Below are 144,179 nucleotides of genomic sequence, written 5' to 3'. Positions count from 1 at the left end.
CTAAAAAAAATACAAGAACAATTTGGGGGGAAAGTTTCTTGACACAAAAAAGAGGTAGCTTTGATAGCCACAAAACTTTCGCCCGACCACAAGAAGGTCTGGGATACATCAGCACTCGTTGCAATTCAGAAAATCCAACTTTTATAATTTACATGAGTTTATTTTATATACAACTTTGCTAAGCGGAATGCTGCTAAATTTCAGCTTGAGAGAACTCAAACTAAGGAGTCCAGCTCAAAGAGTCTGAATATTCACTTTTCACATAACAATATCTCTGGCTTCAATTAACCTAGAGTAAAGGGCACTCCATTCAAAGGAAAGAAACCTCTATGCTTTCATATAAGACAATCCTTTTCAAGTTTGTTAGAGCGGTTTAGAGCCTTGATTGATTTCAAACCACATCTCTTTTTGGATATACTCTATTGTTTTGGATAGTTGGTATTGACTAGACAACAGTTACCCCCTCTTAACATTAGAATAAGATAAAACTAGCAAGAACAAGAAAGAAATCTAGCTTTTGTCAAATAAAACCTTAGGCCCAATGTAAATTGCAGTGCTTGTTTGGGTATCAACTCTTGTGGATGCTCTTAGACTGGAACTGTGGAAGCTCTTGTCTTGTAGGAATAAGAATATATTTTTTTAACCCAAGCAAATGGACCTTAATCTGATAATCAATTAATTGTGATGTCTCACCTCTCAAAAAATTCAAAAATGAAATGACCTTGCACATTGGCACGCTTGTACGTTGTTCATCAGTAACTGAGTGAACTGATGAGAGTGATGTAAATGGAACAAAACATTAACTCTCTTGCTAGTGTGCTATAAGTTTATATTATCTTAGAGCCTAGAGAACAGTAACACTATGACTTGCCGAACTAACAAACGTAGTAGCTGTTATGAGAATCTGGAAAAAATTTATAAATCCAAATTAAGCTGTCATGCAAGTCCCGATTTTGCCTTTCAAAGCAAGTATCAAGAAGAAAAGTAGAGAGTTTTAAGCGCTAGGGTTGACGCGAAGAAACCAAAATGAGAGCAATATTACCCAGAATATCTAACACCATCGAAATCCGATTCTGTAATGAACGGACCCTATTTTTTCAGAATTTATAGAAGATAAAAAAAAAAGTTTTGTTTGCTATAAATCATGATTTTTTACTAGATTTAGAGAAATTTACTAGATCCTCTAAATTTACTAGATTCTTTTTTACTAGATATAGTAAAATCCTACTGACGGTGGCAACCCTGCTGTTGATCAGTAAAATATATAAGCCTGCTACTCCAAACCAAAGATCCACCAAAATAGAAAATCAAGAATACTGATCTAGCTTTCCAGCAAAGCGTCAAACTGACAAACCAGATTATAAACTCACGATCGCGATTGTTAGCTGAACAGCATTTTGATGATCTGAATTGTTAATGCAATCCAAAATTTTACAATCCATATCCCGAACTTTTAATCCGTTGTTTCAATAGAAAAGGCTTTTAACAAGTTATGCAAGGTTTGCAGGAGATTCAACGTTGATCTTAAATCCCCGCATAACTCCCCCAAAACAGAGAGTTGGAGAGAGTATCTCGTTTGTTAGATAATATGATACTAACACGATTCTAGTAAAGGGATTAATTAACTCAGGGGCTATAAGGGGCATTGCAACCCTCTCCCCCTCACAGAAAATACAAGAAGATATTAAAAATATTTACAAATAGGAATATCAATGATATTCCCGGTTAAATCTTGGTAGAAAGAATAGCCTGATAGTGCTTGTACACCCACTTTAAAAATTCAAGAGTAGCGCTGATGATCAGTTACCTTGGGTTCATATTTAATTAGCATTTCCTTTGATAATGCTTACATTTGTATGCTTTGAAGCCAATATATCTGAGAGAAAATCCGTTACATCGTTGGTTTTATTAATCGGTTGAGGTTAGCAACTTTCTTTTTCGTGCATAATTCTACAAACATTTATGGACTGTCTCTTGCTTATAGTCATATCCTTGATGGTCTCCTTCGACCGAAACTATTGTATAATGAAACCCCCCCCTTTCCTGCATCAACTGCTTCGTTATTAAAGAATCGGCGGGGTGTGTGCTGATTCGGGTTTACTATCGTTTAGTCCATAGTCCACTTACCCCTGCAAGCAACTTCTGTCATCAGATAAGAAGCCAGCTGTGGCATTATATTTCTCTGGAATATTTGCACTTTTCCTTCCCTATATTCAAAATTTGTACGTATATTTGGAAGAGGAGGGGGTCAATGTTCCTATTACCTGAACAATTGTTTAGGGTCAGGAAACTATTGTTAATAGATACATTTTGACTTTTGGAAAATCTTTTCTCTCTTGCAAAACTACCGCAAACTCACCGTTATGGAGTTATTCCGGCCCAAATATTCTTGTATTTACACATATAGAATTGCAATCATTTCCGTTTTCGTTGATCGGATATTTGAAATCGCGAATCTGTAATAGTTTAGAAACAAATTTGGGCTATATAATTGTACATTAGGGGGGCGGGGGTAAAGCATAGCATATATTAAATACGTAAACTAACCATTGCTGCATTTAATATATGCTATGCTTTACCCCACCCCCCTAATGTGCAAATATATAGTAACTCCATAACGGTGAGTTTACGGTAGTTTTGCAAGAGAGAAGAGATGTTCAAAAAGTCAAAATGCATCTATTAACAATAGTTTCATGACCCTAAACAATTGTTGAGGTAATAGGAACATTGACCGAAGAGGGGAGGTATTTGAGGTGATGGATAAACCCGTGAGAAGGGCAAATAATACCCAAAAAGCGTGGAAAGTACCCTATAATATTCATACAAAACTCACTCCGTGTTTCCACTGCAAAAATTTAAAGGCGTAAAGACGTATTTATTCCCTTATTCATGTAAAAATCCCCTGGTCCTCACCTCCAAGGCTAGGATTAGTATATACGGATGCAAGGACCATTTTAAAATTAGTAACAAATAGATCAAACACAAACACATGGATATAAACAGCAAGGAGTAAACACAGAAGAAAAGAATTACGTACATTGCTAGGAGAATCGGTAGTAGGTACGCTGGGTGTAATGACCTCAAGTAATTCAAGCTGCTCGGTCGGAATGTTTTTAAGAGTCGAACGTGAGTCTGACTCGAAGCGCTTTCGTGCCAACTTTTTTAGCTTCTGCATTTTTTCAGCACGACTCCTCTCATCTTCGTCTAATTTAGTGGGAGTGTTAGCATTCACTTTCTCGGACATTTTCAGTTTAGACTTTTTTTTCCCTTTTCGTGGTAGTTCCTTCTTTTCTGATCTTTGTCCATCAATTGCCACAGGAGAAGGCTCTGCATCAATGAAAAAACAAGGGGTAGACCTCCCTTGCGTTCCAGAGTTTCCCTGGAGGGTCGAGTTACAAGGAGAGTCGAAAGAAGTCCCAGGATCTACATGTCAAAAGAACAAAATCATTCCTTGGATTGTATTTGTCACAACAAGACTCACAACTAAGTAACAAAATGGGAAATCACCTTTATTAGATCTATTTTTCCAACTCGAACTTGAAAACATGCACAAAATAGAACCCAAGTTTAAATATAGCACAATCAAATTATATAAGTGCACGCAAACAAAACTTTTTCTTTTTTATAGGAATTTAAATGAAGGCAAGATATATCTTGAATAACTTTTATTCTGTGAGTATGGCACAATCTTTGCAAGGTATACTTTTGATCCTCTGCTCATTACTTATTCTTGTTCTTTATTGAATAAAATTTTCAATCCAGTCTACAGTTCGAATCGTGTACAAAAATACACTGAAAGAAAGAGGACTTCCTGACAATAGTGTTCAAGGAAAAGTACAAATTAGATAGAAGACTTGCACGGAATAGAATAAATATAGCTTTAAAGAATACATATCATAAGGATACTTATCATAAAAAATTCGTGTAAGTACTGCTGATACATCCCCTTGACGACCTGTATGCGCCTAGTGTTCGATTTAGTTCAACACTTTTTCAATATTCCCCAAATTTTTCGCCTTATTGGCATTAGTAGCAGTAGAAATGATAGTAGCAGCCCTAGCTTTAGTAATAGTAGCAATAGTAGCAGTAGTAATAATAGTAGCTGTAGTAGTAGTAATGAAACAGAATCCAAGTTCAAATTGGGACAGGTCCTTATAGTAGACAATGAAAATACATACAAGAATTCTGGATATTTCGACCACATACACCAGTGGTCGTCATCAGCAGAAAAATGCAGCATTACAATTAAAACAAACGTATCTATACAGAACAAAATAATTACTTTCGGGTCACAAATAGTTTCCGGTTAATACACTAGATTAGCCTGAGAGAGTTCATTAACAAGGTTCACTCAAAGTCATGAGTTGTATATTTTTCTAATACTGCCTAAATGTCAGTTGAATTTCAAATGAATTTCTAACACATGAGGATGATTTGACCAATCAAGTACATAACTATAAATTCAACAGTATTTATTTTATAATTGTAAGAAGAAAAAGAATATGCCTTCGTTAGAAATTCAGCTTATATTTACGCAATATTAAATTTATTTAACATTAAAATTAATTTAAGCAATATAAAAACTTGTAACTCAAGACTTCGAATGAATCCTGTTTAAGAACTCTCTCAGACAAATCCAGTGAATTGATCGGAAACCATTTGCGATCCGAAAGTAAATATTTTATTCTGTATAAATACGTTTGTTTTAATTTCAATATTTTAATTTATCTGCTGACGATGACCATTGGAGTATGTGGTCGAAATATCCAGATTTATTTTTGTATCTGTTTTCACTGTCTAATAAAAAGACTTATGCTCAAACAAACACAACAATGACTTATGCTCATTAGAAATCTTATTTTTTCGTCATAGAAAGGTAGTGTGGTCTCGAAAAGATGCCCTCTGTAGTAGAAGTAGTAGCAGTACGAATAGAAACAGCAGTAAAAAGATGTAAATATTGTCTTTTGGTTACTTCAACACCCCCCAAAACAAGACCTGTAAGGGTACTAGCAGCAGAAGTAGCGCTAACATGGTATCTTTTGGTCCTTTGATCCCCCCCCATCAAGTCCTTGAAGTATCAGCTTAATACAATTAGCCGTTGCTGTGACATTACCGAAATACCTTTCTGATACCCTGTATATTCATATATGTCCGAAAATTTTCATCTTTATACTCTTAGCCTTATAAGTCGTTGCAATAGAAGTAGTAGTTGGAGTAGCAGTAGTATAGCAGAGGTAGTAGCAGTAAAAGCAGCAGTGGTAGTTGTATTAGTAGTAGTATGCATATAGTGCCCTTTAGTCAATTAATCCCCTTTTAGCATTCTCTGAAAATTCCAACTTAATACCTAAATTCATTCTTGAGATACACTCTTTTGACCATCTGCAAGCTTATATTTAGTTCAAATTTCGCCTCAATATTCTCTCAAATGTTCACCTTCAAACGCTTAGCCTTAATAGTACTAGCATGGCAGTAGTAGTGATAACGGTACTTGTGTTGCATTATTAGTAAAAGTAACAGTAGTGGCAACAGTATTAATAAAAATAGTAGCAGGTACATTTGGCCTTTTGGTCAGTTGAATATCCCCAGTTGCCTTTTGGTCAGTTGAAGCATCATGATGCTTGGGAAGTTTCATATTGAAACGGTAATCCGTTCTAAAAATATTTGTGATACGCCCTTTTGACCCCCTTTTCATCTCAATACTCTTAGCCTTACAAGTGGTTGCAACAGAACTATTAGTTGGAGCAGAAGTAGTTGGAACAACTATTAGTTGTAACAGAACTATTAGTAGTGGTAGTAGTAGCGATTAAGATAGCAGTGGTAGTAGTATAAGTAGTGCAAAGCACATTTGTATTCTCAGAGAAGGTCAAACTTAATACACAACCAATTCTTAAGATACGCTCTTTTGACAATCTAAAAGCAGGGTGTTTTTGATTTAGTCCCAATTTTCCATCAATATTCTGCCAATTTTCACCTCCATACAGTTATCCTTAATAGTACTAGTACCAAAGTAGCAGTGGTAGTAGAAGGAGCAACAGTAGTAGTAGGCTAATAGTATTGAACTAGTAGTGGCAGTAACATCAGAAGCATTAGTATTAACAGCAGTAGTAGCATATACATGTTGCCTTTTGGTCATTTGAACACCCCCCCCCCTTCCAAAAAAATATTACAAGCCCCCGGGGCATAAATTACAACTAAAAATCACGCTCAAGCTCTGGAGATTGTGTCAACCCTAAGGAATTTTTATATGAACCCTGAACTATTTTGAAGAAAATTCCTATCTCAAAATTTCCATCGGATGCATTTGGCGAAAAATGACAGTTGGGAGGGAGATTTGTGCCCTCTGATCCCTTTCGACTCTTAAAAATGGAACTAAAACTTTCACTGTTCAATCAAATGAGCCTCTTCCAAAGTTTATATGACCACCCCTTCTATACAAACCTTATATGCTACGGGGTATAAATTACAGCCTCTGTCACAGTTCTCTGGGGGGTTATGTCAAACCTGGAAGTATTGTTATATGACCTATGGACTATACTGAACAAAATGACTATCTAAAGATTACCATCACAGGCATTTGAGGAAAATAGGGCGTGGGTGGGAGGCTAGTTGCCTTCTGATCACTTTTGATTCTAGAAAAGGCACTATAATTTCCGGTTTTCAATCGAATGAGCCCCTCAAAGGTTTAAGCAAGCACCATCTCCATAAAAACCTTATATGTTAAGAAAGGGCGACTAGCATAAATTACAGTCCTTGCCATGAGGGTTTTGGGGGGAGGGAGGAGGTTGACATCCCCAAAAACATTGGGCCTTCCATCTATGCAGAAAAAAATGGCTATCTCAAAATTAATGTGTTTGGGAAATGATAGGCATGGGGAGGGGGATAATTGCCCTCCAATTCCTTTTGACTCTTAAAAAGGAAACTAGAACTTTCAGTTTCCGATCATAAGAGTATCCTCCGAAGTTTATACGACCGCCTCTTCCGTAGAAACCATATGCCCGTGGGGCATAATTTACAGCCCTTGCCCCAAATCTTGGAGGGTTGTATCAACCCCGAGGGCATTGTTATATGATCGCTGGAAAAATAACTGATTAATAATAATAATAGGTAAATAAAGATATAAAAGAAAAATAATAATAACAAATCCAGTTTCTGTCAATCGTCAATACTCAGCAAAATGTTTCTATAACAATGATTTGGGACATGGTTAAAACCATTTTAGGGAAAATACCAAGTTAGTGGTTTTTAACTGTCAAATCAATCAGTGTCAATATTCGATAAGCATTCTGTTTAAGTATGTGAAAACAAACACATCAATCCAATGCAGTAGATCGGGTTAGTAACTTCTTTTTTCGCCACAATCCCACCCATGTAACTTTTCTATTCCCTTACATAGCACCCCTTTCTTACAATTATTTTTCAATTATTAATGCAGAGACCGATGGAGGCCCTTGGAACCTTTTGTTATATTTCCTTTTCTCAGTTACACGTCTGGTATCATTCTACATTGAATAAGTTGAGATGTAGTGGAGTATTTCTTTGAGTGATTTTGATGTCAATTGTTTCTAGTTTCTACTCTGATCATTCTCAAATACTCCTAGGTAGCACCCCAATATTATACGTAGTCCAACTTAAGTCCTTGAAAATTTCCTTACATTTTCCCTTAATTAAACGTTATCATTCTTATGTCAAAAAACTCAGAGTAAGAGGTTTACCACATCGAGATATTCCAGTGTCTTTACTGGATTCTAAATTTTTACCAAGTTAGTTTTCCAGAATTTGTCTTTCAACGTAAATTAATTACGGGTTTTGTTGATTCACTAATCTTATAAGCCACAATTTAACTATGAGTCAGTCGGTTGCATCTTGCTTTCTAAGACAGAACTGTAGCACTGCCTAAGAAAGTATTTATCTAAAACTACTTTATTGTTTCTTCCCCTGCTATTTCATATTGAAAGAGTGGTTGTATAAGCGTGGGACATAAATTTTTCGATTGAGAGTTGAAATTTCTAGTGTCTTCAAAGTTAAAAGTAATTGGAGGGTAACCAGCCTTTTTTTTCCATGGTTTCCAATAACCTCAGGGCATCTGACTAAATTTGAGAAATCAATTTTGTTCAGAACAATTGAAAGGTCCAATAAATGTATATTCAGGCATGGCGATCCCTAGAGCCCCTTGGACTAGGGTCATAAATGACATAAATTAATAACCGTCCAAAAATAGGCCTTACAAGGGAAAAGGCAAAAGGGGATCTCCGGTCATAGGTGTCCAGTGGCTCGAAAGTTTCAGGGATCGTTCTCTGTGTTGCATAAATATTTAGAAATCATTTCTAAGACCATGCTGACTATACATGACAAAACGAATAAAACTGTGAAGAAAAAAGAAGAAGAAGAAGAAGAAGAAGAAGAGGATATTTCCAGTCAGTGCAAAAAGGAAGGATAAATATGCAAATGTTTTGGCCGAGGCTTCTTCTCGACCATCCTCAATGCACAAAAGCAATGTACAAAGCGAATAAAATAACAATATAAAACCAAAACGAACCTAAAAAACAAAACACTAAATTAAAATATGCCCTCTCCAAATAATTTAGAGGGTACCCTCTCAAATCAGAGGTAATAAACCACTGAAATAAAATACGCCTTTTCCAAGCAACATTGAGAGGGTAACCTCTTTGATGGGAAGTAAGAAAACACCAAACTAAGAAAGGCCCTCTCGAAGCGACGGTTAGATGGTGCCCTCTTTGATGAGAGGTATAAAACACTAAAATAAACTAAGTCCTCTCCAAACAACGGAGACAGAGTATTCTTTCCGATGAGAGGTAAAAAACATTAAATTAAAAACGAACATCTCCAATGAACAGTGAGAGGGTGCCATCTCTAATGAGAGGTAATAGAATACTAAATGAAAAATTCCCCTTTAAGCAACAGCGAGAGGGTACCCTCTCTGATGAAAGATAACAAATTCATAGTAATTTCTGTTCATTTTGAAGTTTTCTTGATTATACATTTCATGTCAGCTCATTTATTCATCCACAGCAGTATCTATTATCTTCGTGTTCAATAGAATTGTTCATTTTTTAGTTTTATTCGTTTTGGGTTTCATTTATTTATTCATAAAAATTTGTGTAGCGAGAGCAACACTTTGGTTTTGTCCCGTTTTTTTTTGTTTTTTTTTATGCCACCTATCTCTGCTTATTCCTGGAAATTGGTAAGGGTCTAACCTGTGCGATGTTTACGGAAAGTGTGGACCTCAGGCCGGATTGATGAATATGACATTACATTTTGGAAAGCTGCGCAGAACTCTTGCCTGGGGCCAAAAAGGATGGTTTTTGATTGTCCACGAGCCAGAGCCTATAGTGTGCGAAGTGAAGTGGAGTTATATAGCCTATGTCAGAGAGGAGTATCTGAAGTTGTGCAGCCAAGCTTTCGTTTCATCAAACCATGTTTCTGCTTTCGAGTGGAAAGCTCCGTTCTAGCAGGCAAGCAGCCAGGCACCACTTTCAAATTGAAGATCAACTAAAATCTATAAGTGTTAAATATATGCAGCAGTTACCCGGCCCTACAGCCAATATACATTCTTTGAGTGATAAATAGAAAAATTTACAGAAGCAAAAATGTGGCATTTTCCCACGGGTCCGAAAGTGCTGCCATCTATTATTTCTACCCGTTTCGGTTCGTGATTTCAGCTGAGTTTATCATTCGGTTTTTCGGACTTGCGGTAGAGAAATGGTATCAGATGTGCCTCATAAAATTTAAAAGTTCTCTAATTGCTAAAGAAATTGGAGCTTATCCTTTGCTCCTTTCTAAGTGGTGACGTTAGAAAGTTGGCCTACGGCAAAAAAAAAAATCAACTTTTGAACTAAGACAGATAGAATTTTAGTTTCGGCGACAATCGATAGCTCTTGATGAGCTGATCAAAGCCTATGACATCCATTTTTTGGTACAAAAAACTCCTTCAGGAGGTATACCAGTTTGAAAGTTTCAAGGGGTTGACAACTTCAGTAGTAAGGTACACACTGAAACGAAATCTAGGCATATACAAATTGTGAGACATATAGAGGACAAGTAAGCAACAGTCGGCTGTTAGATAATAATCACCTTCGACAATGAGGGGTTAGCAACTTTTTCTAGCTGGTGTATCTATTATTTGTTTCCAGTGTATTTGATGGTAAAACCAATTTGGTTCCAGTGGTAAGGCATGTAGGGGACTTGTAAGTAATAATCTGCTGTTAGGCTACAGTCAACTTCAGCGATGAGGGGTTTGCAACTATGCTAGTTAGTGTACCCATTTATTTGTTTCCGGTGAACTTGATTCCTATCACGGGAGAGGGACTTATAAGTAAGAATCGGTTCACTTTGGGCGAGAAACGGCTGTTAGCTTATAATCATCTTCGGCAATGAGGGTTTGCCACTTTTGCTAGTTGGTGTACCTATTATTTGTTTCCGGTGTATTTGATGGTTAAACCAATTTGGTTCCAGTGGTAAAACATGTAGGGGACTTGTAAGTAATAATCGACTGTCGGGCTACAATCATCTTCAGCGATGAGGGGTTTGCAACTTCTGCTAGCTGGTGTACCCATTTATTTGTTTCCGGTGAACTTGATGTCTGTCACGGGAGAGGGACTTGTAAGTACGAATCTGTTCACTTTGGACTAGAAATTTTTGCAAATTGGTGCACATTGTATTCGATCTCTTTAAATCTGACAGAATTAAGTGTTTACGCAACGGGTACAAACGATAACGTAAAACAATGAGGTGGTTTCGTAATAATTAGTGTCATCTACGGTATTTTAATCCTGAAAAGTTACGGAGAGCTTTATAATACCAACTAGATTATATGAGATACTGTTCCAAATTTTCATCCGTCACGATGTCTACGATTGAAAAGGATAAAGTTCAACTGGCTGCAAAGTCAATTTAGTCCCTTCTTTCGATATTATTTTGTAGTTGTTGTTTTTTCAACGCTGAGGAATAGCCTTTGGTCATGTGATAACTGATAGCGTTCTTGTTTGAACATACCGTTTTAAAAACTTTGATAGACTGACAACTTCGTCATTTAACCGATAGTGAAGAAACAAGCACAAACGAGAATGTAAAACAATGAGATAGTTTCGTAATAATTAATAGAATGTCATATATGGTATTTTGATCCTGAAAAGTTAGGGATAGCTTTATAATACCAACTAGATTTTATAAGATAATGTTCCAAGTTTTCATCCGTCACGATCTCTACGATTGAAAAGGATAAAGTTCAACTGGCTACAAAGTCAATTTAGTCCCTTCTTTCGATACTATTTTGTTGTTGTTTTTTTTTCAACGGTGAGGAATAGCCTTTGATCATGTGATTACTGATCGATAGCGAAGAAACAAAACCAAAGTGTTGCTCTCGCAACACTATAGTCGGCGAAGCCGGAAAAAGGTTGCCGCAACACTTCACGTTGCCCGGGCAACGTAAGTCTAGTTCCTGTTCATTTTAAAGTTGTCTTGATTATTCATTTAATTTTCTGCTCATACATTCATCGACAGAAGTATCTGTTATCTTTATGTTCTATGGAAATTCTTTTTGGGTTTTATTTATTTAATCCTAGTAATTTCTGTTCATTTTAAAGTTGTCTTGATTATTCATTTTATTTTCTGCTCATTTATTCATCCACAGCAGTATCTGTTATTTTTTTCTTCAATGAATTGTTCATTTATTCATCCACAGCAGTATCTGTTATTTTTTTCTTCAATGAATTGTTCATTTTTTAGTTTTACTCATTTGGGTTTTATTTATTTATTCGTAGTAATTTCTGTTCATTTAAAATTTTTCTTGATTAATCATTTTATTTTCTGCTCATTTATTCATCCACATCAGTATATATTGTCATTGTAATCGAGGGAATTGTTCATTTCTAGTTTTCTTCGTTTTGGGTTTCATTTATTTTTTTATAGTAAATTTCGTTCATTTTAAAGTTTTCTTGATTATTCATTTTATTTTTTAGTTTTATTCGTTTTGGTTTTATTTACATATTCATAGTAATTTCTGTTCATTTTAAAGTTGTCTTGATTATTCATTTTATTTTCTGCTCATTTATTCATCCAAAGAAGTATCTGTTATTTTTTCCTCCAATGAATTGTTCAATTTTTAGTTTTACTCCATTGGGTTTTATTTATTTATTCGTAGTAATTTCTGTTCATTTAAAATTTTTCTTGATTAATCATTTTATTTTCTGCTCATTTATTCATCCACATCAGTATATATTGTCTTTGTATTCGAGGGAATTGTTCATTTTTAGTTTTTTTCGTTTTGGGTTTCATTTATTTTTTTATAGTAAATTTCGTTCATTTTAAAGTTTTCTTGATTATTCATTTTATTTTTTAGTTTTATTTGTTTTGGTTTTATTTACTTATTCATAGTAATTTCTGTTCCTTTTAAAGTTGTCTTGATTACTCATTTTATTTTCAGCTCATTCATTCATTCACAGCAGTGTCTATTGTCTTTATGTTCGAGACTTTATGTCTTTATTTTCTTGATCATTCATTTTATTTTTTTTTGTTTTATTCGTTTTGGTTTTATTTACTTATTCATAGTAACTTCTGTTCATTTTAAAGTTGCCTTGATTATTCATTTTACTTTCTGCTCATTCATTCATCCACAGCAGTATCTACTGTCTTCATGTTCGAGGGAATTGTTCATTTTTCGTTTTTTTCGTTTTGGGTTTCATTTATTTATTCATAGTAATTTTGTTCAGTTTAAAGTTTTCTTGATCATTCATTTTTTTTGTTTTTGTTTTATTCGTTTTGGTTTTATTTACTTATTCATAGTAAGTTCTGTTCATTTTAAAGTTGCCTTGATATTCATTTTATTTTCTGCTCATTCATTCATCCACAGCAGTATCTACTGTCTTCATGTTCGTGGGAATTGTTCATTTTTCTTTTTTTTCGTTTTGGGTTTCATTTATTTATTCATAGTAATTTTGTTCAGTTTAAAGTTTTCTTGATCATTCATTTTATTTTATTTTTGTTTTAATCGTTTTGGTTTTATTTACTTATTCATAGTAACTTCTGTTCATTTTAAAGTTGCCTTGATTATTCATTTTATTTTCTGCTCATTCACTCATCCACAGCAGTATCTACTGTCTTCATGATCGAGGGAATTGTTCATTTTTCTTTTTTTTCGTTTTGGGTTTCATTTATTTATTCATAGTAATTTTGTTCAGTTTAAAGTTTTCTTGATCATTCATTTTATTTTTTTTTTGTTTTATTCGTTTTGGTTTTATTTACTTATTCATAGTAACTTCTGTTCATTTTAAAGTTGCCTTGATTATTCATTTTATTTTCTGCTCATTCATTCATCCACAGCAGTATCTACTGTCTTCATGTTCGAGGGAATTGTTCATTTTTAGTTTTTTTCGTTTTGGGTTTCGTTTATTTATTCATAGTAATTTTGTTCAATTTAAAGTTTTCTTGATCATTTCTTTTATTTTTTTTATGTTTTATTCGTTTTGGTTTTATTTACTTATTCATAGTAACTTCTGTTCATTTTAAAGTTGCCTTGATTATTCATTTTATTTTCTGCTCATTCATTCATCCACAGCAGTATCTACTGTCTTCATATTCGAGGGAATTGTTCATTTTTATTTTTTTTCGTTTTGGGTTTCATTTATTTATTCATAGTAATTTTGTTCAGTTTAAAGTTTTCTTGATCATTCATTTTATTTTATTTTTGTTTTAATCGTTTTGGTTTTATTTACTTATTCATAGTAAGTTCTGTTCATTTTAAAGTTGCCTTGATTATTCATTTTACTTTCTGCTCATTCATTCATCCACAACAGTATCTACTGTCTTCATATTCGAGGGAATTGTTCATTTTTATTTTTTTTCGTTTTGGGTTTCATTTATTTATTCATAGTAATTTTGTTCAGTTTAAAGTTTTCTTGATCATTCATTTTTATTGTTTTTGTTTTATTCGTTTTGGTTTTATTTACTTATTCATAGTAACTTCTGTTCATTTTAAAGTTGCCTTGATTATTCATTTTATTTTCTGCTCATTCATTCATCCACAGCAGTATCTACTGTCTTCATGTTCGAGGGAATTGTTCATTTTTCTTTTTTTTCGTTTTGGGTTTCATTTATTTATTCATAGTAATTTTGTTCAGTTTAAAGTTTTCTTGATCATTCATTTTATTTTTTTTTTTTTTTTTATTCGTTTTCGTTTTATTTACTTATTCATAGTAAGTTCTGTTCATTTTAAAGTTGCCTTGATTATTCATTTTATTTTCTGCTCATTCATTCATCCACAGCAGTATCTACTGTCTTCATATTCGAAGGAATTGTTCATTTTTAGTTTTTTTCGTTTTAGGTTCCATTTATTTATTCATAGTAATTTTGTTCAGTTTAAAGTTTTCTTGATCATTCATTTTTATTGTTTTTGTTTTATTCGTTTTGGTTTTATTTACTTATTCATAGTATCTTCTGTTCATTTAAAGTTGCCTTGATTATTCATTTTATTTTCTGCTCATTCATTCATCCACAGCAGTATCTACTGTCTTCATGTTCGAGGGAATGGTTCATTTTTAGTTTTTTCGTTTTGGGTTTCATTTAATTATTCATAGTAATTTTGTTCAGTTTAAAGTTTTCTTGATCATTCATTTAATTTGTTTTGTTTTATTCATTTTGGTTTTATTTACTTATTCATAGTAACTTCTGTTCATTTTAAAGTTGCCTTGATTATTCATTTTATTTTCAGCTCATTCATTCATCCACAGCAGTATCTACTGTCTTCATGTTCGAGGGAATTGTTCATTTTTAGTTTTTTTCGTATTGGGTTTCATTTAATTATTCATAGTAATTTTGTTCAGTTTAAAGTTTTCTTGATCATTCATTCTATTTTTTAGTTTTATTCGTTTAGGTTTTATTTACTTATTCATAGTAATTTCTGTTCATTTTAGAGTTATCTTGATTATTCATTTTATTTTCTACTCATTGTAGATTGTTAATTTTTTAGTTTTATTCGTTTTGGGTTTCATTTATTTATTCATAGTAATTTTGTTCAGTTTAAAGTTTTCTTGATCATTCATTTTATTTTTTTTGTTTTATTTGTTTTGATTTTATTTACTTATTCATAGTAACTTCTGTTCATTTTAAAGTTGCCTTGATTATTCATTTTATTTTCTGCTCATTCATTCATCCACAACAGTATCTACTGTCTTCATGTTCGAGGGAATTGTTCATATCTCTTTTTTTTCGTTTTAGGTTTCATTTATTTATTCATAGTAATTTTGTTCAGTTTAAAGTTTTCTTGATCTTTCATTTTATTTTATTTTTGTTTTAATCGTTTTGGTTTTATTTACTTATTCATAGTAAGTTCTGTTCATTTTAAAGTTGCCTTGATATTCATTTTGTTTTCTGCTCATTCATTCATCCACAGCAGTATCTACTGTCTTCATGTTCGTGAGAATTGTTCATTTTTCTTTTTTTTTCGTTTTGGGTTTCATTTATTTATTCATAGTAATTTTGTTCAGTTTAAAGTTTTCTTGATCATTCATTTTATTTTATTTTTGTTTTAATCGTTTTGGTTTTATTTACTTATTCATAGTAACTTCTGTTCATTTTAAAGTTGCCTTGATTATTCATTTTATTTTCTGCTCATTCATTCATCCACAGCAGTATCTACTGTCTTCATATTCGAGGGAATTGTTCATTTTTAGTTTTTTTTCGTTTTAGGTTTCATTTATTTATTCATAGTAATTTTGTTCAGTTTAAAGTTTTCTTGATCATTCATTTTATTTTATTTTTGTTTTAATCGTTTTGGTTTTATTTACTTATTCATAGTAAGTTCTGTTCATTTTAAAGTTGCCTTGATATTCATTTTGTTTTCTGCTCATTCATTCATCCACAACAGTATCTACTGTCTTCATGTTCGAGGGAATTGTTCATTTTTCTTTTTTTTTCGTTTTGGGTTTCATTTATTTATTCATAGTATTCTTGATCATTCATTTTATTTTTTTTTTGTTTTATTCGTTTTGGTTTTATTTACTTATTCATAGTAACTTCTGTTCATTTTAGAGTTGCCTTGATTATTCATTTTATTTTCTGCTCATTCATTCATCCACAGCAGTATCTACTGTCTTCATGTTCGAGGGAATTGTTCATTTTTATTTTTTTTCGTTTTGGGTTTCATTTATTTATTCATAGTAATTTTGTTCAGTTTAAAGTTTTCTTGATCATTCATTTTATTTTTTTTTTGTTTTATTCGTTTTGGTTTTATTTACTTATTCATAGTAACTTCTGTTCATTTTAAAGTTGCCTTGATTATTCATTTTATTTTCTGCTCATTCATTCATCCACAGCAGTATCTACTGTCTTCATGTTCGAGGGAATTGTTCATTTTTATTTTTTTTCGTTTTGGGTTTCATTTATTTATTCATAGTAATTTTGTTCAGTTTAAAGTTTTCTTGATCATTCATTTTATTTTATTTTTGTTTTAATCGTTTTGGTTTTATTTACTTATTCATAGTAACTTCTGTTCATTTTAAAGTTGCCTTGATTATTCATTTTATTTTCTGCTCATTCATTCATCCACAACAGTATCTACTGTCTTCATGTTCGAGGGAATTGTTCATTTCTCTTTTTTTTTCGTTTTGGGTTTCATTTATTTATTCATAGTAATTTTGTTCAGTTTAAAGTTTTCTTGATCATTCATTTTATTTTTTTTTTTTGTTTTATTCGTTTTGGTTTTATTTACTTATTCATAGTAACTTCTGTTCATTTTAAAGTTGCCTTGATTATTCATTTTATTTTCTGCTCATTCATTCATCCACAGCAGTATCTACTGTCTTCATGTTCGAGGGAATTGTTCATTTTTCTTTTTTTTTCGTTTTAGGTTTCATTTATTTATTCATAGTAATTTTGTTCAGTTTAAAGTTTTCTTGATCATTCATTTATTTTTTTTTTTGTTTTATTCGTTTCGAGTTTTATTTACTAATTCATAGTAATTTCTATTCATTTTAAAGTTATCTTGATTATTTGTTTTATTTTCTGCTCATTTATTCATCCACAGCAGTATCTATTGTCTTCATGTTCGAGGGAATTGTTCATTTTTCTTTTTTTTCGTTTTGGGTTTCATTTATTTATTCATAGTAATTTTGTTCAGTTTAAAGTTTTCTTGATCATTCATTTTATTTTTTTTTGTTTTATTCGTTTTGGTTGTATTTACTTATTCATAGTAACTTCTGTTCATTTTAAAGTTGCCTTGATTATTCATTTTATTTTCTGCTCATTCATTCATCCACAGCAGTATCTACTGTCTTCATATTCGAAGGAATTGTTCATTTTTAGTTTTTTTCGTTTTAGGTTCCATTTATTTATTCATAGTAATTTTGTTCAGTTTAAAGTTTCCTTGATCATCCATTTTTTTTTTTTTTTTTATTCGTTTTGGTTTTATTTACTTATTCATAGTATCTTCTGTTCATTTAAAGTTGCCTTGATTATTCATTTTATTTTCTGCTCATTCATTCATCCACAGCAGTACCTACTGTCTTCATGTTCGAGGGAATGGTTCACTTTTAGTTTTTTTCGTTTTGGGTTTCATTTAATTATTCATAGTAATTTTGTTCAGTTTAAAGTTTTCTTGATCTTTCATTTAATTTTTTTTGTTTTATTCATTTTGGTTTTATTTACTTATTCATAGTAACTTCTGTTCATTTTAAAGTTGCCTTGATTATTCATTTTATTTTCAGCTCATTCATTCATCCAAAGCAGTATCTACTGTCTTCATGTTCGAGGGAATTGTTCATTTTTAGTTTTTTTCGTATTGGGTTTCATTTAATTATTCATAATAATTTTGTTCAGTTTAAAGTTTTCTTGATCATTCATTCTATTTTTTAGTTTTATTCGTTTAGGTTTTATTTACTTATTTATAGTAATTTCTGTCCATTTTAGAGTTATCCTGATTATTCATTTTATTTTCTACTCATTGTAGATTGTTAATTTTTTAGTTTTATTCGTTTTGGGTTTCATTTATTTATTCATAGTAATTTTGTTCAGTTTAAAGTTTTCTTGATCATTCATTTTATTTTTTTTGTTTTATTTGTTTTGGTTTTATTTACTTATTCATAGTAACTTCTTTTCATTTTTAAGTTGCCTTGATTATTCATTTTATTTTCTGCTTATTCATTCATCCACAGCAGTATCTACTGTCTTCACATTCGAAGGAATCGTTCATTTTTAGTTTTTTTCGTTTTAGGTTTCAATTATTTATTCATAGTAATTTTGTTGAGTTTAAAGTTTTCTTGATCATTCTTTTTTATTGTTTTTGTTTTATTTACTTATTCATAGTAACTTCTGTTCATTTTAAAGTTGCCTTGATTATTCATTTTATTTTCTGCTCATTCATTCATCCACAGCAGTATCTACTGTCTTCATGTTCGAGGGAATTGTTCATTTCTAGTTTTTTTCGTTTTGGGTTTCGTTTATTTATTCATAGTAATTTTGTTCAATTTAAAGTTTTCTTGATCATTTCTTTCATTTTTTTATGTTTTATTCGTTCAGTTTTATTCGTTTAGGTTTTATTTACTTATTCATAGTAATTTCTGTTCATTTTAGAGTTATCTTGATTATTCATTTTATTTTCTACTCATTGTAGATTGTTAATTTTTTAGTTTTTTTTCGTTTTGGGTTTCATTTATTTATTCACAGTAATTTTGTTCAGTTTAAAGTTTTCTTGATCATTCATTTTATTTTTTTTCTTTTATTCGTTTTGGTTTTATTTACTTATTCATCGTAACTTCTGTTCATTTTAAAGTTGCCTTGTTTATTCATTTTATTTTTTGCTCATTCATTCATCCACAGCAGTATCTACTGTCTTCATATTCGAGGGAATTGTTCATTTTTAGTTTTTTTCGTTTTGGGTTTCATTTATTTATTCATAGTAATTTTGTTCAGTTTAAAGTTTTCTTGATCATTCATTTTATTTTTTAGTTTTATTCGTTTTGGGTTTTGTTTACTTATTCTTAGTAATTTCTGTTCATTTTAAAGTTGTCTTTATTATTCATTTTATTTTCTGCTCATTTATTCATCCACAGGAGTATCTATTGTCTTTATGTTCGAGACAATTGTTCATTTTTAGTTTTTTTCGTTTTGGGTTTCATGAACTTATTCATAGTAATTTTTGTTCAATTTAAAGTTGTCTTGATTATTCATTTTATTTTCTGCTCATTCATTCATCCACAGCAGTATCTACTGTCTTCATGTTCGAGGGAATTGTTAATTTTTTGTTTCTTTTCGTTTTGGGTTTCATTTATTTATTCACAGTAATTTTGTTCAGTTTAAAGTTTTCTTGATCATCCATTTATTTTTTTTATTCGTTTTGGTTTTATTTACTTATTCATAGTAACTTCTGTTCATTTAAAGTTGCCTTGATTATTCATTTTATTTTCTGCTCATTCATTCATCCACAGCAGTATCTACTGTCTTCATGTTCGAGGGAATTGTTCATTTTTCTTTTTTTTTCGTTTTAGGTTTCATTTATTTATTCATAGTATTCTTGATCATTCATTTTATTTTTTTTTGTTTTATTCGTTTTGGTTTTATTTACTTATTCATAGTAATTTCTGTTCATTTTAGAGTTATCCTGATTATTCATTTTATTTTCTACTCATTGTAGATTGTTAATTTTTTAGTTTTATTCGTTTTGGGTTTTATTTATTTATTCACGGTAATTTCTATTCATTTTAAAGCTGTCTAGATTATACATATTTCTTTCTGTTCATTTATTTTTCTTAAATTGTTTTCTTCCTTGTGTTCAAACCGTTAACAAAATACTAAATGGTAGTACAAATATACTTATTTTAGATAAAGTGTATAACATTTTGCTCCAAATTTTACTCATTATAACAGGGCTTTTTGTTATGGCATAATTAGAATTGATATCTATGCGTATTGTAAACAACTCCGTTTTATCGAAAAAATAATGCTTTTCATTGAAAACTAATTGTATTTTAAATAGTGTGCTTTGTTTTCTAAATTTAGAATTTCAGAGGGACCTCAGCTCCTAGCCCCCCCCCCCAAGTACGTTCCTGGATCAAACTGTCCAAAAAAGGTCTCAATAATGGTCTCATTTTGGGTTTCATTTATTTATTCATATTAATTTCTATTCATTTTAGAGAAATGCTAAGACTAGAAGGTCTCGGCACTTCTGTTCGTTTTAAAGTTGTATTATCATGTGACTTGATTCCTACTTAATTTAGGTTTTTAATATGACTGTTGAAAAACGTCTTCTTTGAAAAACGTCTTTTCCTGGATTTTTTTTTTTGAAAGTAATCTTCATAAGATGTTATTAATTCAATGCACTCTAGAAGTAAAGCAATAAGACGTTAAGAAAACCACAACATTCACAAAACAGATTAAAGTCCCTTACCGTGAGAATTACTCTTTCTTGATTGTGCTGGCTGACTCTGAAGATTGGAACCTTTCTTACGTTTGTTTCGAGATGCGCGTCTTGCAGCATTCTGACGTAAAACTGATGGAGAGTTATTGGTGTTAGGCATACCACCCCTAATTGACAGCTCGCCTTGACCTTGACGCACGGGTAGAGACTTATTGGTGGTAGGCATATGGCCCGTTCTTGACAGCTTGCCTTGACCTTGATGCACGGGTGACAGTGCTGAGTATGGGGGTGCATTATGGTTAGTCCATGTAAACGTTGGTAGTGGATCATACGGGGGGTGGTAAGGCTCATTCCAGTAAGGCCTGTCAAAATTTATATAAGTCTGCATACTTTCAGGGTCATGATAATTTGAATATAGTGGTCCATAACTAAAAAATAAGTAAAAACAAAACGACAATCTCCAAAGATTTCTAACAAGAAACTTGATTAGTAACAGGCTTAGAGTTTAAAAGCCTCAACATTATGAAAATACAATGCAATTGACTAAAAAGCGCAAGACTAAAAAATATACTAAACATAAAAATACAAATCAATCAGCAGTCTTATCATATCCCTTGTATAAGAGAGCAGCCATAAAAACAAAAAATGTGCAAAAATCATTATAGTAATGTGTCAAATCGCTGTGAAAAATTCGCTGAATTGATGAATTCAATCCACATTCCCTTCAAAAGTTCACTCAGAAGCACTGCTGAGGAAGAGTCGGAGCAGCACTAATTTTTAATAGGAACAACTGAATATATCTTATCTCTAGGAATAATTGTGTATGTAAGTATTTACGTATTTTTCTCCAAAGGGCTGCATATTTTTTCGGAAAAATTGGCATCCAGGGATTTTCTGTCCTAAAAAAAACGATATATACGAGTATATCGGTCACGAGTTTGAGAAAATTCGTTAAGAGCTTTAATCTTGCAAAAATAAAATTACCGTGAGTGACGTTACATTTATGAATACATTTCAAGAGCATATATGTCATATTTGTCTCAGTAGAGGTTGTATTGTCTTTAGTATCTATGATTCAGGTAAAATTACACAGATTTGCGTAAGCCGAATACAAAAACATGACATGATTTAACTTTCAACTGTTGAAAAAGATAAATGATTTGAACAACAAGAAAAAATTCTTGTACAGCAGCCTGGATCATTAAACGTGACAAGACATATCCAAAAAGCTAAGGAAAAGGGCATGGAAACAATGTTTCATGGATTGCTTAGTAAAAATGAACCACAAATAAATGTTATTATAAAACAAGCAAAAGCAAGAATCACATTGAATTGCAAACGAAAATTTTGAATAGCGATCTGTGGTTAGAACCTGGAAAAGATGTTTTTTGGTATCCATAACGTATTAAGAAATTATGTAAGATGATGCATCTAAATAGCTAAAGCAAAAGCCATGGAAAAAAAAATCTGAGGTAATGGATGAATAAAAATGAATAAAAAAAATGTAAGGTTGAAAGACAAGTGACAACGATTATCCCATTGAATCGTAAACGAAGTCTCTACATACAAGAAGAGCAACAGTGAAAATCATAACGAATACCAGCAGAGTACAAATCATATACAATATCATATAAATATCAATATCATATAAATAATATCAATATCATATAAATAATCATATAATATCAAATCATATAAAATATATAGCTCTCTGAAGGATTAAGATGGTGAACAAATTTTGAATCTTGTAAAGTTAACTTTTAATTTCCAATCAAATGAGCCATTTTAAGTTTATACGAGCATCTCTTCCATAAGAGCCATATGTGCCCCCAGGCCATAACTTACAACACCTGCCCCTGGGCCCTGGAAGGTTTTGTCGACCCTGGAGTTTTTATTATCTGGTGTTTTAACCATTTTTAACAAAATTGTTATCTCAAAATATTTATCGGATGGGTTTGGGGAAAAAAAGCGTGGGGGGCTAGTTGCTCTTCTGATCTCTTAACTCTTAAAAAATTAACTAGAACTTACAATTTCCAATCAAAAAAGCTCTATCTGAAGTTTATACTAGCATCCCTTATAAGAACCATATATACCCCAGGGCATAACTTACAACCCCTGCCCCCGGCCCCTGTGGGATTGTGTCAACCCTGGGAGTTTATGTTATATGATTTTTAAAACTATGTTCAACAAAATGTATATCTCAAAATTGTATTGTATGTATTTGGAGAAGAAAAGGCGTGGGGGGCTAGTTGCCTTCTGATCTCTTTTGACTCTTAAAAAGTGAACTAGAACTATCAATTCTCAATCAAATGAACCCTCTCTGAAATTTATACGAGCATCCCTCCTATAAGACCCATATACGCTCCCGGGGCATAACTTACAACACCTGCCCGCCGGGCACTGGGGGGTTTTGTCGACCCCGGAGTTTTACTATCTGACGTTTGAATTGTTTTTAACAAAATTGTTATCTCAATTATCGGATAGGATTATCGGATTATCGGATAACAATGAATTTTTATCTCAATTGTCTGGATTATCGGATAGGTTTCGGAAAAAAGAGCGAGGAGGGAGGAGGAGGATTATTGCCCTCGAATCTCTTTTGAACCTTAAAAAGTGAACTGGAACTTTCAATTTCCAATCAAATGAGCCCTCTTCTGAAGTTTATACGAGCATCTCTTCTCTAAAAACCGTATATGGCCCCAAGCCATAACTTACAACACCTGCCCCTGGGACCTGGGAGTTATTATTTGGTATTATTATCTGGTATTTGAAATATTTTTAAAAAATGGGTTTTATTTGGGGGGGGAAACATCCGTGGGGGCTTGTTACCCTCTGATCTCTTTTGAGTCTTAAAAAGTGAACTAGAACTTTCAATTTACAATCAAATGAGACCTCTCTGAAGTTTCTACGAGCATCCTTTCTATAAGAACCTTCCATGCCCCCGGGACACAACTTACAACGCCTGCCCCCGGGCCCTGGGGAGTGGTCACGACCCCGGAGTTTTTGTTACATGATTTTTGAACTATTTTTAACAAAATGGTTATCTCAAAGTTTTTGTCGGTTGTATTTGGGGGAAAAGGGTGTGGAAGAAGGGGCTAGTTGCCCTCCGATCACTTTTGACTCTTAAAAAGGGCAGTTTAACTACTGATTTCCAATCGAATGAGCCGCCTCGTAAGTTTATACGACGACCTCTTCCCTATGAAGTTCCTCTGGGAAAAAAAATTATAAAACATTAGAGCCGTATGGCAGTTACTATAGGCAATGCTGTAGCGTTACCTCTGATATCCAAAACTCGCAAAGCATGGACACTCAAAAGAAGAAATCTAGTTAGGTTAGCGATTGATAAACATGAATAAGATTGGACGAAATTCAATTAAAGATTTAGTTTTTAGGGATCTGTTCGTCTCAATCAAGGGAATTACTATTTTTCTTTTTTTACAAATCTCTTAATTTCTTCCATTTCGTTTTTTTTTTATGTGATGGCGATACTGATATTTTGGACAATATTGCGACCTTTGAACATTACGAAGGAACTTGGGAATGTTGTTTCAAGTTTAATTACTCTTTTTAATTAATAAATTCGATTTTAATCCTAAAATTTTTGTTTTTTTACTTATTCTTCTCTCTCTTTAGCAAATAATTTTCCACCATTTTTAAGCAATTGCGCAATTTTTAGCCAGTATCAGCATATTCCTTAGAAATTTATAGACGCGAACAGGTATTAATGTACAACACAGACAGCAGCTCTTTTCCGATTCTCATTGTTTAGATATGTGATTCGTACATACTCTTAGCAACTTCAAGTGGCAAACCTACTGATTTAGAATCATCAGGAATCGTGTACAAAAAAAAACTAACTTGTGTAACCTTCGTTATGCTTGACTTCATTACTTACAATACTTCGAAAGATTTTAACCATCATTCCAGTCAGATATGTCTCTAGGATTTGTGGTGCCCGGGAAAAGTTAATTAAAGCACCCCCTCCCGGCTCAAATATAAGCAAAATAAGCCTAAGAAAGTAAAAATATGATCAGAGTAAGCAATCTCCCAGCTGAGGCGTCCCCAAAGCTGGGGCACTTAGGGCAGCTGACCCGGTTGCCCCTCCCCCCCCCCAAGGAACGGCTCTGACTCATGTCAATGAGAATCTTGGTGCACTAAAAAAGAGAAAAAAGTGACATAGCATAACACCTGACACTTTTTAGGGTGTATTTTAGGGTATAAATCGACATTTCTGAAATACAATGAAGATTGCTATAGTAAGACCAGCAGTATGGGGATGCACAGAAAAACAGTCAACAAATTATACTATTTTGAAATCGTAAGATTTTGGGAGTAGAGATCCGACTGAAAAACACCAACCGATTTGCACATGCCTCATCAGCAATATTTTACAATTATATCTTAAAAATATCTCTTCTTTGTCAAAATGATTAATAAAAATGAGATGGAAGAGACAAAGCTATACAATAGAAGAAAAACAAGACTAAAAACATGCAATTACCTGTATCTGTCTTCACGATCTCTGTCACGAGTCTGATCGTAGTCTCTCGATCCTTCTCTTTTCTTTCTCTCATAGCGGTCATAATCTCGATCTGGGGCCCTAGAACTACTTACAAAACGATGAACTGAAAATAACAACTTTTTACACAGCAATGTAGTGCGAATAACATGCTTATCTAAGTTGCATAATTTGTGTCACATAACAAGAGAAAACATTTTTTTTTCAATTCATTTTTAATCAGATTAAAAGTAGTTTTTTAGGTAAGATTTTTCTAAAAGATGAATAAACATGATGTGTTTCTCTCCCCTCTGAGACGCATATTCTTTTTACTCAAAAGTGGTTCTCATTTTCCACAAAAGATTTTTATACTTTTTAACTTAGAATTTTAAACTTTGATTGCTCTTTTCTAATGCAATAAAAGTGTAAAACAATGGCAAAAATACGCTTCTTGACGAGTTGAATACGTATAGGATCACTAGGATTAAAATGGTGACGCTTGGAAGCCTTCAGCTCAACCTTCAATTATTCAATGTAGTTAAAGTGCATCCAATGTCATAGAAAAGTTATCGCAACATCACACAGAACGTTTTGCTTTGAGCATTCGAAAGCCTTTACCATTGCTGTCACCAGCTACCGTTTAATATTGCCTGATCTTTTCATCCTTTCGTATACAGCGTTGTCAAAACACGCTCAAAATGACACTACAAATCAGTTTGGGCAGGTTTTCTTCCCCATAATGCGTAGTATTTCTTTTGTATAATCCAAGATTCGAGATCATGTCTTCTTCAGTGTAGTCAGCGTTTTAGAAAGTTCGGTTTCACACTAAATATCTTCCAAGAACAAAAATCAAAACTCTCTTGGATGCTATGATTTATATTGGAGTCCCTTGGATGCTATGATTGCTAATGCTTTGGTGAATACAAGGCAATTATATATATATATATATATATATATATATATATATATATATATATATATATATATATATATATATATATATATATATATATATATATATATATATATATAGGGCCTGCTAATCAAGTGGGGAGCCCCAGTTGCAACTTAGGATGACATATTGCACCAAGTGGTTGTTACATAATACTTTAAGAGATGTTTTTCCCCAAAGTGTTGTTTTTTCTTTGAAGTTTCTTTTTCTTCAAGATTTTTTTTTTTTGTTTCAATGTATTTTTTTTCTTCAAGACATTTACTTCGAGACTTTTTTCTTCAAGGTGTTTTTTTCCTCCTGATGTTTAATCAAGGCGTTCCCCAAACCGCTTACAAAAGATTGGTTTTGATTCCGGAAACCTTTATAATCAGCCATCAAAGATTTTTGTCCGCTGTAGGAATCGAACAAAAAACCGGAGATATCCCCAACAGAACGGTGCCGTAGACTACAGAGCCAATTAGCAGTTGATGTTATCAAGTTCCAGGAAATAAATTCTACGCAACGCATTGTTCCCAAGCGCAAGCCACCTGATGCTATATCATAGTTCATTGTTTACCCATACATTTTTCTTCAAGACATTTACTTCGAGATTTTCTTTTCTTCAAGGTTTTTTTTCTTCCAGATGTCTAATCAAGGCATTCTCCGAACCATTTGCAAAAGATTTGTTTTTATTCCAGGAACCTTTATAATCCACCATCAAAGATTTTCGTCCACTGTAGGAATGAAACGCAAAACCCGATATATCCCCAACAGAATGGTGCCTTAGACAACAAAGCCAACAAGCAGTTGAGGTTATCAAGTTCCAGGAAATAAATTATACGCAACGCATTGTTCCCGAGCGCAAGCCTCCTGATTCTAAATCATAGTACATTGTTTACCTATGCAAATCCCTAGCAATTAATCCCAGCTGGCACGCACTAGCAACCAACAACGTTATTGATTGGTACGTATACTGAACTTTTACATAGGCTGTGATCAAGAGAAATAAAAGCATTTTGCTTCCACTTCGCACGGAAGAAAATATGCTGTAGAAAGGGGTATTTTTCAGGTTTCAAATAATTCTGTTTTAAGTGATAGTTACTGAACTTTTATATAGGCTTTGATCGAAAGAAACAAAAGCGGTTTGCTTCCACTTTGCAAGCAATAAAAACACTCAAGAAAGGAGCTCAAATAATTGTGTTTTAAGTGATACGTATATTGAACTATTAAATAGGCTGTGATCGAAAGAAATAAAAGCGATTTGCCTCCACTTTGCAGGTAAGAAAATATAGTCTAGAAAGGGAAATTCTTCAGGTTTCAAATAATTCTCTTTTAAGGGGTACATATATTGAACTTTTATATAGACTGCGATCAAAAGAAATAAAAGCGGTGCTTCCACTTTGCACGTAAGAAAATATACTGTATGGGGAAATATTTCTCAGGTATTTTACATTTAGCAGTATTTGACAATTACCTCTTAAAAATAGCTCTTCTTTGTCAAAATGACTAATAAAAATGAGATCGAAGAGAGAAAGATATACAACAGAAGAAAAACAAGACTAAAAACAAGCAATTACCTGTATCTGTCTTCACGATCTCTGTCACGAGTTTGATCGTAGTCTCTCGATCCTTCTCTTTTCTTTCTCTCATAGCGGTCATGATCTCGATCTGGTGCCCTAGAACTACTTACAAAACGATGAACTGAAAATAACAACTTTTTACATACCAATGTAGTGCTAATAACATGCTTATTTAAGTTACATAATTTGTGTCAAATAACAACAGAAAACATTTTTTTTCAATTCACTTTTAATCAAAGTAAAAGTAGTTTTTTTTAAGTAATATTTTTCTAAAAGCTGAATAAACATGATGCATTTCTCTCCCCTCTGAGACGCATATTCTTTTTACTCAAAAGTGGTTCCCATTTTCCACAAAAAAAAGAAGATTTTTATACTTTTTAACTTGGAAAATTAAACTTTGATTGCTCTTTTCTAATGCAATAAAAGTGTAAAACAATGGCAAAAATACGCTTCTTGACGAGTTGAATATGTATAAGATCACTAGGATTAAAATTGTGACGCTTGGAAGCCTTCAGCTCTACTTTCAATTATTCAATGTAGTTGAGTGCACCCAATGGTCATAGAGAAGTTATCGCAACATCGCACAGAAAATTTTGCTTTGAGCATTCGAAAGCCTTTACCATTGTGCGATCGAAAGATACAAAATTGGTTTGCTTCAACTTTGTACGTAAGAAAACATACTGTAGAAAGGGAGATTTCTCAGGCTTCAAATAATTCTGTTTGAAGTGATAGTTATTGAACTTTTACATAGGCTTTGATCGACAGAAACAAAAGCGGTTTGCTTCCACTTTGCACGTAAGAAAATATACTCTAGAAAGGGACATTTCTCAGGTTTCAAATAATTCTCTTTTTGTGGTACATATGTTGACCTTTTATATAGGCTTTGATCGAAAGAAATAAAACTGGTTTGCTTCCACTTTGCAAGTAAAAAAAAACACTCTAGAAAAAAATATTTTTAAGGTTTTGAATAATTCTCTTTTAAGTGGTACGTATATTGAACTTTTATATAGGTTGTAATCGAAAGAAATAAAATCAGTGTGCTTCCATTCTCAACAAAACTACCTTACCCTCTGTGCGAAATTAAATAAAAAAAACAAGTTTTTTTAACTGAAAGTAAGGAGCGACATTAAAACTTAAAACGAACAGAAATTACTTCGTATATGAAAGAGGCTGCTTCCTCATCAACGCCCCGCTCTTTACGCTAAAGTTTGACTCTGTCTCTCAATTCTTCTTTTTAAAACAGTAAAAAACTTTAGCGTAAAGAGCGGGGCGTTGATGAGGAAGCAGCCTCTTTCATATACGAAATAATTTCTGTTCGTTTTAAGTTTTAATGTCGCTCCTTACTTTCAGTTAAAAAAACTTGTTTTTTTTTATTTAATTTCTGAACGTTTTTGAATCAATGCATGTTTTGATTTTGGCTCTCCAAAGAGGAATAATTAAAACGAAATTTGCATTTTTTTTGGCTAAATGGCTTTTTCATAATTTTGATCGAATGATTTTGAGAAAAAAAGAGCGGGGGAGGAAGCCTAGTTGCCCTCCGATTTTTTGGTCAATTAAAAAGGGAACTAGAACTTTTAATCTTTTACGAATATTTTTATTAGTAAAAGATTTACGCAACTTATAAATTAGCTTACGTAAAGAACTTTTGTATTCTCATATTTTTATTACATATATGAAGGGGTTCGCCCCCTTGTCAGATCCTCGCTCTTTACACTAAAGCTTAAATTTTGTCCCAATTCATTAAGAATGACCCCAGAATCACAAAAGCCGTAGAATAAATAGTTGAAATAACTAAAAATACTTTAACGTAAAGGGCGAGGTATTAGGAGGAGGTGAGCCCCTCAAATGGGTAATAATTTCTGTTTGTTTTAAGTTTTAATGCTGTTCCTTACTTCCAGCTGAAAGAACTTTTTCATATTTATTTTTTCATTGTGTTTTTAAATAATGCTAGTAAATCCTGCGCTCCCTTCATGAAGATTTTCTTCCACCATGACAAATTATCGATGGAAAGTTCCCCCAGCATATCCCCCTCTTCTCAACCCCTCCCCCAACCAAAAAAATCCTCCTGAAAACGCCTGTACACTTCCCAATAACCATTACTATATGTAAGCATTGGTCAAAGTTTGTAACTTGTTGCCCCTCCCATGGGGACTGTGGGGGAGTAAGTCCAAAGACATAGTTATAAGGTTTTTCGACTACGCTGAATAAAATGGCTATCTCAGAATTTTGATCCGTTGACTTTGGTAAAATAATTAGCGTGGGAGGGGGCCTAGGTGCCCTCCAATTTTTTTGGTCACTTAAAAAGGGCACTAGAACTTTTCATTTCCGTTAGAATGAGCCCTCTTGCAACATTCTAGGACAACTGGGTCGATACGATCACCCCTGGGAAAAAAAACAACAAAAAAACAAAAAACAAATTAAACACGCATCCGTGATCTGCCTTCTGGCAAAAAATACAAAATTCCACATTTTTGTAGATAGGAGCTTGAAACTTCTACAGTAGGGTTCTCTGATACGCTGAATCTGATGGTGTGATTTTCGTTAAGATTCTATGACTTCTAGGGGGCGTTTCCCCCTATTTTCTAAAATAACGCAAATTTTCTCAGACTCGTAACTTTTGATGGGTAAGACTAAACTTGATGAAACTTATATATTTTAAATCAGCATTAAAATGCGATTCTTTTGATGTAGGTATTGGTATCAAAATTCCATTTTTTAGAGTTTTGGTTACTATTGAGCCGGGTCGCTCCTTACTACGGTTCGTTACCACGAACTGTTTGATGCAACTGGCACAACTTTGCGAAATAGATATAGCAAAGAAACCGTACCTCTGAACCCAGAGAAAGAAATGAGGAAAGGGAGACTGTCGAGCCTTGCATTTTTGGGAGAAAATTGGAAGCTAGCCATCAGAGGATGGTTTGATACAAGAATTGTGACACTAAGCTCAAATTGTAAGGCAGTAATAGAAGTCTCAACAGTGGAACATCGAAACAAAAAGCAGAGGAAGGAGATCACAATCTCTTGCCCAAGGTTTCTAGCTGACGACAACGAGTACATGAGCGGAGTGGACATGGCTGACAGTATGATCAGTTATTAAATATTCAATTCCAGAATTAGATTAAACAAAAAAAACAAGTTTTTTTTAACTGATAGTAAGGAGCGACATTAAAACTTAAAACGAACAGAAATTACTCTGTATATGAAAGGGGCTGTTCCCTCCACAACACCCCACTCTTTACGCTAAAGTTTGACTCTTCCTCTCAACTCTACTTTTTAAAACAGTAAAAAACTTTATCGTGAAGAGCAGGGTGTTGTGGAGGGAAGAGCCCCTTTCATACACGGAGTAATTTCTGTTCGTTTTAAGTTTTAATGTCGCTCCTTACTTTCAGTTAAAAAACTTATTTTTTTTTGTTTAATTTCTGAATGTTTTTTAATTAATGCATGTTTTGATTTTTTCTATTGCATACTTGGAAATTTGCATATTAATTTTTTTTTTTTTTTTTGGCTAAATGGCTTTCTCATAGTTTTGATCGGACAATTTTGAGAAAAAAAGAGCGGGGGAGGAGGCCTAGTTACCCTCCAAATTTTTGGTTACTTAAAAAGGATACTAGAACTTTTCATTTTTTACGAACGTTTTTATTAGTAAAAATATATGTAACTTATGAATAAACTTACGCTACGAAATTCTATATTAGTATGTTTTTTACTACGTATATGAGGGGGTTCTCTCCTCGTCAATACCTCGCTCTTTACACTAAAGCTTAAACTTTGTCACAATTCCTTAACAATGACCCCTGAATCACAAAGGCCGTAGAATAAATAGTTGAAATTACTAAAAATACTTTAGCGTAAAGAGCGAGGTATTAGGAGGAGGTGAACCCCTTACATCCTTACTTTCAGTTGAAAAAACTGTTCATATTTATTTTTTCATTGTTTTTTTTTTAATAATGCTAGAAAATGTTGCGCCCCCTTCATGGAAATCTTCTTCCCCCATTGCAAATTCCTCCATGGAAAGTTTCCCCCACATAACCCCCTCTTCTTAACCCCTCCTCCCAGCCAAAAAATTCCCCTGAAAACGTATGTACACTTCCCAATAACCATTACTATATGCGAACACTGGTCAAAGTTTGTAACTTGCAGCCCCTCCCACGGGGACTTTGGGGGAGTAAGTCGTCCCCAAAGATATAGTTATAAGCTTTTTCAACTATGCTGAATACAATGGCTATCTCAGAATTTTGATCTGACGACTTAGGGAAAAAATGAGCGTGGGAGGGGGCCTAGATGCCCTCCAATTTTTAGTCACTTAAAAAGGGCACTAGAACTTTTCATTCCCGTTCGGATGAGCCCTTTCGCAAAATTCTAGGACCACTGGGTCAATACGATCACCCCTGGGAAAAAAAAATAAATAAAACATGCATCCGTGATTTGTCTTCTGGCAAATTTTCTCAGGCTCGTAATTTATGATCGGTAGGACTAAACTTGATGAAACTTATTTATTTAAAATCAGCATTAAAATGCGATTCTTTTGATGTAACTATTGGTATCAAAATTTCGTTTTTACAGTTTTGGTTACTATTGAGCCGGGTCGCTCCTTACTACAGTTCGTTAACACGAACTGTTTGAAAATAGACCGTAGGATTCCTTTATCATTTTATGGATTCGGCATACTCAAACGCTTTCGTCAATATGCAGGCTCAAGAAGTAAATGCCAGGCCAATCTTGAACAAACTAATCTATATAGTTGTCACGTTGCGAAGCACCTTCTTTGACGGCCAAAACTAGAGCCGTATGTTGAGGAAGATAACGATTGTAGAATACCTTCAGCCGGTAATTTCGATAAGTAGCGACTCTTACTGCCTGAGAGAGTATAGGAGCCATTCACTTACCCAAATACTAAGACTAAGGAGCGCGAAACAACCTTCCTGGTTTCTCAATGAAGACGATATTATGATGAGTTGAATGTAAAGTGTTTCTACGTTTTGCTGGGTGACAGAAACTGCTTTTCTTGTTTCCACCAATTAACTACTGGTAGAAACAAGAAAACCAGTTTCTGTGTCCGTGAAAAATAAATTTCCTGTTTCTTTCTTTTGATGAAAATAAAAGTATTATGTAGTCGACGTATACGTCTGATTTACTCCGTTGGGAACCGATGTCCATGGGAGTGGAAAATCAATTTTGGAGAGGAGGGGAGTGGAATTTTTTGAAGGTTATTTCTGACATCAGTGATTTTTTTAACATATGTGGTGTAAAAATCACACGTCTACAATACTAATATCCATGCCGGTAATTAGGAGATCACACAATTTTTACCACCAGTAGTACCTTCCCATTTTGAAATTCCTCTTATTTCGAAAAACAGAATTGAACTGGATTTTGGTGCAGTAAGACCATTAACTTCGACAACCATTTTTAGCAAAATTCATTAAAATTTTTTGGCAAATTTCTAATAATTAAATGAACATAAGAAGTTTGGCAGTTCGTCAAAGACGTCTAGATAATATTAGTTGATTTGACTACCTAATTTCATCTCCAAACATGTGGATGAACCGAATAGATGGCGTAGCCTCATAATAATTGATACAAAAACGGCTTTGATCTAATGCACCATGATTTATTTATACTAAAAACTTCTAAAAAAAAACAAAATTTTAAAAAGCTATTTGTGGGAGAATCTGCAAATTCTAATTTGATTTGTATCACTAGAAGTTTTTATAAAATCGACTGCAAGTAATAAAGTAAAAGATTTTTTCAAATCCTTTGTCCGTTTTGCAGAACTATTGAAGAGAGTACTTTAGGCTAAATCTTATTCTTAGCCATGATTGATAATATTGCCAATGACATTGAAAGTAGATAGAGGTATGTTGATGACTCAAGTTGCGAAAACTCGGCCTAGTGAAAATTTGTGAAAAGGTGACCCTAGCAGAGCTGCAGAAATCACTGAAAAAGTGAGTCAGGAGTCACCGTCTATAATAATAATTCCTAATAAAAATAACAGTAATATACCGTTTTATTTTTTTCTAATCTTAACACTACTTTTAATCCCCTAACCCTGAGAAACTAATAGTAATTAAAACTAAATTGCTAGGAATAGCCACCACCTCTGATCTTAAGTAGGAGGCGCTCACCACAGGTTTGGCGAAGTGAAAACTAGCTTAAAATTAATAACAAAATTTCGTGTTCCGTCATCTCATCTTTTAAGAATTTACTGTACAGTTACTTGTCAGCTTTTAAAAGTTAGAGTATGCTGCCCGTGTACAGTATTTTGTTTTAAGTTTGGAACAATCTAATCAATTTGAAAAAAAAAATCCGAAAAGTACTCTTGTTATTATATCTCGTGGCTCGAAAATCTCACATTCTAAATTGTTAGTTGAATTAGATTTAGTTCCACATGAGCAAAGAAGGCTGAATCTGAGTGTGAAATTTGAAAAAGATTACCTAGATACAACAGACACAATACTACCCCCACTCATATTTTTATCCCCAAGTTACCTCCAAAGGTTGTCACGGGGCCAGTCCCAAAGCTGAAAGAATTTTAACTAAGGTACGTTTGAACACAAGCGCATAACGAAAGATTATTTCAAAAAAGTAAATTTATTTTCAGAAAGAGCATACTTTGCTCTAATCTTCGACATAGTTATCAAGTGTTTTCAAACACTTATCATAATTATCACCTAATTTTAAAGTAAATTCTTTACAAGAACTTACCGCCGGCTCTAATAACCAAGAGTTCACTGCTGTGTTTACATCGTCGTAATATTTTTAAAGATTGCCACTATAGTGGCAACTGGTTGAACTGGAAACGAGACATAGGTTTCGTATATCAAACCCAAATCAAAACAACAGAACATAGAATAGAAACACAAACAATCCCCTGAAAATTAGGGAATAGGCATGGTGTTTTTTGGTCGACTTTATGCAACAGAGGAGCCATTATCAATGCAGAAGCATACTGCCTAACCCTAAGAAAGCTCAACAGAGCAATTAAAAAAAAAAAAAAAAAAAAAAAAAAAAAAAAAAAAAAAAAAAAAAAAAAAAACTTGGCATGCCGAAAAAGGAAATTGTCCTTCTTCATGACAATGCAAGACCTCACATTGCTGGAGAGACCCGTAATTTGCCGGGCAGTTTTAGATCACCCACAATACAGTCCTGATCATCCATTTCTCTATCTCAAACAACACTTCAGTGACATATATATATATATATATATATATATATATATATATATATATATATATATATATATATATATATATATATATATATATATATATATATATATATATATATATATATATATATATATATATATATATATATATATTCAGATGAAGGTGGCTTTCTCCATAAGCAGAAACAGAAAATTATGAAACCAACATATATTCTAGTTTGCTCACACACAAACTGATATAATACAGAAACTACATAAATGACGAGATTTATTTGGAGATACCTCTCTTTAATATCATAAAATACAATGATTTTGACAAATAAAGGGAAACTTGCAATGGAGACTGAGTTGCATAGCTCAAAGGGCAGGTGAACTCAATACTATTAATATCTATAATTCTTCCTATAGACTGAGAAACTTTTTCCAAGCTATCTTGAAACAATCATACTTTGAAAAAAAATATAAGGCTTATAATAGCAAAAGTGATGGTAGATATTTTTGACCTGCTAAGAAAAAAGAGAAAAAATAATTATTAAAGAAAAGAAAAGATTAAAAAATAGTTCAAAATTTGGATAAACTACAGTAAGAAAATTCTACAATTGAGGCAACTCACAAATGAGTCACATCGTGGAAAAGGCAGCTGAATCAAAATCATGAACTTTAAGCATCGATTAGGGTATGTGAGGATTACATTGATCGCATAAAAATCTCTATTTAATGAGAATGGTGGATAGGAATTCTCTTCAAGTGCAAAGTATACAGCAGTGGCCCCCAAGGAATTATATTTCAACCTAACTATTTCTTTGCAATGTAAATGATGTCACTTGTGCTATTGATAGTGGGTTGACCTCATACATAGCTAAATCTAAGCTGACATGCCTTGTCAACTCTTTTAAAACAATTATAAAACAGAGCAAAAAAAAACGAAAAAAAAAATCCTGCACATGAGAGAAGCTGCTCCCTTTTGAGCCCCCTGCTCTTTAGAGTAAATTTGTATCGTGGTTTAAAAATACATCCTATTCCAGTTCAATAGCCCTGTGTGTGAACAGTCTTTCTTAAAGATATGGGATAAAAGTCAAACTTAAGCATTTATAGCAGGGCATACATATAAGGAACAATAATTGTTCAAAATTATTATCAAAAACGATTTCATCATTTGCAAATGTTGCAATAGAAACTGTTTTAGAGTTCCGATATCTGTAAGCAAGGGTTATTCTTTACTTATAGTTTTTTGCTACAAGCTATGTAACTTAAGGCTCTCTTAAATGTGAAGAAGGGCAATTACGTTCTCCTTAAATTCCTCTCGTTCATTTTTCATACACACAGTTTTATCAGTATTATACCCCCTTTTATAATCTAATTGCCCACATTCTTTTCAGTTCAAATATGCTAGCTGTGCCTGTTCAATATCTAGGATTTATTAGTGCGTGTAAACTTGGAAGGCTACTTCTCTTGTTGCTGTTAGTTGATTGGTCAAGAATAGAATTAAGGCACATTGTAAACTCTTCCCTTTTCTTTCTGCAGTTTCTAGGATTAAAATTTGCTATTTACCAATTTAATTACCAGCAACCATAATTCTCAGCTACAAAACAATCATTTGATGTTATACACTAAGAACTTGATCAAAAACAAGTATTCCCTATTAAAAGCTCATTAGATGATGACAAGTTTTTACATAGTTTTGGTTATTGTAAATTTTTTGTTTTATGGCTGAGGCATTAAGTAAAACTTTCAGGAAGACATTTGTTGATGGGAATTAAAATAGAAAAAGAAGTTGCAGATACATTTTTGCTAGATCAAAAGGGGTTGAAAACTTAATTCTATGGCCCTCACAAAAAAGATTACAGGTAACAGTTTTTTTTCCTGTCATTCAGCAGCTTCTGATGTTTTTATGTATATTGATTTAGGTTTTTTTTGTTTCATAGAAATTCTATTTATAGAATTCTACAGAATTTATAGAATTATAGTCTTTTTTAATTTATTTTCTTTTTTTACACATTGCTTTCATAATTTAGGCAGAGCACACATAAAATGTTGCATCTTTATGGAATTACTCTTAACTGGTATTTCAGGTTATTTTTAAATACTTCCACTTTTTGAATTGCTTACTCAACAGTCTTACAATTTCAGCTAAAGATGAGTCTAAGCTCAAAATTTTATATACAATCTCTATTTAACCCTTTTAGAGGAACATATCATCAATCAAATTGATTAGTTTCCCCAGTACCTCATCTTGTGCCAAATCTTGTCTAGGATTAGACTTCGATTTTTTTTTTTCAAAATTTCTCTGACTGATTTAAGTATCTTAACAGTCTTAGAAACTTAAACTGGCATTCTTATGTTGGACAAAACAGTAATAAAATCCAAAATTTGTACTTGTCAATTTAATTCAGATTTATATCCTTCATTGATGTATTGTATTTGATTTATTGTTGTTAATTGACAATTCTATATACCATTAGTGGAAACTGTTGATTAACACGTTCTATAATTTTCTTTTATATTTATACATATTGCTGGCCAACCTTGGTTGCATGATTTCCCAGCAAGCTCATCCAACACATTCGTCTCAAATGTAGTTTTCTATGTTTTAAGGTAAATGGACACCTTACCTGTTGGGGATTGGGCCCTGATTATAGACTTGATATTCAGGTTGATAGTTTTCTCCCATTCTTGGTGGACAATATTCTTCAGAGGAAGCTCCAGCCCCAGGGATCTGCAATGACCCCCTTGCTTGTGGGGTCCTCCTCTTGGCTTCTAAAAAAATGTCCAATTTATAGCTAAAGACATATTCTACAAATTAAAATCATCATGTATTACAAGACTTTTTCCTCTTTGTTAATTGTATTATGCAATAGCAAAGTACTCTATGCAAAATCTAAATCAATCTTATACACTTTTTATATTCTGATCTATTAATCCTTCCATTTAAGCTTCTAGCTATTATAACTAAGAATATATAAGAATAGAAACAATTTCAGGAAAAAGACATCAGATCTTTTCTGACAAAAAGAAGATAGTGTATTGTCTAAAACACAAAAAAGTTCATTTGTATATCATACTTTCTTTTTTTCAAGGGGGGAGGGATTCTTCAAACCAATCTTACCCTTCACCTTTGTGCAGATATGAGTCATAAAATTAACTTACCAAATAATTACAATCTAGCAGAAGTTTTAAAGCCCATATTGAGAAAGAAAATGTTTAATAGACACAACAAGCCAGAAGGCTCTTTTTCCTCTCCCTCTCCCTCATTATCTAACATTCTTTATTCTTGAATTAAGATCTATTGCCTTAGGTTTTGAGAGAGAATCAATTTAGGTTGCTGAGTATGTTTCCCAAAAATGGAAACTTTAAGCTGAAAGTGATAAAAGTGAAATTTTAAGTAGAATCCATTTTTTTTATATAATTCATAAAACTTTGAAAGCATAATCTAGAGGCTAAATTGTTAAAGAAACTTAATACTGAGCATATACAGAATCTCAAGGAAATTATTCCTCTCAATATACTAGTATTTGGTGCAAAAATGTTCTTGGTTGACTGGTGATTATTGTGGACCCCAAAACAAAGTAGTGTTGTAACTGTTAAAATTGGGTATTTTTTGTAATTTACCTATTTTACTGGTAACTTTCTTTTCCTGAAATATTTTATGATACCTTGGAATTTTCAAAGCACAAAAGCCCAAAAAAGCTGGCAGAAACAGGTTTGGATACAATTTTGTTTAGTGTATAGTTGTATTACCCGGTTTAAAATGCCGTCTGTCTGACTTCAGTCTTTTGTTAACATAATGATAAAGTGTATTATAGTACAGGTCAGTGGCAGATCCAGGCGGAGGAGGGGGGACCTAGGTCCCCCAGGATTTTTTCTGGTGTCTCCATTCCTTGTTCTATTTATGTTTCTTGCTCTTTAAAAATATAAATTTGTCAATTATTGGTGCCCTTGTCATATCCCCCCCCCAATATTTTGCTTATTGTTGCCCTTGTCACATTGTCCCTCTCCAGGATTTGGCTCTAGATCTGCCCCTGGTACAGGTAATTGTAACTTTAAAATGGTGAAATATTAGCTGAAATAAAATTATATTAATTCCGTGAGATGTTAAAGATAGAAAGGGCTACAAGTAGGATTGGTATATGACAAATAAGAAAAAAAATTAAATCAAGTACAGTAAGCAAGAAAAACCAGGGTTTTGAAGTAGGTTAACAGAGCAGAAGAAAAACTGAATAAAAAAAACAAGCCAGAATAAATGAAGACTATTCATTAATTATATTGGGCAAGAATTCTTTCATTATTGCAGGTTACAACCATAATTAAACTGAGTCTTCAAATGCATGAAGAAGAAACACACTTATCTTTTGACAAGATAAAATAACACAAGTATTTTTTGAAAGGTTACTTCTCTGGGATACAGTACCATATTTGAGTGAGTTCACTGTCTGATTCTTTGTGGTTTATTCTTTACTATTTCAACTTCTTATAAATTGTCCATAGAAAACCTTTTCTACAATCAATCTGTAATGTATAGAAAGGTGAACAAGACAGTCAATCTAAATGTTTAGCAGCTTCATAAGCTCTCTTTGATTTAAAAGGAACATATTTAAAAAGGCTTAATATATCAGTCACAATTTACAGACATTTGTAAGGTTTATTATATTTCACCAAGTCTTCTTCCAGTACTAAAAGATCTGCTTGAGTTATTTCTGCTGGGAAATATGGGAGGGTCTTTTGAAAATTTTTAGGATGAATTCTATGATTTTGGTGTAACATGTTACTCTTTTCTTTTTCCAAAAACTCTTTGGTATTTGTTTAATGAAACACTAGTCTTTTTTACAAGAATACTAGGAATTCTTCCTAGTATTCCTAGTATGTGAGTCTGGGCAGGGTGACTTCACATCCCCTACCTGTCCAGAGGGGCATCCCACAGGGCTCTGTTCTTGGTCCAATGCTTTTTCTCCTTTATATCAATGATTTGGTTATGGACCTGGGTCCATCAGTGCACCCAGTACTTTTTGCTGATGATAGCAACTTTTTCATCACCAGTCCTAATTTACCATTGGTCGTCACCTCTACTCAAACCCTTCTTGATAGAGTACAGGAGTGGTGTCTCGTTAACTGCATGACCATTAACAGCAAGAGAAGTCAGGTTGTATTACTTCAAACCCCTTACAAAAAAATGAAGCTCAGCCAGCACTTGGCCTAAAATATTCTACCAATCTCCACCAACAGGTCGAAGTTGCCAAGTTTCTTGGTGTCCACATAGACTCCTGCCTATCATTTGCAACTAATGTGTCCTATATCAGAGCCATAATCTTGCGACAGGTAAGTATGATTATTTGTGTGAATTATTTTCTTCCTCCCAATGTCCTTGTCACCTTTTATTACTCTTTAATTTACCCATATATCTCATACTGCAGATCTGTTTGGGCAACACTTATCCTTCAGTTACCAATAAATTAAAATCTGCCCAAAACCGTGCTGTCAAAGCAGATTTTCGGCTGCCCCAAGTATATTCCACTCAGGACTTGTACTCTGATTTTGGTATTATCCCTTTTGAACAAATCATCAAAAAATTAAATCTATCCCTTGCATACTCCGCTTACCATAAAAATCTTCCTTCCCATTTATTATCTTATTTTAATAGCAATAATTCAGAAGGCCACTGTCTCTGTTCATCCAATCGTTCCTTCATTGTCCCCAAGTGTATCTCTAGTTCTGCCCACTAATCCCCTATTTATAAATCTATACTTCAATGAAATTTAATACCCTCCAGTGTCAAGCTATCCACAAATTTTCACACGCTATATACTAAAATGTTGATATTATAATTCTCTAAATGTTTATTCAATTTGTTTTAATTGCCCATGTTTTTTCTTTTCTTTTTTTTCTCTCTTCTTCATTTTCAATTTTTTGTTGCTATGGTCCTTGACAAGTTTGCTTCTAGGATCTTTATTATTATTGGTGTTATGTGTGTGTGTTTTTTTTTTTTTTTTTTAATAAATTGAATTGAAAAAAGCTAATTCCCCAAAACTACCAAGTTAGTGATAGATGGGTCTTAATTGCTCTTAAACTATGGTCTTATAAGGGAACATTCAGGTTTTTTTCAAACTTTGGGTGGTGTTTTGAGGGATGTTGCTAAATTGCATTCTTGACTGATACTATTCTATTTTTATCTATTCTTTCTATTTGACACTGGATCACTCAATAAGTAAATTATCTGTAAAATTATCCTTGAATATTTATTTGAATCACAAAGCACACCATTTAGACACACAATATTTAACAAGGGATTTTCTGCTGCTGAGCTCAAAAAGTGTTTGGTAGAGCCAAAAGATCTGGTGTCATTTGCTCCTTTATTTTGCATAATCTTTAGATTGTTGCTTGAAAAATAATTAATTTTCGATTATCTGAAACTGAAGAATCATGAAGAAATCAAGGTTTGAGGTTGGCCCAGATTTACAAACATAAGAGAAAGGCTTAGATACTTGGTTCTTATAATCTTGGCCCAAATTTTCATACTATTAGGTAATGCAGCCACTGCAGAATCTTCATCAATCATATGGACTACCAGTCCACTTTGGTGACTAACAATATGTTTCACCTTGTAGGCACAGCCAAGCTTCTTCACAAGATCATGCTGATTTTTAGAGTTTTGTATATTAATATTGTCAGGAATATTTGCCAACACCACATGAATAGAGGGGGACAGGCAAGCTGGCAATAATGGCCAGACAACAGGCTTGAACTCTGCAAACATGTTTCCTCTTTTTCAACTAAAAAATTAAGCATCCAGATGCATTTGCTCAGCTGTGATGCCACTATTTCAGGGAGGGGGTGTTGGAAAGGAAGGCATGTATGATGGATTAAGTATTGCAACATCAGCAACTCTTTCTTTTCTTTGTAGCCATATAGCAGTTCAAAAATGTCTGACAAAAATGATGATGCTGGATGTGATCTTCTTCTCCTTTCAAGTATGTCAACCTTTAGTGCAACTTTTCAGGTTTCAATTGCCTGCTTAATTGCATCTTTTGCAAAAAATTGAGCACAGATGTTTATGATAGTGTTTTTATACTTTATAAGTGACCATTCTAAAAAGTTCAGCACTGCACAGACATAAATAGACCTAGCCACATATACAATATAATATCTTCTCCAAAAAGTTAATGTAATATGTAGTCAATAATCACAGTCTATATAGCATGTCAATGTGTCAGTAAGCACATGGGTAAGCAGTGCATCAAGTCTATCCAGGAACCAGGGAAGCATAGGGAGCTACTTACCTATTCTGTGCAATATAAGGGTAACTGCAGGTACATATAGCCCTAGCAGTGGGCCCCTGCCCTCTTCTGCTTGGTGCCTGAGACACCTGCAGAGCACTGCCAATGCACCTTAATTGCTCTCTCACTGCCAACACACCCCAAGAATTTGGAATATGGATGGCATTGACAATTCAATAGATTAACTAAAGATAATACAGCACCTTATGTGAGTGAGCAAAAATATCCAATAGATATATAGTCCATAAATAACAATGTGTTATTTAACTTTTTATGAAACTTTAATAGGCAGATAAATTAGCTTAATAGCATCTTTCAAGGATAGGCTTTACTTTAGGCCCTGAACTGATCCCAGAAAGTTTAATTCCCCTTACCCAGCTATTTCTTCTGAGATAGCAAGAAGCCGGTAACTAGGGTAGATATTTTGCAGTTCATATAATTGACTTACCAATAAAGTGAACATAGCACTCAATGCCTTTTTATGTACTTTATGAATATAATAATTGTTCTTATCACAAATTTAAATTTAAGCACTTTTTGACCTAACCTAACATAACCTAACTAACCCAATATAACCTTATTATAAATAATTTGTCACTGAGAAAACTTAGTAGGCTATTATTTTGTCAAAAATGACTAAAAATGCATACTTTGAGCCTTTTTTATACCCCAAATTTTGATCATTTTTAAAAGCTCAAAAAGTGCTTAAATTTGAGTTTGCAATAGAAGCCATTACTACATTTCACAAAGAACATAAGAAAAGGCATCGAATGGCATGTTAAATTTATTGATAAGTCAATTATATGAAATGAAAAATATTTATTGTAGGCTAACTAGTGCCTCACTAAGAATTAAAATAGCCAATTAAAAAGTGTCACTTTGGCAAAAAGAGCTAGAATTTGACCAATGGTTAGGCTATAAAGTGTCAAAATGACATTATTAACAATCCATTACAAAGGATGGTTTCATGAAACTAGCCTATATACTTTTTTGAGTTAGCACAGAATTTTGTTTTCTGTGATTATGCTCTTTTCTGAAATGGCTGTTTTAACAGATGTTTTTAAGTCTTCTGCATTGATAATTCCTTAGATTGAAATGTCACAAACCCATTATTCAGACCTCTGACGCCAGCAATAGCTTTTAGCCTAGGCCTATCAGCTTCCAATAGGCAGCATGTGAAAATCACATTTGAATTTTTGATAGCCAGGTTGCCAATTACATTGTATATAGCTGCTGAACAGACAGCCTAGAATCGAAAAGAATAGATAGCGGTTCTATTTAGTTTCCCCTATATTTCATTCCTTCAGACATATTTTATTCCTTTCAAACATACAAGTTGTGTTCCAGAACCGGTAAAAGCATTAAAAAACAGCTTAACTTGATGTGTTGGAACAAATCCAGATAAAAAAAAGCACCAGCACCCACGCCTACCAGAACCCCTCACTAACAGGGTCAATTATGTTACGAATTACAATCATATGAGTGATTCTATGACTTGGCGAGGGCCTTAAAGGAGAAAGTCATGGACTGTATGGCTGGGGGTTTCAAAAGATTCCCTTTTATATAGAGCAGAGCCAGCGGCTTTAAAACTGTCAAAACTCCCTAAAACAGTCAAATCCTCCCTTTGTTAGAGCTTTTAGGCCCTTGTTACCAAATTAATATCCTTTTTCTTTTATTCTTTAGTTAATTTAATAGATCCCAGTCAAGAAATCCCTTCGGTATCTATCCCTGTTTTTTCTTCTGCTTCGGAGGCTACATTATTATCGCCCCACTAAATTGTATCCATAATGTCAGGAACCGAGCAATAGTGGCTACCCAAGGTTCCGTGTACCAGTAAAGATTTTTATGCATAAATAGAGCTAATATTGTATTCCTTTTGTGTAAATAATTAAAAAAATTTACAAAATAAGTTTTTCTTAGAAAAGTAAAGAACTGCATTAAACCTAAAATAAATTAAATCAAATAATCTACCAAGCGTAAAATTATCACAAACCAGTATCGATAAATAAACGAAACCCAAAATGAACGGAAATTACAAAAATAACTGAGTAAAACTAAAAACGAACAAAAATTAACACTAGTAGAACTCAAAACCATATGCCTTCCTAATGCCAGAACATACTTTGCACTTTACTGAAAAAATAAACATGAATGTTTATTGTCAGTTTAATATACATATCTTTATATTAATTCCTTAGTATGTTAATAGTATTTGATTTATTAAAGTTGTAAAAGTAAAAACACTTTAATTTTTTACAGTGAACTGCAAATTATGTTTTGGCCTCGGAAAAGCATTGGGATTTTAAGCCTAATTTCTGCTTATTTTGAATTTCACTCCGTTATTCATTGTAATTTCTGTTTGTTTTGGGTTTCATTTATTTATCGATGCGGATTTGTGTAGTTTTACACTTGGTAGAGTATTTGATTTGATTTTTTCTCATTTTTGGTTTAATGGAGTTCTCTAATTTTCTTTGAAAAACTTATTTGGAGGAAAAAGTTTTCAAAAATAATATCTATTCATTTTATATTGACATAGTCTTTTCAGGGAAAAAAAATAATAGTTTAAATCCTTTTAGTTTTTCTTTAAGAATTTTGCAGTTTGGCCTGCTATTTGCATGCTTGAGAACTTTAAAAAAAAAAAATTCTCAACATACACTCTTTTAAAAACTTGGGCACCAGATTCTAGCGTTTAAATTAGTTGTATACATCCTCTAGTTGACCTTAAAAATAAAACTTGATACCTTTCGTATAAAAATCCATCTATGCTCTTTGACAGCTTGAAAATACTTGCACTCTTTTGATTTAGTTAAATTTTAAGAGCAGAAGCAGTAACAGGAGTAGCCCCGAAAGTTTGAACATAATGCCCTCAGTCCTTCTTGAGATACTGCTGAGATGTCTTATTGACAATAAGCATACATACTGAGTTTTTTCCATTTAATTTTAAGGGAGCATTTAGTTTTTAAATATAAGAGCAAATTGTATAATCGTGGGTGGTTGACTTCCGCAATAGCCCTAAAGATACGGTTACAAGACCGTTCAGCTATACTGAACAATATGACTATCTTAAATTTTGATTGTAAGTGTTTCGATAACTTTGAGCTAAAGAGGAGGGCTGTTTGCCCTTCAATCAGTTTTGACTCCTAAAAAGGGTACTAGAACTTTTAGTTTTCAATCAAATTAGCTCCTTTAAAATATCAATTATATTACTTCCTATAATATAGCAGCATTGCATATGATGCTGTTTATATGCCCTTTTAATTTTTGCATGCGTATAGTATTTTCTTTTAATAAAAACTCCCCGTAAACTTTTCAACTTAATGCCCTTGGCGTCATTAGTTACAGTAACCGTATAAGTAGTATCCACAGTTACTAAAAATAGTGTCTTCTGGCTAGTTCAACTTTATTACTTTACTACTATACTACTACTACTGCTTACTATTGCTTTTTCAACCTATTTACAATCTATATGATCGTAATTTCTTTTTTTTAGTAGTTCAGTATCTGCCTAAATATTCCTTGAAAGCTTCCCCTTAATGCACTTAGCTTATGTGGTAGCAATCGTTGTAGAAGCAGTAATAGCATTAGTAGCAGCATGCACATAGTACCTTTTTTTTCGTAATTCCCTTAAACACAATATGAAATTTTTGTAATTTACTGCCTTCAACCGGTCCTGAAGCATTCCTGATAGGTCCTCATGAACACCTATATGGGCATAGTGTGTTTCCATTTATGTGAATACTGTTACAATATTTGCAAAAAAATTTCACTTTAATACCCTTAGGTAAGATAAGATATTTATTTTTAAAAATGTCTATTACAATCCCCGAAGGGCCGAATTCATATTTCTGAGTCACAAAACCAAAAAAAAAAAATAAATAAAGCCAACAACTACAAAAATGGCAAAACAATGCGAAAAATAACAATATCAGAATGAAAAAAAAATATTTATTAGTATAAAATATTAAGCGGCAAAATGCAGAAAGCTAAAAAGGCCAAACTAAAAAACTAAGTAAGTAAATATGACGGCACTAGACCTTTACGGTCCAAACCGGCAGTGCTGATCTTGTATTCCTTGCAATCTACAAGGAATCCTTCATACAGATCAGAGAACATAGTAGTGAGTGAAAAAGGATGGACACCTTTAAAACCAGGTTTTCCGTCTTTCTTTTTCCAGGGGGTAATGAAACACTGTTGTCAAATTTGCAGATATTGGCCAGACTTAGTAATCTCATTGAAAAGAACAGACAAGGGCCTTGAAAGGATGTCACTGAAAACACTAATAAGAGGAAAAGGGGTATCAAAAGTGCAATACGTGTTTTTCGTAGTTTCCCAATTCTTCTTTCGATCTCAGACTGAGATATGGAGGTGAATGCAGATGTAGGATCATTAATAGGTAATTCATAAAACAATGCCGGAAGGCTTTGGAAAATGGAAGCAAGGAGTTTGTTAAGATTATTAGCAGTTACTTCTGGGGATTCTGGTAGGTTGAAATTAAGCTGGTCTAGACTCCTGACACATAACTTTTATGCCTCGGAATACCAATTTTTTGGTTTGTTGGTAAGCAATTCTTCGACCTTATTCTTGTAGTAGGATCAGCAAGATTTACGTATTTCCTTTTCAATTGCTTTTCTTAATTTATTAGCTTCATTCAGTTTACTATTTCTGAAAAGATTAAATTTTTTTCTGACTGGCACCTTTATGCGTTGATTAATGAATGGTTTGTCACTAGAGCACTTTTTAAATCTTTTTTCTGGGAAACAAGTTAAATATTTATCATTTTGCTTTTTGTGAAAGGTAGTGAGTTTTTCATCAAGATTATTCAAACTATAAATATCAGACCAATCCCCAGAACACAGCCATGTTCCAGAAGAAAGAATGCTAGAATTTTCAGGGGGGCAGTAAGAGCCATAGGTTACTGAAAATGAATGCTTAAAATTAAAAGAGGGGGAACAGGGAGAGGGAAAGATGATAACTCCTACCCAATGGAGGCAAAGCTGAGGTGGACTGTAAAAATTATTCAGATTAGTCAGAATGACATCTAGTGAGGTGTTTTCAGTTATTTTTATTTCAACTATTTACTTAACTTTTAGAGAGGAGCAAATTGAAATATAAATAACTTCATTGGCGTAACAACCAAAAAAAAAAAGAAAAAAAAATCCGGCATTAGGGTACTTAGAAATGACAAAAACGGGGCTGGTCGGCAACTGCTGGAGAAATTTGCGTTTTATATCAATGTTTTGGTTTGACGAGTAATAGAAGATAGCTATTGCAATGATATTACAGGGACGAGGTAGTAATTAGGTGTAATACATAGCGAAAGATTTAGCCATACTCAGATAAATAAGGGACAGGAATAATTTCAGGGAAAATGTTGTATTGAACAAAAAACAGGACACCACCTCTTTTTTTCTAATTGGGTGATCCAAAAGACAGAGTTTAATAGATTCCGAATAATTTGACAAACGAAGAGACCTTTGGTCATGAGACTGTACTTCTGTAACAGCTATAACATTAATTTGGTCAAATTCTGATAGCAAATTGAGTTCCGTAAGTTTGTCAAAATTGAGGCTTTCAGAGATAGTGATTAAAAATTTTGGAAAATTAAAGCGACTGAGGAATCGTGACTTGATGAGTTTTAGTAATCCTTGGGGTGGGTTTTAATTCTGGGCTGTGGGATGGAGTGAATGATTTTAGGGGTGGACTATTTATTACAGGATAATTTTCGTATGTAGGAACTCTCCAATCCGGGTCACATTGGTAGGGTATCCACGGGGAATAAAGTGCAAGGGATGGGGGAAAGGTACTCTGGTGATACAGGAAGAAGTCAAATTTTGAATATTCTTTACAGGGTGGGGGGGGGGAGAGCAAGGCAAGTAGTTGCTGTGAAAGGGAAGTAGTGTTGAGAGTGTTTGAGAAGGGAGGGGTCAGGTTTATTTCGGCAAATGGCGGATGGAGGCCAGAACAAGTTATCAAACTCTTGGACGTAAGGAGAGGATCTAAGTCTACGGGATATGAATAAATGTGGATAGAAACCTAAGGGATAGGTTTATTAGTAGTAGTATAGCACCAGTAGTTATAGCAGTAGCAGTAGGAGGTGGAGTTAATAGTAATAGTCTTAACTTTAGTAGTAGTAGCAGTAGTAGCAATAAAAATAATAGTGTCAGTAATAGTGATGCAAAAATTGATGTAAATATTGAAGTATGATGCAGACATTGTCTTTTGGTTAGTCCAACATCCCCCACAACAAGCGTTGTAAGTTTTAATTTCACACACGAAACTGTTCCTAAGATATTGCTGATATACCCTTTCGATATCCTGCATACGGATGGAAGGTTGGCATCCATAAAACAGAAATTTTCAGAAATTTTCTCTGAAAATTTCACCTTCATACCCTTAGGTATAGTTGTAATAATAATTACTGCAGTAGTATAACTACTCAACTTAATAGAATTAGCCATTCCTATAATATCGTCGGTCTGCTCTTTTGATAACCTGTATATTCATATATTTATTGAAATTTTAATCTTAATGCTCTTAACCTTAAAGTAATTGCGATAGAAGTAATAATTGGAGCAATAGTAATAGTAATAGTAGAACTAGTAGATGTTGCAGTATCAGTAGCATTAGTAGTAGTGTGCACATATTTCCTTTTGGTCAATTGATTTTCTCCTTTAAGTATTCTCTGAGATTTTCAATCTAATATGCAAATCAATTCTTAAGATATGCTATTTTGACAATATAAATGCACGTAGTGTCTTTGTTAGTTTGAATTACCCATCAATATTCTCTTAAATTTTACTTTCATAGACTTAGTTTTAAAAGTACTATTATTAAAGTAGTAGCGGTGGTAGTAAATGTTGTTGCAGTGTTAGTGCTGTATTAGTAGTAGCAGTGGTAGCAGTGAGAGCAGCAGTATTCTATTATTTGTATTGGTATATTGATTAATTGATATTATATTGAAATTATATTGATAGCTGATTCTATCCCAGAACAATATGGGGGTGGGCTTGGGTCTACGGCAAATACGGGGAGGCTGTTAAGCACCGATGGGCCTGGGAGAATCGTTCATACATGTCCTGACTTTCTCTATCTACTTTGTTAGTGTAGTTGCGTTTTTCTTCACATAATGAGATTTTCTCAGAAATGATTCAAGGTTTTTGGTCTGCCTATTGGACTCCCAGGGCTGACTGGGCGACATCGATATAGCCTGCGAGATACTCTTCACAAGATTACCGATGTCACCCTTTGATAGAGTTAGCGGGCATGTAGAGAGGGGTTCAGAAAATCTTGTGGAAAGAGTCAAAAAGTGACTGTGTTTGTGATGGAAAGTTTCCAGCTTCTAGATATGAGGATATAATCTACTAGATTCTGCATCCTTACATCTGGGGAGGTAAAGGTTGTTTTGCGTCTGGATCTGTGTTTTAGTGATAACAATATCACTATCTTGGCAAAATTTGATTAGGCACTCGCTTCTTTTGCTCAGGTGGCCATGGCCAAATTTGCCCATCACGGCTCATTGTCAGATGAGTCGTCGCCAGCAATGGCATTGAAGTCCCCGATGACAAACGTTAAGTTTGTTTTTGGCACTGAGTCCACTAGACACTGTAGTTGGAGATAGAAGTTTTCAGGTTCATCATCATCTCTGCTAGAGTCAGGTGCATGTACTTGGATGATTGTGAGATTCAATCGTGAGCCTTTCAGGTGGGTCATGAACAGATGTTCCGATATAGGTTTTACTTATTGATCTCCTAGCCTTACTGAGGAGTAGGAAGCCACATCCCTGCCTATGTTTCCCCTCCGTCCATCCTGGCAGCATAAAAGTAGCGTCATCAAGTTTCTCTTTACCGGTGACTGAGAGGTGGGTTTGGGATAGTTTTGCAAGGGTTCAGATGTGGAGGGTGCCAATTGATAAAGTCAATTTAGGGGATGTAATGGCCTCCAAGGGTAGAGTTGTTTAAATTAAGGTATTCGCGAAGATTTGCAGTCGTCGTATCGTCGGCTGCCCCAGACGCAATACATCTAAATGCATGGCCATCTTCGGTTGCCCCAGATGCGGTAGCACTGGTTCTCATATTCATTTGTTTCATATTCATCATAAAAGTGAAAAAAGGGATTTTTTGGCTGACGTCAGGACAGCAGTAAGCCACACCTCTCTGTCCCTAGCAGAGGCCGACTATATCTCCTAAGGATAATATGCCCTTATGGTATCCTGCATCACCAACAATTTATCCATTGCTGGGGGAGTGGATTGTGACTGACGGGACGCGTCCACATGCTTGTGTGCTCTGCCCAGTGCACACCAAAGGGACCATCGTCCTCCTTCATCTATATTTATGTCCCCCAAGTGATAGCGTTCCGGTTATATTTAAAGACCCCCAGATACTGGGTTTCCCCTTGGCCCACGCCTGCCATCTCCATGGAGGTATACTACATATCTGTAGAAGGTTCCCCTATCCGCCACCTGGGGACGCGCTGAATGGCCCGGGGCAGGTCCCTACTGAGGAGGTAGCTCAGTAGGGACTCGGCAAGTAGTAGTAGTGCTTAGTAGTAGCTGTAGTAGTAGCGTGCAAATATTTCCTTTCTGGTCAACTGGTCATCTCCCTTATAATTTCCTAAAAATTCCAAATTAATATACTCCGCCATTCCTAAGTTATACCCTTTTGCTAGTTATACCCTTTGTAGTAGTAGCGTGCAAAAATAAGCACATAGCACGTTATGATTTAGTTCAACACTCCCCTCAATATTCCCCGAAAGATTCATCTTAATACACTTCGTATTTTGGGAAAGTAGAAGTCAAACATACATACTTTTTATCAATAACACACACTATATGTAAACAATGAGCATAACTTGCAGCCCTCGCCCCGAGGCCTCAGTGGTGAGACAACATCCCGAAACGCACAATTACTGAACCTTTCATCAATGCTGAAAAAAGTAGATGTCTCGAAATTTTGTTTGGGTGTTTATTATGGGAAATGATGGGCGGAAGGGGGGAAGGGGTCGGTTTCTCTCAAATCACTTTGACTCTTAAAAAGGATACTATAACTTCAAGTTTAAAATCCAATGAGACCCATATGAATTTAATACGACCACCCATTCCATAAAAACCTTATATCCCCCCAGTTCATAGCTTAAATCCCTTGCTCCAGGGCTCTGGTGGGTTGTGCACACTCTGGAGGCATTGTAATATGTTCTTGGGACTATTTAAAACAAAATTGCCATCGCACGATTTCAATCAGATACATTTGGTTAAAAGAGAAGTGGCTGGTGAGGGTGGGTGTGGTTGACCTCCATCACTATTGACTCTTAAAAGTAACCGAAAAATCTACTGCAAAAGCGAGAAAAAAGAGCACTACATCGAAAATTGAGATACCATACTGGGAATTGTGAAAATACATCCAAAATATATATAATATTTGTCGCTATTGAACAGTGCTTGAGCATAAAAGGGCTTGAAAACTGGATTATGAGAAAAAATTATCATTTGTAGCTGATTCAGGAATGGTAACTGTTTTCTCGATTGTCCGTAATAGTAAAACGGTATTTCGAAAATGATTTTTATGAAAATTGCAAAAATAGCCTGAAAGCCCCAAAAATGGAGTCGAATGGGAGAAAAAAGAATATCATTGGGATCATTATGGCCGAAAAATTTATGCAGGGAACTTATAGTTCCCTGTCTTGAAAATCAAGGAAAAGCAATTTTTTGTATGGTTAAGCACTTGCAGATTAAATCAAATAAGCTGGGCCACGGTAAATACTATTTCATAACAGAAGAAAGCGTACATTTTCCAGGAGGGTATGCCAGAGGCGAACTGAGATCGAAAAGTCCCTCCATATTCAGCTTTAAGCTCAAGTCCTACGTCAGATTCTGCAACAAGCCCATCCTGGCTATTTTTACGACCCATGCTAATAATTTTGTCCTAAACTGAAGCAAAGCTCTTCCGATCTGACCAAAGTTCGTCATGAGCAGCCTTCGCCATCTCTACAACGTTTTGAAAGACTGACTCTGGCATTTGACCTCGACACACAAGGCTGAACGTGGTGGAGTGCAGGAAATATACGTCGGAAATAAGCTGTTTGTTGTTTTAAAATATGTGTTATTTGGCTGGTTGTTATTTCGTCAAAGACTAACCTGAACTCTTAAAATCATAATCACTCTTCCGGATCTTCAGGTCGAGAATCTCTTACCGTTTCTCTCGACATGCACTTTTTATTGGCAACATGACAAGCTCTGAGCTGATTCCGAAGTCTAATGAAGTGGTCTCTTGAATGCCCTGGGTCTTTGACACGAATTTGGACACTTTTTCTTTTACACTATAGAAGCAAATCTTCTTTATATCCTTTCTTGCTTTATCAACCATATTCTAGGCCGTCACAAAGTTCAGTTCTTTCTTCTTAAGATTCCTTGAAATAGAACCAATGACTTTAAATGCAGCAAGAAGCAAGTGAGCGTTTATGATTGTTGTGTACTTAGTAAGCTTGCTCATCAGTGAGTCGACTTTAGATGAAGTTTTTCAATTGAAAGAAATGCTGTTTTCAACTGAGGACAAAACGTGCACTGCATCTACTTACAGGCAATTTCCACCAGAGAACATCCAAACAAATAAATTCTCTTTTGTCCACCAGCAAGTTTCAATAATTTTCAATAGCCTTTTAAACTGTGACTGCTCTTCTTTTGTGTTCATTACTTAGTGTCGCCAGAGGACCATTCCTTTATGCGACTAAGCAAGAAAAATTAAATTCTGTTCATGGTACCGAAGAGAATCCTCGCCTCTGTTGCAGTGCAACAATCAATGATGCAAAGGTTTAGAATGTAACTGTAGTACCAGATATAAACCGAATCTAGAACGCGGTTTTTAATGTGAGAACGAAGTCTGCTAAATTCACCCCTCGTGTTAGGAGCACCGTCAAACGATTCCTCAACTCTGCCATACTTAAGTCCATGCTCTTCAATCATGGCCTGTAGAAGTTCGTTCATACCCTTAACGCTGTAATCTTGGACAGGTATGACAGCAAAGAGCCGTTCGTAAATTTATCCGTTTTTCAAATATCTTAACACAATAGATGCCTGAACCACAGTCTCAGAGTTGTCCTGAGTTGTGCTCATTTCGATGCTCTACCTATTTTCACCGATTTCTTCACTATAGCTCTCTGCATATGTTTCAAAATACTTCTTAGCACTTTTTGGACCGTCGTCTTAGAAAGAAAAGTGATGAGTGAGCCATGACCTTTGGCTGCGTCTCCGGATTTTCTACTCGCATTAATGTTCAATTTCCTTTTTCTGCTATCCTCTATTGCTTTTTACAGATGTTCCTGAAGAGGGACGTCATATTTCGAGAGAACAAGTATAAACTCAAGGATCTTTATGTGGTTTATTGACAACAACTTTACAGCCTCGAAAACACGATTCAAGACTGAATGTTTCGCAAGATCTAATATTTCCAATTACTCGACAAAGAACTGTTTGTGTTCCATTCGTACTGTCTTTTTCGCAGCAATGCTTCTAGACAAAACTTACAGATACCCCCCCCTTCTCTACCGAAAATCCCTCCCACGGAGTATATAGAAAAATAGAAGATGATAGAGTCTAATAGAAAAAAACAAAAAGATGAAAAAAAATCAATGAAAAAAGCTATTATAGACAGGGCACTAGCGCTACCTATGTTAAGAACAAGGTGGCACAATGTGTTATTTTATTTTATTTTTACTAGGGCATTTCTTATAGAAGGAGTTGTCGTAGAAAATTCAAAAAGGGCTCATTCGATTGTAAACTGAAAGGGATAGCGCCTTTTTTAATAGTCAAAAGTGTTTGGAGGACAAATGGTCCCCCCCACGCCCTTCATTTTCCCAAGCACTTCCAATCAAAATGTTGAGATAGCCATTTTATTCAGCGTAGTTGAAAGGTCTGAAAATTATGTCTTTGAGGATGACAAACCCCCCTCACAGCCCTCAGAGAAAGGGTTGTTAGCTATGCCTTGGGGCCATATAAGGTTTTATCACAGAAAATGTGCTCACATAAACTTCGAAGGGGACTCATTGGACTGGTAATCAGAAGTTCTAGTGCCCTTTTTATGATTCAACGCCCCGCTCTTTATGCTAAAGTTTGACTCTTTCTCTTAACTCTACTTTTTAAAACAGTAAAAAACTTCAGCGTAAAGAGCGGGGCGTTGATGAGAAAGCAGCCCCTTTCATATACGAAGTAATTTCTGTTCGTTTTAAGGTTTAATGTCGCTCCTTACTTTCCGTTAAAAAAACTTGTTTTTTTTATTTAATTTCTGAGCGTTTTTGAATCAATGCATGTTTTGATTTTGGCTCTATGAAATTTGCATATTTATTTTTTTGGCTAAATGGATTTCTCATAGTTTTGATCGAATGATTTTGAGAAAAAAAGGAGCGTGGGAGGATGCCTAGTTGCCCTCCGATTTTTGGTTACTTAAAAAGGCAACTAGAACTTTTAATTTTTTACGAATGTTTTATTAGTAAAAGATATACGTAACTTACAAATTAGCTTACGTAACGAACTTCTGTATTCTCATGTTTTTATTACGTATATGAAGGGGTTCACCCCCTCACTCTTTACACTAAAGCTTAAATTTTTTCATTGTTTTTTTTTTTTAATAGTGCTAGAAAATCCTGCGCTCCCTTCATGAAAATTTTCTTCCCCTATGACAAATTCCTCCAAGGAAAGTTGAAGCCTTAAATTCCACACCAGAAAATGATTCGAATAAACCCACAAGCACGATTTACCTACCTTATATTCCGAAAATTACTTCAAAACTGAGAAAAGTTTGTTTAAAGAACAATTTACGTGTTGTATTCACAAGCAATTTAAGTATAATGAACCTTGTCAATTCTGGTAAGGATAAAACCCCAATTACTCGTCTACGAGGGGTGTATGAAATACCATGTAGTTGTGGAAATTATTACATTGGTCGAACCCACCAAAATTTAGGAACAAGATTACAGCAACACAAAGAAAGTATTGAAAAAGCATTAAAATCTAAAAATAACTCCATATCTTTCGATTCAGCTTTAAGTAATCATATTTTTGAAAATCCAAACCATTATGTTCTATTTGACGAAACAATTCTAATTAGCGATGACCTAGGAATCAAACAAACTGTCCGCGAGGCAATCGAAATCAAACGAAACTTAAATAATAATACATCCCTAAATAGAGACTTGGGTGAATACACACTCAACCCTATGTACACAAAATTAATTATAGAAAATAATCTAATTCAAAATAAAGCAAAAATAGGAACGAACAAAAACAAGCCCAATATCAAAAGAACTATCAGATTAGCTGCAGGTAAGGCAAATATCGCAATAAGAAATCATTCCAATTTTTAATAAATACAGTTAGTGAAATGAATGAACCTTTTTATCTTGTAAAATGTTAGCTTTTATCAGACAGTCTTGGCTGAACTTTTCGTTAAGAAGTAATGATGCCGAGGCTATTTTAAAAAAATGGATTTTTAACTGAAAACTTTTATTGTAAAGGTTTTATTGTTTTTATTTTTTCTTTGCTGAAGACAGCCCTTAGATATAGGGCCGAAATATTCAAATAGGTTTTGTTGGTTCACTGTCTTGGGACTGTGAGGGAGTAAGTCGTCCCCAAAGACATAGTTATAAGGTTTTTTGACTACGCTGAATAAAATGGCTATCTCAGAATTTTGATTTGGTGACTTTGGGAAAATAATTAGCGTGGGAGGGGGCCTAGGTGCCCTCCAATTTCTTTGGTCACTTAAAAAGGGCACTAGAACTTTTCATTTTCGTTAGAATAAGCCCTCTCGCAAGATTCTCGGACCACTGGGTTGATATGATCACCCCGGGGAAAAAAAATAACTAACAAATAAACACGCATCCGTGATCAGCCTTCTGGCAAAAAATACAACATTCCACAGTGGTCCAGTGTTATGGTTTTTTGTAGATAGGAGCTTGAAACTGCTACAATAGGGTTCTCTGATACGGTGAATCTCATGGTGTGATTTTCGTTAACATTCTGTGACTTTTAGGGGTTGTTTTCCCCTATTTTCTAAAATAAGGCAAATTTTCTCAGGCTCGTAACTTTTGATGGGTAAGACTAAACTTGATTAAACTTATATATTTAAAATCAGCATTACAATACAATTCTTTTGATGTAGCTATTGATATCAAAATTCCATTAGAGTTTTGGTTACTATTGAGCTGGGTCGCTCCTTACTACAGTTCGTTACCACGAACTGTTTGAAAATGCAAAATTCAACATTTTTGTAGAAAGATGCTTGAAACTCCTACTGTAGGGTTCTCTGATACGTTGAATTTGACGGTGTGGTTTTCGTTAAGATGCAATGACTTTTAAGGGGTGTTGCCCTCTATTTTCTAAAATAAGGCAAATTTTCTCAGGCTCTTAACTTTTATGGGTAAGTCTAAACTTAACAAAACTTATATATTTAAAATCAGCATCAGAATGCGATTATTTCGTTGTAACTATTGTTATAAAAATTTAGTTTTTAGAGTTTCGGTTACTATTGAGCCGGGTCACTCCTTACTACAGTCTGTTACCACGAACTGTTTGATGAATCGCCAAGATGCCAGTAATATGACAAACTTAAAGAACAGTCTCCTAGGTTTGACGGATTGTGACAACATGTCTTAGAATAAGTCTTTCTTAGGGGCAAAGATTGTCTTTAAAGGAATTTAAAGAAGTACAATTCAGACAAGGGGTTATTGCATACAGACTTGGGCTAGATAATTATGCTGCAGGTGCCCCCCCCCCCCCATCTTCTTATGCGATGTTGCAAGGCGTTTCCTATGTCTCTATGCGATGTTGTGAGAACCCTGCTATGTCGAAATACAACATTTTAATATTTTCAGCTAAAAAAGACACTAGGATGTCGTGAGGCATAACCTATGTCTCTATACGATGTTATGGGCTGTCTCCATTATCCCTATGCAATGTCACTAGATGCCCCCTGTCGTTGAGATAAAAACGTTGAAAGAGACAAGTATTTGTGATAGTTTTAAAACAGTTTTTAAAATTCCCGTTAACTATTTTCTAATAAGGAACAAGGTAACCTTGTAAAACATTCTTTAAGGCCTTAGAATAAAGTTTGCAAGGGAAGCTACTTATGCATTTTTTTTAAAAAGAGCACAAAAAGAGGTTCGGTTGTATGTTCACCGTCTGTCTAAATAAGCAATGAAATAAAATTAAAAACTTGTTCGTTTGTTTTAGGGTTGAATTATTAAATTTATTTACTTGTCATCGCTTCAGTTTTTAGTAAGGTTATTTACTTATTCTGAAAAGCTTCTTATTTGAAAACTATTTTTTAATCAAACCATTAAAGGCACTTAATTTTTATACTGACTGGAATATCCTATTTTTTTCTTTTTGTGTTTCAACGTCAGTGGTAGTTTCCTTTCGTGTTCAGTTTTAAAGAAGTTCCTTACTTTATTTAAAGTGAATAACTGGATTTTTAGAGGCAGTTTTACATTTACCTATAAAGTTTTTTTTAAGCTACTTTTAGTCACAATCGGCTATGCAGTTGGCTAAGGAGTTGGCGCGCTGGGTTCAGAGTCCTTTGTACCAGGGGCAGAGGTTCGATTCTTGGCGTGGCCGGTTATTTTGTTTGAGACGGGGGTCAGTGGCGTGACTCTATGAGCTCAGGTAGAGTGAACCCAGCTTCAAATGGAAACCTGGAGAAATCTGGGGAAGGTAAGCAGTAAGAGTGTGCGAAAGTACAGGATAGCTAGCCCCCAGCCCCCCCCCCCCACTGCTCTTCCTGGCTGAAGGGCCATGAAACGGAGATCAGCACCACCGGTTACACAGCACAAACTTTGTGCTGCAAATCATACTTACTCATTTACTTTTTAGTCGTAATTATGCCAAAAACGTTAAATAAAACGAAACTTAAACTGATTGTTACTTTTATGGTTAAAAAATGCGTAGTCTACACTAAAAATTAGGGTTCCAGCCAAATATAAAATTGGCCTAACCAAAATATTCTTAATTTTACCCTACTCTCTCATACTTTTAATGTAGTCTGCATGACGTCTTTCATGTCTTTTGGAGAATTCTTGCTCTAGCAAGAATTGTTTTTCGAAGATAAATAAAATTTACAGTAAATTTCACGATTAACTCACTAATGAGATAGATAAGGAATATATTTAAAATCAGAACTTTGTCCTGAATCCAAATATAACATTCATTTGCATTAGATATTAACTTCGCTTCCCCTAATCATAGTGTACAAATATATATCCTGATTTTTATATATGCACTGAGTTCTCAGTAAGTCACTTTTTCCTTCAAATTGATTTAGCATTGTGTAAAAACAATTAAAAACTCACTACATAAATAGAATTCATGGTATATATTTGCATATTAGCGGGTTTAGGGGCTAAAAAATGTATATTTGTATTCGATATGAAATTCTGATTCTAAAAGGTATGCGCAAATTTAAGCTCTCTTATTAGTGAGTTAACAAGAGAATTTACCATATATACCTTTTCTTTTCTTATTATTTAAAAATGTCTCGTCTCCTGTTCTCGCAAGGACGATAACTATTCGTATTTTTTGTCTCGTAGCTTATTGTAAAGAAGTTAAAATTAATTGAGACTGATCATCTATTGTGCATAACGTCGCAGTCACAACGAAAGGGCATATCTTACAAATTTAACGCACAGCAGAAAACAGATTTTGGGACTTTTTACGAAGACTATTCTTCATTCAAGTATATAAACTTATGTAAAACTTTAGAATACATCTGAATAACTTAGCTCAAATATTTTTACGTAGAGCGTTACAATACAGTAAAAATACGCATATAGCTTTCATCTATTTCTATTCTCCCTTTGACACTGTAGACAGATGATCCATCTTAGAAAACTTTCTTAAAATGGTTAGAGGAGATCACGCCACCCTCTCATTTATTTGCAGATATAAGACGATTAGATGACACCATCCGAAACTGTCTTTCCAAACCGACAGTCCTTACTCAACAGCAAAGGATCAAAATAGTCTTATACTGGTTGTAAATGCACAAAATTTAAGTCTTTCCGGGGGATCCCAAGGGAAGTCCTGATCCTTGAAATATCTCAACATTTACAAAAACATTTTAATCTTAAAAAAAGTGTACAACACTGCTTAAAGAAGCTCTTGATAATGGATGAGAAAGACATTTATATTGCAACAAAAATTAACTTAAAAAACTTCAAAAGCAAAATGATCCATTAGCTTTGTCGTTTTCGAGCATATTCATTTTTACATCACTCAACTAGCCATCGAAAAAAAATTATAGATGAGCAGAAAGCCAACTTTCATAGTTCATTTTAACCTTCATGGCCAAAAGTTTATCCCAAAAAACTTTTCAGAGTGGCCATACATCATCTTCGAAAATTATATCCTTCTTTGATAAACATTTTAAGCCACACGTATGAAAAAGACAAATAAAACCGGAGACATTGAAAGAAAGACCGAGAGCCATAGGGGTAGGAGCATAGGGTCCAAAAGAGATCTTTTTGGATTATTAGATAAATCATTAAAGGCAAGAGAAATTAAACAAGCCAAATCCAATCCTTTTTTTAGAAGATATTTTATTTGTTTGGGGGGGGGGGGGGTCGGTTTATTAGCTAGAATGGACTGAAAAGTGGTAACTGAAAATATAAGGTTACTCCAATAACCTCAAGACCTGGTCCACCCCCTGAAATCCTCATCGTTCTTGAATTCCTGTTGACTTTTTATTCAAATTATAAACAAAATATGCTCTTTTTTTTAGAATTACCCAGCAACCACCACCCAGAAAATAGGTATGTGTCTGATCAAAAAGTTATTTCTTATCACAGAACTAAGTGAACCAGACGAAGAGCATCATCTTAATAGGCTAATTTTGACCTGGAACACTTAACTAATGAGAAATATCCTTCCACTAAAAATTCTGCATTATCAAAATCACAGTTTTATATCATCATCAAACCCTTTATCTTATAAAATACGTGCTTTATTTAGTAATTTGGATAACAATATTAACTTTAAGTTTTCTCATATTGAACTGAACTTTTCCACCTACTTCAATATATATTCCAAGGGAGCCCTGAGTAAAATTTGAAATAGAAAAAACTAACCCCCCCCCCCTCCTATGCATCCTGATATCAAATAAGACCCATATGTGTGAAATATTGTTGTAAAGTAAAGGTCAAATGGACACTGAAACGCTTGGTTCACTACTATATTACTGTAGACTATATTGCACTTTATATAACGTGTTGCAATCACCAACACATCATCAATTAAAAAAAACTTTAAAAACAAAATGTATGGCTTTTATAGATGGCATGATTAAGAAAAGTAGAAAATAACCCAAGATATAGGGGGAAAACAATCCTGTTATTAATTACCTCATCAAAATATTCAGGGTAAATAACTTGGTTCGTTTAAATCAGCTTGAAATATCACTTTCATTAATGATTTGGATGCTTTATTTCTTCATATGAGCCAAATTCACTGATTTCATATGTATTGTGTCTCATCATCTTAAAATGAATAATCTGCGGATTGAACATTGAAGACTTCATGTGAAGAAACATCCACTTTACATTGTTGACGATACAAAAAGGCACATTTGGGAACATCCAGCTATTTTCACACACTTATAAAGGCAACCTAATACAGGTCAGCTGTTATTTTGTGATACTAAGGTTATAATATCACCGTTCTTAGTTTGAAAATCTCTTATTTTAAGCTAAATTGAATATGATTTTTCAATTAACTTCTAACGTTAATTCTTTAATTAACTTTTTAATTAGCTTTAATTAACCTTTTAAATTAACTTGCTTTTATCATTAACAGCTAAAGATCAAAGAGAAATAAATAGAGCACAAAGCTATTAATTATACGGGTAGTATAGTCTTACTCTTGTCATAAATGCACACAAATTGGATCTTCCTAGCGAGGGGGGGAGGGGGAGCAAAGGAAACCTTTCCTTCTGTAACAACTAATCCTTGAGAAACCTCAATTACAGGCCTATAAGTTTCCGATTGTAAGCATGTTATACACTGTGTAGGGAGGTGGAGATAATACGAGGTGGCGGCCTTGACCCCCATCATTTCTCGTGTACAAATATGACAAGAGTCGTAACATAAACTTGATATACAACAATATCCTACTAGACAGTGCAAACATGTGAGACCTTACAAACACTAAACTTGACGTACAACAACGTTCTACCAGACAATATTAACACGTTAATCAGTGCAAACACTAAACTTGATGTACAGCTTGTTCTACGAGAAACCCATGAATCGGTACAAACACTAAACTTGATAGACAACAATGTCCTACTAGACAGTGCAAACACAAGAAACGGTGCAAAAACTGAACTTGATCTACAATAATGTCCAACTAGACAGTGCAAACAAATGAAAGACCCATATTTTCCAAGAAGCACCACAACAACATATACAAAAAATCACTAGAGGAAATCCAATTGTAAAACTGATTGTTATGGTTCAATTGTACTATGTACTGAAAGAGGCCCGTATTCACTTTCCTAAATTCGAAAGTAACCTTAAGCTTTAAAAACATAATTTTAAAGACAAAAGCAATCAAATTACTACAAATCATCTCCAGACACGTACGCAGCAACCAGAGGCCACAAAATATTTAGAGGGGAGGGAGATAGAGAGAACACCTAAATCACATTATGACAAATATAGAAGTTATAGGAAAACTCTAAGATACTAAGAATTATGATATTGTCTTTATTTGTTTCTGTGTTTCTTGTGACTTGTGTCTTTATTTCTAAGATTTATAAACGTAATTCAGCAATTTATAAACCTAATTTAAAATATAATGAATTATCTCCAGGCGCGCGTTCGGTAAACTCCTTGGGGAGACTAACATCTTCGAGAGAAAGGGGAGTAAGAGAAAGAAAAAAGGAGGGAAGGGAAAAGGGGAAAGGGGTGAAATATACTAGAAACACAAGTTACAGGAAAACCACAATATCTCTGAGAGTATGAGACTGTAGTTCTCCCATGGAATGATCAGACATCATGAGAATGATCAGAATGAACAGACTATTTTGGATTGTATCAACTTTAATTATTTTACTTCCATTTTTCTCCCTCTATCTCTCAGCTAGATAGTTTGAATTATACTTATTGAGTTTAATTAAATTGTATTATACTATTATTTATATAATTACACTAAAATAAGTTGTTAAATTATACTATTAATATTAGATTAAATTACATTTTAATGTCATAAAATGAATCAAATTAGCTTTGCGACAACTTAAACGGGCAATAGAGAATAAAAAACTGATTTTTGAAAAAGCTGAGCCTAAAGGGTTACTTTTTCCGTGGTTTAAAAATGATGCCATTACAACAAAACGCCATCTATATTGATGATATTGAGTGTTCAGTTTATAACTGGTATATTTATGAAGTTTGTCTCCGATCCTGAACATATTGATTGATCGTCAAAGAATTTTTATCAAGACGACACATTGCAATAAAAAATAAAACAGCCCTTAAAAACACTTAAATCATGACATAATGAACTTCTGAACAAAGCGACCACTAAACCAAATGCATGAGACACTAAAGGCACAATTCCCTTGACAGTATTAGTTAATTGTCTTTCTTTATTTTCTTTTCAACCTTTTTCTATCTAAACGTGTTACTTTATTTTCTATTTTACTTGTAGGTTGTCTTCTGTATAGGAAAAGAAAACTCCAAAAGAAGAAAATGGATAATAAAAAAGGAAAGAAGGAAACAAAAGAAGGAACGGGGTGACAAAAAACATAGAAATCATTTCAATTTTCTCTTTATAGGAAGAGGAGGGGGCAATAGTTTATGGACGAGGTAAAGACTTGATATATACCCACTTCGAGGAGTATTCCCTTTTGTTCGTACACATAATAGAAAACATACTACAGCGATCTTATACTTCTGTATCCGTGTTTCTTCTTAACTTCATTATTTTGATTTTTAATCCCTGTTTTATTTGCCAGTGCCATTTCTCTTAGAAATATATTTTACCTTTATTCCTTAGGAAAAAAGGGCATTTCAAGAAAGGAGTACAGCTAAAACAAAAGTGGTCATTCTTTCCAAATTCATTTTTTAGCGGATGAAAGCCATCCATTTGTCAAGGATGGGATAATTGAAGAAGTCCCTATTTTACCAGCTATCCCTTGCAATCGCATCGTTTGTATTTTAGAACTTTTTGGAGGGATAAGGGCATTTTATCCCCCTTCCCAAATGATTTCTCTGTACGAAAATGGTAAATTATTAATGCGATTATAAATAATGGAAGGAACTTTTGAATATATTTCAATGGTCTATGAAACACAATGAAGAAAGGTATGCCATCTATGGCCCTTCCTAGAAGACACCCTTCCACCAGAAACAGCAAATTATCTATTTCAACATAAATAACGAGAAATAAGTGAGAATGTAATTTCAGCTTGGTCATCTGCGGAAGTAAGGGTTTTGTACATTTGAGTCCAACATTACAGCCCAACATTTGACACATCTGTCATTAATAAAAAGGTCAAGTTTTATGAATGACATGGAACATTTGAGGACTGTTCACCGGCGCCTGTTTTCCCCTTTACTAAAAAGAGAGATTATCAAATCATTTCTATAACCTTATACTAATTTTTCCCGTCTTAGAAGAAAAATACACTAGCTAATAGAAAGATTTGATTAACAAACATATCTTCAATCTTTACCGAGGAAGGAGCAGAGCGGAAATAGAAGCCTGGATATCAAATCCTTGGAAATATTTAGCCGAATTATTTTCTTTCCATAAACAGAACGAAACTGCACTGATCCATGTTTTTCTGTATGCAAAAACATCCAGAAGTCTAGATATAGATATAGAATATCTATATTCTATATCTATTTATGGATACAGAATATATCCAGAAGTCTACAAAAAATTCTAGAAAAATAAACAGGAAAGTTGCTAAACACCAGAAGTTGCTAAGCACATTTCCTGTTTGTAAAATATTTAAAAGTTGGTGTCGGAAACAAACTTTTTTTAATTTCAACTTCATTAGTTAAGCATGAAATTGTACAGCCCTTCAGCACCCAAATTTTGACGTTTACTTAATACACCTTATTCCTATGGAAGGGAGGTTTGGGAGGGAGCAGAGCGGAAGCAGAGCTGAGAGTACATGTAGGGAGATAAAAAAGAGTAGAAGGTATACAGTAGAGTAGGTCTTATCTATGAAAATAAGAATTAAAGTAAAGGAATGACAAAATACACTTTCAGTAGCAGAGGCGAACAAAAAAGTGTCTTTTAGCCTTTTCTGATTCCATATGCTTCAGGTGAAGCAATACACAAATTTTTTAAGGGACATTATTTGGCAGAAGTGGGAGGGGAGGGTCTCCTGCGTACACCGTGATCTAGACTAACATTTTGAGCAAAAGAAAGACAAATAGATCACCCATGAATAAAGTTCTTGAATGAAATAAACCAAGAGCAAAGGGTCATAGCCCCGCAAGATTCACCGTCAACCGCAAAGCACCGCAAACTTCTGTGCTTTACTTATCCAAATATTTTACTTCTAGAACTATAATAAATCATAATCACAAACACACACGTAACAAAAACCGTAAAGATAACCTTCACTTAGCCCTTATACTTCGCTATCGGATATCTCAAAATTAACATGAACTTCAATACCATTAAACATGGCTTTCATTTCATATAAAAAATAAATGAGAGGAAACGGAATGACATAAACAGAATAAAGAAAGCACCACTATAAAAAGATCCTAGTAACTTCATACTCGTCATAGCAATAACGATTAACTTCTACAAATGATCAAGATTTTGCAGTTGAATTCCTTTTTCGTTTCCAACAATCTGGATACAAACGCTTATGTTCAGTGGCAAGCAGTTTAGCTTCCTCTGAGTACGCACTGCGCTCTGTTTGGCTGAGGTTTTTCCAAGTTTCACCGAGAATAACGCTGATGGATCTGTTTTAAAAAGAAAAGAATTTAAAGTCCATCATTGGAAAGGGAAACATTCAAAAAACTATTCTGTTCATCTGGGACGAAGATTACTTATACCATATCTTAGGCTATACCTAAATGGCAATGATAAAACATTTCCTATCAGAATCTAATTTGTACTAAATTAAAAAATTAGCCACAACCATTGGAATTGAAATTAGAGCAGTTTCAATATTAATCCAATCAAAATTCCAGAGCAGAGAATTACCGATCTTGTGGTAATGTGTCTTAGGATTAAAATATTCTTAAAAGTTGGATGTGGGGCGGAAAGCAGGCGGGGGTGGGGGTATTACCTTAAACCACTCGCTTCACTTACTTTACTCGATTGATGATCCAATATAATGAATTACCTTACCTTAGACCTTAGATCCTCCTGAGGCATCGGTGGCGCATAGGGCGTCGACAAAGTCTCTCCATTCATCACGAAGCTGTGCGGCTGCAGTGATATCTTCCCATTGCAGAGTGACGGAAATTTTTGCCTTTTTTAGGTCCCGATCATACTACCTCCGCAGTGTGTGTTTTGGTCGGCCTCGTCTTCGTCTTCCTTCAGGCTGCCATTGATACACTCTTGAGGGAAGTCTGTCTTCGGGAATGCGTAGAACATGACCCAAATATTCCATCTTCGTTTCTTCAAAACTTCGGTCACTATGGGCTGGTTTGTTTTCAGCCGGATTTCCCTATCGGTAATTTTCTGATGCCAACTGATTTTGAGGATCCTTCGAAGGCAAACGTTTTCGAATCCAAGGATACGTTTCTCAAGTTGTTGGTTGAGTTTCCAACATTCACTGGCGTACATCAATATAGACAACACATTGCTGTTGAACAGGCGCAATTTTAAACGAAGTGAGTATTTGTTGCTTCTCCAAATTGGTGTTAGTCTGTTCAAGGCGCCTGATGCTTGTCCAATCCTTCTCTTGATTTCAAATGTTACATCGCCAGTATTTAATACCAGGCGATGTAACATTTGAATAACGATGTAATACCATTACACCGCCATATAATGAAATACCAGGTTGAATTTCAACATATTGTTTCGGCAGTGAGTTTTTTTAAGATTTGTACAGTCTATTTTCGTAGTTCCATAATTATTCTATAGAACCTCCATGTTTCTAACTTTATTAGTTTAGCTAAGATAATTTTTTATACTCCACTGATCCAACAATAGAGAAAGAAAATGATCAAAAATGGGATTTTTTTCAAAAATCCCGAAAAATGGGCCATCAAAAATGGGCCAAACGAAAATACTGAAAAAGACACCAAGCGAAAAAGACACTAAGGGACTAGTGACGTCCCTGAGAAGGGCAGAAATAAAATTTTCAGTTTTTTCTCACTTTTTAAGAGCGTTATTTAATTGAGGTATAGTGCTGACTTGATCTATCCGTAAGCCGTTCATCAGCCCATCCGATGTACCAAAGACCACAAGAGCATGGAATTCTGACACCAGAGTTTTGACCTTTTGGGATAGGGTCTTTATCTTGATAGATTTGGAACTGATCTTAAGAAGTGTGGTCTGAAACCCCTTTTACGTACGGGAGACCAAGATAAACCGAATTTTCCCTTTGGTTATTCCTTACTGTGCCGCTATCTGATAACTTTTTAATACGTTTTTCAATTACAGAATTTATTAAACTAATTGGATAACCATTTCCCAAATGAAACATCCCAAAGATGATCGAGCTCTGAATCCAGGAAACGTTGCGAACAAACCTGCAATGCTTTATCAACTAAAGAAGTAACCACGCCTCTTCTAAACGCAGGAGAATGATTAGAGGAATAATTTAAGTAACAGTCACTATGTGTAGGTTTCCTATAGACCCCAAACTCGAAACATTTGTCATTTCGATGCACCAGGACATCGAAGAAAGAAAAAATCCTATCTAGCCCTGATTCCTGAGTAAATTTGAGTTTTGGATCCAAGGATTTAAGCAAGTGAAGGAAAGACCCCAGAGAATATTCACCATTCTCCATCGAATAAAAAATATTCTATTTAAAACGTACCGGAAATTCAGGTTTACAAAGATTTAGCAAAATAGCCCTTTCTTCTAGGTTTTCCATGAACATATCAGCCTCTTTTGGTGATAGGGAGGAGGTGGTACTGATTAGAAGCCTAAATTTCTCTTTATAAAAATATCAATATAATGGAAATAAAAAGAAGTTCTGTTGCAAAGGGCTGTAAGTGAAATAAGTCTCTGATTTGGAAATGTAGATTTTTCTGATATAGAACTGAGTTTATACTTCAAAAAGAGTTCGGCCTTTTTTGGGATCAAAATTGATATATCTTTACTGCGTATAAAAATTGTCAATTCTTGTATTTGGTTTAACCGACACTTGCTTTACCTTGGAAACGAAATCAGCAGAATTTTTAATATAAGATTTTGTTTTAGCCTGAATTAGCGGGCCAAGGTAAAGAAAGTTTCGGTTAAACCAAATATAAAAATTGGCAGTTTTGATGCAGATTCGGTCTTCTCAAAAAAGAAGCCGATACTTTAGTAATCCCTGAAATAAACCTTGAACCACCTTCCCAATCACATAATCAAACACGTCAACAACCCCTTCGATCTCAGAGGGTATCTACAAGGAATAGAATTATTAAAATCAGATAACACAGTTCTCCAACTAATTTAATTGCTGGTTCATTTGTTTGAGAGAATGAATTTTTTCCTTTATTTCTCAGTTGTTCGCTAGTATCCCTCGATAGCAGTTCTAATTTTTTTTTGGCGCAAATCGTGGATATTTGTGAATGACTCGCTTTACGGCTGTAGGTATTTGGTTTTAATTTGACAATATTGGGCTTTTATTGAATTTTATTTATCTTATAGTTTTGTTTTTTTTTGCATTGGTTTTTTCTTGGTTTTTATTTTTTCACATTGATTTTCAGCGTTTGTTTTTTGTTTTTTTTCTTTGGCATTTTCCTTGAATATATTGTTTTGTTCGCACTGACGAAGAGAGGCGGTTGTCCTCTCGAACCTTTTTTAAGGCAGCGAAAAAAACATTTAAGGTTTTTTTTTAGCTTACCATAGCAGGATTTTCAATAATTTTATACATCTATTCCTTACTAGGTTGAAGCTACTGCGGCAGCCACGATACATATAAAACCAAATGTATGTGTGTCTGTATGTCCTTTATGCATTACTACACTGTTCATCCGATCGCCAAGAAACTTCATAAAGATGCTGAATACACTCTCGCAAAGGCTTTAGGTATACAATCCCCCTTCCAACGCCCTTTCAATACTAGTTAGTCCACTACAGGTTAATTATAACGTTAGTTAACTATGAATTCTGTCATCTAACACGATTCCAGAATTGTTAAAACTGATTTTTCAGTACACTCCCTGAATTCGGTATTCAAAATAATTTTCGAGCTTGAAACCACTATCGTAATTTTAAACGTGGGAAAAATCTTCACGGAGAGGGAACTTTCTATATTAAAATAAGTTTAATTTGTATATTGTTTATCGACTCTTTGCATATGTAGCCTAAACAAAATAAATTAATTAGGTAATATACATAAATGAATGATAAAAGACAGCTTTATTCAATCTGGTATTAGCTTGATTGTGACAAGCATGAAGTAAAAAAAATGATTCACGATAGTTTTACCGCGGAGGGGATCATCCTTAGAGGGCGATTTTTTTAACAGAGAATTTTCTACGGGACAATTTTCCAGGGGGGAATTATCCTTGAATTCTATTCGTTTAAGATCGCAACACACTATTTCAACATAAATATTTACCATGTAACATATCAATAACATGCCCTCAATGAGTTAAAAAAATACCAGGAGCAACCATTAGTAAAATAACTTCGTAGATACAATAAAAACAGAAAACAGAATAATTTTCTAGACATATCACAAAGAAAAGCGATAAGAGGATGGAAAAAAATTATAATGAATTACAAAATGATATGGGAAGTCAACCTAATCTCAGATTTGACTCTTTTCTGATGGCCCTACAACCAAAGATCCTTTTTCCTAATAAAACGTCGAAAACCTTAGTTTCACGCTTTTTCACTCAGGGTTAACATAACGAGCTAGCGAACAACTTACAAAGGAGTTTAGGTTTGCCCATTTCTCCGCCAATAGGAGAGGGGACGGAATTGCCTTTGGTAATAATCTTTCCGGATTCTTTACTCTTTTAAACGTGAGAAGAAATGAGTCTGATGAAAGCAAATAACAATTCAAAAGTTAACACCCAAATATTCATATTCATGCTTAAGATTTATTTTTGACATTCTAGAAACAAATTTATGTAAGAAACAAAAAATATGGAAACTGCCGAAAGAAGTGATTATTGTCTTCAAAAAAATATCTAGCCCCACCCAAAACAAAATATACTAGTGTTATTCAGTACAAATGGAAATAATAAAAAAATCATTAAGAGATTGCATATTTACGAATATGTTTTTACCATTTTTTCCACATTTCGATACAGTAACTAAGACCAAAATTGGTGGTTATATAGCACCATCTCCCCCACGAATCAATTAGTTGCTGAATCTAAAATTAATTTAATTTAACAATATATTAAACATACAGTCAAATTTTAAACCTTCAAAAGGTTTCAAGCTCTTTCACTAGCAAACAAAGCGCAAACACTCTCAACGTAATCCCCCTATCAGCAATACTTATAAGGGACATTACCTGTTATCTTTTCCAGGGTTCCTCTGAATTAGATCCAAACGATTTCTTTGAGCAAAAATCATGAAACCATTCATAGGCCTTCTCGTTTTTTCATCTTGATCCTTTGGTCTCTTCTTCTTCTTTTGAGTGTCAGGAGGCAAAACAGTAGAAGAGTCTTCGGGAAGAGAGCATACAGGTGGGGAGGCTGAGCAACGAAGAGAAGCAGCGTTGTCTAATGCACTCTATAATAGAAACGAGGTATGACTTGAACACTATTTCATATTTCCTCCAAATCCTTGGAAAGATTGACAGTTCCTTCTGTTATGTGCCCTAGTGACAAGTATTTAAGGACCTCCCCAATCCTCCCCTCGTCAATTTTAGGTTGTTTCTGGTTCTGAAGAATACAAACAGGAAGTTCCAACTAACTCCACTGGTAAACGTGCAGATGAAAAGAAACTGGAAAACAACCCCTCCCCTCGACCAACCATGGATCATCTCGCCACCACGAAGCAAAGTAAGTGCATTTTTCATAAATGGTATTCAATCTCTATCAAAGTTGATATCTAAGACTTTTCCTTAAGTCTTAAATGGAAATTTGCTCTTGAATAATCAGGACCCAATCAACTTCAATGCAAAAAGGAAATGAAAAGGGGGGCTCAATTAGATCTTTACATCTGAAAATCTATCTAAATAGGCTACCGGATCTCAACCCAACCTGGTAAGAAGTATGAGCAAGTCTTTAGTTGGGTCTTTTCGGTGGTCCCTATCCAATCCAACCTCTACGTAGAACTAAATAAAAAAAACAAGTTTTTTCAACTGAAAGTAAGGAGCGACATCAAAACTTAAGACGAACAGAAATTATTCCGTATATGAAAGGGGTTGTCGCCTCCTCAACGTCCCGCTCTTTACGCTAAAGTTTGACTCTTTCTCACAACTCTACATTTTAAAACAATAAAAACTTGAAAAAATACAAATCTTAAGGCACCCCCATCCCATAAAAAGATTCACTGACTTCTTTCCTGAAGATTTGCGCTCATTTATTCAATTGTGAGCAGAAATGAGGACAAACCCTCGCAGACAAAGCAAACAAATTATTGCCATGAATGACTGTTTAGGCTCTACTGAGGCCAAATATGCGATTAGATGCTTATAGATAGCCGCGTGGCAATATGCTCTCTGAGATTGAAAGGCTAAATGTATTCTTTTGATACTTTTAAACCCATCAAGCATCTCAGAATCATCATACGGTAACATGTTGACCCTATTTGAGTAAATATTGGTGTTTGGCGGCATGAAAGGACACAAATTAGCAATGTTGTGACACAGTCTACTTCGAGACTTAAAAAGGACGTGAAATCTCAACTCAATGATTTTTTTTTCCTATATGCAGCAACAGCTTTCACTAAAATCGGATCTTCAGTAACAAGGCTGGAGCACTTGGGATCTAAAATCAGAGTAGCAATTAGCTAATTTTGAGACCCAGAGATAGGTAAGGTGAGAAAAGCAGCTTATTAATTCCAAAGCAGCAGGAATTTCAACAAAAAAAATATATTACATGACAATATATTACATGATGGAACTCCCTTTGGTATTAGGAGTTCCATGTGCTCCTTGGAAACTGCATCAGTTACACAATTTTTTAGACATGCCAATTATCTTGATCTGGTTCCGTATCTTAATCCATAGGTTCCAGATCTTAATCTGGGACGTACTTTTTTGTTTTTTTTTCTAGGCTAGAGAAAATATCGATGATTGGTAGCAAACATAATCTTAGTTCTTATTTTTATATGACTTATATTAATACAGCCCCCTCGCCAACCTTAAGCTTCTTTAAGGGTTTTCTATAATTTTTCATCCTGTGCGTGCCCTAGGCAATACTCTTCACCCTGAGCTTAAGTTTTCTGAAATATCTAACTCAATCCCTCCAAAGGGACTGAGCAATACTCCTCACCCTGACGTGGAATCTCCACTCCAATGAGTTTTCTTTGTATATGCTGCAACAGCGTTCACTAAAATCGGATCTTCAGTAGCCAGGCTGGAGCACTTAGGATCTAAACTCGGGGTAGCAATTAGCTAAATTCAGGACCCAGAGATATGTAAGGTGAGAAAAGCAGCTAACCAATTCCATAGCAGCAGGAAATTCCATAAATAAAAATATACTACATGAATATATCTCACTTTGGTGTTAGGAGTTCCATGTTCAATACTCCTCAGCCTGAGCTTAAGTTTTCTGAATATGTAACTCAGTCCCTCCAAAGGGCAGTAAGCTTAGGCAAACTTGAAAGAAATTTAGTGATTTCCATAAATTTTTGCGTTTCATGAATTCTATTCATTCTAGCATTAACATATGTAAACAAGCGACTCTTGAGGCTAGGGGGGGGGGGAGAATGTATGACGGTATAGGTCCATAAAGAGATAGCCAAGAAATAAACATTTGTTTGATTTGCCATTCAGTGTTCTATAAAAATATAAAAAGTACTTTTATTGCAAATTTCAATTGATGAGTTTGAAAAGAATTCTCCGATAAATTAACAAAAACGAAACTTTTTACAAAATAATTACCACTGTAAATGACCTACGTAAGCAAATAGCTCACTGTACATTCTTTTTAATAGTTTGAGTAAAACTTTCAGAGACTTTCGGGGATTAGTGTTTGAACTAATTCCAGAATGTTTTGTTTGCCCTACACTGCCCCAATCTTTAAAATACAGAAAATATAATTTATATAGGAAATATAATATTTATATAAAACTATATAGAGGATATAATATTTATACAAATGTATATAGAAGATACGAATCTATACAGAAGAAAATATAGAAGATACTAGCTGTTGGGGTGGCACTTCGCGCCACCCCAACACCTAGTTGGTGGGGGCGCTTCGCCCCCCCCCACGCGCGTAAGTCGTGACGCGCCATATTAGTTACGCGCCATTGTAGTTGTGTCCCTGTGTCCCATCTGTGAATATATATATATATATATATATATTTAACTACGTAAAACTTGCGAATATACAACATTTTTTACTGTCCCATTGTCTGTCCATATAAATAGATTGTCAGGTTTACCAACTCTTGAACATGCAACATAATAATTGTCCATGGGAAAACAATCCGTATTCAGATCTATACCGCATTTTTCTAACGATTACCCTTGAGCTTTGTTGATGGTGATTGCTAATCGAACATTCCCTGTGTCCCCGTCGTCATTTATATATCCCCCTGTGCCCCCGGCGTCCCCGTTGTAGTTGTGTCCCTGTGTCCTGGTCGTCATTTATATTCCCTTTGTCCCGATGTCCCGGTCGTCACTTGTGTCCCGGTGTCCCGGTCTGTAATTTCTCTTTGAGTGTCCCGGTCGTCATTTATATTCCCTCTGTCCCGGTCGTCATTTGTGTCCCGGTGTCCCGGTCTGTAGTGTCATCTTATAATGACGTCATATACAAAGCCTTATTTACTTATAATGACGTCAAATGCAAACCCACAAACAAACAAACATGCATATATTCAACTTATTTTTATATATATAGATACAGTTTCTTTTTTAGTTTTTTTTTCTTTTTTAGTTTTTTTTCTTTTTTAGTTTTTCTTTTTTTTTAGTTTCTTCTTTTTATTGATTTGTTTTCTTCAATTTGTCAATGTTCATTCTAACATTGACACTTGGAAAAATCTTTACGTGCCAAGCATGCTAAAGCTCCAACAATTTATAATAAACCTCAACAATTTGGGTATCTGTTTTAAGGTTTTCGAATTACTTTAATCTATTGTCAAAATATATTGAAATATTTGTGCAATTCCCAGTTTTTGTTTAGTTTTTTCTTTTTTTTTTTAGTTTTTTAGCTTTATTTAGTTTTTTTTTTCATTTTAGTTTTTTACCTTTTTTCTTTTTTTATTTTTTTTTACATTTTTTCTTTTTAGGTTTTTTCTTTTTTTAATTTTTTTATTTTTTAGTTTATTTTTTAGTTTTTTCTTTTTAGTTTCTTTTAGTTTTTTACCATTTTTCTTTTTTCAGTTTTCTTTTTCTTCTTTATTTTTCAGCGTCACTATGAAATACATATCGCCGAACCTTTGTTTTTTTAACTAAAATCTGGTAGGCATTGATGACCTTATCCAAGTCAAAATCCCAAACCCAATCATCATGGCTATCATTTTCAGTTTTGATACGTTTTGACTCTCGCTGTCCAGGTGGATTGTCATCTAACTGCGCGGTTTTGCGTTCTTTAGCCGCAAGCCTTTTGGCATTAATCATTTGAGCAGATTCCTCGGCTGTTTCTTCTGCCATTGTAGGATTTATACTAAAATTTCTCTTTGAATTAACTATTTGAGCAGCTTCCTCGGCTGTTTCTTCTGTCATTTTAAGATCTATACTAAAAATTCCTCTTCACGTGCCAACCTTACTAAAGCTCAACAATTTATAATAAACCTCAAATTTTAAGTATCTGTTTTAAGGTTTTCGAATTACTTTAATCTATTGTCAAAATATTTCGAAAAATTTATGCAATTCCCAGTTTTTACATTTTAGTTTGTTTTCTTTTTCTTCTTTATTTTTCAGACGTCATATGCAAACCCCCAACACAAAAATACATACAACTTATCTATCTATATAAAAATAAGTTGTTTGTGTGTTATGTCTGTTACACTATGTCTGTCACGCCAGATTATATCTTCTATATATATAAAAATATAAAAAAGTTCAAAAAAAATATATAAAAAATTTCAATATCTTCATGGGTTTAATCCACCTTTGGAAAAGAAGGATATTTCATATGTACAGTTTCAATCATTTTGTTTCCATAAATCTTTGCTTTTTTCGCAAATTTCGTTCTTAATACAAAAAACTACTGTACTCTTAAATATTTGCTCTTTTTTCGTAAATTGCTGTCTTCGAAAATTTTTGCTTTGTCACATAAAAATAATGCAAAATTGGGAGTGGGCACATTTTTACACAGGTTGCTGAAACGAGCGAAAAACTAATAGACACTATTTATTGTCGACTACCAACATTTCATAGCTTGGGTGTGCGCTTTTTCATTGTACTGTGCAGTATTTTTTGCTGATTACCTTGTAATATTCTTCCATGCTCATTTCATATTTTTTTTTCCATTATATTTTGTTGAAGTTCTTGTATTTATTTTTCCTTTTTAACTGGTTCAGCATGAGAGCATCGAGACAAACATTATAACTTTTAACTGTTATTTAATGTATTTTTAACATGATACAATTGAATTTAATTAAGAATTTTTCATGTCAAAAGTTTTGAAAGGTAATTTGTAAATTAAACAATTTTATGATTGACTTTTGTTTTAATTAATTTGGCTTTATGACAAGGTGAAACCATCAGCTCTTGGTCGATGCTCGGGATTCAGCGGCCCATTGCCTCAACCACCCCCAGTTTCTCCCAAAAAACTGGTTATACCAGCTCGACGCATTGAATTACAAACATCTAAAAGTATTTTAGAAATAAGTATGATGTTTTAACAATCTCAGGTTTATACCAAATTGCAAGATGAGATGTGGAATAAAACGGGATAAGCTTTAAAACTTTCTAGTTCCACTGGGTAACACTGTAAAACTGGGTAACACTGTCAGTAGCACTAGTAGTTTCTTCACTCCTATTTAAACAATTCTGAAGTGTGGACCCCTTTGATTATGACATAAAAAAAAATAAATCGCAAAAATAAATAAATAAAAATTTAATAAAAGAGCATTAGTGAGACCAAAGGTTAGATATTCGGGGTAACATTTCGTTACAATTCCACTCTTAATTAGATCTTCTGATATTCTCTCTTCTCCTATTCATCGTCCATTCTCCTTTTTCTCTCTTTTTCTTTAAATTTCCTTAAAGCGATCATGATATTTGGATAGAGCATGAAATAAGGAACCTAATGGTACTGCTTTTATTTGTTTATTCTAACTCTTTATTATTCTCTATTTTGCGATACATGATGCACATGACTGTGCATCATGAACTTGTGCATATTATATGACAGACCTACTTACTTTAACGTTTTCAGAGGGTGCATCACAGACAAACGGCGTTGCAACGTCAACACCAACGTTATCAGAATTCATTTGACTAAGAGATGGAAATACAAACTCCGTTTCTTCTTTAAATGTGGCAGGTAAAGCACTTGAATTACTAGATACACTGAAAAAAATTTAATAAAGTGTTAAAATCTGGGTGCATAATTAATGTGATCGTACAAAATTGGTTAAAGCTACGATTATTGAAGATAGCTGTTGAATAACGCATGATTTTTAGTAATTATATTGACAGTCACCAATTTATTTTTTAAAATTTTTTTTCAAGTTTTCAATTTTTTCAAGTTTTTTTTTTTCAACTAGGTCCTGACAACAAAGAGACAAACGCTGATATATACTTTCCATTTAGAACATTGGGTCTTTTAGCAGTTTGTGATGATGTTCCATTGCTTCCCCAGCAGTCAAAATGGAAAAAAGAAAAAAAGGATATATCAGTGCTACCCATGCTAATAAGCGGCTTTCCTTGTTGTTCAAGTCATTTTATTCATAAAAGTTATTTTCACATTAATAAAACGCACAAAATTTACACTTTTCTATCAGAAGAAAGCTAGAAAAAACTGCTTAACTTCTATTTAAAGAGGATATATGCTGTAATGAATTAATTAGGTCACATGTTCCATAGAAAGCAGGATAAAAAGGGAGTTAAAAAGGATGATAAAAAACATAAATTGGGTATAAATCAGAGTAGTTATTAAAATCAAGATAAACACAGGACCAAGGGATGACAATTTAAATAATGTTAAAAATGTATCATTTATATTGTATGTAATTATATATACTACTAATATAATCACGTATTTCCGTAATCAGGAAAGTAGCGATATACAAGATGACCTAAATATGTTCTATCCAGTTATCAAACCAATATTCAGATATGGTAGCTAAAATATTTCCCGATTAAATGATGTGCCAAGCATAGTACAATCTTTAAAATCTTGTTCAGCATTAAATATCTCGTTATTATTTGCTATTTAATATAAAAGTTTAAATTAAAAGATGGTGCTGAGGTGATTTCCGAACAGGGGTGATTCCAGCGATGAGTTCGGGAAACAAGATCTGCTTCCAGAAATTTGATTTGGCAAGTCCACAAGGCAATTACTCACTGCTCCTTACAATGCTGCCAATGCTTTTTCGAAAAATCCAAAGAAAATAGCGAAAAAGTTCATCCCCTAATTTTTTCATAGAAAAACTACATCTTACTTTAGTGCTATAAAGACAAATTTATAAAAGCATGTAAAAATAATCATTAGCTTTCAAATGAACCCCTCAACAGCTTTCAATGCTGTTCAAGAGAAATTGCCAACGAATTGTTCTGGCTACTCATCTGACTGACCGTATTTCAAACAGTAGGCTCTGGGAAAAGTCTGGCTTTCAACGGCTATAATGAGAGGAAGGTTGAGATGACCAGGACACGTTCTGCGGATGAAGCATGACAGATTGCCAAAAATTGTCCTTTTCAGCCAACCGACTTTGGCTAAACGGAAAGCAGATCGTCTGCAGTTGGGGTGGGAGGATGTCATAAAGAAAAATTTAAGGGAAATGAGAGCTTCCTGGGAAGGTTTCAAGAAGGAGGCTTTGAAAAGATCGGGATGGAAGAGGAGTGTGGGTAGCTGTGTTGGAATTAGGCGACTTGGTGGTGCGGTGAGTTGTTAGTAGTAGTACTAGCAAGTGCTTCGCTAGCGCCAGAAAAAAGAAGGTACATCAGTAATGTACAGGCTTTTTTGGGTTTTCAAGGGGGGAGTCTGAATACCTCAGGCTAGAGCTATTCACCCCAACGACTATTGGTGTGATTTTATTTTGATCAGCCACCATTTCTAGGGACTTCAAGCCCTCCTTTTATTATTCCATAAAGTTTTCCTCGTCATCCTTGAAATGTGCTCCATTATGCCCCTTGGCTAATTCAATTTTTTTTTAAACTTGTTTAGCAAATTTTACACTTTGTGTAACCAAGGTTGAAGTTCATCTGGATCTTAATGAACACTTAAGCGTCCTCTTGGTCGACAAAATTCAAACTGCAAGCAGCATTCATTGGAGGTGGATCACTCTTGGACAGCTGGCTATGATTGGACAGCCAATATAATATGACTGTCTTGAAAAATTTTGAAGACTAAAACTGTCCAATCAAAACCGGCTCTGCAGCAGACAGGGTGAATGATGTAGATCCAGACGATCAGACAGGGTGAATGATGTAGATCAACACGAATAGACAGGGTGAATGATGTAGATCAAGACGATCAGACAGGGTGAATGATGTAGATCAAGACGATCAGACAGGGTGAACGATGTAGATCAAGACGATCAGACAGGGTGAATGATGTAGATCAAGACGATCAGACAGGGTGAATGATGTAGATCAAGACGAACAGACAGGGTGAATGATGTAGGTCAAGACGCTCATACAGGATGAATGATGTAAATCAAGACGATCAGACAGGGTGAATGATGTAGATCAAGACAATCAGACAGGGTGAATGATGTAGATCAAGACGAACCTTTATGTTCAAGTATAAAAACCAAGGTCGCTTTACGTATTCGCTGTAATGTGATTAAACAATGGCCACAATATTCCATAGACTATGCTTTTAGAGAATTTAAGATTCAATAATTTTTATTGGAAAATCCTAACCTTAAAGTAGAGACTTGTTGCCAATACGAAGTACGTCACAACCTAGCCATATATTACGCAATAGTGAAGTACCGTGCTTCACTACTGAAAGTATAAACCTAGGTAGATACTACGCAACAGAAGAGTACCGTACACTGATATAAATATCTTTTGTAAAGCTCATCAATAGAGACAAAATACAAAGTATGTCGCAACCTAGCCAGATACTACGCAATAGTGAAGTACCGTACACTGATATACGTATCTTTTGTAAAGCTCATCAATAGAGACCAAATACGAAGTACGTCGCAACCTAGGTAGATACTATGCAATAGAAGAGTACCGTACACTGATATACATATCTTTTGTTAAGCTCATCAACAGAGACAAAATACAAAGTACGTCGCAACCTAGCCAGATACTTCGCAATAGTGAAGTGCCGTACACTGATATACATATCTTTTGTAAAGCTAATCAATAGAGACAAAATACGAAGTATGTCGCAGCCTAGCCAGATACTACGCAATAATGAAGTACCGTACACTTATATACATATCTTTTGTAAAGCTCATCAACAGAGACCAAATACGAAGTATGTCGCAACCTAGCCAGATACTACGCAATAATGAAGTACCGTACACTTATATACATATCTTTTGTAAAGCTCATCAACAGAGACCAAATACAAAGTATGTCGCAACATAGCCAGATACTACGCAATAGTGAAGTACCGTACACTGATATACATATCTTTTGTAAAGCTCATCAACAGAGACAAAATACGAAGTATGTCGCAACCTAGCCAGATACTACGCAATAATGAAGTACCGTACACTTATATACATATCTTTTGTAAAGCTCATCAACAGAGACCAAATGCGAAGTATGTCGCAACCTAGCCAGATACTACGCAATAGTGAAGTACCGTACACTGATATATATATATATATATATATATATATATATATATATATATATATATATATATATATATATATATATATATATCTTTTGTAAAGCTCATCAATAGAGACAAAATACGAAGTATGTCGCAACCTAGCCAGATACTACGCAATAGTGAAGTACCGTACACTGATATACGTATCTTTTGTAAAGCTCATCAATAGAGACCAAATACGAAGTATGTCGCAACCTAGCCAGATACTACGCAATAGTGAAGTACCGTATACTGATATACATATCTTTTGTAAAGCTCGCCCCAAAAACCTAAAGACATACCTCTAAATCCACTAATTTATGATTTGAGCCTTTAATAAAACAATCCTGAGCCACTTGCGCTTCAGCGTAAGTGTGTATATTAAAGTATATCAAAATATTTCAGATTATATTCAGCATACAAAAACTGGATATTACAATATTTTAAACGGAAATAAATCGACATCGTTAGTTCTGCAATATCTGACAGTCGATATGCTTGAAAACAGAAGGGAGGAGTTGAACACTCCTTGAATTAGCATGAGAAACTCATTCCCGATAAATATTTCAGGAAAGAAGTTAAATGAAAAAATTCTGATATTCAGAGGTCTATTTCCAGGGAAAGCCTATTTTCCCTCCCTTTTGACCAAGAAACTGTGACAGTATGCGTCTTGGAAATAAAATATGTAAAATGATAGTATCTAATCAAAAGATAACATAAATAACAGAAGTATTAAAATAAAATATGAAATTAAAATTTTATCTCATTACCTATAATTAATGACACTTTTTAATTAATTACACTACTAATTACTGTATTTAATTAATCTACGAGTTAACTTCATTATTTTTTAATTTAGCTGCATTAATTACTGCAAGTTAATTTTATCTAATTTTAATTTAATTAGTTAAATTAACAAAATTCACTAACTAAATTGATCAAACAAATTAAACTAGTTTAATTAAATTAAGTTCAGCATTAACCGTAATTAACATATTAACCGTGATAAATTGACATATCGTAATTATGTAAAGTGATAGTCAAAGGACAACGTACTTTATTCTTCGATCCCAGATTCCTGATGGAGATACAGCTTCTAATAGCGAGGATGGGCAAATGCAAACATCCCCCACTTCCAGGAGGCTACAAGCAATGCCATATCGCTCATATGTAAAATCTGGACAAACTGAAGACCACCCTAAAAGAAATTACCTTGATTAGAAAATCAAAAATTTATGGTGTTATAGTACATGTTGGTGCAATTGTTGTATTTTTTTGAATTTTTATTCCCTATGAGAAAGTCGAATGAAATTACATCCTTAACAACTATAATTTAGAACTGTTGCAAAAAAAAAATACAGCTATTTCTCGGTTTAATTCCACCCTCTTAAGAATTGAATTTGCCTCCATGTCAGTGTACACCTTTCATATATCAATATATTTATATGTAGCTAGAATCTATTAAGCTATTTACGGAGAATTTGTTTATTAGCACAAAAACTCAAAACGCTGCAAATAAAATAAAGTCAGTTTTAGTTTCGATTTTTTTTCTTTGACGGAACAAACCAATTTATATATATATATAAATATAAACAAATGTGTGTCTGTGTTTCAGTGCGTCCTGTATTAAATACTACAATGTTCATCCGATCACAAAGAAACTTTACAGAATTATCGAGTACACTCTTGCAGAGGGCTTACATATAAAATACCCCTCCCCCCAAGACCTTTTTAATCTCTCGAATGTTTTTGTGCTGACTGAATAAGAGACACATAAAAAATATCTGATTGTTTCTTCGGTTCATATTATTTATACTTTCTGGATATCAATTATCCAATAACGCTGACAGGTAGGTTAATAATCCTAACATAATTTTTCAAATATTTTAAAATTCACGATAGTTATTTTACACGTGGGGAGAATTTTCCACTGACGAATTTTCGGAGGGTGGGGGGTGTACTTTCTGGAAGATTTTCTGCAGAGGGGCATTTTCTCCGGAGGAGTTGTCCTCTCAGTGGGAATTTTCTGGGGAGAGAAATGTCAACAGGGGGAAATTTATCGGGGACAATTCTCTAAAATGCTTTTAAATTAAAAATATGGTCGTTATTAAAACGCAGGTAAACTTTCTTGTAGAGAATTTTCCAAGAGGGAGTTAATTTTCGTTCTTTTGAGAACGCAGTCTCGTGCGATTGGTAAGCTAGTTATTTATAATATTCAACTAATAGAATGGGTTTTTGTGATCTCCATGCGCTTTTTATTCCATTCCACCAGCTAAGGTTTTTCTGAAGTCTTTCAAATGTACATTTGAAGCCCGATCGTAGCAAACGACATATTAAGAGTGGCAACATTAAACTTAAGGGTGCGTCTATTAAATTAAAAAAAAAGAAGCAAAAGAAAGAGAATATGACCACAAAGAAACAAATAGTGAAATAATTTTCATTTCTATGGAAGACGGAATTTTCTTTCCATATTTTCTATTGTCGAAACATGTACAATAATCCTTTTAGATAGAGATGACAATGAGACGCATATAAGGCGTTGCTGACAAACGTAAATCCAGTATTGCCAGGACTAAGATACATTTTAGAAAGACACAATTATTATATCATTGAAATATTAAATCTTACCAAACAAAATCTGAAAAAAATATTAATGCATTGACTAAATACTGAATAAAGAAAACAACATTCATTATATCCCCTTCTTGTGTTTCTTACTCTGTATACCTAGCTACTCTGTAGCTTGGACTTATAAAGGTACTGAAATAGATCAGAAACTGTAAAGAAATTGTAGCATACTTAGTTTAGAACACAGAAAAGAAACAGGACACAGTTTTTTAGAGCCTGTACCAGTTATAAGCGGGGTACCCCGGGGAAGCATCCTTGGCCCCACCCTCTTCTCTACATGTATTAATGATTGTGAGGATGTTCTACAAAACCCCATCACTCTCTACGCTGATGACAGCCAATTAATTGGAATTGCTGATGGAACCCTGCAAAGTGACTTGAATGGTCTCTCCTTATGGGCTTCTACTTGGACGATGGAGTTCAACCCATCAAAATGCAAAATCCTGCACATGGGTCCCCACAACAATCAGATTTCATACCCTATGCTGGATAATCTGGCACACGTATCCCAGTTGAGGCTGTTGAGAGTGAACGAGACTTAGGAGTGATCGATGGCATGAAGTTTAAGTTCCATGAGCGCACTATGCAACAAGTTGCTAAGGCCAACAGAGCCTTAGGACTAATTAAATAACGCTCTTGTCTGGCAACATTTGGAGTTTGGCTGCCCCGTTACAAATCCTCAGTACAAGGGAGATGTGGCAGCCCTAGAGAGCATACAAAGAAGAGCAACTAAGCTTTGTGCCCCACACCAACAGCTTCCCTACCCTGACGGTCTGCGTCGCCTGAAGATACCCACACTAGTTTTCTGGCGGCACAGAGGAGATGCCATTTTTGTCAAGAAAATGCACCAAAATAACATGGCTAATTCCATTTTTACTCCCTCCCTTGCCACCATGACAAGAGGTTACTCAATGAAGCTGCAAAGGAGCCCTCCAGACGTAGAGAGAGGACGAACTTTTCTCAGTACGTACTGTCCCAACTTGGTATAGTCTTTCCAATGAGACTATCACTGGTGAATCGATTAATTATTTCAAAAATTCAGTCGATTTGGAGTGGAGTAACGTGGAATGGAAGGACCGGTGGGACGCCACAACCCATCACACCTACTAATTGTGTCACCTCATCAATTCAATAGTGAGATGTTCTACAGGAGGATGCAGTCCTGGTAATTTCCATTCTCCATTCAAGGTAATTTTAAGTACAGAAAATTTCCATTCTTGCGTTTAAAATATAAGGAGATTGGCCAAATATTACTTTATTTTGCGGTACATTTCAAAAATTAGGGATCATAGACCAAAAAGTTTAGCAATTATGTTGATTAAAAGTGAAGACACAAGGAAAAAACATTCCAAAACAATGTTAGAAGCATTTGCAGAACAAAATTTAGAAATACATATATACAAGTGCCCCTATTCGCTGATGTAAATTTCAAAAGACGTAGTCATAATATCAAGGGGGTCCAAACGTAAATTAAGGTAAGCAAAAATGAGCACAATAAAGAAGAAACGAAGACAAGACCGTAAGCTCAAAATGAAAAAAACTGGACCATCAAATGAGACAAGATCCATAGAACAACCTGAGAAATGTAAATGTACGACATATGATAACAAACAACCTAGACCATCAAAAGTGACAAGACCAATCCAAGCAGCTAAGGCAAAAGGCACTGAAAAATGTCCAAAGCAACGATAAATGAAAAAAAAGATAAAAAGATATGTAGCTAGAATATTAGCAAAACCGACAATTACAAAAAGTCAAAAACAAACTGAAGAGCATAGACATATGCAGTTAAATGATAAGTGGCAGCGAGAATCACAACGACACAAAAACAAAAGTGAAGAACAAACAAAATATGCGGTTACAAAAACATATGACAATGAGGGTCAGAGTGGATCAAAATGAAAATGAAGAATAGAGAAATATGTGATTAGAAGATATACGACCACAAAAACAAAGAAATTGCAGTTAGAAGATAATCAGCAGCAAGAATTACAAGCAACAGAACGTATCAAAGATGAAAGGGAAGAAAAAAAGAATTGAATGGATAGCTGACACGCTAAAGTGAGTATAAGAATGTGTCAAAAATGACAGTGAAGAACATAAAACTGTGCGGTTAAAGGATAACGAGAATCCGAAGGAGTCAAAATGAAAGTGCAAAATAAAAAATATTATGTTAGAAGAACAGCACCATCACTATCTTTGATGCTTACTAACTGTGACGTAAATCCAAGCAAAAACCTATAAAGATGCCGTAAAATACGCAAGCGTTACTTACAAGTGATTGGGACCCTTCCACTCTATATGTATTCACCGTGGAGTCCCCCATTATCCCGCAGTAAAAGTAGCCCACAAGGATGAGTTACTTAGCGGCTGCTGCCTGTTTAGTCGAATTGCATTCCCGCATCAACAGTTTCCAAATGAATGTGTTGGGTCTGTTATAGGACATGTTTTGCTCTCTAAAGACTTCCAAAAACAAATACGAAACTAGAACTCACGTTTTGCTTTAACTGTATTCAACGTAAGCGATGATCGAACCAATTATAGGCGTAATGATTTATGCTTCAAAACAGCTGGATAAACTTATCACAAAATTAATTTAGTGCCATATCCATCACAGACCCATGAAGGTAATTTTGAACCATATCCATATGGCCAAACCCCGACAGAGATGTTAAAGAAAACCTTTCACATCTTTTAAGTTATTAGATCAGTCGTGAACCAACATATCTCTTGGAAGAAATATTGTGAGACATGAAATATTGACACAATAATATTTTTGAGACATAAATAATATTGTGAGACAAATATTGACATCCTGACATTAGACTTATGTCTGAAATAGTAGATTCAGGCAAAACATAATAGATTTAAGATTTAGATAATAGGAATAGGATTGACAAACTAGATTTAGGCTTAACATAATAGATGTAGGCTTGGAATATTAGAAATTGGTTTTCACAGAGGTTTATCTTTTTCCTTTATTCTACAGTCTAAATTAAAACAAAAGTGGCAATTTACTGTAACTATTAATTAATTGCATTAGTTAGTTAATTATTAGTTGACATGCAAGGTTTTGACAGAGGACAAGAGCTTGTATGTGTTATCTTTTTCATTTACTTTACAGTCTAAATTAAAAGTAAAGTTGCAATTTGCTGCAACTATTAATTATTTGCACTAGTTAGGTTAACTATTACATAATAATGCTAGGTTTTGGTAGAAGACAACAGATAGGGGAACGCCCTACAGATATGTAGAGTACCTCTATAGGAGGCACGGGCCAAGGGGGACCTTGTCCCTGGGATTCTATAATAGAAACTGGGGTACCCTCGTCCGGGGGCCACAAATACAGGTGGAGGAGGAAGAAGGTCCCTCAAATGTAATCTCAACAGGGCCCACTGTCGTGTCCACACGTCCCATGAGTAACAAACCTTCTCACAGTAATGTGTTAAATTGCATGGTGATGCAGAACACCATCTAAGGACATCGACCTCTGTAAAGGGCCGCCTCGATCCTTTCGGGGTACCTGCAAGACTGGGGATCTTGCGGTCAACTTTTCCCACTTGAGGAGTGGCGCCTTTCGAGGAAATTAAAGCCTAGCAAACAACACAGCATTCGCACTGGATTCTCATTATATATATATATATATATATATATATATATATATATATATATATATATATATATATATATATATATATATATGTATAAATTTAATATATAGTGGGGGTCTCACAAAAAAAAATCCAATCGGGTCCCGCACGTAGTCGATCCGGCCCTGTTGAAGATGACACATATGGAAAAGATAACAATAAAACTTAGTTCTCACCTGCAATTTTCAAACAATCTTCTTTTTTCCAGTCCTTTAAGGAGAGCAATAAAAAGAAAATATTTATCAAAGTCTCATTGAACGACACAATTTATGGCCGTCTTAATTATTAATAATAGAACAGCAAGTTTTCTTTTACATATTAGTCATTACATTTTTTGATAGATTACAAAACCAAATTTACATTTTTTATTTTTCACACCCGTACAATCCATTTTTCTTTTTTTTTTACCTTGTTTACCTCTTTTTTCTTGTTTGGATGATGGTTTTCCTAGATAAGTAAACAGCCAGCCTTAATTTTTTTTGTATTTTACATACGATAAAAATGCACTAGCGAATACCGTTGTGGCACACTAATGTGCACCTGAATTGAGACAGAGATAAAAATCAGTGACATTTTCCAAAAGCAGACTGTTCAAAAATTTCAAAAAGACATCTTATTTTCTTGAAAAACTAAAAGGAAAAATAGGAGATCTAACGTTATTTTCTGCCTCGAAGTGCTATAAACTTATCTTCCATATGTAAGAATTCCTGGAAATCTTTCAGGAAATTCCACATAAAAATCATATATCATACATAAATAATTCCGCAATTAGAATTTTTTTTACCATTCAATCCAGTAGCTTCAATTCACAAAAACTTAGAGGAGAGGGAACATTGTTTTTTTTTTTCTTTAATTTTTTCAATGGAAATAAAACAGTTAATAATGACGAAGACCACACTGCCTTTCCATAATACAACAACAAAAGAGAGAATAATGAGGACTTTTTTTTCCCAGGACAGTGAACCAACAAAACCTATTTGAATATTTCGGCCCTATATCAATATAAGGGCCGTCTTCAGCAAAGAAAATAAAAAACAATAAAACACTTACAATAAAAGTTCTCAGTTAAAAATCCATTTTTTAAATAGCCTTGGCATCATTACTTCTTAACGAAAAGTTCAGCCAAGACTGTGTGATAAAAGCTAACATTTTACAAGCTAAAAAGGTTCCTTCATTTCACTAATTGTATTTATTAAAAATTGGAATGATTTCTAATTGCGATATTTACCTTCTCTGCAGCTAATCTGATAGTTCTTTTGGGATTGGGCTTCTTTTTATTCGTTCCAATTTTTGTTTTATTTTGAATTAGATTATTTTCTATAATTAATTTTGTGTACATAGGGTTGAGTGTGTATTCACCCAAGTCTCTATTTAGGGTGTATTATTATTTAAGTTTCGTTTGATTTCGATTGCCTCGCGGACAGTTTGTTTGATTCCTAGGTCATTGCTAATTAGAATTGTTTCGTCAAATAGAACATAATGGTTTGGATTTTCAAAAATATGATAATTTAAAGCTGAATCGAAAGATATGGAGTTATTTTTAGATTTTTAGCTTTAAGTTCGACCAATGTAATAATTTCCACAACTACATGGTATTTGATACACCCCTCGTAGACGAGTAACTGGGGTTTTATCCTTACCAGAATTGAGAAGATTCATTATACTTACATTGCTTGTGAATACAACTCGTAAATTGTTCTTTAAACAAACTTTTTTCAGTTATGAAGTAATTTTCGGAATATAAGGTAGGTAAATCGTGTTTGTGGTTTTATTCGAATCATTTACCGGTCTGGGATTTAAGGCTTCAGAAGAATGCATCTTTAATCTTTGAGCAATAACAGTATTTATGAGAGAAATTGGGTACCCGTTGCCAAAAAGTATGTCTGTAATAAAATTTAATTCTTTTTTAACATACGCCTCTGAACAGATATTAAGTACTCTATCCACAAGAGATATTACCACACCTCTTTTAACCTGTGGAGGATGGTTGGATTTGAAGTGAAGGTATCTATTATTATGCGTAGATTTTCTGTAAACCGTAAAATCAAGTTTATTCACACTGCGTATAATCAATACATCTAAAATAGGTATTTTTCCATCTCTTGGCGGTCTCTACAGTGAATTGCAGGTTTCTATCGTAAGTATTTAAATGTTCTAGAAAACCTTTAAGTTCACTTTCGCCATAATTCCAAACTGAAATTACGTCGTCCATGAAACGTCCCCAAAACACATGACTAATAAAATACGAATCTAGGGCCCAATTTTCAAGATTCTCGACGAAAATATTTGCGAGTAGGCCTGATAGAGGTGCTCCCATAGAAAGGCCCCTTACCTGTTTGTAATATGAATCTCGAAACTGGAAAAACATGGAATATTTGTTACATAATTTAAACCAATTGCACGAGAACGTCAATGTCTAGACCTATTGCTGACTCTTCGATTAGATGATAATTGTTTTCCAGTTTATTTTGTAAAAATTGCTCAGATTTTTAAACATCAATACTAGTATACATAGAAACTATGTCAAAGCTGCTTGATATGGAATTTTCAGAAATGTCTATCTGTTTCAATTTTTCTACAAGATCAACTGAATTTTTTATATAAGATTTTTGGGAATGAGGCAATGGTTTAAATGTAGTGCATAACCATTTTCCAATGTTTGAGGCAGGTGATTTTGTACTAGCTACAATAGGTCTTAGAGGGTTGCCTTGTTTGTGCAATTTTGGTAATCAATAAAACTTTTATTGTAAGTGATTTATTGTTTTTTATTTTCTTTGCTGAAGACGGCCCTTAGATATAGGGCCGAAATATACAAATAGGTATTGTTGGTTCACTGTCTTGGGAAAAAAAAGTCATCATTATTCTCTCTTTTGTTGTTGTAATAAAACGGTTCTAGTCATAACCTAGGAGGGGGAGGGGGAGACAAAATATATAAGGGGCAAAAGAATATGTACTCAAATATCATTGAAATACTGAATTCAAAACTGAATTACTGACATATTTGTCTATAAAAATATATCTAAATTAAGATTTTTACCTTTAAAGTAATTATATTACCTTCTATATGCTTTTATAATATTGTTTTATAAGTCGCAGAAGTGTTATTAGTTTTTTATGAGATAGTTATTTTTTATCTTAGATTTTTAAGAGCAATTTATGAATCCAAAAGTTTTTTTTCGGGGGAGGGGGGTCAGACCGGGTACCTCTTCCCTCCCCCTCCTCCCCCTACTCTATAGGGTCCAATTTCTATATTGGTCTTTTTTGGGGAAACGACGTGAATGAAAACTTGGAAACCCTCAAGGCGTGGGCCAATGCACACCTATGTACACCATAAAGACGTGTTTTTGTTTTCACAGTTGTTGCTAACAATTTTTTGTATTATATACAATTTTATATTTACCAGTACAATTGTATAATATTATATAATATAATATAATTAATAATTATAACTATATAATAATGATATTAATAAAATATATTAATATATATTATACTAATAATATTACATTAATATAATATAATGTATAATAATTATATTAATAATTATATAATTGTAATATAATTATATAATATAATATTTATCAATTTATATTATACACAATTTTATATACAATTTTTATATTTTATATAATTTTATATACAATGTATATATGATATACAATTTTTATATATATACAATTTTAGCTCCCAGGAACTTAAATTTTGAAAAACAAACGAAAATTCATCGAAAATTCATTGAAGATCACATCGAAAAAATTCATCGAAAATTCACAGAGTTTTACCTAAAAAAAAAAAACAAAACATACAATTTGCTGTAAGATACAAAAAGGGACTTTCAAACAAAAACAAAGATTTAAAATAGCATTTGAAATTTCAAATGTTTATAAAACTTCAAAATCCATAGAAACTTAAATATGCCACATCAGTTAAAAATGTGAATTTAAAACGTAAAGAGAGATCTTGAAAAAAGCATTTAAAACTTCATAATAAGCATAAAGGTATAAAACAAAAATTACACAGCTGATATTCCATTTAGAGTTATTTCTCATATTTGGCAATTTAGAAGTAATTTTTTCTTCAAATTTTTGAACTTCAAGCTCAAAATCCATCAACAGTATTCCAAAAGCGTCTCAATCTGTAGCAGAAATGGGTTTACAATTTTTAATTTTTAAATTCTCAAGAAAATACACATGTCACAGAAAGGATGGTTACAGTTACCAGGCTAAAAGTTTGCTTCTAAATCATTACAAATACTTTCACTAATGGTCCATTCAGACAAATGGGAAAACTGATAAGAAAAACCGATTGATACGAGGGGAAAAGTTTCGAAACGATGGACACAAAAATTTTCCTAGGACACACATGTAACATAGAATAGAATAGTTTTATTTATAAAAGCAATCATAATTTAGAATAAAAATTCAAACTAAATGGCGCTAGTACTTACAAAGAAAACAAGAAAAAACAAAAAGCACGAGAATATGAATTATTAAACACTGACATGTAAAAAAGAACGAACAAATTGGCGAAACAGTTTATTCTTGGAGTAGGCAATTCTAGTCTCACTTTGTTATCTGACCTTGTGCTTATTTTATTCCTCATAACTGGTGGTAGAATCTCATTATGTTTTTCACTGCTAGGAAGAAATTGGTCAAATTTGCAGATCAAACCCAAACGACTTTCATTAAGGGACGGTAGTTGTAGGACAGATAATGTTGATTCATAACTTACATATGCGTCTGAAAGAATAGCTAAAAACTTTTTTTTTGTAGGGACTCAAGTTGATCGCTTAGGTAACTTTTGTTGTTGACTTGAGGGCCCCATACAGGGCAAGCATACTCAAGAATTAGTCCGATGTGTGCAAGAGAGAGAGAGAGAGAGAGAGAGAGAGAGAGAGAGAGAGAGAGAGAGAGAGAGAGAGAGAGAGAGAGAGAGAGAGAGAGAGAGAGAGAGAGAGAGAGAGAGAGAGAGAGAGAGAGAGAGAGAGAGAGAGAGAGAGAGAGAGAGAGAGAGAGAGAGAGAGATCGGTATATTTAAAAACTGTCGTCTCATAGCTAAATTCAGTTTTTTTTTCACAAAAATCATACATTTAAACAAAAATCACACACTACGATTCAACATTAAAAAATGATGTGAATAAAGGCACAAATGAGTTGGCGTAACGATTAGTTCGTACTTTAGGGCGTACGAGTTTATTTTGTAACCGAGTTCGGCTATTGGGAGGGGCTGGTTCGGGTAGTATTGATCGGTGGCTCTTATTGGCTAGGACGAATTTTCCAAATTCCTAAATAAGGGATAAGCTGTCTTAAGTTGGGACACAGAAAAACTGAAACAACGCAGTAAGATAAGGGTTCGTATCGCACCATTTGCCTCTTTAGTGATTGTATCAACATTAGTACTAAACGAGCAGTCAACGCTAAATGTGACACCGAGAATTACAACCGAAAATGCACAAGGACACGGTGGAGGAGGACTGACAAAGTTCTTCTTAACAGGATTAAAGCGAAGGATTTTGGTTTTCTTTCATTGATTTGAAGGATGTTGATAGTGCATTGGTCTTTAAAGTAGCTCATTATTGCACCACTGAATAGGGAAACTGCCTCAGAGTTTTCAATGAGACATTTCCAAAGAACTGACGAGTCGTCTAAGTACTTAAACCTGCCCTCCAACTCAGAAAGGACGACATTTATTACTGCTTAAAACAACGGAGCCGCAAGTTTCGTGCCTTGTGGAGCACCACACGTGAGCTTAGCCCATTCGGAGTGGGTGTCTCCAGGGAAAAGGCTGTAGACGCACTGGAAACGGCCTTGCAAAAAAAAACGATCACTAAAAGGAGAATGTGCTAACGTGCACCCATTGCGCGTAAATTTTTCACAGCTATGAAATGGGGGAAAAGGGCAAAGGCTTTTCCGTAATCCTTTAGGAGAAGATCGACAATCGCACTTCCTCGGTCAAGCCACTCAACAATAAGGTTATACATTCTCACCAAGCAAACAGTTGTGCTGCTTCCTTTCAAGCATCTGTACTGATATGGGTCAAGAGAAGGAGAAACCTGTGACATCAGCTCGCGGTATATAAATGTTTCTGCCATCTTAGACAGGTTCGGGGCTATTGAGATAGGCCGGAGTTGGTCGCAAGATTTGGGATCTGTTCATTTTGGGTAGGACGCGAACGTATGCTCTCTTCCAAGCACTAGGGAACACTTGCTCTGAGAAACACTGGCTAATAATGGACGAGTGCCTTGGCAAGGAAAACAGTAAATTCAGGTAACAACTTTAGCAAGGTAAATAATGGTAAAAACGTTTCGGCAAGATAAATAGCGAGTTCATACATTCTCACTAAGTAAACGGTTTTGCTGCTTCTTTTCAAGCATCTGCATTGATATGGGTCAAGAGAAGGAGAAACCTGTGACATCAGCTCGCGGTATATAAACGCTTCTGCCACCTTAAACATGTTCGGGGTTACTGAGATAGGTCGGAGTTGTTCGTAAGATTTGGGACCTTTCACTTTGAGTATGACGTGAACGTACGCTCTCTTCCTAGCACTAGGGAATACTTGCTCTTGGAAACACTTGTTTAATAATGGACGAGTGCCTTGGCAAGGAAAACAGCAAATTCAGGTAACAACTTTAAAAGAAGCTCGCCAAGGTAGGACGCACAGTTCCTATTCCGCTTCTGAAGTTCCTTGTAAACAGCAAACTAGAAAATTTTACCGAAATTATCAATCTCTGCATCAGTAACGAGAGACCGATTTCTGAACTGACGATTGACAGAAAAGTGCTACAGATGCCAGTAAAGGAGTTCACATCCGTAGCCGATAACAAGGCACAATCCTTTTTCAATACACTTGGTGCCATTTTACCAGCAAGTGTTTTTACTAATGAATGCCATTTGTGTGGATCTGTCGTAAGCCTAATTTTGTCCTTCACATATTGTCTCTTCGCTCGTCTGTTCAGTTTGAAAATATGGTTCCGTAACTTGGTTGAAGCAACTGAATCACCATTGCTGTGAAGGCGGTAACGAGTTTTAATTAGGTCCTTGAGGTCGCTTGTGATCCATGGTTTATTAGTATCTGTAACGGTAATGAGTTTAGTCAGGAAACAAGCATGGAACTCCTCCTTAATTAGGCTATTTAACTTACTGACTTTGACGTTGATATCCGGCTCGGAACAAATGCCATCAAATTCGTAGTTGCCGATCCAGTGACCGAACGTAAAAATCGAATCTTATAGTAGTTTGACTCTTTGGGTTTTGGGGATTGCTGAATTTGCTTTCCAGAAATGATCGGAGTCCAGGTGGGGTCCAAGGGACCAGGTGTATCATAGAAGTCTGTGAGATTCGTTAAGATCAAGTCAAGTATGCTGCCATTCTGATGGGGCGGTATTGCAACATCTTGCCACAAATTTAAGACACTGGAAACCCATTGTTTGTTTGTTTGCTTGAAGTCACCAGCAATGACAAAGGCAGGAAAGGCATAGTTTTGGCACATTTTGTCTACGAAAAACTGCATGTGCTCAATAAGTTCTTTCTTGTTTATAGCACTCTCAGGGTAATAGACCGAATCGACTATCAAACACGAGAATCTTCTTGATAGTTGTGTTGGTTTACATTCTGTCTACAATATTTCATGGTCGGAGTCAATTGCATCGCTTAACAGCTTTGACGGTTGATCGTCCCGAAAGTGAAGTCCTACGCCACCTCCATGACGATTCAGTCCACGGTCGCAACGAGTATTAAAGTAGCTGTATAGCCTTTAATGCGCGCCGACTCAGAAGTAATGTCCCAGACTTCACATGCTATTGCGATTGAGGTACTGTTCAGCTTCATTATAACTTCGAGTTCGAAAATTTTATTTTTCAAGGAACGCGCGTTACACACGAGTATATTAGGCAGCTTTTGTTTAGCTGAAAAACACTGAGGGCGTAGAGCAGGCGGTATTTTGTCAAAATCGCTAATTACAACCGGTTCGCTCTACTAAGGAATTAGCACAGGCGGCGTTTCATGAGCAGGATAGCAATTTACTGGTACTAGGTAACTTGGTCTACGCTGCATTCCTTTAGTCTTGGTCATACTGAAAATTAGCGCTAAGATCTTCATCCCCTTTCTGAGTCTACCTCCACGTTTACCGTAATGAGAGCGTTTGATAGATGTTGTAGCCATCGTAAAGCTATCCGGTTGACGCTTTTAGAAGTCCAAATTGCAGTAATCTACAAAACTTAAATGGCACTACTACCAAGCAAGGTGAATTAAGTTCAAACAGGGTGATCTTCTCGCATTTAACTTGCATGATACGTCTTTGGTTACTTACACCATCACTGCAGGAAACTTGGAAAAACCAACACAAAACAAGCTTAACTGAAATCACGAGTGTCAGCTATTTCATAGCGCTCACAGGGCCATCACATGCACATTTTCGCGCCAAGTCTCTGAGCCAAGTGCGTGTCTTGCCAAGTATTTTTTTCTTTCGTGTTAGTTTCGTATAAAACATTACTTGCGTTGAACACAAACTGATGGTTCTGACAATAGTTACCAAATCTCGAACTTTTGCTTGCTTAACAGTTTAAATGTTTGCATTTTCAAAAATTCTTGCCATTTTGGCTCGACGACACACGAAAAACAAATTATTGCCATTAAGAAAATACAAAAAATCCTTGCCCCAAAATTGATCCATGCTGTGGAAAAAATTATTTGATCTTGGAGGGTTTCTCCATGCGTCTGAATTGGCTATAAGCATCAGCGGTAGCTCTTGGTCTGGGTAGGGTGGGCACCTTCCCCCTAGTTTCAATGTCATCTGACATTAATTTCCTTTTATTTTGTATTTTAAACTCATATGGTATATTTTACCCCCAACCTAGCCGCTACTGATAAGCATGCTAATCCCTTTTAAGATTTAATCACAAAAACTCTATTTATCACCTGTCTTTTTAACCCATAAATTTTTCTAATAAGATATGAAAAATACACTACTTTGACAGTTCTAGTTATTAGGCCCTACTTAATTATCAGCCAATCTACCAGATAGCTCAATTTTGCACTGATATGAGAGCAAAACTGCAACCAAAAAAAAAAAAAAAAATATTGCGTACGTGCCTGCTTGGAAGGTTCAGACCTGCACACCTGCACATCATGTAGGTCTTTATATGCCATCGATGAGAGATCTAACTGGCTACAAGTTTTTATACGCAATTTTACCGATAAATCCAATCAATTTTTCTATGCCAAATACCGTAGCTGTTTCCATCTATTCTTTTTCTTGGATCATATCTGAGCAAAAAGACAAAAAAGCTTTTCATTATCGCTTGTATTTTGTCATTTTGGCTGAGAAATTTGAGTTCTATTTGAATTTTATGAATGAGTCACTCAGAAAATTCTTTTAAAAGATCAGACTAAATCCTTGTGTTAAGCTCAGATTTAACTAGTATTTTCTGTTTATTATGGCGTTAGCATTTGATTTATATTTCAAATTTCTCAGAAGTGTATAATCTATTTTAACCAAAGTATCAGGAGACCCTCATTAATAATATTACTGTTATTTAACTATCTACTACTTCCTGCTATTCTTTATCTATTCTACTATCTTCTAAAAAATGGTGTAATTTTTCTTTAATGTCATTCAAAAAGCAAACTGAATTTTCGCCGGAATTTATGGAGGAAAACAATAATTTTTACATGAAATATTTCATCAATGCGTCATTGATCATAAATTCTATTGGATAAAAATTTGTAGTTTCTGGCAAGGCTGACCCAACTGGATGGAGACTCAAGCATCAAAGTGTCAATCCCTTCACGCCAAAGGTGGCTGAGCTTGCAAGTAACGCCTATGATCTGCACCTTAAGCCAGGACTTGAGATTAGCGTCACAAGAACTCGAACCCATGCCCCAAAGGACATAGGATTATAAGTCCAGTGTACCATCTGATAGGCCTATTTATTAATAGAAGAAGTACTAGAGAAACCTTCCTGGCAAAGTGGTTGGCACGCTGGTTTGAGAATTCTCTGTCCGGGGGTCATGGGTTCGATCCCTGGCATAGCCAGTTCTTTTGTTTGGGACGGGGGTCAGTGGTGTGACTCTATAAGCTCAGCAGGAGTCGACCCAGCTTAAAATGGATACCTGGAGAAATATGGGGAAGTTAAGCACCAAGGATGCACAAAAGCTCAGGATGGCTGCCCTCCCCCTTTGCACTTCCTGACTGAAGGACCACGAAACAGAGATCAGCACCACCAGTTTGGAACTTAAGGGTATAGTGCCGTCACACTTACTCTACTCACTTACTAGAGAAGAGGAACTATTTTTAGTAGGTTGTTGTTTTAGGTGAATGAAACTTTTATGAATGAACATGACAATGTAAAATAAAAATAAGTAAACAACCTATTCCTGCTTAAAATAAAAATAATTAATGCCATATAAAATAAGTTAAAAATAAGTAATGCTGCGCGTAAAATAAAAATAAGTAATGCCCTATTCCTGCTTCACTGATTACCCCTTCTACAACCAGTGGAGACTTTTTATGCAACAAACACAAATTAGTGGAGAATTCAAGAGTATTTACACATAAAGCCCCAAAATCGAGCCTTTATTCCCGACATGGAAAAGACGATCGACTCTACACTTTACAACAATCTTCAAAGGGTTAATAAAAACAAGTGAGATAGGTGAGAAATGATACACCCAGACTTTGTCTAGTAATTTTTCTGTTTAATCACAAGCACGAATCTCAGCAATTGCTCCATCCGCAATTAACTAATTGCAGTTTTTTTGAGCAGAGGTGATGTTTTAAAAGATCATGAAAGCGATAAAGATACAAAAGTGTATTCCAGACATGGAGTGGATGCCCAACTCTACACCCAGCAAAAATATTCAAAGTGGTAATATGAATGAGATAAATAAATAATACCCCTAGAGTGCATTCGAGCATCCTTTATCCGGCTAAGCTTAACTTCCTCGGATGTAATCTGCTAAAGATAACAACAACTACTTATCCAGCCATGCGTTAGATGACATACTTAAAGACCAATAGGCGAATAACAATGATAATCATGCGTTTTTCAACGCAAAAATAGCTAAAGATAACAACAACTACTTATCCGGCCATGTGTTAGATGACATACTTAAAGACCACTAGGCGAATAACAATGATAATCATGCGTTTTTCAACGCAAAATAGCTAAAGATAACAACAACTACTTATCCGGCCATGTGTTAGATGACATACTTAAAGACCACTAGGCGAATAACAATGATAATCATGCGTTTTTCAACGCAAAAATAGCTAAAGATAACAACAACTACTTATCTGGCCATGTGTTAGATGACATACTTAAAGACCACTAGGCGAATAACAATGATAATCATGCGTTTTTCAACGCAAAAATAGCTAAAGATAACAACAACTACTTATCCGGCCATGTGTTAGATGACATACTTAAAGACCACTAGGCGAATAACAATGATAATCATGCGTTTTTCAACGCAAAAATAGCTAAAGATAACAACAACTACTTATCTGGCCATGTGTTAGATGACATACTTAAAGACCACTAGGCGAATAACAATGATAATCATGCGTTTTTCAACGCAAAATAGCTCAAGATAACAACAACTACTTATCTGGCCATGTGTTAGATGACATACTTAAAGACCACTAGGCGAATAACAATGATAATCATGCGTTTTTCAACGCAAAAATAGCTAAAGATAACAACAACTACTTATCTGGCCATGTGTTAGATGACATACTTAAGGACCACTAGGCGAATAACAATGATAATCATGCGTTTTCAACGCAAAAATAGCTAAAGATAACAACAACTACTTATCTGGCCATGTGTTAGATGACATACTTAAAGACCACTAGGCGAATAACAATGATAATCATGCGTTTTTCAACGCAAAAATAGCTAAAGATAACAACAACTACTTATCTGGTTATGTGTTAGATGACATACTTAAGGACCACTAGGCGAATAACAATGATAATCATGCGTTTTTCAACGCAAAATAGCTAAAGATAACAACAACTACTTATCCGGCCATGTGTTAGATGACATACTTAAAGACCACTAGGCGAATAACAATGATAATCATGCGTTTTTCAACGCAAAAATAGCTAAAGATAACAACAACTACTTATCTGGTTATGTGTTAGATGACATACTTAAGGACCACTAGGCGAATAACAATGATAATCATGCGTTTTCAACGCCAAAATAGCTTATTCAAAGATCCATGAAGGTGTGTCACTTTTCCCTATTACTGTCACTTTCTGTTCTCTGCCTCTACTTTGACTATTTTTTGTCGTTTTTACATTATGAAATTGTTTGCTTGCACATGGCGTCACTTATCCCGCATGTTCGGGGGGTTAAAAAATTTAATTTATCCGACAATTAATTTAGAATCTTTCAAGTAGCAACCCTCATAAACTCTGATACCAGTTACGTCTTTTGAAACGCTAAGGATAAATAATCTAAAGCTCAAGCTCAAGGGTATGCTCAAGCTCACTGCTAAACTCTGTCCGGAAATGCCATCTGTTTTATCACTGAATTACCTTATCTAAGCTTAACTAATTACCACTTTTATGAACAGCTGTAGTTTTTACGACAAAGAGAGGTTTGTGAAAAAAACATAAAGGAGAAGAAAGAGATAGAAATGTCCTATGATTACGCAGTGGGATTAACCTCTTCTTGGTAATACGGGACCAGCAATACAAACTCAACTGCAGCAACCCACTTCAGGGCCCGAAATTCAATTTCAGTGACGAGATTTTAAGACACCGTTTCAATACTAAACAAAATAAGAAGAAGAAAGAGAAAACGATAAAAATCAAACCTTTATTCCCGACATAGAAAGGATGATCAATCCTACACTCTGCAACAATGTTCAAAGTAGGCAGTAGAAATGGGGTGAGATAAAGAAATGATACACCCAGACTTTGTCCAGTAATACCATCCATATTAAGAACTTTTAAACCGTGAGGAGCAATAGTGGCACCATTATTTTGCACTTTCTCTTTTTGCGCGAGCTCGTCTGAAAATGTAAACCCTTGAAGATGGGGCTGATCTAAGCCAGTTACTTCATTTGGTAAGAAACGGATCTTCGTCCCTGAAAAAAGGAAACTTTAAGTTAAGGGTATGCACCATTGAAACTATACAAAGAAACCTATAAATAAGAATAACATACCAAAATTTAGTACAGCATTAAACTTTCACAGTACTTACGGCGGTGCTGATCTTCATTTCATGGCCCTTCAGCCAGACTGTACAATGAGGGTTGGGAACCAGCCAACCTGTGCTTTCACATACTTTTCCTGCTTATTTTCCCCAAAATTTTCGGTACCTATTTAGAGCTGGATTGACTCTTGCTGAGCTTATAGTCCCGCCACTGACCTCTGACCAAACCAAATAAACGGTGACACCAACAATCGAATCCGTCCCCTTTGGACAGAAGATTTCAATTCTAGCGTGGTAACATTTCGGCCAAGAGACTCATTTTCATGCCAAAAATGGGAATCCAACCAAAAAAATTTGGTGGATAAGAAAAGGGCCAAAATATTATTATCTTATATAATACCCATAACAACCATACACACTCAATGTCACTGAAGCCATATTCTCAATAAGATTGAGCTAATTGAAATTTAGCTGGTGCTAATTTGGGCCAGTCAGATTTTTCAAGGAACGAAAAATTCTGATTGGCCTAGTAATTCTGCTAAAAATTCTGTTTGGCTGACTATCACTAGTTAAATATCGGTATCACTAAAGTTTCATTGTCAATAGGGCGGAAGCTATTGATAGAAATTATTAAAACTAGAATCATGAGGTAATTAATAAGTTTTCTTTCAACGGTACCACCGAAAAAAAAAATTTCAAGTGAAATAGTAATTAACAGTTTGGCCATTGACAGACTAACAAAAAACAAAAAACGTACTGAAATGTCTTGAAAAATGTCTTGAAGAACATCTTGAAAAAACTGACACCTTGCCCTGAAAAAACAAGACTTGAAGAAATCTTGAAGGTTTTTTTTTAAAATACTTGCATAAGTAAACAATTAATTATCACATAAAAACCTTGAAAAAAAATCTCGAAAAAAACACCCACTATTGTATTATGTAACAACCTCCTACGTCTCGAAGAAACTCTGCCAAATATTCAGTAGCTTAAAAAAAAGTCCCAGAACCGGGACTCGAAGGGGGTATTGGCCACTTGCATTTGTTGGGCCTGAACTACTATTATCCCAATCCTATTTAACAATTGACTTGTTAAGATTGACAGATTAAGGAACAAAACTAAGATTTGAACTGATTTGAACTTCAAACAATAGAGATAAATGATCATAATCACGTTCATTTATTTTTACACGAACTTCAGAAGTTTGAAGGGATGGCCAGCAGATTACATGATCTAAATCTGCAACGGCCCAATGTTATGCATATTGTAGTAGTTAGTGTCTTGTGTCTTTTTATAATATACTGTAACTCAAGGGAAGAGAATTTATAAAGGCATCTGTTCGACTATATAATACGGATATATTGCAATTCATACCACCTGCTAGCAGCCACATATAACTAAAGAGATTCAATTCCATACATCAGAGACTGAAGTTTGTCGCATGGCTTGGTACAGTAAAAAAAAAAACCTCAGCCCCCCTTTTTTCATAAGGCAAGTATATATTGATCAAAACTGAATCACCAAGACGAACGGCTAAGAAACAATCGAATGTATAGTAACAAATGGGTGATAAAACAAAGATTCGGTCTAAATAAACAAGCGAGACCACCAGAGGGCCTGCCACACGTGCTTTTGGCATTGGTACAAACCAGAGCACTATCGGCACTTCGTCAGAGGAAATTAACACTATAGCCAGGCAGCAAATATTCTTGCTCAAATTTATTTCAAAAGTTTATTTGAAATAAATTTTCAAATAAATAAAAGTTTGTAATAAAATAAATAAAAATAAATAAATAAATTTATTTAATAAATAAATAAATTTACTTAATAAATAAATAAAAATAAATAAATAAATAAATATTTTTGTAATACAAAATAAATAAAAATAAATAAATAAACGAAAGTTTATAATTTATTTCAAATTTATTTCAAAAATTTATTTTTAGATATTGGAATTTTTCAATAAGTCCTCCATACTAAGAACATTATCCTTAGTTGATATTGAACGAAAAAAACAGAGATTTTACAAAAGTTCATTTAGTCAACAGACCTGCAACTGGAATAATATGGACTTGCAATCTTGGACAGCGCAAACTAAAGGCAAGGTGGTCACCACCACAAATGCACATTTTACGAGATTATTGCAGGTCCGTAGGGGAAGTATCAATGAGGCTTGATCACTAAAACAAGCATTATGCTGCGTCAATTCTTGATACGTCAACAAAGGCTGAGCACAATTTAAATTGTGATAAATCCAAAGATTCTACAAATCCTTTCGCAATCCCAATAGCTTTCGCTCAACAATCTCAGCGATCCGAGAAAAACAGACTGAGTTGAATTGCAAAGATTTCTGGTAGCAATGTTGTCAATCTTAACAATTATTTTATTGCAAGAGGCATGTGGAGACACTCATGGCCAGAAATTTAACGATCGCAGTTTTCCGTTTTGGAGAATTGAATTGTCTAGGTTATGCGGCGCTTTCGTTATCATAGCACTCACCTGGTTAGCATCAGGATCTACTGGCAAGGCGTTTGTACGTTACCGTACAATCGGAAAATGGAGATCATAAGTAATTACTTTTTCATTTATCATAAGTAAGGTCCGTTCCAAACTGTTGATCTTAGCGGATAACCGGGAATAGGCAGTGGATCGTAAGCAAGAAACCGCAATAGGGGAGCAAATGACAAAACAGGCATGAATTTCTCAAGTTTGGTGGCTTTGAGGTTAGAAATAGGTTACTGAAGATTTTGAATGTGATTTTCAAAAAGGGAAGTACCCCCTTTTTCCAATTACTAAAAGTCGCTAAAAAGTGAATTTAGAAAAACCCTAATTAAATCACTGTATAAGAAAGGTGATAAAAGTGAGTGTGTTAAGTATCGCGGCATTAACCTGTCTCTGTAAATAGCAAATTACTTAGTAATATGATACTTTTACACTGAGAGATGCTGTAGACAAAGTTAGAAGAGAAGAAAAGTGCAGTTTTCTTAGGTTCATAATTGAGAAGTGCCTGAGCTATCAAACACAATTGGATCCTCAGCTTTATAGATTATGAGCAAGCATTTGATTCTGTTGATAGAAGAGCTTTAGCTAAGGTCTTATCCTTGAATGGTATAACAGACAAATACATTAGAATAATTAGTGCTATGTACGAGATTAACATTGCTGCGGTTAAGGTAGGAAATGAGGTTAGCCACTGGTTTTGTACTAAAACAGGAGTGAAACAGGGTTGTGTTCTATCCCCCTCTATATGGATTATTTTGATGGAATTTGTCCTAAGGAGCATAGGAAAGGCAGTGGGAGGACACGGAATCAAATGGGAAGGAAAGACTCCACTGGACTTAGATTATGCTGATGATTTAAGCATCCTATATGAAAGTGTAAGCAATATGAATGAACTTTTAGAGGTTTTGCAAGTTCAAGGTGCTAGAATAGGTTTGAAGATTGTTGTTAAGAAGACTAAGCTGCTAAGGCTAGGAATAAGTGAAGATGAAAAGGTGATGTTTAGTAACGAAAAAATTGATCAGGTGGACAGCTTCACCTGCCTTGGCATTATTAATAGTGAAGATGGTTGGAGCAATGAAGATGTTAAAAGTAGAGTAGCCAAGGCTCAGGGCGTCTTTTCATAGTTGAAAAAACGTTTGGAAGAATAGGAAAATAAGTCTACAAACCCAGAATAGAATATTAGAAGCCACAGTGATGACGCTGGTCAAATATGGTTCTGAAACATGGGCCCTCCGAAAAGCGGATGAAGATATGCTAGATGTTTTCTGGAGAAATTGCCTAAGGATTGTTCTGGGAACCTGGCTGACTGACCGTATTTCAAACAGTAGGCTCTACGAACAGTGCAGCTCAATCTCGCTTTCCAAGGCTATAATGATAGAAAGGTTGAAAAGGCTCGGGCACGTTCTGCTAATGAAAGATTGTCCTTTTCGGCCAACAGTATAGGGCTAAATGAAAAGCAGGTCGTCCGCGGTTGGGGTGGGATTTAAGGGAAATGTTAACTTCCTGGGAGGATATAAAGAGCGAGGCTTTCAATAGGTTGGGTGGAGGAGGAGCGTGCGTAGCTATGCGGACCTCAGGCGACTTAGTGTTGTGGTGAGTTGTTAGCAGTAGTGATAGTACTATAAATGGTGTTAACACCAGCACGGTCAATGCGTTGGTTATATATAGCTAGTTTTTCCCAAAGCACTGTTTTAAGCGTCTGCAATAGCCATGGAGTTAAGGAATTCAGCTCCAGGCTGAAGTATAACAGCATCTTCAACACCTTTTTCCAAATATAATTGTAGAAAATTTTATGACGGTCAATACTCAAAACAGTCAGAAGTTCCAAATCTTAGTCCATTTAACCAAGCAATGTTAAAATCAAACTATACAAATTATCAGTAATATTTTTAAATAAAAAAAAACACTTACAGCATGAACATTGAATGAATAACTTTATTGGGGGGTTGGGGCAACCAATTTGCAAATAAAAATTGTTACAAACTATTCACAGAGGTTTACCTTTGAGGAAATGTATGATTTCCCAAAAAATATAAAACAGGAATTTCAAGCAAATTTCAAATAGTTTAGAAAGTTTGAATTCGAAACGTATAAACATTTAAGTTACCCGAAGCCTAAAAAATTGGAATCTCAAATATAAACGTAGACAAAGAATAAGAATAAGCAAGAAGCACTCGCAAATTCAAATAAGGTACAAAAATGCAAATCTAAAATTTGTTAAATTATTTCTTAACCTTAGCGATTGGGAAGTTCTAATTTAGAAAATTGTGAATTTCAGGTTCAAATCCATCAACAGATTTCAAGAAATATTATTTGAAATTGTTCAAAAACTTGGCCGAAAATCGTAGATAGCAAATTTCCTCTTAGCTTGCAGAAATATATTTATGAAATTGTTATATTCAATCTTTTTTTAATAACAAAAAAACACATATCTTTGAAAGGAAGGTTAACCTTACCTGACTCAAAACACAGCCAAACACAACCATTCCACTGATCATGCTGTATTTCTTCTTTAAACTGCACTGGCAGTTCATCTGAGGATAGTTCTGGCTTGAAAGAACTTGGAAACTCCTCAAACTCCGTCTTTGTAGTGCATGAGGGGGGAGGACTCAGGTCAGATGAGACATGTACAGGTGTGCTTTGAAAAGGTATATACACTCCAGAAAATTGTGGGGACGTTCCTGATGAAGTAGCAGGAGGAGTCATTAATTCATGACGAACATTTGCAGATGGTGAAAAAGGACCAGGAAACGGCGATTTTGGGACTTTTTGCACGTAGTTTGTGAGTGATGACGGAGATGGCAATATATTTGGGGAGCTTAGGCTGTAGGAAGACCTCCTAAAAACAAAATTCTCAGCTACTTGATGGTATTTTTATTCCGTATTTTCGACATAATACCTTCAATTAAGTATTTTTTTTTTTGCCAATACCACACTGCCCTTCTATGACAAAAAAAAAATAAACATTTAACTGGGGATGGTTCCATTTATCAGACAGTGAAAAGAGGTACAAAAGTCTAGATCTTTCAACCACATATACAACTGTCATCATCAGCAGAAACACCAAAATATTAAAACGAAACTAACATATTTATACAAAACAAAATAATTTATCCCCCATTGAATATTTGACTCATCCCCATTGAACATGGACTTATCCCCATTTGAACGTTTATTTGTACTTTTATTTCCGAAGTTAACGAAAACATTCACATAACTTACATTAACATTTTGTATTATAAGGATTTACATTGGTTACATGAATGTGCATTGGTTAAAGCTTTGCTTTTGCCAGGATTGAAATTGGAATATTTCTAATATGTATATTGTTATTCATCATCAGCTATTGATGTGTAGTGGGGTTGTAAGCCCAAACAAGCTTTGCTTCGGGCCATTTGCTTGTTTTGTTTTGTTATTTATATTAATAAACCCATCTTTCTCTCTCTCTCTCTCATTGTTTAATGCCTCCTTGTTTCTCATGCGGGAGGGACATTTCCCCCTTACGGCTCCCATGAACACTAGTAACTTCTAAGTTGTAAACTAGATAATCAGGTTCCGATCAGAAATCAAAAACCAGAAAACCAAACATTATTTATTCTCATAAAGGCATATACACAAGATAAATATGTGGGGAATGATGACTTCAAGTCGTTTTTTTCTTGTTTAACTGAATTCAAAAACCTCAATAAATTACAGTACAGCATGACCATAGGCTACTTTATGCATTATCATAGACATTGCAAAGAGCAATGTGTCAGATATGTGAAATTCTTTTTTGCCTTGAAACCCAAGGTTAATGAAGCTTAAAATAGGGACCCATTTATAGCAAGTTACAAATCATATTTCCCCTAATGAGAGCCAAAGCGGACAAGGGGGCAGCCTACCATTTCTTTAAAATAAGCATATTGATAAATGATTTTAAATAGAAAAAAAGTGAATAAGGGTACAATTTTTTTAGACCAATTAAGCAAGGATAACAGTAGGATAGAACGGTTCAAAAGAGCCAAAATTACACCAAATAAAGAAAAAAAAATGAAAAAGAAACCAAATGAACAATGACCCCAATTTTAAAACAAGCATATATTACAGAATCCCCAATCAAACTTCACATGAGAATAGGGTACCTTTTACCCTGCACTGGAAATAAAATTTGTTTACTCCAAATTTGTTTATCATAATATTGGAAAATTAAATATCAGTCGAACCTCAAGGAATTCTTTTTAATATCAATAGCTTTTTTACAACCAGTTTTCTGTTATCACTCTAACATGTAGCATACTCTCCCATATGGGTTCCATCCTTTAAAATCCATTCCCTTCAAATGTATAGAAAAAAGGTTGGCTAAACAAACTTACAATTCAGCAAAATATTTGGGCTCAGCAAGATATACTAAAGAAGAAACAACTAACGAATACTAAAGCAGAAAATTTTCATCTCAAAACTTTGAATGAAATATGCTATTGAACTCTATAGTGAATGAACCCTCAAGTGAAAGAAAAATCAAAAAATAAACTGGAAGTTAATTATTTTGTTTTGTATAAATATGTCAGTTTTAATTTCAATGCTTTAGTATTTCTACTGCTAATGGTTGCTGTATATGGGATCCCAATATCTAGACTTTTGTACTTGTTTTCACTGTCTAAATAAATGGACTTATCCCCATTAGAACGTTTATGTCTTCATCATAGAAAGGTGGTATGGTAATAGAAATAAACCTATACATCGAGAATGTGCCGTATGTATGGGAGATGTGACCTATCTACTCTAAAACTATAATATCAGCATTTCTTTTGCAATTAGAAGACAGAGAAGATTTTTTGTCGACTTCATTAGAAATGTATTTTACATTTAGGCAATATTAAAGAGAAAAAAAGTTATATCTTAAGACTTTCAATGAAATATGCTATTGAACTCTCTAGTGAATGAACTGTCATGTGAATGAAAAGTCAAGTAAATAAACTGGAAGTTAATTATTTTGTTTTGTATAATACGTCAGTTTTACATTTGATTCTTTAGCATTCCTAATGATGATGATTGCTGTTTATGGAATTGAAATATCTAAACTTTTGTATCTGTTTTCACTGTCTAAACAAATGGACTTTTCCCCATTTACACGTTAATGTGTTTGTAATAAAGGATAGAAAGGGAAAAGACAGTTCATGGGGGGGGGGAGATTAATAAAGACTGAAGCTTTAACAGGATTGGTATTTAGGAGGAATGTGCAGTTATTTTACCTCGAATGGCTTTGTGCTGAGACAGGTTATTAGTAATAATGTTATTTGTAATGAGACAGATAATTAATTATAATAGTATTTAAGATTCAGCAAATTACAGATGACAATACAGCCCTTTGGTAGATGTGAAGGCTTATGCAACCATCCTTATTTTTTGTAGTTATATATATATATATATATATATATATATATATATATATATATATCAATAGTGATTCCAAGATTTTGATCAGTATTTACTGAGGAAAGTGGATTATCTGAGAAAAATAAGAGTGATAAGGGTTCATTCTACCAAAGGAATGACATGGCACTTGACAACATCAAATTTAAGAAGCCAAGCCTGAGTCCATGTATTCAGCAGTCCAAGATTATTTTGTAAGAGGGCAAAATCTTCACAGGACAAGGCTAGTCCAATGAGCTTCAGGTCGCAGCGTAGAGAGCTAGTTTCCTGCTGACAGTGGAAGAAACATAATTGATGAAGATATTAAACTGTAGGACCCAAAACACTTCTCTGAGGAACTCCACTCAAAACATGCTTAGACAAAGAAAGAATATGGCTACCAGGGTCATCAAATAACCGAACACATTAAAATCGCACTAGAAAGAAATTCAAGGATCCAGATCAGGGACTTCTCTTTAAGCTTGACAGCACATAATTTGAGTACAAGTTACTTATGACAAACTTTGTCAAAAGCTTTAGAAAAGTCAAGCAGAATCATGTGATCAGGCACCCTTGTATCAAGTAACTTAATGATATGGTCATATGATTCAAGGAGATTTGTATAAACAGATCAACCAGAACAAAAACCACTGTGTGAGCTGTGCAAAAGATTTTTTGCTTCAAGATGTCTAATAACTGCAGAATTGATTATTCTTTCATGAGCCTTAAGTTAACAGCTGCTGATGTCATGCTAATAAGTCAGTAATTTTCAGGAAGTTCCTTTCTACTTTTCTTAAATATTGAAATGATATGGGCTGTTTTCCAATCCAGAGGTAGTCTAGAAAGATTTCATGAAGACTTGAAGAGTAAGAAAAGAGGTTGACAAAAGACTTTTTCACCTTCATGGAGGAAATGAGGATGAATGCAGTTTGGACCAGCAGATTTATTCATTTTGAGGCATATAAAATCCTTTAGAAGTCTTGTGTCACTAATCAGAATACGTTCCATATTATGTGATATATCATGAATAGGAAGTAGGGGAAAAATAATGCTGGAATTGGAGGAAAAAACAGATGCAAATTGTTGGTTGAAAATTTCAACTTTCAGCTCGGGATAAGCAACTGGTTGACTATTGTGCAGGATATCAGAGATTGTGCTTGAGATTGTGCTGTGACATTTTTGAGAGGCATAATGCCGGAAAGATTTAGAATTATCCCTAACAATCTCAGCCAATAGTTCTTCAAACCTTATCTTTAACTGCTTGATATGGTTGGGTGTCCGGTTACAAAATTTTTTAAGAGTAGATAATTTCCTGAGGTTTTCTTTTCCTGTAAAGATTCAATATTCAATTTTTTCTATTAATTAGTTTACTTGTTTCAATAGTTAAAAAAGGTAGACTTTTGGCCTGCTTAGCCCACAAAATTCTTGTGCATGACTTGTCTGCATGGAAAATTTCAGTTTTCACATTAGACCTACTCTCAAAATATCATCAGTGATAAGCTGCTCCCAATGGACATTGGCAAGTCTTTTGGAGACTAGTTTGTAATTGACATATTTTTGTTGCTTGGAAGAGGGTTGTTCAGTAGGCAACACACAACTCTGAAATAATTACAACATGGGTACTATTACCAACAGGTGCGGTTATTGCAATCTTAATAAGAAGGTCAGGATTACTGAGAATAACCAGATCAAGAGTGTTGGAAACCTGACCTTCCCTGACAGGAGTTGGTTCTGAAACTGTTTGACAGAGGGAGTTATCAGAGAGGACAAACAAGAAAGGAGAATCTCTACTGCAAAAAAACAGATCCGTCAATCCATTGGATTTCAGGAAGGCTAAGGTCCCCCAGAAGGACAAGAACATAAATACAAAATTGGACATCACATGTGATAATGTAGCTGCTAAATCAGATTTAGAGTCCAAAACATAGGGAGCACAGGGGCTTCTATAAACAACATCCACTAAAATTTACGTTGTTTGGTTATATATTTTTTATCCAAACAGACTCAATTCCATTGGTAATAAGAGAATCAAAATGAATGAAGCTAACCTTTAATCTATCTCTTACATATAAGCACACTCCTCTGTGACAAAGAGAGGAACTCATGTTAGAAAAGAGATGGTAACCATTAATTTGGATCTCATCAGGTCATAAGGCTAACAAGGTTTTTTTTTTTTTGCTAAAATTTCTGTAATTGCTGCAACATCCACCTCTGCCATTAATATACAAAAGAAAAGTTCTGAAAGTTTATAAGGGAGGCAATAAACATTGAAACTTCATTCCTTGAGAGGTAGGAATCTGAGAGGATATGGGACTGGTATAAGCAAGAATAAAAGAATTAGGAATATTCTTAGATACTGTACTGTGAAATAACAAGGAAAAATAGTAGATGAGAAGCTATTGCAGAAGAGACAGTAGAAACAGAATCAAAAGAAAGGTCAGTATCAGACAAAAAAACATTATTATGAACACTAATACGTAGTTGAGCAACAAGATTAGATGGTGTAAGTCTGTATTCACTTAAACAATTTACAGGAGTAGAAGGAGGCAGAGTCATTGGTGGAATATTGGAGTGGCCTGGGGATTGGTCCAACTGATAAGATTTTCTTGTGCAATGGCACCCATACAAATTATTAAGTCATCCTCTCCATTAGCTCTTTGGCATTTAAACTCCTCAACTAGAACTTTGTGCTTTGTTTGATCTTCGTTAGTGCTGTCATCATAAAAACAGATAATCAAATTATTTTTTTTTAATCTACTTTATGGCTAATGAAAATTTCCCCTTACTGACATGGCAGTTTACTACCTCTCTTCACTCACAGAAGTTTATTTCTTGGGCCTTACAGCCTTGTAAATAATCCTTGCTTCACATGGGTAGAATATTAGCCTTCAGCCTCAGCACATAAACTTTCCACATAAGCCATGCTTAAATTGGTTGATACTATAACTTTTACCTTGAGCAAATGACACATAGCTTTGCCTATGCCTCTGTTAAATATAGTATATTCCAAATCAAAATTACACATGCAATTAAAAGAGTTGATATGCGAAATATTTCAAACCATTATTTTATGGGTCTGTTTGAAAGAAAAAATGCACTTTTAGCCATTTTCTGCCTCCCTTTGCTTGCTTTCTACACTATGGCTAGCAGCTAGAGCTTTGGCCTTCATTCTGCTAAGCTGGGACTTAAGCCTTCAGCTTTGAACATATGTACTTGTTTGCTTTAAGTCCTTGCTTTAACTGAGTAGTGCTTTGGGCTTAAGCACTATTTTTAGTTTTCAGTATAGTGCAAACAATATTCTGTACTTTAGAAGGGGGAGTGGGGCTTAAAGCAGAGACAGCTACCTTCTTGTATAAGGTAACTTATATTTTGATTCTAGCTTTAGTGTTTGTTGTGATTTCTAGTATCTCTTTCATGGCTTTAAATCTCAATTTATAGTCCTTTTTGCATATTTTAGGTTCTAAATTTTCTAGACGCCAACAATATATTTACATAAAAATACTGTTTTTTATAGCTTATTCATAATGTTCATTATTGGTTTGACAATCAACATTCAACAATAAAACATAACTGATCTTTTTGTTTTTAGTAAGTCCATGATAGTCATATTTTCATCACATAGTCCATCAATGGAATGCCAATTTTAATACCTATATGGCCTATATGCTCAATAGGCCATTGTTTTACAAAAAAAAAACAAAAAACAACAGATGTGTCAAATCTCAAAGCACTACCCAAGCTATATAACTGGTTTCTCAAAATAATTTTAGATTTTGAATAGGCTTTAGACTATGACAAAGAAAAACAACATAAACAAATAGTAGAAAACAATTTTTTGATATGACTGTATTTTTTACACTTGTTCAGGCTGTAGCAAGAATTGGTTTTATGGTGGCAGTGGTAAAATAACATAATCACAATTCAGATAGTTGGATGAGTGGGTTAGAGGTAGAGGAAAATACAATATCAACTGAAAAGGAATATTTAAAAAAATACAGATTTTATTACAAAACATGAAAGAGCTAAAATGGAAACTTAAACCTATTTCCTCATTCTTGTTTTGAAACTTCTGGCACATACTATATCAGTAAAGTCTTCACAGACGTCATTTTTACAGGTAAGGTTCTTCAGTCTAGTGCAAGCACTGAATTATTTATAAAGTTTGTAAATTAATAGAAGTTTAATTAATTAAAATTATATTGTTTTAGTGAATACTAGAGATTAAACTACTTGATGGGTACGCAATTCTTTTTCTATACTTTGTCTTTGGCTTGCTACAAAGTTTTATTTAATATTGAACTCACTAGCATTAAATACAATGAATTACTACAAATTGCCAAAGAATAGCTTCTATATTTAATAAGATGTTTGAAAAGTATTTGTTTTTAAATTAAGCAATTGGCCAGATATAGAGACTATTTTTATAATACACTACTATGTATACTAGTAGTATACTCTATTGTATACTAATTAATTGCTGGACAATGTGATCTGAGGTAATTTAATACATTCAAAAGCAAATTTTTTTGTTAAAATATTATTTTTAATTTTGGTGCTTTTATAAAACTGAAAACACTATTATTGGCTACTTTCTACAAAAACATTTAGCAGATATTTAACACTAGAGGATTCCTAAAATCTAGCCTATGTATTAATAAAACAAACAATAACATGCTATAAAGACTGCTGTGTATTATCTAAATATTTTAAATTATCTTGCTGAATTTTCCTTAATTGAAAACTTGTTATTAGCAAGCTACTGTAGGCCTTTTCTGGTGAACTATATTGTTGATCAATAATTATGACAACAGATTTGTTTATCAACAATAATTTTCATGACACAAATTGTTATTATTGTTGGAGATAAATGAAATTATCACAATCAATTGAATACTGTTTTGCCATTTTAAATTAAACTCATATTTACTCTTGTAATTTTTGTTGTTTGTAAACTTTGTCATATTCTGATCAAATTATGGATTTCTCCACAAAACACAACAAGATTTCTACACTATCCTTTGGAAGGAAAGTAATTGATGATTCAAATAAAAGAACTTTCTCATGTGTTATTTTAGGCATTCTCATTTATGATAAGCAATTTGTTTTAACTGCCACAAGAAAATGCCTTATTTCATGAGTATGACCTTATTCTTTTTTTTTAAATCAAATATTGATAAATAACTGTCATTAATTTGGGTTTTTACTAGTTGTTATTTGGTAATTTACTCAGGATATCTAATATGCAGCAATTAGAAATTAAATGTCAATATTAGTTACATAGATATGATGATTTTGAAATTTCTATTGTGTGCTTTATCATAGTACATTGTTCCTTGAATTTCGTTAGATTTTAAATCAAACTATGCCTGTTTTTATGTAAAGTTAAAGCCTTGTTCTACCAGAATTGTTTTGTACTAAAGCAGTTACAACCCTTCTAAGGAGAAATACTAGAAAGACTTGAAAACTACTTATAAATTTTCAAAATAACCCAAGTTATCTACTTATGTCATTCCTAAAAGCACTTTGGTAAATCTATAGTTTCATTCCAAGTGCTCTAAACTGGAAACTATGCTGTAAAGTGGCATAGTTTCTAGTTTAGAGCACTTAGAAATGCTAATTCTAGAAATGCATCCATTTCTGGTTGACCCTCCTCCTCCATGGGGTAAACTAAAAATGCATAAAAAGGGCTTGCTAACAGGTAACATTACCTATAGAGCAAAGCACTTTAGTCCATGAGCCCTGTGGGCAGTGGGGCAAGGTCTGTATTCTATATTTATTGAATAAACCTTGTTTGATGGTTTTTTGTTTTTTTTTTGGACTCTTATCACTCTTGGTTGAATAAATATAAAATACAGACCTCACCCCACTGCCCACAGGGCTCATGGACTAATATGCTTTGCTTTATATGTAATGTTACATGTAAGCAAGCCCACTTTATGCACTTTTAGTTTGACCCATGGAGAAGGAGGGTCAACCAGAAATGGATGTGCTTCTCTAATAATGACAAGAAAACAATATATGATCATCAGAATCTTTCTATATGCAGTAATATGCCCTTTATAGCACTTGGAACAAAAGTAAACATTTACCAGCACTTCAATTTACCCTATCCCTCCTAATATGCAAAAATAGCCTGAAGCCCAAAGTGTGTATCCTTTATGTATGTCTTCCTTGCATGATGCCAATGATGTTGTTCATATAAATGTAAATGAAATAAGTATTGTCAACAACATTAAGTGATTAGAAAAAAACCTTGGAGAATATCCTACACAGTTTAGGTTATCTACTTTTGCATTAGGGGAGTGGGGGAGGGTAAGATAAAGTGAAGTACTTTCACAAATAATATACATTTTTTAAAGGCTTTTAGCCCAGTAGAATTCATTGCTTTTTTCTCTGGTGAGAAGCACAGTGACTCCTTTTAGTTTTTAATCCAGGTGTTTTGAAACAAAATAATTTGTAATATCACTCATTTAGCCTTGAAATTACCTCAGCTATCTTCATTCAAGCTGAAATAAAGAAGTAGGCTAGGCCTAGCCCATGGAAGGCTAGAAACCTAGGCATATTTGCTTCAAAAAGAAAATATGCCTATGCATTTATTCCTTTGCCCAAAAAATTTTAAATAAAGAGACCTCTTTCGAATCGGCAAATGCTTTTCAGAGAGACTGGGACTATTGAGTGCATTGGCTGACTCCAGGATCAGACAACTGCAGGAAGTACTGCAAAAAGCATCGTCATGAAACAAGGTACAGTCACTGAGATTTAGTGGTGGTGGAATAGGTTTTTGTCTTCTTCCGAAGTCATTTTTCGATCTCAGCTCTTCACATTCAGATGAGTGGCTTGTTGTAATTTGATCCATCTGATGCTAATATAATCTAATGTCTTCGCATTTTAAATGGTTACGCTATTTTAATTCTAACACCCCATGTTGCCAACACACGCTTCGCGTAAAACTCGGATCGTCGGTGACGTACAGTTCTATCTAGGATAATTTTGTAAAAGATATTTTCATTTACTTTCTTTCTCTAATACTTCGTTTTTCCTTTTCTTTTAATACAGTACATTAGTCCTTACAGTACTTGGACATATTTTTGGCAGTAACATATATTAGTACGGAGACATTTTACTAAAAACAAATCGTTGTTTTTCGGCCATTTACGACCGCCCTGAAGTTGGTCCCAAATATCGATTTTAATGCAAATAAAGGGCTAAAATTGGAATTTAACCTTATATTCTCACAGATTATATCCAAAAGTAGTTTCTGGGACCGGTTTTTCCATTTAATAGTTTGTATACAAATCCCCCTTTTCCCTTTCATGAAGATCTTGATGGAGGGGAGGACTGCTTCTCTAGTCCTCCCCGAATATGCGCTTACCCCCTACAAACAATACAGGAAAATTATTTTTACATTGAGACTAATTAAGTGACTTTGGGGGTTTATGGTCTGGTTTAACATGTACTGGACATTTCATTGTTGAAACAATTTTTTTCTCCAAAATGCCTTTAAAAGATCTTTCTCTCGCCCTGTAAGGTCAAATTGGATATACCACCACAAATGGTACAGAAAAGACCATGTCTTTCACTATTTTTAGATCACCTCAAACATTTAAATAACGGCATCATTTAATTAAAACTAGAACTGGTTCTATAAACTTTGAGTTATATGAGGATCGAACTACTTTATACTACAAGAACTATATATCAAAAAATGACCAAAATTATGACATTAAATATAACTATCTGAATCAGAAGCCATGGTGGCACTCGTAGTTATAGATTTTCTTTACCCTTTTCCGGTATTTCACCGGTTGGGGTGTATCATCATGCTCATGGAGTATTTCTAGTCCTTGGTAACGAATTGTGTAGAACCAAAAACCGCATTGACGTAGTCAACCCAACCTTGTTTTTCAATTTTATTTTGTTAAATTCACATTTAAAAAGGTCCTCTCGGCACAAGAATAAGATTACGGTACGATAAGAATTTTCATAGTGAATTCACCCAAGAATAGGAAATTTTTGACTTGAGGACTATCAGATCGTTCTAGTTCTTTAAACTAGAAATAAACTGTTTCAGAACCTGCATATTTCTTGAGATCAGCACAAAATGGAAACCTTTTCCATTCTTTGGCAATGTTTTCCACATCAGTCTCCTTTGCCAAATTCGGAAACTGGACGAGTAGTGGGAAAATGCTTAAGTTGGATTGGTCAGGAGCCATAGTTATCTTGGGTTCCGGTCTTTCTAAGCTTATTGCTAACGAGTATTTTGAACTGAAAAACTTTTTCGTTATTTCGTTGCTCAGTTCTATCATGTATTCCGTACACAATGTTTTGAAGGTGGTTGCAGCTGATAGCGAAATTTTGTTGTTGATAAATATAACCACTAAACGACTGCCATAGTCTACTTCTTTCATATTTCGAAAGTGCTGTGGGTCCCTGAGCTGTACCAAAGGTGCTTTTGTCACATCCATGTAGCATGGCTTAATAAAATGGTTAATAATCGCTTTATACAGCTCACTAATTCGACAATATGTGCTAAACTTTCAAGCTGTGTCACTTTCAAGTTGTTTGGTTTGTTTTACCTTGGCTTGTCTTTCGTCACTATGAAATATATATCGCCGAACCTATGTTTTTTAACTAAAATCTGGTAGGCATTGATGACCTTATCCAAGTCAAAATCCCAAACCCAATCATCATTGCTATCATTTTCAGTTTTGATACGTGTCCCAGTGTCCCGGTCTGTAACATACGACAATAGACCAATTGTGTTGTAAACTTTGTTCACGATCCCATAAAGTGATAGCCGTCGACTCCATCCCAAAAAATGATAGGATATTGTAGGGCATCGCAGCATCGATGAGTTTAAGCAATTCTTGTCAACTGATTGTTTCCCCTATAAAGAATATGCACAATATGTGAATTTGAATATCCTCCGAATAAAACAACCGATGAAGGTCAGTAACAAATGGTAGGATATATGCAAGGAAAGCAAAATAAATTTTGAATGTAGGAGACAATAATTTTTCGAGTAAAGCTGTGGCGTTGGCCTGCTTGTTACCTTTTTTAAAGCTTTCACTCCGGAAAAACCAATCAAACAATCCCATTGTTCAAGACAACGCACAGTACCTGGAAGACGGGAAAGCCACATATTTGTGGCATGGTGCAGGATTCTATTTTTGTTAAGCTCCATAAACTTCTGTGTTTCGACAAACTCACCAGCCCTTTTTGGGCTTCTCCCAATATAATTGTAGAGGCCTTGAAAGAATTCTTTGATGTCTGAAAGTAGCTTATGACTTGCTGCACTGGTACAAAAATGGATAGAGTCGCATGTACACCCACACCGAAGAACAAATAGGTATGGTAAATCCAGCGAAAGCTTTGCTTGCACATCACCTTGTCCCCCCCCCCCCCCATCATCACAGATGCATTATCTGATGCAAAACCAATCTGGTTCTGCTTTGGTAGTCCAATCGCTTTAAACAGAAGTTTTGTTAACACTATAAATAGATATTTAGCAATGCACTGCTGAACTTCAACCAATTACAAGAATGAGTCCGTCACAAATTTCTTCCATTAACAACTCTTAGCTGGGTTCACTTCATTAACATGACGAATAACAATATCTAGGCTTTTTCAATTACTCAAATCAGTACATTCGTCAATAATTACCTAAAAACAATTGTTTCTCATTATGTTGCACAAGCCCATATAAGCTACTTCTCCAATTATTTTACTAATCACATGTATAGCTATTGTACAATGACACGAAAATGAAGGTTTTGTAATCATCAGTAACTGAAGGCGTTTCGTAACCTTCTAAACTGTTGCTACAGCTAGTAACAATAGTTGAGCTATCTGACTGAATTTCTTCTTCCCTTGCTACAGCAGTGCTCGCAGACTGGCTCAACTCTGAATATACAATAGTATTCCCAACAGCCAGATTGCTTCATCTATTTTTGTCTCGATCTAAAATTTCCAAGTCAGAATATTGTTCTCTAATATTGGTCAAAATAAGTGAGGATATATGAGATTCTTCTTCATTGGTTTTAGTACTGTTGATGGCTATGCTTTTTCTTTTTCTCACTGTTTCTGGAGTTCTGCTAACTAGATAACCGATAATATTCTGGGAGCTCGTTATTGGTCATTGGCTGCAAGAAATTTCAATTATAGGGCCTGTAGGAGTGGGAGACTGAGTCTTGTCTATATACAAAATTTTATTCTAAGGTGTCTGTCTTCCATTTGTGGATAGAGCATTTAGTAAATATTCTCCCAAGTCCCTATTTAAGGAAATATTATTATTAATCTTAAGTCTGATTTCAATTACTTCTCGAACTACTTGCTTTATGCCTAGGTCATTGCTAAAATTCGAGAAGCAATTGAAATCAGACTTCAGATTAATAAAATATTTCCTTAAATAGGGACTTGAGAGAATATTCACTAAATGCTCTATACACAAGTTTAATTAAAAATGCCCTCAAAAAATATTATAAGAAACCAATAGATATTAACACAGAACCTGTCACAAATAGACCTACGAAATCAGCGGCCAAAAAGCAAGGCTGGCATTAAAAACCGTGTTTTTAAACTATTCTCTTTCATTTCAATGATTTGCCTCGTCTCATCACATTTTATTTATGAGTCCTGGTTGAACTTCGCTGAGGTAAGGATGCTAGGACTGTTTTGAAAAACTTTTCATTTTAGTTTTATTGATTTTATCCTGTTTGTAAGTTGTTTGTTCTTATATATTTTTGTATTGCTGAGGACGGCCCTTGGACATAGGGCCGAAATATTTATTCTTATTTGTTTCCCACTGTCTCAAGAAATTCCCTACTGCTCTTCTTGTTTTTTTTTTTTGTGTTTTTGATGGAAAGGCAGTGTGATCTTCGTCACTATTTACAATAGTTGTTTTTGTCAAAAATGATGGGAACACAAAATAGTAAAGTAAATATCTTCTCCCTTCTTTTCAGTGGCTTGTGAACTTTCGTCATACTGTGGTGAATAGAATAGAATAGCATGCTGTTAAAATAGTCCGGGGTACTGTTCATTACATCCTTTTAGGCAGGTTAGTTTCTCTAGATATCTTATCCCAAGCCTTCTGAATTAAATAGGATCCATTATGCTTAGAATGACTTTTGTCATGTATTATCTGATGAAACTTGAAAGTTCAAATCAGCCTTTTCCAGAACGTGCAAGCGTTTTAACAATATGCGTTGGATTTTTTCAACCCATGTGTCTTACGAAGAAAACACAAGTATGAGCTTCAGGGTTGCCACTTATAGTGATTTATCACTATTTCCAGTGATTTTTCCATGTTGCCTAGTGATTTTCTTTTATCTATTGAATTATAATTACTTTTGTTCTAATACTAGTGATTTTTCTTAAACCTAGCGATTTTCCACGATACAGCGCGTAGATTCATGATTAAATCGAATAAATCATACTAAAAGCTAATTAATAAAATAAAACCTAAAATAGTGATTCACTACAGCTCCTAAAACGTTCCAGGTTAGTATTTATGCAAATATGCCACCTTTAACACACCATGTTTTTATTTTAGATATAAACCTTAGAGAATTATCATCAAGATAAAAGGCGAACCTAGTTAATTAAAAATTGCAAGAATGTTCTATAAATCCTATTTCACAACATCGGCTCAAATCAGTTTTGTGTCTTCATAGCTACGTTTTCTTCTCTATAATCTGTCAGTTCTATATTTGATTTTCTTATGTCAAAACCTTTGAAAGTGGAGTGAGTGATGGATATGAATACACTCTGGACGTCTGCAAATAGAAGAGAAACGTAGTAATTGAAAAATAAAAAGGTAAGTACACACTAAATATAATTCTCTCAATGAAACAAGAGATCATTGAAAAAGAAAATAGAACTTGACACTTTTTATAATAGGATTTGTACTCTAACTAGATAGATTAAATCGATTGTGGTTTGATCATTGATGTAAGGTGGGAGTAAGGAGGGGGTATATAGTTTGCTAATTATCTAATGGTTTTAATTTTTACTTCTAATATCTAATCAAAACTCTGATATTTCTCCAAATTCTCTAATTTGCAATTGAAATACCTACTAAGCGCAAATAATGTCCTATTCTTTAATTTTTTGGATTTATGTACTAATATATCAAACATTTTGTGGTAAAAAACTGTAAGAATGGAGCGACACGGCTCAATAGTAACCGCAATTCTAGAACGGAATTTTGATATCAATAGATATATCAAGGACTTATTATAATGTTTCCAAATATATAAGATTCATTAAGCTTCGTTTTACCCATAAAAGGCTAAAAACTGCGAAAATTTGCATGATTTTCGTTAGAGGGAGGAAACACCCAGACAATTCTGGGAATGTGACAATTCTTGTCAACTGATTGTTTCGCGTAAGAACTGATCACCGACCATAACGATTGCCACTTCGTTGATAGTTGCGTATCAGTAGGCATCAATTCGATTGCTTTTTTGAACAGAAGCACTAAATTATTATTTTATTGGAAAAGATGTTGCAACTGGGAAACGATACTCCTTTCAACGTCGTTTTTTTTATCATCGGTATCACTTTCAAGTTGTTTAGTTTGTTTTATTTGTTTTACCTTGGGTTGTCTTTCGTCACTACGAAATACATATCGCCGAACCTATGTTTTTTAACTAAAATCTCGTAGGCATTGATGACCTTATCCAAGTCAAAATCCCAAACCCAATCATCATTGCTAACATTTTTAGTTTTGATACGTGTCCCAGTGTCCCGGTCTGTAACATACGACAATAGATCAATTGTGTTGTAACTTTGTTCACGATCCCATAAAGTGATAGCCGTCGACTCCATCCCAAAAAATGATAGGATATTGTAGGGCATCGCAGCATCGATGAGTTTAAGCAATTCTTGTCAACTGATTGTTTCGCCTATAAAGAATATTATCTCGAGGTAAGAACTGATCACCGACCATAACGATTGCCACTTCGTTGATACTTGCGTATCAGTAGACTTCAATTCGATTGCTGTTTTGAACAGAAGTACTAAATCATTATTTTTGTGGAAAAGATGTTGCAACTGAGAAACGATAGTCCTTTCAACGTCTTTTTTTTATCATCGGTATCACTTTCAAGTTGTTTGGTTTCCATTACCTTGGCTTTTCTTTCGTCACTATGAAATACATATCGCCGAACCTTTGTTTTTTTTTTAACTAAAATCTGGTAGGGATTGATGACCTTATCCAAGTCAAAATCCCAAACCCAATCACCATCGCTATCATTTTCAGTTTTGATACGTTTTGACTCTCGCTGTCCAGGTTGATTTTCATCTAACTGTGTGGTTTTGCATTCTTTAGCCGTAAGCCTTTTGGCATAGACTCTTTGAGCAGCTTCCTCGGCTGTTTCTTCTGCCATTGTAGGTTCTTCTGTCATTTTAAGATATATATTAAAAATTTCTCTTTGAAAGGCCTTCTTATATACTTATAATGACGTCATGTACAAAGCCTTTGACGTAATAACAAACATGACGTCAATCGGCAAAAAACTTCATGACGGCATAATGCTCAATCCTTATAATGACGTCAGTCGACAAACATGACGTCAGTCGACACACAAACAACTTATTTATATATATATAGATTGTAGGGCATCGTGGCGTCGATGAGTTTCAGTAATTATTACCAACTGAGCGTTTCGCTTATGAAGAATAATATCTCGAGGTAAAAAGTGATCACCCACCATAGCAATTGCCACTTCGTCGATAGTTGGAGCATTGTATCTACGCATATGTTCGCCAGTAGGCGTTTTGTCAGCGGAAATAACAGTTTTTATGTGTATCAGTAGGCATCAAATCGATAGCTGTTTTGAACAGATGCACTAAATCATTATTTTCCTGGAAAAGAAGTTGCAATTCGGAAACGATAGTCCTTTCAGCGTCGGGATACATTTTGCAACGTGCATTCAATTCAGAATTGCTATCACTGATAAATTACAGTTGTAAAAATTTATGATTCTCACCTGAGAATGGTAGAAGGGACCCTGCTCTATGATAAATTTACCCTTTTACTCTGAAAGTAGGCATAAATTGATCTTGATTTTCGATTGGGGCACCAAACGACGTCATTTGGGAACATGAGTTATATTTTCTGATGTTTGATAAAAACGTTTAGATTCTGACGTAGTTCCAGTAAGCAAAGTCTTCAATGGCCCTGGTGATGCAGCCAGTTGAGGAAGTCTAACTTTTCCTGAGGCGCAACACATTCCCATTGTTTCACTATTAAATTTCAAGGCCTTGCAATAGGGACAAATTTTAGACATAGTCCCGATTTGAACACATCTACTCAAGCTATAATCATCGACTGGGCTGTACCTGAATGCCAGGCGATAATTTTCACGTTGCTCTTGTGATTCCTCGGCACGCTTTTTTTTGGCATTATCTCTTAAAGCCGCAAGCCTGTTTTCACGTTGCTCTTGTGATTCCTCGACACGCCTTCTTTTTTTACTTTCTCTTTCAGCAGCAAGTCTGGTTTCGCGTTGCTCTGGTAGTTCCTCGACACGCCTTCGTTGACGTAAATTGCACATTCCTAATCTGGCCCTTTCTCTTTGAACCGCAAGCCTGGTTAGGCTTTTTGGTAACATTCTATCTTTTTCAATGTTTTTCAATTCGTCAATGTTCATTCTAACATTGACAGTTGGAAAAATCTTTACGTGCCAAGCATGCTAAAGCTCAACAATTTATAATAAACCTCAAAATTTTGGGTATCTGTTTTAAGGTTTTCGAATTACTTTAATCTATTGTCAAAATATATTGAAATATTTGAGCAATTCCCAGCTTTTTACATTTTAAACAATTTAATAAAATTGAAAGAGCCTCAATTTTTTGAATACTTATTATTCAAAAGGTTTTTCATTTTTTATTCCTTTTATAGTTTTTTTTAGTTTTTTATTTTTCTTTCTTTTTCTTTAGTTTTTGTCTTTTTTATTTTATTATTCTTTTTTTATTTTTTTATTTTTTAGTTTTTTTAGTTTTTTTCTTTTTTAGTTTTTTCTTTTTAGTTTTTTATATTTTTTTATATTTTTTTTAGTTTTTTTCTTTTTAGGTTTTTCCTTTATTTGGTTTTTTCTTTTTTAATTTTTCTTTTTTAGTTTTCTTTCTTTTCTTTTAATTTTTTAGCTCCTTTTATTTTTATATATATGTTTTCTCTTCCTTTTTAATTTTTTCTTTTTTAGTTTTTTCTTTTTTTTAGTTTTTTAGCTTTTTCAGTTTTTTAGCTTTTTTTTCTTTTTATTTTTTTACCTTTTTTATTTTTTTATTTTTTTTTTAGGTTATTTCTTGTGCACAATGGCACACAAAAAATCGCTCAAGGCTCTGGATCAATGCTTGAAAGATTTGCGAGGGAAGTCGAAACCCTTTGGCAGTACATTAATATTGCTTGCGGGAGATTTCAGGCAAACATTACCTATAATACCTAGATCAACTCCTGCAGACGAAATGAATGCTTGCCTGAAAAATTCTAATTTATGGGCACACGTAAAAACATTAAAATTAACTACAAATATGCGTGTCCGATTGCAAAACGATGACTCTGGTCAAACATTTTCAGATAAATTGCTGGCAATGGGAAATGGAAAGCTCCCAGTAGACTCAATTTCAGGACGTATACAACTACCTGCTGATTTCTGTAATTTAGTGACGTCCAAAAATGAATTGATTGAAAAAGTATTTCCGAATATTCTAAAAAATTATAAAAATAATAAATGGCTAAGTGAAAGAGCGATTCTCGCACCCAAAAATATAGACGTCCACGAAATCAACAATATTGTTTTGACCAAGATTCGAGACCAGGCAGTCCTTTACAAGTCAGTCGACACAGTTTTGGAACCAAATGAAGCGGTTAATTATCCATCTGAATTTTTAAATTCCATAGATCTTTCAGGGTTTCCACCACACGTGCTACAACGAAAAATAGGCGTACCAATAACACTTTCAAGAAATATAAACCCACCAAAGCTTTGCAATGGCACTCGACTTGCCGTAAAAAAAACAATGGAAAACCTAATAGAGGCCACAATCTTGACAGGGCCTTTTGAGGGTGAGGCTGTTCTAATTCCTCGCATTACCATGATTCCAACGGATCTGCCTTTTCAATTTAAAAGATTGCAATTCCCAATTCGATTAGCATTTGCAATCACCATTAACAAAGCTCAAGGTCAATCATTAGAAAAATGTGGTATAGATCTTAATACTGATTGTTTTTCCAATGGACAATTGTACGTTGCATGTTCGAGGGTCGGTAAACCTGACAATCTATTTATATGCAGCGACAATTGGACAGCGAAGAATGTTGTATATTCGCAAGTTTTACGCAGTTAATTTGTATTTTGGAACCAAATGAAGCGGTTAATTATCCATCTGAATTTTTAAATTCCCTGGATCTTTCAGGGTTTCCACCACACGTGCTACGAATAAAAATAGGCGTCAGTTTTATCACAAACGTTTTACCAGTACCTCCTGGCGCATCCAAAAAGAAAATTTCTCCAACGTTGTTATCGACACAATGCATTATCGTATCATAAATGTCTTTTTGTTCCGACGTTAACTTGGAAATGTTATTTTGTACATACGACAATAGATCACTCGTAACAAAGGTTCGAACCTTAGTTGTTATAGAAGATTTGTGCGTACGCATGGCAAACAAACCTCTTCAGGATTTGGGAGTGCCTTCACCTAACCGTATCGCTGCTGTTTCGGCATGTGTAGAATTGGATCGTAAACAAAGTAAAAATACGAGTGATCTATTGTCTTATATACAAAATAACATTTTCAAGTTAACGTCGGAACAAAAAGACATTTATGATACGATAATGCATTGTGTCGATAACAACGTTGGAGAAATTTTCTTTTTGGATGCGCCAGGAGGTACTGGTAAAACGTTTGTGATAAAACTGATTCTGGCATCAATTCGATCAAAAAATGATATAGCGTTGGCAATTGCGTCGTCCGGAATAGCCGCAACATTGCTGCCTGGTGGAAGAACTGCTCATTCCGCTTTGGAATTGCCTCTGAATTTGCATTCTACTGAAACTCCCACGTGCAATATTTCCAAATCATCTGGGATGGGTAAAGTATTGCAGCAATTTAAACTTATTATTTGGGACGAGTGCACAATGGCAAACAAAAAATCACTCGAGGCTTTGGAGCAATCATTGCGAGATTTGCTTGGAAATTCAAAACCCTTTGGCAGCACATTAACATTGCTTGCGGGAGATTTCAGGCAAACATTGTCTATAATACCTAAATCAACAACCCCTGCGGACGAAATGAATACTTGCCTGAAAAATTCTAATTTATGGGAACACGTAAAGACATTAAAATTAACTACAAATATGCGTGTCCTATTGCTAAACGATGACTGGTGAAATATTTTCAGATCAATTGCTGGCAATTGGAAACAGAAAGCTCCCAGTAGACTCAATTTCAGGACGAATACAACTGCCTGCTGAATCCTGTAATTTAGTGACGTCCAAAAATGAATTGGTTGAAAAAGTTTTTCCGAATATTCTAACCAATTATAAAAATTATAAATGGCTCAATGAACGAGCGATTTTGGCAGCCAAGAATAAAGACATCCACGAAATCAACAATATTATTTTGACCAAGATTCTAAACCAGGAAGTAATTTACATGTCAGTCGACACAGTTCTGGAACCAAATGAAGCGGTTAATTATCCATCCAAATTTTTAAATTCCCTGGATCTCCCAGGGTTTCCACCACACGTGCTACAACTAAAACTTGGCGTACCATAAATACTGTTACGAAATATTAACCCACCAAAGCTTTGCAATGGCACGGGACTTGCCGTAAAAAAAACAATGGAAAACGTAATAGAGGCAGCAATCTTGACAGGGCCTTTTGAGGGTGAGGCTGTTCTTATTCCTCGCATTCCCATGATTCCAACGGATGTGCCTTTTCAATTTAAAAAATTGCAATTCCCAATGCGATTAGCATTTGCAATCACCATCAACAAAGCTCAAGAAGGGCAATCATTAGAAAACTGCGATATAAATCTTAGTACTGATTGTTTTTCCCATGGACAATTGTATGTTGCATGTTCGAGGGTCGGTAAACCTGACAATCTATTTATATGCACTGAAAATGGGACAGCGAAGAATGTTGTATATTCGCAAGTTTTATGTAGTTAATTTGTATTGTATATGTATATCTATCTATCTATCTATATAAAAATAAGTTGTATGTATGCATGTTTGTTTGTTTGTAAAAAGAGCGTTTGCATATGACGTCAGTATAAGTATATAAGGCTTTGTATATGCACAGACAATGGGACAGCCAAGAATGTTGTATATTCGCAAGTTTTACGTAGTTAAAAAAAAATATATATATATCTATCTATATTCACAGGTGGGACACAGGGACACAACTACAATGGCGCATAACTAATATGGCGCGTAACGACTTACGCGTGCGGGGGGGTTGGGGGGGGGCGAAGCCTTCCCACCAACTAGGTGTTTGGGTGGCGCGAAGCGCCACCCCAACAGCTAGTCTTCAATAATAACTAAAGTGTAGTTATAAATTTCTGATGTATAATCAAAAGTCATATCTGACGTCTCTAACCGTTTTCAAGGGAGTATATCCTCGGCCGTTTTCGATTTATATTTCTCCCATAACTCTGTAGGAGCTGAAGGAGAGCAAGTTGTTAGTATGATTCCAAACAATGCGCGAATTCGACTCGGAGTTGACGTTTTGCACGCGTCATTGATGCAGTTATCCCAGGGTTGGTCATTCTCCAATAAATTCAGAGCTTGGCATGCACTATGGTAAATGTCATGTATACTACCGTTTACAGTTCTCAAATACTCAAAGGACGTCGGACCGGCTAAATTCACCAAAAGCAGGTGGAGAAAGAAGCATTCATGTTGATTGGGGTGAATAGTGTAGAGCGGAACAAAATGGCTATCTCAAAATTTTGCTACTAACAACTACTAACAAAACCTACAAAAACTACTACCACTACTACTAACACTACTAACACTACTAACACTACTAACACTACTAACACTACTAACACTACTAACACTAGGATGAAAACTTGAAATGCTTCCTAACTTTTTGGAAATTTTAGCACTTTTCTTTTTCTTCTCTGGCTTTTTCTTACCTTCATTTTTAATACTTCCGTTTGAGTCTTTATTTAATTCATCTTTTTTAGCTTTTTCCTTTTTCTTCGTAGTAATATGACTACTAATATTAGAGGGAAAACTCAAAATACTTCCTGAACTTTTGGAAATGTTAGCACTATTATTTTTCTGCTCTGTCTTTTTCTTGCTTCCCTTTTCAATACTTCTTTCTGTGCCTTTAGAAACTTCAGCTTTTTTAACTCGCTTTTTGCTGTCAGTACTTTGACTTGGTAGACAATAGATAAAACTCGAAATACTTCCCGACCTCTTAGAACTCTTCACACTTTTCTTTTTCTGCTCTGTCTTTTTCGTACCTTCATTTTTAATACTTCCTTCTGCGCTTATGTTTACTTTAGCTTTTTTAATTTTTTGCTTTTTCTCTCTAGTACTAGCACTAGAACTAGAACTTGTATTAGAAGTACTAGAACTTGAAATGTTTCCTGACTTTTTAGAATTCTTAGCAAATATCCTTCCTTGTTGTTTGTTTCTTTGTTTCAATTCTCCTAGTTTCAATTCTAGGGATAAATTCCTTAGCCCCAAATTTGCCACATATTTTACCAATCGCAGGAACTCAATCTGGCGTTCAATCAACATTGAAGAGAAACATTCTCTTTCCGCTTCATTGGATATCCTTCTTTTACTTTGTTCTCTTGAGACCATAATATCTTTTTAATGTGAAAACTATTTACTATTGAATAACGTGACGAGTTAAAGTCACGTGTCAAGTAGCAAGAACCTAACTAAAAACAAAATTAATTTTAAATTTTCAGCTATTTTTCTAGTTGAAAGTTAAACATTAAAATAGTTGCTCAGACAACAGAAATACTTTTGCAGTTTGCACCATAACCTTAGTTTTGATTAAAAAATCAGATTTTTGTTGAACCCCTAAAAGAAATATAGCATTCTATAGAACTATATCTAAATGTTTCTAATAATGCTAAATATCCTATTTTATGCAAGATGATGTTTATAACATTTGCTAATACAGCGTTATAGAAAAAAAAACACAGTTTTTCGAAAAAAATTAATTCTGCTCTAAAATTATTTTTATTAAGTCTTTTGGTAAATCGATTTCCTTTCAAATGAGCCATTAATCAACTCTTTCTTATGTTCCAGCGACCTGCTAGCTGAGGAGAAATATTGAAAAAAAAGATGCCTTTTTTATAGACTATCGTAGTTCAAGTCCCTTTTTTTCAAGCCAACATATTTTCTTTGTTGTTCCAGCCAAGAGACTGTATGTCCCTTATTTATCTTACATAAAGGATCGACATAGTTCTTTAAAAATTGATCGATATAGCTCATTATAAATGAGCATTATATAAGTTTCACCAGTATTACCACTGTCTAAACAAGAACCACCTACCAGCTTTGATGGGAAACTTATCTGAACTGATTCCTATTAGCTCTTCAGTATACCACCAGGTTTTTTACAAGGTAAGTGCTAAAGATTCAACGAGACACCTTTATCCAGCCATGTGATCTATATTTGAAAACTATCATTGATAACACCCTCTGGGATATTATCAAATTGAGCTTAACTAGTTCTCTCTGATGACCTACCTTTGGTTACGAAGTTTGCCTTGAGAATCCCTGACTTTTTTCGTAATAACTCTTTCCTGATAAAAAGAGGTCATAACTTAAACGTATTCATGACTCAAGAGCAGGCATCTTGTTTGGTAGCTCATATATTTTTATGTTCTTATTCAGATTGAGGTTCAAAGTCATATCCACACAATGTGCATTTCCAAATTTAAATCATAGTTGCAATTGTGCATTTAAACTGGTAGAAAACATTGCTGTTTAACTTCTAATTACAAGATTTAATGGTCAGTCTACGAAAGTTACTCCCTCCAGATAAAATCTGATTACTTAAACGGTCTTGGTAACTGACTGACATCTTCACACTACCGTGACAATATGTGGTTGGCCCACCCTAGCAAGCAATTTTACAGGGGAGGGTTGTTATTAGTTAGAGAATATAAAAATAAGTTATATATCTGTTACACTATCTTATATATATCTATAAATATAAAAATAAGTTGTTCGTCTGTTGACTGACGTCATGTTTGTGTGTTGACTGACGTCATGTTTGTTGACTGACGTCAGTATAAAGATTGAGCTGTATGTCGTCATGAAGTTGTTTGTCGACTGACGTCATGTTTGTTATGACGAGACTTAGTATATGACGTCATTAAAAGTATATAAGAAGACCGTTTAAGGAGAAATTTTTAATTTTAAAATTACAGAAGAACCTACAATGGCGACAGCCGAGGAAGATGCTCAAAGAGTCTATGCCAAAAGGCTTGCGGCTAATAGAGAAAGTATGAAAAGAAAGCGTGCCGAAGAATCACAACAACAGCGTGAAAACAGGCTTGCGGCTGATAGAGAAAGTAAGAAAAGAAAGCGTGCGGAAGAACCACAACAATAGCGTGAAAACAGGCTTGCATCTCAAAGAGAAATCACAAAAAGAAAGCGTGTCGAGGAATCACAAGAGCAACCTGAAAATTTTTGCCTGGCATTCAGGTACAGCCCAGTCGATGATTATAGCTTGAGTAGATGTGTTCAAATCGGGACTATGTCTGAAATTTGTCCCTATTGCAAGGCCTTGAAATTTAATGGTGAAACAATGGGAATGTGTTGCGCCAAAGGAAAAGTTAAACTTCCTCAACTGGCTGCACCACCAGAGCCATTGAAGACTTTGCTTACTTAAACTACGTCAGAATCTAAGCTTTTTTTTGTATCAAAGATCAGAAAATATAATTCATGTTTCCAAATGACGTCGTTTGGTGCCCAAATCGAAAATCAAGATCAATTTATGCCTACTTTCAAAGTAAAAGGGCAAATTTATCATAGAGCAGGGTCCCTTCTACCGTTCTCGGGCGAGAATCATAAATTTTACAACTGTACTTCATCAGTGATAGAAATTCTGAATTGAATGCACGTTGCAAAATTTCTCCCGACGTTGAAAGGACTATCGTTTCCCAATTGCAACATCTTTTCCACGAAAATAATAATTTAGTGCTTCTGTTCAAAACAGCCATCGATTTGATGCCTACTGGTACGCATAAAATTGTTATTTTCGCTGACAAAATGCCTCCTGGCCAACATGTGGGTATATACAATGCTCCAACTATCGACGAATTGGCAATCGTTATGGTCGGTGATCAGTTTTTACCTCGAGATATTATTCTTCATAAGCGAAACGCTCAGTTGTTAAGAATTGCTGAAATTCATCGATGCTACGATGCCCTACAATATCCTATCATTTTTTGGGATGGAGCCGACGGCTATCACTTTAATATTAAATTGATGAATCCAGCCACTAACAAAGAAATGAATAAGAAATGCAGTACAATGCATTATTATTCCTATAGACTAATGATTCGGCAGGATGAAGACAATTATATTTTGAAAATGCCGTCAATTGTTTCACCAATACATCGTTGATATGTATGCAAAAATTGAATCAGAACGTTTGCTATTTATCCGTCTGAATCAGACCAAGTTCCGCTCTGAATAATACATTCATTTGCGAGATGCAGTTGTAAATGACGGTAATACCACAAACGTTGGAAGATTAACGATTTTACCTTCGTCACATGCTGGCAGTCCCCGTCATATGCATGAATACGGTCAAGATGCTATTACGTATGTTCGTCTCTATGGTCGTCCAGATTTATTTATTACATTTACATGTAATCAATCTTGGGACGAGATACGGCAGCTTTTACTTCAAGGACAATCGGCGGTTCATAGACATGACGTTAAGGTCCGTGTCTTCCGGCAAAAGTTGAAATCACTGATAAACTACATAGCAAAATTTAAAGTGTTTGGGTCAGTGCGATGCAAGAATAAAGACCTCAACGAAATCAACAATATTGTTTTGACCAAGATTCGAGACCAGTCAGTCGACACAGATCTGGAACCAAATGAAGCGGTTAATTATCCATCTGAATTTTTAAATTCCCTGGATCTCTCAGGGTTTCCACCAGACGTGCTACAACTAAAAATAGGCGTACCAATAATATTGTTACGAAATATCAAACCTCCTTTACAAATCAGTCGACAAAGTTCTGGAACCAAATGAGGCGGTTAATTACCCATCTGCATTTTTAAATTCCCTGGATCTCTCAGGGTTTCCACCACACGTGCTACAACTAAAAATAGGCGTACCAATAATATTGTTACGAAATATCAACCCACCAAAGCTTTGCAATGGCACGCGACTTGCCGTAAAAAAACAATGGAAAACGTAATAGAGGCAACAATCTTGACAGGGCCTTTTGATGGTGAGGCTGTTCTTATTCCTCGCATTCCCATGATTCCAACAGATCTGCCTTTTCAATTTAAAAGATTGCAATTCCCAATTCGATTAGCATTTGCAATCACCATCAACAAAGCTCAAGGGCAATCATTAGAAAAATGCGGTATAGATCTCAATACAGATTGTTTTTCCCATGGACAATTGTACGTTGCATGTTCGAGGGTCGGTAAACCTGACAATCTATTTATACGCACTGACAATGGGACAGCGAAAAATGGTGTATATTCGCAAGTTTTACGTAGTTAATTTGTATTGTATATGAATATCTATCTATCTATCTATCCATATAAAAATAAGTTGAATGTATGCATGTTTGTTTGTTTGTAAAAAGAGCGTTTGTATATGACGTCATTATAAGTATATAAGGCTTTGTATATGCGCAGACAATGGGACAGCCAAGAATGTTTTATATTCGCAAGTTTTACGTAGTTAAAAACATATATACACTAGCTGTTAGGATTGCGCTTCGCGCCACCCCAACACTTAGTTAGTGGGGCGCTTCGCGCCCCCCCAAGCCCCCCCGCGCGCGTAAGTCGTTACGCGCCATATTAGTTACGCGCCATTGTAGTTGTGTCCCTGTGTCCCACCTGTGAATATAGATAGATTTATATATGTGTTTCAAACTACGTAAAAATTGCAAATATACAACATTCTTGGCTTTCCCATTGTCTGTCCATATACAAAGCCGTATGTACTAATAATGACGTCATATGCAAACGCTCTTTTTACAAACAAACAAACATGCATACACACAACTCGTTTTTATATAGATAGATAGATAGATAGATACAATACAAATTAACTATGTAAAACTTGTGAATATACAACAGTCTTCGCTGTCCCATTGTCTGTGCGTATAAATAGATTGTCAGGTTTACCGACCCTCAAAGATGCAACATACAATTGTACATTGGTAAAGCAATCTGTATTAAGATCTATACCGCATTTTTCTAGTGATTGCCCTTGAGCTTTGTTGATGGTGGTTGCAAATGCTAATCGAATTGGGAATTGCAATCTTTTAAATTGAAAAAGCAGATCCGTTGGAATCATGGGAATGCGAGGAATAAGAACAGCTTCACCCTCATAAGGCCCTGTCAAGATTGTGGCATCTATTAGGTTTTCCATTGTTTTTTTTTACGGCAATTCGCGTGCCATTGCAAAGCTTTGGTGGGTTGATATTTCTTAAAAGTATTATTGGTACGCCTATTTTAGTTGTAGCACGTGTGGTGGAAACCCTGAAGGATCTATGGAATTTAAAAATTCAGATGGATAATTAACCGCTTCATTTGGTTCCAAAATACAAATTAACTGCGTAAAACTTGCGAATATACAACATTCTTCGCTGTCCAATTGTCGCTGCATATAAATAGATTGTCAGGTTTACCGACCCTCGAACATGCAACGTACAATTGTCCATGGGAAAAACAATCAGTATTAAGATCTATACCACATTTTTCTAATGATTGACCTTGAGCTTTGCTAATGGTGATTGCAAATGCTAATCGAATTGGGAATTGCAATCTTTTAAATTGAAAAGGCAGATCCGTTGGAATCATGGTAATGCGAGGAATAAGAACAGCCTCACCCTCAAAAGGCCCTGTCAAGATTGTGGCCTCTATTAGGTTTTCCATTGTTTTTTTTACGGCAAGTCGAGTGCCATTGCAAAGCTTTGGTGGGTTTATATTTCTTAAAAGTATTATTGGTACGCCTATTTTTCGTTGTAGCACGTGTGGTGGAAACCCTGAAAGATCTATGGAATTTAAAAATTCAGATGGATAATTAACCGCTTCATTTGGTTCCAAAACTGTGTCGACTGACTTGTAAAGGACTGCCTGGTCTCAAATCTTGGTCAAAACAATATTGTTGATTTCGTGGACGTCTATATTTTTGGGTGCGAGAATCGCTCTTTCACTTAGCCATTTATTATTTTTATAATTTTTTAGAATATTCGGAAATACTTTTTCAATCAATTCATTTTTGGACGTCACTAAATTACAGAAATCAGCAGGTAGTTGTATACGTCCTGAAATTGAGTCTACTGGGAGCTTTCCGTTTCCCATTGCCAGCAATTGATCTGAAAATGTTTGACCAGAGTCATCGTTTTGCAATCGGACACGCATATTTGTAGTTAATTTTAATGTTTTTACGTGTGCCCATAAATTAGAATTTTTCAGGCAAGCATTCATTTCGTCTGCAGGAGTTGATCTAGGTATTATAGGTAATGTTTGCCTGAAATCTCCCGCAAGCAATATTAATGTGCTGCCAAAGGGTTTCGACTTCCCTCGCAAATCTTTCAAGCATTGATCCAGAGCCTCGAGCGATTTTTTGTGTGCCATTGTGCACTCATCCCAAATAATAAGTTTGCATTGCTGCAATACTTTACCCATCCCAGATGATTTGGAAATATTGCACGTGGGAGTTTCTGTAGAATGCAAGTTCAGAGGCAATTTCAAAGCGGAATGAGCAGTTCTTCCACCAGGCAGCAATGTTGCCACTATTCCGGACGACGCAATTGCCAACGCTATATCATTTTTTGATCGAATTGATGCCAGAATCAGTTTTATCACAAACGTTTTACCAGTACCTCCTGGCGCATCCAAAAAGAAAATTTCTCCAACGTTGTTATCGACACAATGCATTATCGTATCATAAATGTCTTTTTGTTCCGACGTTAACTTGGAAATGTTATTTTGTACATACGACAATAGATCACTCGTACTGTAACTTTGTTCACGATCCAATTCTACACATGTCGAAACAGCAGCGATACGGTTAGGTGAAGGCATTCCCAAATCCTGAAGAGGTTTGTTTGCCATGCGTACGCACAAATCTTCTATAACAACTAAAGTGTAGTTATAAATTTCTGATGTAAAATCAAAAGTCATATCTGACGTCTCTAACTGTTTTCGATGGAGTATATCTTCGGACATTTTTGACTTATATTTTTCCCATAACTCAGTAGGAGCTGATGGAGAGCAAGTTGTTAAAATGATGCCAAACAATGCACGAATTTGACTTGGGGTTGACGTTTCGCACGCGTCATTGATGCAGTTATCCCAGTGTTGGTCATTCTCCAATAAATTCAGAGCTTGGCATGCACTACGGTAAGTGTCATGTATAGTACCATTTACAGTCCTCAAATACTCAAAGGATGTCGGACCGGGTACATTCACCAAAAGCAGGCGTAGAAAGAAGCATTCATGTTGATTGGGGTGAACGGTGTCTTTCTATCGTGGGAAGATGGTAGGATGGCCGTCGACTGACTTACCCTGTTTTCGACGTTCAAATACTTTATTTTTAGTATTCCACGTGTAATACGAAGGCACTTCAGTATACAGCAGTTTTTTTGCAAAAGAATCATTTTTGCAAAGCGAAAAAAAAAGCTGTTAATGTTGTATCCGGTGGATTCAGGACTCTTTGTTGCACGTTGGTTTCCGTGAAATAAACACGTTGACCATTCTGTAAATGTACCGCTAAGTGAACAACAGCTGGACTACGTTCATGTATCGGAACTGAAAGAATTCGCCAAACAGCTTCATTACTGCTTATGTATCTTCCAGCCTGATATTGTACGATTTCATCGATATCTTTGATTTCGGGCTGCAAGCCAAAAACTGCCATGTCACTGCCTTTGTTGACGTATTTACATATGTATTTGATTGCCTTTACGGAGTTACAGTATTCAACGTTTATGTGTGCATTAAATGTTTTTGATAATAATGGGGAATATGGAACAACACACTGGTTATCTACTTCGATGGTGGTACCGTTACGCTTCTTTATTATTGCTGTTTTACCGCCATCTTCAGTAGATCTTCTTCTATATTGTGGGTAACCATCATTGCCAGTAATTGTGTTTGATACTAAAAGTCGAGGATATTGCTTTGTGCACCTTCCTTTGGCCATGCATGGTGAATTTTCGTTCAGTGCACCGCAAGGTCCATGTATCATATTTTTTACAATAATATCATGTAACCCCTTATCGACATTTTTATCAGGTATTTCAGCGGAAATCACTTCATCAATTTCGTTCGAAGTAATTTTTTTATGTAGCCAGATTAGTATATGTGCGTGTGGCAAACCTCGTTTTTGTCATTCCACTGAGTATATCCAGCATCGCACTGACCCAAACACTTCAAGTTTTACAACGTAGTTTATCAGTGATTTCAACTTTTGCCGGAAGACACGGGCCGTAATGTCATGCCTATGAACCGCCGATTGTCCTTGAAGTAAAAGCTGCAGTATCTCGTCCCAGGATTGATTACATGTAAATGTAATAAATAAATCTGGACGACCATAGAGACGAACATACGCAATAGCATCTTGAGCATATTCATGCATATGACGGGGACTGCCAGCATATGACGAAGGTAAAATTGTTAATCTTCCAACGTTTGTGGTATTACCGTCATTTATAACTGCATCTCGCAAATGAATGTATTGTTCAGAGCGGAGCTTGGTCTGATTCAGGCGGATATATAGCAAACGTTCTGATTCAATTTTAGCATACATATCAACGACGAATTGGTGAAACAATTCACGGCATTTTAAAATATAATTTTCTTCATCCTGCCGAATCATTAGTCTATAGGAATAATAATGTATTGCACTGCATTTCTTATTCATTTCTTTGTTAGTGGCTGGATTCATCAATTTAATATTAAAGTGATAGCCGTCGGCTCCATCCCAAAAAATGATAGGATATTGTAGGGCATCGTAGCATCGATGAGTTTCAGCAATTCTTAGCAACTGAGCGTTTCGCTTATGAAGAATAATATCTCGAGGTAAAAACTGATCACCGACCATAACGATTGCCACTTCGTCGATAGTTGGAGCATTATATCTACGCACATGTTGGCCAGGAGGCGTTTTGTCAGCGGAAATAACAATTTTATGCGTATCAGTAGGCATCAAATCGATGGCTGTTTTGAACAGACGCACTAAATTATTATTTTCGTGGAAAAGATGTTGCAATTGGGAAACGATTGTCCTTTCAACGTTGGGAGAAATTTCGCAACGTGCATTCAATTCAGAATTTCTATCACTGATGAAGTACAATTGTAAAAATTTATGATTCTCGCCTGAGAATGGTAGAAGGGACCCTGCTCTATGATAAATTTGCCCTTTTACTTTGAAAGTAGACATAAATTGATCTGGATTTTCGATTTGGGCTCCAAACGACGTCATTTGGAAACATGAGTTGTATTTTCTGATTTTTGACAAAAAACGCTTAGATTCTGACGTAGTTCCAGTAAGGAAAGTCTTCAATGGCTCTGATGGTGCAGCCAATAGAGGAAGTTTAACTTTTCCTGAGGCGCAACACATTCCCATTGTTTCACCATTGAATTTCAAGGCCTTGCAATAGGGACAAATTTTAGACATTGTCCCGATTTGAACACATCTACTCAAGCTATAATCATCGACTGGGTTGTACCTGAATGCCAGGCGATAACTTTCAGGTTGCTCTGATTCCTCGGCACGCTTTCTTTTCTTACTTTCTCTATCAGCAGCAAGCCTGATTTCTTGCTGTTCTTGTGATTCCTCGGCACGCTTTCTTTTCTTACTTTCTCTATCAGCAGCAAGCCTGATTTCTTGCTGTTCTTGTAATTCCTCGGCACGCCTTCTTTTTTCACTTTCTCTCTTAGCAGCAAGTCTGCTTCCGCGTTGCTCTGGTAGTTCCTCGGCACGCTTTCTGTTCTTTCTTTCTCTATCAGCCTCAAGCCTGTTTCCTTGCTGTTCTTTTGATTCCTCGGCACGCTTTCTGTTCTTTCTTTCTCTATCAGCCTCAAGCCTGTTTCCTTGCTGTTCTTTTGATTCCTCGGCACGCCTTCTTTTTTCACTTTCTCTTTTAGCAGCAAGTCTGCTTTCGCGTTGCTCTGGTAGTTCCTCGGCACGCTTTCTTTTCTGACTTTCTCTATCAGCAGCAAGTTTTTTGGCATAGACTCTTTGAGCATCTTCATCGGCTTTTGCCATGGTAAGTTCATCAGTCATTGTAAACTTAAACATTAATAGATTTCTACGTGAACATATGTCTTAAATATCTTGAATGACGTCACCGTCAAAGCAAAAATGACGACAACTAATTTCATGACGTCAGTCAACACAGAAACATGACGTCACCTGATCCACAGACAGACACACAGACAGACAACTTATTTTTATATATATAGATATGTTCCAGGTTCTAGGTCCGAGAGGTTCCAGGTTCGAACCTTTGCTTTAGCATTAATACATAAGAAGAAAAAAAACTAAAAAAGGTAAAAACTACAAAAAAACTAAAAAGAAAATACTAAAAAACTAAAAAAGCTAAAAAACTAAAAAAAAATAAAAAAAACTAAAAACTAAAAAAGAAAAAAAAACTAAAAAAACTAAAAAAAGGTAAAAACTACAAAAAAACTAAAAAGAAAAAAACTAAAAACTAATAAAAAACTAAAAAAACTAAAAAAATTAAAAACTGAAAAAGAAAAGAAACTAAAAAAGGAATTAAAAAGGAAAATAAAGGAGAAAAAGAAAACTAAAAAAAAAACTGAAATAGGTAAATTTATTCAAGCCGAAATAGCTGAGTTGGTAGTGTTATGTTCCAGGTTCTAGGTCCGAGAGGTTCCAGGTTCGAACCTTGGCTTTAGCATAAAACAAAAGAAGAAAAAAAACTAAAAAAGGTAAAAACTACAAAAAAAACTAAAACTAAAAAAAATAAAAACAAAAATAAAAAACTAAAAAAGGTAAAAACTACAAAAAAACTAAAACGAAGAAAGAAAAAAACTAAAAAAGCTAAAAAAAAAAGGTAAAAACCAAAAAAAACTAAAAAGAAAAAAAGAAAAAAAATTAATTCCCTAAAAAAACTAAAAAAGCTACAAAACTAAAAAAAACTAAGAAAAAAGGTAAAAAACTAAAAACTAAAAACAAAAAAAAACTAAAAAAACTAAAAAAGGTAAAAACTACAAAAAAATAAAAAGAAAAAAAACTAAAAACTAATAAAAAAACTAAAAAAACTAAAAAACTAAAAACTGAATAAGAAAAAAAAAGGAAAAAAACTGAAAAATAAAGGAGAAAAAGAAAACTAAAAAAATAAAAATAAAAACTACAAAAAAACTAAAAACAAAATAAAAAAATAAAAAAGCCAAAAAAAGGTAAAAACCAAAAAAAAACTAAAATGAAAAAAGGAAAAAAACAAAAAATTTATTTCATCATATACCAATTCAAAAACGAATGTATATACAGACCGGGATACTAGGACACAAATGACGACCGGGACACAGGGAATATAAATGACGACCGGGACACTCAAAGAGAAATTACAGACTGGGATACTGGGACACAAATAACGACCGGGACATATAAATGACGACCGGGACACGGGGAATGTTGGTATAGGTATAATACCGGACCTTAGGCCGGATTGCTGAATATGACATTACATTTTGGAAAGCTCTGTAGAACTCTTGCCTGGGGCCAAAAAAATGGTTTTTGCTTGTCCACGAGCCAGAGCCTATGGTGTGCGAAGTGAAGTGGAGTTATATAGCCTATGTCAGAGAGGAGTATCTGAAGTTGTGCAGCCATGCTTTCGTTTCATCAAACCATGTTTCTGCTTTCGAGTGGAAAGCTCCGTTCTAGCAGGCAAGCTGGCAGGCATCACTTTCAAATTGAAGATGGAATAAAATCTATAAGTGTTAAATACCTGTGGTGACGCAGTGGGTTTGACATTAGCTTGGTAATACGGGACCCAGAGATCGAATCATGCTGCAGTAATGCACCGCAGGGCCGACGCAGGGACCTTAGTAGTCAAGAAGCGTCGTTAATCTGATACAATATAAGTGTTAAATATCTGTGGCACTTATCCGGCCCCACAGCCAATATATCTTCATTGAGTGATAAATCAAAAAATTTACAAAAGCAAAAAAGTGGCATTTTCCGACGGGTCCGAAAGCGCTGCCGTGATTTCGGCTGGGTTTATCATTTGTATTTTCGGACTTGGGATTGAGGTAGAGAAATATTATCAGATGTACCTCTTAAACTTTAAACGTTCTGTCATTGCTAAAGAAATTGGAGCTTATCCTTTGCTCCTTTCTAAGTGGTGACGTTAAAAGTTGGCCTACTGCAAAAAAAAAATCAACTTTTGAACTAAGAGATGGAATTTTTTTTCGACGGCAATCGATGCTCTTGATGAGCTGATCAAAGTATATGTTTTCCATTTTTTGGTACAAAAATTCCTTCATGAGATATACTATAAGATACTACCTGGGACCAGGCGGCTTCGCCGCCTGGCCCCATCTAGCGGCACGCGAAAGGCTTCTATATATGGATTCTCATATGTATATACAACAGATATGTGCTAATTTTTAACTGTGTAAAACTTGTGGATATACAACATTCTTCGCTGTTCCATTGTCTGTGCATATAAATAGATTGTCAGGTTTACCGACTCTTGAACATGCAACATAAAATTGTCCATTGGAAAAACAATCCTTATTCAGATCTATACCTCATTATTATACCAACCTATATGGGAAATATGTAACTTGAAATTTGTAACTACACTAAAGTTTAGTTACAAATTTCTGATGTAAAATCAAAGGTCATATCTGACGTCTCTAACCGTACTCGATGAAGTATATCTTCGGCCATTTTCGATTTATATTTCTCCCATAACTCTGTAGGAGCTGAAGGAGAGCAATTTGTTATTATGATTCCAAACAATGCACGAATTTGACTTGGAGTTGACGTTTCGCACGCGTCATTGATGCAGTTATCCCAGTATTGGTCATTCTCCAATAAATTCAGAGCTTGGCATGCAATACGGTATGTGTCATGTATAGTACCCTTTACAGTTCTCAAATACTCAAAGGACGTAGGACCGGATACATTCACCAAAAGCAGGCGGAGAAAGAAGCATTCATGTTGACTGGAGTGAATGATGTAGAGTCTTCCTATCGTGGTATCTTTGAAGATGGTAGGTTGGCAGTCGACTGGCTTACTCTGTTTTCGACGTTCAAATGATTTATTTTTAGCATTCCACGTGTAATACGAAGGCACTTCAGTATACAGCATTTTTTTTTTTGCAAAGAATCATTTTGACATAACGAAAAGAAAGCAGTTAACAATGTATCCGGTGGATTCAGGGCTCTTTGTTACACGTTGGATTCCGAAAAATAAACATGTTGTCCATTCTGTAAATGTACCGCTAAGTAAACAACAGCTAGACTTCATTCATGTAACGGAAATGAAAGAATTCGCCAAACAGCTTCATTACTTCTTATGGATCTTCCAGTCTGATATTGTACGATTTCATCGATATCAGTGATTTTGGACTGCAAGCCAAAATCTGCCATGTCGCTGCCTTTGTTGACGTATTTACATATGTATTTGATTGCCTTCACGGAGTTACAATATTCAACGTTTATGTGTGCATTAAATGTTTTTGATAATAAAGGGGAATATGGAACAACCCACTGGTTATCTACTTCGATGGTGGTACCGTTATGCTTATTTATTATTACTGTTTTACCGCCATCTTCAGTAGATCTTCTTCTATATAGTGGGTATCCATCATTGCCGGTAATTGTGTTGGGAAGTAAAATACAAGGACATTGCTTTGTGCCCCTTCCTTTGGCCAAGCATGGTGATTATTCATTCAGTGCACCGCAAGGGCCCATGTATTATATTTGTTTACCATCATATAAGCCATTATCGACATTTTCATCAGGTATTTCAGTGGAAATTATATCGTTAATTTCATTAGAAGTAATTTTATCATGCAGCCAGATTAGTATATGTGCGTGTGGCAATCCTTGTTTTTGCCATTCCATTGAGTACATCCAACATCGCACTGACCCAAACACTTTAAGTTTTACTACGTTGTTTATAAGTGATTTTAACTTTTGGCCGTAATGTCATGTCTATGAACTGAAGATTGTCCTTGAATTAAAAGCTGCTGTATCTCGTCCCAAGATGGATTACATGTAAATGTAATAAATAAATATGGACGACCATAGAGACGAACATACGCAATAGTATCTTCAGCATATTCACGCATATGACGTAGACTGCCAGCTTATGACGAAGGTAAAATCGTCAATCTTCCAACGTTAGTGGTATTACTGTCATTTACAACTGCATCTCACAAATGAATGCATTGTTCAGAGCGGGGCTTGGTCTGATTCAGACGGATAAATAGCAAACGTTCTGATTCAATCTTTGCATACATATCAACGATGTATTGGTGAAACAATTGACGGCATTTTAAAATATAATTATCTTCATTGTGACGAATCATTAGTCTATAAGAATAATAATTCATTGCGCTGCATTATTATCCGTTTGTTTGTTAGTGGATGGAACTATCAATTTATTATTAAAGTGATAGTCGTTGGCTCCATCCCAAAAAATGATAGGTTATTGTAGGGCATCGTAGCATCGATGAGTTTCAGCAATTCTTACCAACCGAGCGTTTCGCTTATGAAGAATAATATCTCGAGGTAAAAATTGATCACCGACCATAACGATTGCCACTTCGGCGATAGTTGGAGCATTGTATCTACGCACACGTTCGCAGTAGGCGTTTTGTCAGCGGAAATCACAATTTTATGCGTATCAGTAGGCATCAAATCGATTGCTGTTTTTAACAGGGGCAATTGACCATTGTTTTCGTGGAAAAGATATTGTAATTGGGAAACAATAGTCCTTTCAACGTCAGGAGGAACTTTGCAACATGCATTCAATTCAGAATTGCTATCACTGATGAAGCACAATTGTAAAAATTTATGATTCTCACTTGACAATGGTAGAAGGGACCCTGCTCTATGATAAAATTGCTCTTTTACTTTGAAAGTAGGCATAAATTGATCTTGATTTTCGATTTGGGCACCAAACGACGTCATTTGGAAACATGTGTTATATTTTCTGACGTTTAATCAAAAACGCTTAGATTCTGACGTAGTTCCAGTAAGCAAAGTCTTCAATGGCTCTGGCGGTGCAGCCAGGAGGAAGTTTAACTTTTCCTGAGGCGCAACAAATTCCCATTGTTTCACCATTAAATTTCAAGACCTTGCAATAGGGGCAAATTTTAGACAAAGTCCAGATCTGAACACATCTACTCAAGGTATAATCATCAACTGGGTACCTGAATGCCAGGCGATAATTTTCACGCTGCTCTTGTGATTCCTCGGCGCGCTTTCTTTTGGCATTACCTCTTTGAGCTGAAAGCATGTTTTCATGTTGTTTTTTGTGATTCCTCGTTATGAATTTTTTTTCGATAATTTCTGTTTGAGCCGCAAGCCTGTTTTCACGTTGCTCTTGTGATTCCTCGGCACGCTTTCTTTTCTTACTTTCTCTTTTGGCCGCAAGCCTTTTGGCATTATCTCCTTGAGCCACTTCCTCGGCTGTTTCTTCTGCCATTGTAGGATTTATACTAAAATTTCTCACACGATTTGATTTCTCGGCTGTTTCGTCTGCCATTATAGGATTTATATTAAATATTCTCTTAGAATCACAAGCATTATATACTTATAATGACGTCATATACAAAGCCTTATATACTTATAAGGACGTCAATTTGTAATGACGTCATATACAAACATAAAAATACATACCTGACGTCATAATGCTCAATCCTTATAATGAAGTCAGTCGTCAAACATACAAAAATACATACAACTTATTTTTATATATAGATAGATAGATATACAGATAAGGCATTTTTACCTCTATAGCAACCATCCCCCTCTGGAATTGCCTAATAGGGTGGGCGAGCCATATTTTGTCAAGATGGTGTAAATATCCATAGTCTTGGCTCAAGAAAAAGTGGAATTTTCACTGAAAGCTCTCAAAAATTACCGAATTCAAAAATGTGTCTCTTTTTCATCATTTGTGTTTTTATTTTATTTTTTTAATGATTTTACTCTTATCAAGACTTAAACTAATTGAGTTTAACAGGCATGTGCATCTATTACAGAAATAGAAACGAGACATTTTCATTAAGATCTCAGAAAAATATCTCTTGATATGGCCTAACTTTACCTCTAATAAAAACCCTCTCTATCTGGAATTGCTTGCTAGGGTGGGCCAGCCACATAATGTCACGATAGCAGGAATATCCATTGTCTTGGCTGAAAGAAACGTAGCATTTTCATTCGAACCTCTCATAAATAACCAAATGCAAAACTGTGTCTCTTTTTTCATTGTTTGCATGTTTCATTTTACAAAATTTGACTTTGCTAGTGTCAAGATTGAAATTAATGGAATGTATCAGGAAGATGCATCCAATAGAGGAATAGAAACGAGGCATTTCCTGAAGACCTCTCAGAAAGACCTCTTAATACTGCTTAAATTCACCTCTAATAAGATCCGTCCCCGTTTAGAATTAATTGCAAGGATGGGCCAGTAACGCATTGTCAAGGAGGCGTGAATATGTATAAACATGGCTCAAAGAAACTTGGCATTTTCATTGAATGCTCTCAGAAATAGCCGAATGCAAAAATGTGTCTCTACTTTCATTGTTTGCGTGTTTCATTGTTCAAATGTAATATTTCTCGCATCAAGATTTGGATTAATGGAATTTAACAGGTAGGTGCGTCTAAAAGAAAAATAGAAACGAGGTATTCTCACTAAAAAGTAAGGGTGTCTCTTAATATGGCCTAAATTTAGCTCTAATAACAATCCTCCTCCAATGGAATTACTTACTAGTGTGGTTCAGCCACATATTATCACGATGACGTGAATATTCGCATACTTGGCTCAAAGCAATGTGGTGCTTTCATTAATACCTCTCAGTATACTTCTCAGACCGAATGCAAAATGTGTCTCTTTTTTCATCGTTTGCATGTTCCATTTCTTAAAATGTGATTTTGCTTGTCTCAAGATATAAATTAATGGAATGATACAGGCAGGTGCATCTAATAGAGCAATAGACACTAGCATTTTCATTAAAACTTCTCAGAAATAACTGAACACAAAAATGTATCTCTTTTTTCATCGTTTTCGTGTTGCATTTTTCAGAATGTGAGTTTGCGAGTATCAAGATTTAAATTGAGAGAACGTATCAGGCAGGTGTATATAAAAGACCAATAGAAACGAGCATTTTCATCAAGACATCTAAGATAAATCTCTTAATATGGCTTAAATTTACCTCTAAAAACAATCTTCGCCCTTTGGAATTGCTTGCTAGGCTAGACCAGCCACATATTGTCACGGTGGTGCTAATAAGCATGATCAAAAGGCTCAAAGAAACGTGGTATTTTCATTGAAACCTCTTGAAAATAACCGAATGCAAAAATGTGTCTTAATCTTCATTGTTTGTGAGTTTCTTGTTTCAGAATAAGATTTTGCTTGAATCGATTTAAATTAATGGAATGTAACAGACAGGTACATTTAATACAGCAATAGAAATGAGGCATTTTCATTAAGACCTCGGAAATAGCTCTTAATATGGCCTAGTATTCATAATACCGTGACAATGTGTGGCTAGCCCAACCTAGCAAGTAATTCCAAAGGGGGAGGGTTGATAGAGGTAAATTTAAGCCATATTAAGAAATGTTTCTGAGAGGCTTGAACGAAATAGACTCGTTTTTATTGCTCTATTAGATGCAACTCCCTTTAATATTCGATTAATTTACATCTTGATACAAGTAAAAGCATATTTTGGTTTATCCTAGCCTGCAATTCGAGAGGGGGAGGTTTGTTATTAGAGGGATATTTAGGCCATTATTAAGAGCTTTTTCTGAGATTTTAATAAAAATAACTCGTTTCTTTTGCTCTATTAGATGCACCTGCCTGTTATATTACATTAATTTATATCTTGATTCTATTCAAAAATGAAACGACTCCATTCTCTTTGAGAATGACTTCATCGTCGAAAATCAGATCGTCTCTAAGGAGTTGCATTTTTTCCTTGCATTATATGAGATCAACTTTGTGTTCAAAAATTTATTAGTCGTCTAATTGCTAAGAAGGTTTAGTATTTATTATTGCACCTTTCTTAGTAGTGATATTTGGAGCTGATACACGAAAAGAAAATCAATTATTTAACTACAAGAGACAAGACTTAGACATACCTTCATCAGGAAATGACATCATATTTATACAATCCTAAAACAGGCTTATGCCAGATTTGCCTAACACTCACACTATCTGTCTTGGCTTTATCTCCAACAAGAGTTCGATCTTTATTATAAAATTCTAATAGTAGACTTCGTTTTTTATCTTATTCTAGTCTTGAGAGTTTTGGGCTAATTAGTTTTTTACTATGGCAATTGATCGTCTTTTACTAGGTTGCAAGCTGCAGCTGAAACCTGGATTGCAAGCTATCGCTGCAACCTGAATTTTACTAGTGGACCGTCTT

General features: G+C 34.7%; 5 protein-coding genes across 5 annotated transcripts in view; all 5 read right to left on the bottom strand.

Annotated features, from left to right (window-relative positions):
* The window catches only part of LOC136029572 (glycogen phosphorylase-like), a 302,996-nt gene extending 260,376 nt beyond the window's left edge, over window positions 1–42,620 (bottom strand). Inside the window, exon 1 of the mRNA XM_065708067.1 lies at window positions 42,614–42,620. The gene's annotated coding sequence lies outside the window, so the exon portion shown is untranslated. The remainder of the gene's footprint in view (window positions 1–42,613) is intronic.
* Window positions 1–43,009, bottom strand: part of LOC136029573 (uncharacterized) — a 71,553-nt gene extending 28,544 nt beyond the window's left edge. Inside the window, exons 1-6 of the mRNA XM_065708070.1 lie at window positions 42,917–43,009; window positions 37,155–37,299; window positions 27,372–27,476; window positions 24,867–24,971; window positions 20,396–20,793; window positions 3,038–3,423 (exon numbers count right to left, since the gene is read on the bottom strand). Of these exons, the coding sequence (XP_065564142.1) occupies window positions 3,038–3,423; window positions 20,396–20,793; window positions 24,867–24,971; window positions 27,372–27,476; window positions 37,155–37,299; window positions 42,917–42,920 (1,143 nt within the window). The 5' untranslated portion in view covers window positions 42,921–43,009. The remainder of the gene's footprint in view (window positions 1–3,037; window positions 3,424–20,395; window positions 20,794–24,866; window positions 24,972–27,371; window positions 27,477–37,154; window positions 37,300–42,916) is intronic.
* A 16,390-nt stretch (window positions 43,010–59,399) lies between these two features.
* Window positions 59,400–113,241, bottom strand: LOC136029570 (HMG box-containing protein 1-like). The gene is made up of 7 exons (XM_065708060.1): window positions 112,983–113,241; window positions 103,416–103,798; window positions 98,120–98,392; window positions 80,074–80,215; window positions 75,434–75,581; window positions 69,459–69,679; window positions 59,400–64,778 (listed from the first exon to the last, which is right to left on the bottom strand). Exons 1-7 carry the CDS (start codon window positions 113,207–113,209, stop codon window positions 64,625–64,627), a joined length of 1,548 nt encoding a protein of 515 aa, XP_065564132.1. The 5' UTR covers window positions 113,210–113,241; the 3' UTR covers window positions 59,400–64,624.
* Window positions 113,242–118,005: 4,764 nt separating this feature from the next.
* Window positions 118,006–126,180, bottom strand: LOC136029746 (uncharacterized protein DDB_G0271670-like). The gene is made up of 2 exons (XM_065708251.1): window positions 125,343–126,180; window positions 118,006–118,127 (listed from the first exon to the last, which is right to left on the bottom strand). The coding sequence occupies exons 1-2, from the start codon at window positions 126,178–126,180 to the stop codon at window positions 118,006–118,008; spliced, it is 960 nt and encodes a 319-aa protein (XP_065564323.1).
* Window positions 126,181–138,388: 12,208 nt separating this feature from the next.
* LOC136029745 (uncharacterized) lies at window positions 138,389–138,892 on the bottom strand. Its single transcript, XM_065708250.1, has one exon. It carries the CDS (start codon window positions 138,890–138,892, stop codon window positions 138,389–138,391), a length of 504 nt encoding a protein of 167 aa, XP_065564322.1.
* Between the last annotated feature and the right edge of the window lie 5,287 nt (window positions 138,893–144,179).

The sequence above is a fragment of the Artemia franciscana genome, chromosome 7 (assembly GCF_032884065.1).
Source record: "Artemia franciscana chromosome 7, ASM3288406v1, whole genome shotgun sequence".
Taxonomy (NCBI): domain Eukaryota; kingdom Metazoa; phylum Arthropoda; class Branchiopoda; order Anostraca; family Artemiidae; genus Artemia; species Artemia franciscana.
This window is presented reverse-complemented; position numbering and strand designations above follow the sequence as displayed.

Bases quoted from the DNA above. Each gene is read 5' to 3' on its own strand.
- LOC136029570 (XM_065708060.1), bottom strand. From the start codon at position 113,209: ATGGATCAAATTACAACAAGCCACTCATCTGAATGTGAAGAGCTGAGA. The intron at 103,799-112,982 runs GTCTCTTTATTT...TTTTGTTTTTAG, and splicing joins CATTTGCCGATTCGAAAGAG to GAGGTCTTCCTACAGCCTAA. The intron at 64,779-69,458 runs GTAATGTCCCTT...TTTTTAAAACAG, and splicing joins AACCCTGGAAAAGATAACAG to ATCCATCAGCGTTATTCTCG.
- LOC136029746 (XM_065708251.1), bottom strand. From the start codon at position 126,180: ATGGTCTCAAGAGAACAAAGTAAAAGAAGGATATCCAATGAAGCGGAA. The intron at 118,128-125,342 runs GTAGGTTTTGTT...TTCTATTTGCAG, and splicing joins TAGTAGTGGTAGTAGTTTTT to ACGTCCAGAGTGTATTCATA.
- LOC136029745 (XM_065708250.1), bottom strand. From the start codon at position 138,892: ATGCTGTATACTGAAGTGCCTTCGTATTACACGTGGAATGCTAAAAAT.